Source organism: Thunnus thynnus, chromosome 9, assembly GCF_963924715.1.
Source record: "Thunnus thynnus chromosome 9, fThuThy2.1, whole genome shotgun sequence".
Lineage (NCBI taxonomy): Eukaryota > Metazoa > Chordata > Actinopteri > Scombriformes > Scombridae > Thunnus > Thunnus thynnus.
In genome coordinates, this window is record NC_089525.1 from 21,617,431 (window position 1) to 21,734,710 (window position 117,280).

The 117,280-nt window shown below is 38.8% G+C and overlaps 9 protein-coding genes and 1 long non-coding RNA gene across 17 annotated transcripts; 5 read left to right on the forward strand and 5 right to left on the reverse strand.

Annotated features, from left to right (window-relative positions):
* Positions 1 to 14,032: 14,032 nt before the first annotated feature.
* Positions 14,033 to 33,556, reverse strand: vimr2 (vimentin-related 2). The gene is made up of 10 exons (XM_067599684.1): positions 33,067 to 33,556; positions 31,860 to 32,004; positions 30,849 to 31,007; positions 30,517 to 30,636; positions 26,855 to 26,950; positions 24,731 to 24,862; positions 23,407 to 23,523; positions 19,186 to 19,296; positions 18,932 to 19,056; positions 14,033 to 15,119 (listed from the first exon to the last, which is right to left on the reverse strand). The coding sequence occupies exons 1-10, from the start codon at positions 33,168 to 33,170 to the stop codon at positions 15,077 to 15,079; spliced, it is 1,152 nt and encodes a 383-aa protein (XP_067455785.1). The 5' UTR covers positions 33,171 to 33,556; the 3' UTR covers positions 14,033 to 15,076.
* A 312-nt stretch (positions 33,557 to 33,868) lies between these two features.
* On the reverse strand, positions 33,869 to 54,507 carry ocrl (OCRL inositol polyphosphate-5-phosphatase). Of its 4 annotated transcripts, XM_067599681.1 has the most exons (23): positions 54,466 to 54,507; positions 49,036 to 49,127; positions 48,575 to 48,613; positions 48,092 to 48,205; positions 46,061 to 46,255; positions 45,720 to 45,969; positions 45,457 to 45,630; positions 45,266 to 45,367; positions 45,037 to 45,151; positions 44,790 to 44,906; positions 44,307 to 44,488; positions 43,681 to 43,792; positions 43,041 to 43,150; positions 42,699 to 42,834; positions 42,405 to 42,515; positions 42,113 to 42,278; positions 41,268 to 41,503; positions 40,536 to 40,559; positions 38,159 to 38,278; positions 37,562 to 37,646; positions 37,083 to 37,210; positions 36,805 to 36,916; positions 33,869 to 35,675 (listed from the first exon to the last, which is right to left on the reverse strand). In XM_067599681.1, exons 5-23 carry the CDS (start codon positions 46,224 to 46,226, stop codon positions 35,551 to 35,553), a joined length of 2,571 nt encoding a protein of 856 aa, XP_067455782.1. In that variant the 5' UTR covers positions 46,227 to 46,255; positions 48,092 to 48,205; positions 48,575 to 48,613; positions 49,036 to 49,127; positions 54,466 to 54,507; the 3' UTR covers positions 33,869 to 35,550. The 4 variants fall into 4 exon arrangements, with proteins under 4 accessions (XP_067455782.1, XP_067455779.1, XP_067455781.1 ...); XM_067599678.1 differs by lacking the exons at positions 49,036 to 49,127; positions 54,466 to 54,507 and having other exon boundaries at positions 45,457 to 45,627; positions 48,575 to 49,027; XM_067599680.1 differs by lacking the exons at positions 40,536 to 40,559; positions 49,036 to 49,127; positions 54,466 to 54,507 and having other exon boundaries at positions 45,457 to 45,627; positions 48,575 to 49,027.
* A 1,519-nt stretch (positions 54,508 to 56,026) lies between these two features.
* Positions 56,027 to 62,415, reverse strand: si:ch73-335m24.2 (protein eva-1 homolog C). 2 transcript variants are annotated; one of them, XM_067599682.1, is made up of 8 exons: positions 62,234 to 62,415; positions 60,942 to 61,147; positions 60,693 to 60,816; positions 59,821 to 59,973; positions 59,364 to 59,507; positions 59,200 to 59,271; positions 59,036 to 59,116; positions 56,027 to 56,785 (listed from the first exon to the last, which is right to left on the reverse strand). In XM_067599682.1, exons 1-8 carry the CDS (start codon positions 62,397 to 62,399, stop codon positions 56,400 to 56,402), a joined length of 1,332 nt encoding a protein of 443 aa, XP_067455783.1. In that variant the 5' UTR covers positions 62,400 to 62,415; the 3' UTR covers positions 56,027 to 56,399. The 2 variants fall into 2 exon arrangements, with proteins under 2 accessions (XP_067455783.1, XP_067455784.1); XM_067599683.1 differs by lacking the exon at positions 59,036 to 59,116 and having other exon boundaries at positions 62,234 to 62,413.
* On the forward strand, positions 61,024 to 67,381 carry LOC137189672 (uncharacterized). The gene is made up of 2 exons (XR_010929699.1): positions 61,024 to 61,164; positions 66,882 to 67,381. It is a non-coding gene; the product is annotated as an uncharacterized lncRNA (long non-coding RNA).
* An 834-nt stretch (positions 67,382 to 68,215) lies between these two features.
* Positions 68,216 to 72,837, forward strand: clic2 (chloride intracellular channel 2). Its single transcript, XM_067599685.1, has 6 exons — positions 68,216 to 68,531; positions 69,545 to 69,654; positions 70,234 to 70,359; positions 70,474 to 70,574; positions 71,093 to 71,274; positions 72,158 to 72,837. The coding sequence occupies exons 1-6, from the start codon at positions 68,478 to 68,480 to the stop codon at positions 72,317 to 72,319; spliced, it is 735 nt and encodes a 244-aa protein (XP_067455786.1). The 5' UTR covers positions 68,216 to 68,477; the 3' UTR covers positions 72,320 to 72,837.
* Positions 72,838 to 72,853: 16 nt separating this feature from the next.
* Positions 72,854 to 75,230, reverse strand: urp1 (urotensin-related peptide 1). The gene is made up of 5 exons (XM_067599686.1): positions 74,922 to 75,230; positions 74,471 to 74,599; positions 74,346 to 74,386; positions 74,154 to 74,259; positions 72,854 to 73,213 (listed from the first exon to the last, which is right to left on the reverse strand). The coding sequence occupies exons 1-5, from the start codon at positions 75,022 to 75,024 to the stop codon at positions 73,182 to 73,184; spliced, it is 411 nt and encodes a 136-aa protein (XP_067455787.1). The 5' UTR covers positions 75,025 to 75,230; the 3' UTR covers positions 72,854 to 73,181.
* A 1,895-nt stretch (positions 75,231 to 77,125) lies between these two features.
* c1galt1c1 (C1GALT1-specific chaperone 1) lies at positions 77,126 to 80,837 on the forward strand. Its single transcript, XM_067599687.1, has 2 exons — positions 77,126 to 77,321; positions 78,659 to 80,837. The coding sequence occupies exon 2, from the start codon at positions 78,669 to 78,671 to the stop codon at positions 79,623 to 79,625; it is 957 nt and encodes a 318-aa protein (XP_067455788.1). The 5' UTR covers positions 77,126 to 77,321; positions 78,659 to 78,668; the 3' UTR covers positions 79,626 to 80,837.
* Positions 80,838 to 81,394: 557 nt separating this feature from the next.
* Positions 81,395 to 84,485, reverse strand: mcts1 (MCTS1 re-initiation and release factor). Its single transcript, XM_067599688.1, has 6 exons — positions 84,284 to 84,485; positions 82,425 to 82,577; positions 82,245 to 82,342; positions 82,029 to 82,162; positions 81,784 to 81,851; positions 81,395 to 81,686 (listed from the first exon to the last, which is right to left on the reverse strand). Exons 1-6 carry the CDS (start codon positions 84,292 to 84,294, stop codon positions 81,605 to 81,607), a joined length of 546 nt encoding a protein of 181 aa, XP_067455789.1. The 5' UTR covers positions 84,295 to 84,485; the 3' UTR covers positions 81,395 to 81,604.
* Positions 84,486 to 87,362: 2,877 nt separating this feature from the next.
* cul4b (cullin 4B) lies at positions 87,363 to 100,685 on the forward strand. The gene is made up of 20 exons (XM_067599689.1): positions 87,363 to 88,381; positions 90,089 to 90,204; positions 90,317 to 90,420; positions 90,557 to 90,626; positions 92,682 to 92,755; positions 92,847 to 93,009; positions 93,252 to 93,341; positions 94,396 to 94,478; positions 94,559 to 94,626; positions 94,803 to 94,921; positions 95,053 to 95,245; positions 95,357 to 95,461; positions 95,548 to 95,658; positions 95,778 to 95,863; positions 97,154 to 97,261; positions 97,380 to 97,493; positions 97,585 to 97,690; positions 97,801 to 97,973; positions 98,059 to 98,211; positions 99,264 to 100,685. Exons 1-20 carry the CDS (start codon positions 87,880 to 87,882, stop codon positions 99,357 to 99,359), a joined length of 2,634 nt encoding a protein of 877 aa, XP_067455790.1. The 5' UTR covers positions 87,363 to 87,879; the 3' UTR covers positions 99,360 to 100,685.
* Positions 100,686 to 100,914: 229 nt separating this feature from the next.
* Positions 100,915 to 116,535, forward strand: lamp2 (lysosomal-associated membrane protein 2). Of its 4 annotated transcripts, XM_067599691.1 has the most exons (10): positions 100,915 to 101,089; positions 104,672 to 104,787; positions 105,546 to 105,756; positions 105,858 to 106,019; positions 106,121 to 106,374; positions 106,481 to 106,600; positions 108,406 to 108,460; positions 108,544 to 108,714; positions 113,595 to 113,758; positions 115,094 to 115,192. In XM_067599691.1, the coding sequence occupies exons 1-9, from the start codon at positions 101,044 to 101,046 to the stop codon at positions 113,735 to 113,737; spliced, it is 1,278 nt and encodes a 425-aa protein (XP_067455792.1). In that variant the 5' UTR covers positions 100,915 to 101,043; the 3' UTR covers positions 113,738 to 113,758; positions 115,094 to 115,192. The 4 variants fall into 4 exon arrangements, with proteins under 4 accessions (XP_067455792.1, XP_067455793.1, XP_067455791.1 ...); XM_067599692.1 differs by lacking the exon at positions 113,595 to 113,758 and having other exon boundaries at positions 115,094 to 116,535; XM_067599690.1 differs by lacking the exon at positions 115,094 to 115,192 and having other exon boundaries at positions 113,595 to 114,453.
* Positions 116,536 to 117,280: the final 745 nt, after the last annotated feature.

The window sequence follows — 117,280 nt, forward strand, 5'->3', positions numbered from 1 at the left end:
GGTAACTAGCAGCTACAGCTAGTTGTGAATTACAGATGAAAACAAACATTTGCATCTTCCATCAGAAGTTGCTGCAGTCACTCAGGTTTGAGGGAGGCTGTCAATCACAGCTGTCAATCATGATGTTGCACCCCATTTTTAATATCATCAAATAACTAATTAAAAACAAACGTATCAGAAAAATGAGCACTTGAACAACCTAAAATGACAGAAACCATCTTTGGGAAATGTGGTCTCAGCCTGGTCTCAAACTAACTCTGGAGTGGTTAATTTGTGGTGAGAACAACTACTTACTAACTACTAGGCGTACTCTACAAGTTTGAGCTAAATGGCTCCCATATCCAAGTGTGCTTTGCATACTGGGATGCAGATGACCGAAATCAACAGTTGCTAGCAGCTAGCCAGAGAATGAATTTAACTGTCTGACCAAGCATTGATACTTCTCTTCTCAATAAATCATTGAAAATAGCACTGAAATACCAAGAAGACTCTTACAGACAACAGCTACCGCTTACATTTAGGAATACTCAAACTCCTCCAACCATCTGGATAAGAAATATTTGAACCCTTTTCAAAAATGTATTTAGATTTAGGAATTATAATCCAAACAAAGATGGTAGCCGGATATAACATATTTCTGTACATGCATTATTCTGTATGAAAATATTAATAAAGCATAGTATTATTAAAGAAAAACTAACTGATAAACTTTTCAGTTTGGAAGAAACAGTTAGCATTAATGTAAGCTAACGTAACTAGCCACTAGCAGTTAATGTCTCTTGACAGCTAACGTTTCAGTGAGTGCTTTAAACAAATACTATACTGTAAATAACAGACACTGCAGACAAAGACAACACTGGGTTAAAGAATCACTTAACACTAGTCGCCAACTGCTCTGGTATTCCTTGTACTCCTTTTCGTCCATTTGCTCTTTTCGATGCCTTTTGAGCTATGCTAACATTAGTTTCCAAAGCTAACCAAGTAACAAAATGGCAGATTAGATAGTCATTTGAATTTGAAACTGTTTATCTTCTCTTAGAGGCAGACTTACAAATAAATTAAGGGAAAAAATGCAGGCTATAGTTCAAACAAGATACATTGATTGTATGTAAGGTGGTAGTCTGAGCTCTCGAAACACAATGGGGAATTTGTATGCTAACGTAGCTTTTCACAATTTACCTAGTGTTACTTGGGAGATAGAGGTTGAAAACAGTCAAGTGGAATTAATTATATTAAATTATTGCAGAGCAGAACATAAAATCTAAATGTATTTATTATTATTTGTTTATTTATTAAATTGTATTCATTTTAAAAATGATAAAACTTTAACCTATTTGGCTTTATGTGGAAAATCTAAAAATATCAGGATCTGGATTATGTAAATGGAAAATATATCTAAAACTGGAGAGTTTAAGATTATATTATATATTATTATTTAAGACTTCTAACACAACTATTTACACTATCATACACAGATTTTTCAGTGTTGACAGTTCTGTATTGAACAACTGAGGAACCAAACTGTCCCTTTGCTAGGCAACCAACCATCGACTATACAGTCCCTGCAACCGATGTAATCTACAACAATAAATCTTGCATGTTCCTGTACAAAAACAGACATCCATCATTAACAATCAATGCCATAAACCATGTAAAATAAAATTTCAAAATAACCATAACCATTTAAACTACAACTTTGACTAAAGTTGAATTGTCTCTCAATTTTTTTCTTTGTTGACATGTAGAATATATTTTACATATTTTTCATTGTAAATTCTTTTTTTATAAATTATTGGGGATCATACACAAACCATCAAAATATTCATCTTAGGGTTTGCAGAAGAAAAGTAAAAAAAAACAAACAAAACAAAAACAAACTCTGAGCTAGGGGGAGTTACAACATCAAGCCACAGCCAACCAATCACACATCAGAGACACAGCACTGTGCTATCCAGTGTACACACTGACTGATAAGGATGATACTGGATTTTGATTTGACTCAAAAGGTCAGGTGTGTGGGCGCTAACATACATTACCTAACTCAAACACGGAGGCAAAGCCCATATTATTATACAGGAATATTTAAGGTATCTGGCTTTAGTAATGATATTACCCTCTCTCACTATCTCTATCTCCTATCTATATATCTATCTATATAAATATATAATTTAATTTAGTTTGTAGTTGCATGCAGAAATATGTATATTTGAGTATTAATGTGTAATATTTGTCACAATTATAACTTCTTCTATGAAGACATATATTATATTATTACAACTGTATTTTATTACATCGTCATTCAGTTTATACACCAGCCTCCACTTATGGGTGAGTTATAGTTGTTGACAAATATGCAAATACTTTTATCTGCTGACAACTACATCATATTTTTTTTGTATAGTGCCTTTGGATGCTAAAGTAAAGATTTGACTAATATTCTTTGAATTTAAACAGGAGTTAAATTTAGTGACCTCAGAGGATGTAATGAAAAAAGCTACATCATTCTTGCCTTGTAGCTCAGTAGAGTTGGTCCACACGGGGCCATCTCTACTCCACTTATGTAAACATGACCTTCGACTAAGAGCAGCCTGAAAAAAAATCTAAAAGTAATCTCATTGCAGGGGTACTCGCTATAAAACCAGACCAGGCACTTTGAAAATCCCCAAGTATGTGTGCCCCAAACACACAGCTTAGCAGAGATAAAGAGAAATTCAGTGGCACATTCTCAACTTTGGTTTAAAGATAAATCATTGGTCTGTGTGGCTCAGCGGGCTGGAGGTGAACGCCATGTGTTCCTGTCATCACGGGTTCAAAACCAGCTCATGACCTCCGCTAGACATCATCTGTTTCCTTCCCATATTTCCTGTCATGTTCCACTGTGTACTATCTAGTGAAGCAGAGGTTTCCTTAACGGATAATACTGATGTTCGGGCTTTCTTTACATTATTCCTACTGATGTCTGCATACCTTAAAAAGATGTTTGCCATCAGTCATTGTTGTACTGCATGAAAAAGAACTGTCACATTGTAGAAAATGTATCTTAAACAAAGCAATCCATCACAGAATACACTTCAAGTTTTTTTTTCAGAGTTTAATTTTATTCCTCTGTGAATGAGTTGACTGTTTTCTTATCAGTGTGTGCATTATGTTACATTACGCTTACTGTCAGTCACCTGACAGCTGCAGGAAGGAATGGAAGTCGGATCCAGGAAATAATCCGTCACAAACATGTCAGTTTACAAAGTTTACTTGTCAAATCCACGTCGTCTTATTCAGAGGATTATTGTTTGGTGGCAAAGCAGCTCATTTCAAGCAAGATTAGCACCATAAAATGTTGAAATTTTTAAAACAAGAAGGAAAGATACAAGGTTGAAAGGTACATACAGCATGCAAAACCAACCAAATCTCCTAGAAATTATGTTTATGTATTAATTTGTTTTGCCTAATATGTTTTGAAGGAAACAATTAAGTTCACTGACAACATTTTCTGAAGTCAAGGAAGTGTTACATACTTGTACAACACAGAAGGAAGAGGTTGGGGTGGGAATCACAGGACGTTGACACGGAGACCGGGGCCAAAGAGCTTTCTGCAACAGAAGAGCTTTAGTTAAAGGGGACATATTATGTACATTTACAGGTCTATATTTTTAATCTGGGGCTCCACTGGAATATCTCTGCATGATTTACAATTCAGAAAATTTTATAAATTTTTATTTAATTCATACTGGCTCTTTTAGCAGCCCCTCAGTCCAGCCTCTGTCTGAAACATGCCGTTTTAGCTCCTGTCTCTTTGAGGCCCCAGCCTTAGGCCAGCTCCTGAGGCTATGTCAACAAACCATGAAACACATTATAGTAGTAGGATTTCACTACTTTTTTTTCATTCTTTACTCAGAATGTCAACTTGTCAAATACATCCATACTAGAAATCATTTATAAATGATGTCCAGGTTGGTTTCAGTCACATCAGCTGAGCAAGCCTACTTGACATGGTGCTTCAAGTTCTTTGTAGTGAAAATATAGTATAAAATTAAATAAAAATGATGGACCTACTGTCTGTGTTGGGCTACTTCCTGTTCAGTGCTGGGGTTTGTTATTTATGTGACAACGCATAAAAACAACACATAGGCTATTTCAGGCGTTAAATATTCATGTGGCCTACCTAAGGATGGAGAACATCAAACTAAATTTGTCATTGTGGAAGTCAAAACTACCGAAATCAAATATGTGTGTGTTAAAACAATCTACCTATAGCCTATATAAAACAATGCCTTTTGATGGTCATTTACAAGGTGCCCACTCATGTGTAATCAGGGTAAACAAGCAAGCTGTAACCATGGTAACAACAATTGCGTGACAGGGTAACACAAACTCAGTGCTTCAGCTCACATTAACCGTTTCAGACTCGGGTCGGGTTCAGACAGAAATATGTGGCCTGAGCCACACTCTAATCTGTACATGTTCGATCCAAAATATGAGACTGAACAACGCAAACAACACACAACCACGGAATGGACGGCCATTTATGGGCGTGTGCGACAAGCTGATGATGGCTTGTCAGCAAGGTAGAAAAAAGCATCACAAACAAAGCGTTCAGATCAGGTTGAAGTCTGAGCTTTTGACTTGCAGGGAGCATTTCTATATACGTTAACCTCAAGTTTTGGAACTTTGACCATGTTTAACAGACATCTGACATCACAAAAATATATAAATAACAGAAAATCACAAAAAGCATAATATGTCCCCTTTAAGGTTAGTTTAGGGACAGATTGTGGTTTTGGATAAATGTTAAAAAAAGTAAATTCGTCCTGTCTCATGCCCCAAGTCATTGTTGACTTTCTGAATATTAATCTAAGACTACAATCTTTCCCTATAACCATAACCAAGTGCCATCGAGTATTGTTTGTTTGCTGTGTCTGATTCAGTGGAAGTAACTTCATGGTCACAGCTCACTGCAAACACACATTATAATGACCTCAGCCTCTGGCAGCTCTCTACAGACCTTTCACCATGTGCCAACAACACAACTCAAAAGGCAACAAAAGAGACACCCGAACAAACCTCTGGCTCTTTGACACAGTCAGCATCTCCTGAAAAACAGAGTAGCTCTGTGCTCAGCCTGGATATCTGACAGGTTATTATCCCATTACATATGCTTCATTTACAGTCCAGACAATATAGGCAAGCAAGAGCCAAACACAGCTGAGGAGATAGAGATCTGCTGCTGCTGGCTGTGGTTTTAAACAACCAATGTTTTTTTTCAGCCTATAATGACCAATTCTAACTTGTCTCAGTGGTTTTTATACCAACAAACACTCAACTTTTCTTCACCATTCTGTCGTAACTATTTTGATAATGATTTTGGACAAGGGTTATAAAATACTTTGTATTTAGTTATGCCTTCGATTATGGGACTCGTTAGCAGAACACAATTCATCTATTAATGGTTTAAAAAGGCTTTTACGTCAGCTCTACCCCAGCATATAGTAACTACTTTAATTGTGTCATGGTCAGAGCTTTTAGGCTTTACGGTAAACTTCATATAAACAAAAGTTATGTTCATTAATATTACGATGCAAAAAACTGTGCACTTGTGTACCACAAATATTTTTTTAGGACAAGATATTTTAAAGTCCTTCACCTCAATTGCACTACTTACATAGTTAATGGTGTTTGGCCATAAATTATATTATCATAAATCATTTTAAAACATTGTTAAAATGAGGCCACTGCATGCATTTCAGTTACCCGGAGGTCCTTTCATTTTCAGCATGAGCAAATTGTTCTTCATACAGTATACTCTGAATGTTTAGAGACTCTGTCAGCATCGGACTGATTGTTCCTCCGTGTAATGTAAGGCATGAAGTGGGAATGTGAAACATGTTAAAGAGTGTGGAGGTCTCTTGGATGCCATGTATCAACAGATCCCTGAAACATGTTTTGACACAACAAGATGAGGGAAAAGCAGAGTCCTGAATGTTACATGAAGTTGGAAAGGATTCCAAGTCACTGGCTGAAAACATGACAACATGCAGATGTTTAGTTTGATATATACAGTAGTAATATTAATGGTTAATTTACTGATTCTTCATATAATATTTATAAATCCTTAAAGAGACAGTTCACCCCAAACTCAAAAATACATATTTTTCCTCTTACCTGTAGTGCTATTTATCTATCTAGATCATTTTGGTGTGGGTTGCTGAGTTTTGGAGATATTGGCCGCCAACCATAAGTAGCTTCCTTCTGCACGGTGAGACAGCTGGTGGGTGTAGTTCGGTAGAAAGAAAATAGTTCCTACATGAAACTGCTCACTACAAGGTCTGTGGATTATCTTGAGTAGTCAAGTCAAGTGGGTTTTCTTTTTGGAGCTTTGAGCACCACAAGCTGAGAGCCACCCAGTTCCATTGTATTCAAGAGAAGGCAGAAATCTCTATGGACAATATCTCCAGACCTCAGCAATTCACACCAAAATTATCTAGATGGGTAAACAGCACTACCGGTAAGAGGAAAAATGTATATTTTTGATTTTGGGGTGAACTGTCCCTTTTTAATACCAGCTGTGGGTTTAAAAGGTTGTGAAACATCTCTGGTTGTTGACAGTCAAGTCATTACTAAGTCACAGATAAAGGGAGAAGAGTTTCTTCCTTTTTATAATAACCAATCAAGTCCACAGTTACAAGTGTTAGCAAGGCATTATCAAAGGGTAATAAACATCAAATTCTGCATTTACAAATTTTAATAAACTCATTAATAGAGGGTTTGAGTGTTTCCCTTTTTCTAACAAGCCAAAATGAGCTAAAATGACAAAATGTCAAACACCAGCAAAATCCTGGTAATCCATATGTGCATATAACTATTTTATATAGCATTCGAAAATGATTTAGCAACCATTAATGAAGCCGTTGAATATAACTTAGAAACACTTAAAGGGTACTTAGTTAGAAACTGATGCAGTTAAAGGAATAGTTTGACATTTTGGGAAATACAGTTATTTGCTTTCTTGCTGAGAGTCAGATGAGAAGATTGATACCACTTTAGTCTGTATGCTAAATATGAGGCTACAGCCAGTTAGCTTAGCTTAACATAAAGACTGGAAATACAGGAAAACAGCTAGCCCTGTTCAAAAATATCTACCAACCATAAATACCTCAACAGAAAAACAACACTTTACTAATTAATACATTGTCTTGTTGTTTTAGTTTGTATGTTAGTAAGTATAAGTATAACAATTTAAATTGCCATTTTATGGGACTCTTTGTTAGCCAGAAGCAGTTGCCAGGCAACCATTGGAGACTCCAGGGTTACTGCTTTCTGCCAGGAATTAGTTCGGCACATAACCCTCCATTAATCACAAATTTTAGTTTTTACACTTAGGTTTTTTTATGGATTAAACAAACAAGACATGTTAGTGAGCTAGAACAACTAGGTGATTCCCCTTGTTTCCAGCATTTGTGCTAAGCTAAGCTAACTGGCTGCTTGCTGTAGCCTTACATTTACCAATACACACATGAGAGTGGTATCAATCTTCTCATCTAACTCTGGCCGAGAAAGTGAGTAAGCATATTTAACTATTCCTATAACAACACATTACAGCATGTGCAGTTTCTACCTCCTGCCATCAGATTTCACACATGTCCACATCACACATAATGTGCAACACTGTGCACAGGACATACTGCAGTCTGTATGAATATGGGATCTAATGCTCTCAGTACAACATGTAACTCTCTCGGTCCACTAAGCAGCAATGTGGACATACACACAAGCCGGGTGTCTTCTTATATATAATAAATTGCAGCCTTGTATATTCCCTTAAGACCCTCCCTTGAATGGGGAGGCAGATGTTTATGCGGTTGCCATGGCAAGGGGTGTCCTTTAGTGCGGGAGCAGCAGAGGTGTCGCACGATCCACATCACCCTTTCAGGAGAGTTATTAGACAGCCCCGGTTGTGTCAACCACTGAAATACCATCCTCTCAACAGGGTGGGCGCGCACATTTGAGAATGAGGACACGTACTGCAAAATATAGACAGAATTTATTTTTACATAAATCGCCTTTTCACCCCCAAAATAATGAGGGAGTTTTTGATCTGCACATGATGAAAGATAAATATTCCCACAAATGAAAATGACATTGAGCTGAAACAAATACAGTCAAACTTCAGTCTGTTAGGTTTGTATTATTGCTTATGTTTTAAGTTTTCCTCCTCTGCAAGGTATTGCATTTCCTAAGAGGTTAGACAAACATAATATATACTATAAAAAAACATTTTCTCATAGAAATAATAATAAACAGATAAACTTGGACTAAAGAGAAAAATGGCTTGAATTTCCTTTTGTCTCTAAAGTTAGGAGTGCCTGGGATATGTCCATAAAAATTCACAAGGATGTTGCGTGGCCATATTTAAGGAGGCAATGGGTCTAATTATCAATTAAATGGGTTATTATTCTCTCTTAACTCAGTCAGGCGGAACATATATGCAGTTATGTATGCAGGATCCTTTGATTGCCGCTGATAAAAGGCGCTTTTTTTTACTTTATCATTCACAAGTAATTTCCTATAAAGGTTGCAAAGCATCCAGGTTTATTGTTCATTTCATGGTTCAACAATGTTTTTGGAAACTCGTATGAAAATAATTAAAACATATATAACCTACTCTATAATGATGCTCAAGGCTGTTTGCAAAAGTAAAAGAAAATATGCACCTTTGACATTCTGTGCTTAGAGTTGGCCAATAAAATCCGGGGTTTCAACGCTCTGATCTGCCACTCTGTTTGGCCCCTTCTCCAAACATTTGTCTTCATCTTGAGGATGGCTGCTGGTTCTGGTCTTTGCTGCCAGCTCCTCACAACTTGTTTGATGATTAAATACAGTTTGATTTGCCGGGCCGTGTTGTAAACTTCCTGTGTGGTTGCACCGTCAGGTCTCTGTTCCACACCGGTGCTCCCCAAAGGCCTTGTGTGAACACCATTATTATCCCTGCAAATTAGCCCAGTTAACCTGCCCCCGCTCCAGCTCACTCTTTGTTAACCCCTCATTTTTCACCATGTCTGGACGGTGGACCAAGGGATTGTAGAAGTCGGGTCCCCCTCCCCACCATCCCCATCCAGCCCTGTCCTGGCAGATCCTAACCCCTGTGAATATTAAACAGCACAGACTGCAGGAATGCCTCAGCTAAATTGGCAGCAGATGTTGTTGAGGGGATTTGGTTGTGAAGTGTTTTGTCTGCAAACTGAGCTGTAAAACATCGCAGGGCTGACAGGTCCTCTGGTGAGCATCTAAGGTGAAACGGCACAAGGGCAATACACCCCTGTAGTAGCTCTACTGAGACTCACTGGTGGCTGAACACTCAACCATCCATTTAATGGTCACTTATGAAAGGTTTCGGGAGACGAGCTGAACAAAGAGCCTACTTCGGGTTGTAGTGCAACAAGGATTGAGTCCATGTAGAGTAATTGAACTTCCCCAGCACCAATTATAAATAACGAAGTGGAGAATTCCATGATTAAACTGGAGGATAACCTACTTAACACCACAGCCTAATCTTAATTTGGTCCATATGTTGTTGTCCTTTACATGACACTGAAAGGTTTTTCTCAAATAAGACACAGATTTCAATTCAAGATGTGGAAATCATGTCAACTTTCAAGCAGATTACATTTTAATGTATGTTATAATATAATTTTAAAAACCCTACATGCAATTCATGAATGGAAAATGTTGCTTACCTGCCGGTCATGTCAGTTTGAGAGGAAGCAGGCCTAAGATGTCTGGGTGTCTGGGAAAAAGATGAATGACTGGTGCGCAAAGAAAATGATTTCGTAGTTTGTTCCAAATTCTGAACCAGCCGTTGCTCCAGGCCATGACTGCCGACATAAACTATGACACATGTGATTTCGTACTCCCAGCCCAAATTATGATAGTTTGGACTACAGGCGGTCTGGCTCCAAGAAGCACAGGAAGAGGAATTGGTTGTTGGCTTAAATAAGTCAATGGATGTTAACAGGAATAAATGCTTTCAATGAGTGAAATTTCACATGCAAAACAAAGGTTTTTGGAACACAACACATGACCTTCTTTTGATGATTTAAAGCTGCACTAATCAATGTTTTTATATGAACAATCAGTTTGATGGATATGTATAATGTTAAAGGTGTTACCCCTAATTACAAATCCACAGATAATTATTTGGTTGTAATTTATTGGTTTTTGATTCACTGTCTCAGCTACTTAGCAAAAAGGGCTCTGATAAACCGTCTGTACGCTACCGACCCAGCACCAAACAACAGACAGACAAAGTTAGAAACTAGCTGGTAAACATAATGGAGCATTTAGTAGCTAAAAAGGTGGATATTTCCCTCAGGAGTTGGAGGGGACCAAAACAAGAGTGAATACTGGACTTACATTCATCAGTTGAACGCAAACGCGGCTCCTAATGAATGCTAATGTTGCTCCTTATCTGCTGCATGTGTAAATAAGCAGCAGTTTGCTAACATATTTACCACAACCTCTTTTTAAGGTCAATATTGTGTTTACAGGTTGTTGTGCCGCCCCCAAGTGGTCAAAAAAATGGAATGAATGCAGCTTTAATAAACCATAAATAACTTATACTTTTGGCCAAGTTTGTCTGAGGTGATTGTGGTCTATTATTTCAAACTTAGAGCCCTTCTGGTTGTCTGCATATGCACTTATGATGTTGGATGTTCTTAATTCTCTTGTTTCTTATATCATTGTATACGATATAATCCAATCCCTTTTTATTTCCACACACTTTATATCAGAGTATGCCATCTATCAACACAGAAATTCCAGAAAAATCATTTTAAGTGCTTTAGGTGGGAGGATGTCTTGCAGCAACTACACAGCATGTTTTTTTTACTAATAAGAAACCATTACAATCAAGACATAAGATCTTATATGTAGGATAAGTGGTAGCAGCCCATTTACTGACGAGGTGAAGCTTAACATGAGAACTAAGTTCAAGGGTGGCCAAGATCCATGCAGGCCATCTGCCAAGAATCCAATACAGCAAATGGTTGGATCCGTGTAAACCCTAAGCTGACAATAAAGTCACTATGCTTAAAAAGATGCTAACATCCTTTAATGGGTATGAAAGCCACTGCAGCAGAATACAAATCCTGGTTGTTTTCTCGTGTTCCCTGTAGCCCCGACTTTTATCCTCTTCCATCCAGCATGCCCTGTGAAGTTGAATAATTGAACACTTGGGGACAAAAGGGAATCTTTTATCAACTTTGGCTGTGACTAACCCACTGTGTGGAGTTTGGGGAAATCAACAGAGACTTTTTTTTTAAAAAAAAAAGCTGCTTTGCTTTATCTCCTGATCACAAGACAAGTGAAGTGTTTGCCAAGAAATATAAAAAGAATTTACAAACTGTAGAAGGCAGATTAAAGATATGAAGAGTGTTGTTGGTGGTGTTTGCCACCTGCTTTGGGACAGACATAAAGGGAGCATGGGGTAAATGTGGGGTCACAGCTGTCAGCAGTCTCTCAGTTATACAGGCCAAGTGGGACTGCAGACACGAGGAGGGCAGAAACTACAGCGATGACATGGTGGGGGACCTGGGTCACACTACCACCATCTTCATATAGCATAGCATGCTGTATAAACTCAGTGTATGCTTGTTTGGGTATGTGTGTAAACATTCCTTTAAGGAGTCTTTCTCTCAGGACTCCTGGTTCTGTGTTGTGTGACGCTCCCACAGAGGGAGCCTGTCCACGACCCCTGTAAAAAGAGAGCGATGCCCACTTCCTGCTACCCTCAGGCGTGCCAGTCCTGCCTCAAGGGAGAGGGGCCCCATAATTTATTATTTGTTCCCCTCTTGTTAAGGAAATACTTTCTCAATAGCTCTTTCTCCTTTGTATATTTTTACTATTCTTATTTTCTTCCTTGATTCAACCCCGTCCTCTCTTATTTATTTGCTTTCTAAACACCAGCTTGGTTCGTGACATCCAAACTGCCATGAGGAGACTTTAAAAAATTACTTTTGTCCTCACTGAAGACAGTGTTTATTTGTCTGGGTGAACTTGAAGGGATAAGAGTATTTTGGTGATACCTATGTATAGGTGACAGCTGAGTTGCGTCATACAAGCTGACCTCGGTTACCATTACCTCAGGCCTTAATCAGATTCCTATGCTGCAGATTGGAGATATGTGGACTGATACATTGAGCTCGGATGTCATAATTTATAGGCCTGACCTGCCACTCTTAATGTAAAGACATTCTTTCACCATGTGAAGTTAATGGGATGTTATGTCCACAACATATGTTGTTTGAAATGGTTTCCTTCAGCACGAGCAAACCATCAATGGACTCATGCTGAAACATTCAATCTCACAGCGAATGTTACCCAAAGGGAGAAAACTCTCCCAGCAGTGACTTTCAACTATTTGTTGGTGTTTGTCAGGTTTTGCTGCAAACCATCAAGGCAAAAGGGATGAAAAGGCCAGGGCTCTCACTGACCACTGACTCAGCTTTGAAAGTATTCGCCTTCAAATCAGATTGTCCGGCTTCAAGGAGCGGAGGTGTCACAGCGCTGCCCCGGGCCACTCAGTGTCACCGGCCAGCTTTGAGGGGTTAATGCGCATTTTTCTCAGTTGTCAAGGACTTGTGATGGGGGCAAAGGAGTACAGAGGTCACCACACTCACAAAATATCAAGAGGTCTTTGAAATGCTTAATTGTGTTATAAAAGAAACTGGAAATACCAACTCTTCAAATCTGCACATTTTCATAGGAGCACACCTAGATCTCAACACCCTTTCAAAAGGTTTATTGTTTTACTCTTGGATTATTTCTCTTTTCATCATAAAGTAGTCATTGATAGGTGATTGATTATCATGAGCTTTATGTTTAAAACGTGTTTCATATTTTCTAAAAGTCTTGTGGTTTTCTTTGTCATTTTTCTTTTCTTATATTGTATTGTGGATGTTCACTGGATTATAGACCTACATTCAGTACTGTCATTATTAGAATTAATGTTCTATAGATGTTGTGTGGTTTCCGGTTAATTAGTTCACTGCTTTGTATTTTGTGAGACTATTCTTGTATATTCATTTTTTGTGGTTAGTGCTAATTAGCTCATAATGACATGCTAACACGCTAAACTCAGACTGTGAATATTGAAAACACCTGCTAAACCACTTATAGCTTTTTAGCTTTGTCATTGTGGGCTAGTTAGCATGCTGACGCTAACATTGAACTCTGCTGTACACACAGAGCCAGTAGCATGGCTGCAGACTTTTAGTCTTGTTCACAGATATTTAACTGGTTTGGTCACTAGTACTGGTTGTTGCTCTTTGTGATATAATTGTGCAGGGATTGACTTTTGTTGCTTGGACTAATCACTTTTTCTCCTACATATCTGTCTGAATACAGGTGTACAAAATCTTAGAAAGAGAATTAATTTAGTCTGAATTTTACTATCCAGGTTGAGTCTATTTCATGTATTTACTTGATTTTCATACGGTCCACCACCTTTGCTCAAGAGGCACAGCAGAGAAGATAAAATGGAGAAAACACAACTCTCAGTGCAAGAAAACTACTCTTTTTCCTAATTTTTCTTAGATATTTTCATATTTACCACAACGCAAAGATAGTTTAGTCCCGTGAGATCACAGACATTGGGTGGTTTGTAGACTCTCTTTATTTAAGAGATACAGAATGAAGCACTAAGGGAAAACATGTCTTTGAGCTCTTCTCTGAAGTCTTGAAACAGACATAGCAGCTTCCTCTGGGGTCCAGCCATGTTTCATGTCGGGACAATTAAACAAGTCACCGTGGCCACCCAGTCCCAGCCCCCTTCTCCAGACACTGAACTCAATTATTACAGAGGCTAACTCCTCATCACAAGTTCACCGACTGTGGCTAATCTTATCTGATCTGTTATTAGCCGCATTTTTCATCTTTATGGCAGAGCTAACAAGCCTTTCAGATCATTAATAGCTGGGAATGTTCAAATCTCACGTTAAGCATGAAGATGAATGAAAGGGGGATCACTGAACATAAATCACTCTACTCCTTGCATAGTTTTATTGTGCAGGGAAAATCTTAAACCCAAGGATTCACAACCAGTTCTCATGAAACACAGATTTTCACGAAAAGAAATCAAACTGTCTGAGATGATCTCTCGAGCAACTAGTTTTATTATATTTAAACCTAAAGCACATCCTGATGCTTGTGCAGAAGCAGGAACCAAAAATGATTTATCACAGACAGCTTTAAAGTTGTGTAGAAAAATAAGGAAAAGATTACAGAAGAATGTATTACCAAATGCTTATTCCTGAAATGACAGAAAATTGGGACATTGCTTTCAAAGAAGAAATAATGAATCATGCAGGCTTTTCTTTCGAGAAAGATCCAGGTGCACGTTCTGTTCTGTAAGAGCGGCAGAAAAACAACTTCATGAACCATTTGCAAACCAAACACAGGGCACGGTGCACTTGAGCGTCAGTTATATGTAAAACCAACATGAATGCATGACTGTAAAAGCAAAGAGAAGGTGAGATGCTTTTAGTTACCGAAGAGAGAGCTGTCACTATGTTTGTTAACAGCGGAGAGGGTAAAGGTTAAGAGCTGGTAATCAGTCTATGTTTGAGTGATGGACGAGGTGTATCAGGGAGGGAATGACTCCACGGAGCCGTACAGTTTAGCTTTTGTTTCTGTGTGAGACTTGTTCAGCAGAAAAGTGACAAAACATTTCTGAATCATATCAGCAAGCAAGTATAGATAAAACCCACTTAAGGAAATATCTCTGCCAGACACTGAATGGATACACACTCATTGCACAGCCCCTGTCCTCCCACCAGTCTCAGACAGCTCCATCTTTCTTGTAGTCTCGGGGTCATCTGCCAGCAACCTGTTATCAATGGCCCGGCTTAGGCCTCCAGTCCGCATTAATCCGTCATGATAAGTTTACATCTGCTCACATTGCTGCGTTGGTACCTTAAGCTTCATCCTAGTGCTGATTTGGGTCTGGGTTTTTTTGCATTCTCTTTGTGTATTTTCTGATCTGTGTGTGTGTGAGAGCATCAAGCCTGTCTGACTCGCCGGCCTCCAGTCACAGGTTGCACAGCCTCTCCTCCTCTCCCTCCACCAGACTCCTGAACCAGAGAAATACACAAAAACACAATAAGCAGGTGAACAAGGAGAAACACACAAACAACTAATCACTTGTAGTCCAAGTTTACTAGAGAGACGATTTGTTGCAATTTATTGAGGTTCAAAGTTTATTCTTGAGCTTGGAAACACAAAATTATATCATCTCAAGGTCCATTTTAGGGGTTCAACTAGCTATTACTGTCAGTGTTATGTTCACATGTATTATTAATATGCTGATTGTTTGGTCTATAATAAGAATTTTTTGTAAAGCTGAAGTTAATGTCTTCTAAATGTTTTTAGGGTCCGACCAACGCTCAAAAACCAAAAGATGTATCACATAAGATGAAGAAAAGAAGCTCATCCTTAAAACTGAGAGGCTAGAGCTTGGTTATATTTGGCATTTTGTTTGAAGAAGTGCAATTATTTGACTAGTTCTAGTCTATTTAGTGGCTGTTTTAGAGCTTTTAATCATAAACCTTGATGATGGCCCTTGAGGTCAGATTGATTTATCAAATGCTGTTTCCAAAGAATAAACTTTGAACCTCTGCTTTTAAGCCAACATGAATGAGTAGTCCCTGAAGTGTTCAGAATCAGACACTACCTGATTTCATCATTAGTGCTTTTCTGAATATTTTCATCACTGTATATTCATAAACTGCTGTTTGATATGAATATTTTGAACTTGCGATAATTGATATTTTTGGCCACTTGGGGGCTGTAAACACAACACTGACATATCATCACCCTTTTATAAAGTGGATATGACCAACTTGTTAGCAAGCAGTTGTCTGTTTAAACACCCAGCAGATACAGTTTCTGTTTACCTGATGAATCTAAGTGTAAGCTCTGGTCTGGTAACAACTTCTGAGTGAAATATCTGTCTCTTTAGCAGTTGAATGCTCCACTACTTTCAGCTAACTTTGTCTACTGTTTGGTGCGGGGCAGGTAGCGTTCAGTGGGTTTATCTGCGCTTTTTTTGCTGAAAACAGCTGCCTGCTGCGTCTGGAAACAAGGTCGATAAGAGCGAGGAAATGGATCTTGTCCTCAGTTGAGCTTCAGTACCTGTTGCTGCGTCATGCAGCAGCGTGAGGAGACCGCAAAGAACAGCAGAATGAATTACAGTGTAATATGGTTCACATTATCAGTGAGCAAAAGCAGTGAGCATCTGCCCAAACTGCCCTGAGATGCTTTCACAGGCGATAAGCCATCCAGTAATGGCAGCTCGGGGTCATTAGGGTCTGTTGTGCAGACAGCTTGCCACGGCACGGAGAGCATAAACAACCACCATTTTCATTTCTTATTCATGGTTTTAATCACAGATGAAAAAACATCCAGTAAATAAAGAAAGAGAGAGAAAAAAAAAAGTTGGCAATGACTGTGTGTCTTTCCTGCGCATTAAATGTCTTTGGGTCATTCTGTTGGGTAACGAAAGGGTATTAAAACTGTGGCGAATCTGGAAATGTGTGTAAGGGGTGAGGCGGGTGTGTGTTGGGGGGGAGCTCTGACATTAACAGGCTGGCCTGGAAAAGAGCTGGCAGAGGCCCAGCACACAGCTCTGACAGTGTGAGGTCCTCTTTGCCCATTCTAATGAGGTACTGTGAGGGTCTGAGCTCAGGCCCGCAGCAGGGCCCCCTGGGGGTCAGATGCAGTCGGATGGGCGATGGAGGGGCCGCAGGAGGAAGTCCCTGGCAGCGGGCTTAGATGGTTGAAGTACGTCACTCCACATACCAGGATGGCAGATGGTCAAACAACCTCAATGCAATGATATGAAACGTCTTCAAGGTCGCATAAAGGAAACTGCATCATATTCAGGAGCCGTTTCCTGTGACCCCAGTTGTCCTGTGATGTCAGCCCTTTGTTTGCAGGAATATCTTATTATGGACACAGCAGATGTCCAGATGACAATATGTGACAATATTGGACGTATACACAGGATCTTACAGAAATACTACTTGTGTTATTCAAGGTGACGCTTATGCAGACAATGGACGCGTCATTTACACATCACCAGACGTGTGCTTCAAGATTTGCTCATATGTTAAGAATGTCAAAAGCAAACAGGACATCAAGTTAATTTAAATCTAATGAAAGCATCCCATGAGTGTTATAATTCTCCATGACAGGTTTATATAATGTGTGGCCATAGGGAATGCCTGTTTTCATTTGAACCCCCTACAGCAGAGATGGGAATCTATAGTTTATGTCAGGGTGTCCGCAGGTTTGAGTTCTAATCAGAAACTACGATAGGTGACTTCATGACGTGAACACATTTAACAAGAGAGGACAAACTAATCAGTGAAATCACCTGCTGGAGTGTTTTTGTTGAAATGAAAACCTCCATGTTCTCAAGCAGACATGGATGACCAACAAGTAGGTAACAATTAGGCCGCACTGTCAAAGATTTTTGATCTTCTGTATTAAAATTGTACCGTGCTGTCCATGACATTAGGTGCTTGTTAAATTTCAAGAGTCTCATTTAAGAATAACAACCTGCAGCTCTACTGAGATGGAAATAAATTAGAGTTGGACACCAGTAATTGCTGTGTCTTTAAGGCAGCTTTTCATTCAAATGTATTAAAGAGAGATGGACTATCATTGATACATTACGGTCTGTTAAAGCATATTGAGGACTGGTTTTGAAATTATCTTCCTAAAACTAAAACATGTGATCTGAAAGACACTATTCTACACAGAGCTGCTTCATATTGTAACATGTTTCCAACTCACATCAAATACCTGCAGATGACTAAAACAGCCTCAAATGGAAATGGAATTGTCATGACTGACATAAGCAGCTCTGCGTGCTCTCATGGTCCAAGACAAATTTCCCTTCAGGGACAATAAACGTTATATTATCTTTTCTCAATTTTTGCTGCAGTTTACATTTGTCACATTAATGGCATACTATGCAGGATTTTCCTAAAAATCAATGTATAGACTCACAATCCCTCTAAATCATTACTTAATTACCCACTAGAAGTGTGTGGCAGTGTATGTATCTACAGAGACTCTGCCCTCTGCCTGTATTTTCTTATTATTTTGCTGGGTTTGGGACACTTCTGGGCTTGACTTTGGGCAGTGGATGTGTAGCCCCCAGCCAATAACAGCGTGCAGAGTGTGAGGTCGGGACTCTATAAAAACGTAACTACCAGGTTATATTGCTGTCCCCATCTCTCTCCTCAGCTCTCTGTCTGTGTGTCTGTTTGACTGAGGGCGGAGCTGAGCTACACACACACAGAGCAGAGCCGAGAGGCCACAGCAGACAGGATGAAGCATTCACACAAAATTCAGCAATGCGGCACCTTCCTGCAGGGTTGTACAGAGGTGTGCGGAGGTGTGGGCGTGTTTATTTGTGCTTTAGAACATAACCACTGTGAAACAATCAGAAAATAACATTTTATTTATCTGATTCATGGCTTTGTTCTTGCTAACGCCGCTCCCTCCCTCACTCTCTAACTCGTTAAACCACTGCTGCTCTCTCTCTCTCTCGCTCTGGTGTCGTTGAGCTGGGGAAGAAGGGCCAACTTTGAATGTTTTACTTACAAACACAAATCAAATCCTACATTGTATGCCTTTAATGTCAAGATTTTTATCACAGTGTATTTGTGTGTATCAATGGACCCCATGAAGACTATCACTGCATCAGCTAATGTTAATGGGGATCCTGTAAATAATAAAGAATTGAGAGAATCACAGGAACATATTTGAAAGTAAGTTTAAGGTACATTTTAATCTTTGAAAGCTTAGCCCAGACCATCTATTATTAAACAGACAAAACACCTTTTCACAACATTTACTACCCCAGCGGACTGACCTGTAGGCAGTAATCTCCATGTCTCTGGCCATCTTCTCCCTGAGCAGCTCCTTGTAGGCTTCACACTGCTCCTTCATCTGCGCATCGAGGTCGTCCTCCTGGTGCCTCATGTCTTCTATAGTACACTGCATAATATGCACACAGACATATAGTGTGAGGAGGGGGAGGTTTGAGATTGAGATAAAATGACAGAACTGGTCCAAACCACTGGTCCGTTACCGACTGTGATTGCAATAATCAGTCCACGCTCATACCTCCAACTCAGCAATCTCCTCCATATATGCAGCCTTCTTCATCTCAACCTCGTCCTCCAACTCCTCATTGTACTTTTCAAGCTCAGAAAGCTCCTTTTGTAGCTCTGAAATCTGCAGAAACACAGACGGCAAACAGAAAATGGTTACTCATTCAGAACATATCCACAAACACAAATCTCTTTAATCGTCTTGGTAATAATAATGGTCTTCATGGTCATTTCCAGCTCAAGAACAGCAGCCCCAGAGTTGGAAGGAATTCAGGGTCTTGCTCAAGAGCACTTCAGCTGAGGAGGTGACTGTCAACAAAAGCCTTGAACCTGAATCTTCTTAGTTTAAGAACAGCTTAATTAAAGCTGCATTAATCGGGGTTTTTGGGCCACTAGGGGGCGGAAGAACTGCACAACAAGCTGAAAACATCATCTGACATACAAGTTGATATAGCAAATGTGTGAGCAATATTTACTTTTCTTTTAGCTTTGTTTTGGTCTCCACTTACTCCTGAGGGAAATATCAGTGTTTTTAGCCGTTAGATGTTTGAATTTATTCACCATCTAGTTGCTAACTTTGTCTGTTGTCGTTTGGTGCAGAACATTTGGTGAACAGTGGGTTTATCAGAGCTTTTTTAGCTGGAAACAGATGCTTGCTGCTGCTGGAAACAGGGATGATGCGAGCAGAATTTGCAGCCATAAAACCAAAACAAAGAGCTAAATCAGGCTACAAGCGCTGTAGAGCTGGAAACTACAAAGTTAGGTGATAATTCCCTGTTAATTTGTCAGTAGGAGCTGCTCTTATCCAGTGTGGAATAATTCAGATCCTTCATGTAGCAATACCTCACTGTAAGAAAAGTATTTTAGCCTAATTTTACTACAAAAGTAAAAGTCCTACACTGAAAATGTTACTTGAGTAAGAGTATGAAATTATTATCAGCAAATGTTACACTATTATAAATTATGTGAATGGCATCTTACTGTTTTTAGTTAATTGAGAGGAGGCTAATTTCACCAACTGTTTAATCTGGAGCTGATTAACTATTTGATGTATTGATAGATGTTTTAATCTATAACAATGCATCATATTTTATGAGCTGTTATGTAACTGTATGTAAAATATACGTTTTTTTAAAAGTAGTTACTTTTTTTCAAAAGTAACTATATATAAAAATTTCTATCTGAAATGCCGAAGACTTGAATTATAACATAGTATAAAATGAAAAAAGTATCTAAAATGTGTACTTAAGTACATTTATTCAAGTACTCTACTTAATTACATTCCACCTCTGCTCCTTTCACATTGCACAAAGTATTTTAATCCATTGTTCTCATTGTGATTTTAAGATGAACTCCTGGGAGATTAGCTTTAAGCAAAAATAAATAAATAATATAAATAATATTGATTAATGAGGCACATAACAGCTGTCAACTAAAACTTGAGTATTTCAGAACTATCTATAATTTTGTCATCCTGATTCTCCAAATATTTTGGTCCACATAAAGTCTATTGCATGTCTGTCCTTCCTAAAGACAGATCCCTCCTCTTTCTTCCACTTTTTCCCCCCATTAAGTTTTTTTTTTTTTTGAAGGTCTAAGGATAGAGGGTGTTGTATGTTTTACAGATTGCAAAGCCCCTTGAGGCAAATTTGTGATTTGTGATACTGGACTATATAAATAAATTTGAGTATTCCCGTCAACCCGACCAACGCGGATAAAAAAAGGTTACTTTACTTCTATCACAAACTAATGCAGGAGCATCCCTCCTCTTGTGTCTGAGGCGCGGTGTCCTGCTGTGAGTAATTACAGCAATCACACAAGTTCAACAATTAGCTGTCAAAGCCAGATGGGGGATCCAGGCGGTCGTGCTCGTCTTTCAGCGAGATCATGTGAGCGGAGGAAGACCCGGTTACTACTCACAACCTGGTCAAGTCATTTACTCATACACTCCTCCGTTCTCCCTGGCATGATAAGTGAGGTCTGGGTGGCAGCGAGTGCGTACAACCTCCATCAGTGCCTGCTCTATTATATACAGTTCTGCGTCAGGGCTGATTTCACTGCAATCTGTTTGTTTGGCCATGTTGTGTCTCAGTGAGAAACCAGACCCGAGGCATCCATCACATGCAAGAGAGGAAACAGAGCAGATCAGGCCGTGCTGTCCATCCGTCAGGCTGGACTGAGCAGAGCTTGTGTGCTGCATTTTAGATAGAAGGTAGATGATGTTGGGAGAGTTGTGCTGTGGTTACAGAGGCTCGCTGTTTATTTAAAGAGCCGAAGGTACTGATACAACCACAGTAATGAGAACCAAACCGCCATGTTTGTTACAGATGTGGTGAAGGCTCAGCTGTGGTTTGACCACTAATGGATGAGACATGGATGTAAACTTACTGTTTCCTGGAGTCACAAGGTGATTTTACTGGAGTCACAATTTTCTGTCTCTTTTCTGTCTACTTCATTAGAAGTCTGCTTGCTTTACTGGCATTTTCTGCTGGATGGATCAGAAATATCAGTTTTATTTCCTCTCTTTCATTTAAAAGAGGAAGTCTCCAGTCTGTGTGTGAAGTTTAAGACGTTATGACGCTGCAGCCGCTGTGAAAGACTGCTTAATAACCGAGGGTAATAAATCCTGTCTGAGCTGAAGCCGAGGCCCTTCACATCTCCTGCTGAAAGTGTCCGCAGAGTAAACACTCCGGTCAGCAGGATCTCCCACACTGTTGCTCCACTGTCACTCACATGCTCTCCACTCCCTTCGCCTGCTGTGGGAAACCATTCATTTTCACCATTAAGTTTGATTTAGGAGCTGATGGGCAATACAGAGCCAGTTGTGGGTTGTGAGACTCCTCTTTTCTTTGTAAGTAAAGTTGTGGGAAATATATTATGGGAAGCTCTGAATCAGTCGGTAGTGACTGAAGGTTTTAAAGGAATTGTTCAACTTTTTAGGAAATACATTTTTTTCAATTTCTTGCAGAGTTAAAGAAGATTAATAGCACTCATGTCTGTGTGCTAAATCTGAAGCTACAGCCAGGAGACAGTTAGCTTAGCTTAGCATAAAGACTAGAAGCACGGGGGGGAACTGCTAGCCTGGCCCTGAGTAAACAAATTCTGCCTACCAGAACCAAAAAACAAAACAAAGTAAAGGCTGGTTAATGGTAGGTTGCTCGACACTTTTGATAAGCGTCGCTCGACAGAAATTACTTCTTTTCGACAGAAAAAAATATATACATATTTTGTCGCACAATGTGATTGGATAGTGTTACTAACGTCGCCATGGAGATTGTAGTTTTCACTGAACTTCTTTATTGATATTTTGGTCTGTAACTTTAAATAACTTGTAATGTCCTTGTTCAATTAGTCCTGGTTGGGATGATATAATGTAACTAAACAAGGAGCATACTGTCTGGTTACCATGGAGACGACTGAAACCTTTTGCCGAAGTATAAATTGAAAATGTTGCACAACTCTTTTATTTCTGTTGAGCAACACTTCTCAAAAGTGTTGCACGACCAACCATAAATCCGCCTTAAGAATGCTAAATTAAAACTAAATATGAAGCTAGTGCCAGCAGGCAGTTAGCTTAGCATAAAAATTGGAGGCAGGGGGAAACAGCTAGCCTGGCTCTAAAGTTTACAAAATCCGTCTTCCAGCAATGAAATGTAATTTTTAGAGGTCTTGGTGCTGGTAGGTGGATTTTAACATCAGAACCAGGCTAACTATCTAAGCCAAGCTAACTGGCTGCTGTCTGTAGCTTCATATGTAGCGCACAGACTTGGAAGTTGTATTGATCTGCATACACATGAGATTTAAAGGTTCAGTTCAAAGAAATTTAAAAAACACACTCACACATTTTCTGACTTACCTGTTGTATTGTATTTAGCCATGCAGATAGTTTTGGTTTTATTTGCAGGGAGAAATTTGTTGTCTGTTTCTGAGATTTACCAATTCAATGCAGTGCAGGTGAATGTGATGCTCACAGCACTGAAAACTTACATTTAAAAATTCAACAGCAATGTATTTCTCCAGACACAACGTCCTCCAAACACACAGTTAAGTTTAAAGTTTAATGTTGTTGTTTTTATTTTAATGCTGTGAACACCACAAACTAAATTTAATTAAATTTTCATTAATTCAAAATGTGTTTGCTGTTTTTTGTTTTTTTTTTGGTTTGTTTGTATGTGATTTGGGTGACTGATGGACCCTTTATAAACTGATGAGAACAAAATAAGAGTCCACTCACCAGCATCTTCATTTCACTGATGTCCTTTGTCTTTGACCCCACAGCTCCTCCCACTCCCACTTGTTTTCCATCCCCACTGGGAACCACAGCAGAGGAGGAGGATGCACCTCGCTTGAACTGCAAAGACAGTGGAAGAGGAATCAGAGCCAGTTTACAGGAATAATGAAAAAACAACCCAACTTAAATCTCAGGTGGACTACATATGCACAAGACCGTGCAGCATGTTGCTCTCTTTTGGGCAGTTAAGTGCACTTTGACAGGGGAGCAAAGAGCAATCAGAATCTCTCTCAGCTCTGATGGGTAAACCTCTCCTCATGTACGCCACATTCCTGATTAGATGGAACAACTGCAGCAGAAACAAGCAACATGAGGGTGCACAGGTGTGTGGGAGTCAGCCAGCAATCACCATTACTGTTCAAACCCAATAGCAATCATTTCAGCATCGAGACAACTGCATCTTGTAATCGAGGCCAGGCACAGGCAGGACCGCGTCCAGCTGGCGAGGGAAGAGACGGGAGGGAGGGAGAGAGAATAGACGGGGTTTGAGGGAAACAAGAGTGGCTGGCTCCAAGAGACACACCTACGCATCTAGACAGACAAATATATAATACAAATATATATAAATATGGTGGATCGCCTTCAGCCTTGCCTCTAAATAACAGACACACACACACACACACACACACACACACACACAAACACACACACACACTCCAGTGCTGCTGAGGAGCCTGGGAAGGCGGCCAGCAGTCTGATTACAGCCCTGACCTCTGAACCGGGCAGACATCCTCACCCCAGAGGAGGTCAGACCCACCGGAGCTATAGTCTGACCCCAATGCAGCACCTCTGTGCATGCAAGACACACACACACGTACACACACACACACACACACACACACACACACACACACACACACACACAAAGACATTCTGTTCGGGTCCAAAACTGCCCCTCCGATTCTCAAGTTCTTCCCGGGTGTTGTGTTAGGAGGGAAAGCAAACAAGAGGGAGTAATGTTGTGTGATTTGTGAAAGTTGAGATTTACATCTGGATCTGACCGGGCAGTTTCAGAGGGAGAGGAGGATGATGTGGTGAAAATAGGAGGGGTCAAGTGGTCAGTAGGAGGATGAAGATGGCAGCTGGTTTCTGGATTGTGTGCATGACGTTAGTCTGAATCCATTCATGTGAGTGTGTGTAGCCTAATGCCAAAAATAGGATTGTGATTCAAAAAATGTGCACAGGCTTGCTACTGTAAAACATTTGGCACAACAAGGTTTCCACTGCATGACATGTTTATGTGTTTCTATGCTACACTGTGTTGTACCTGGAGGCTCTCGGCCAGCTGGCAGTAGTACTCCTTTACATCCAAGGCCGGAGTGATGTCAGGGCTGCCAAATTTAAGAGCCGCCACCGCTTCTGTAGTCTCTTCAGCTGGCTCCAGCAGACTCTCCACTGCCTGCTCATGTAGACCATACATACAGATACACAGCGAAGGAGTATTCAGATACTTTACTTGAGTAAAGGTAGTAGTTTTTCTTTTCAATTAATTAATGAGTTGTTTGGTGAACATGGTGAAAAATGTCAGTCACTTTTTCCCAAAGTCCAAGGTGAATCTTCAAATGTCAAATGTCTTGTTTTGTCCACAACCCAAAGATATTCACTTTACCATCATAGAAGACTAAAGAAACCAGAAAGTATTTAAATTTGAGAAGCTGAAATCAGAGAATTTGGACATTTTTTCTTATCAAATGAACATTTCATTGATTATTAAATTAGTTGGCGATTAATTTTCTGTTGATTCATATCTATGAAAATCTTAAAGGTATACTTCAACATTTTGGGAAATATGCTTATTGGCTTTCTGGTTGGATGAGAACTGAGTTAAATGAGCTGAGATGAAAAGATTCATCATGCCACTTTAATATCTATTCATTAAATAAAACGCTACAGTTAGCAGACGGTTAGCTTAGCTTAGCATAAACACTGGAAATAGGTGGAAACAGCTAGATTGACTCTGTTTTAAAATTAATAATACTAGAGTCTTTGTTTAATTTGTCCAAAAAACATAAAAATAACAATTCCCCATTTACGGTGGGTTATGTGCCAGACTATGTCTTGGCTTGGACCAATAACTTCCTCGAGTCTACGCTGGTTGCCTGGCAACTACTCAGAGCCGAGACACAGTCCGGCACATAACCCACCATAAAAAGGCAAATTGTAGATTTTACACTTTGGTTTTTGTACGAATTAAACAATATATAATGTGTTATATGAGCTTTGGAGCTGTTGGTAGGCCGATTTTGTTGCCTTTGGAGAGATCTAGGCCAGCTGTTTCCCCCTGCTTCCACTGTTTATGCTATGCTAAGTTAACTTAACTGGCTATTGGCTGTAGCTACATATTTAATGTGGTATCAATCTTCCCATCTAATACTCCGCCAGAAACAGAATAAGCATATTTTCCAAAATGTCAAACTTTTGCTTTAATTTGTGAAGTAACCACTACGTATAGCCTCTTGGAAATGGAAATACTCAAGCACAGTGTTTGAGTAAATGTACTTACTTATATTCTACCACTGCAAATACACACAGAACATTTTCATGCATTTACAGACACATCAAAGACCTCAACATGTATGTCTTCAGGTTGTAATATGTCTCTCCTCTAGTAAAAAAAAAAAAACCCACAAGGAAAATGAACTGTTACAGAGCCGCAGTGGCAGTCGTTCATTTTTCTCCTTTTTGCCTCCACCTGAATAACGACATGGCTGCCGATTTGTCAGGGGAATGTGGGGTATCTGGAGGTGCTGATAATAACAACAGTTAATAAAACAAAGGGAACTTCTGTTTTCATTTGGTATTCAGTCGCATTTCCCGGACTGTGAGTTATCGAGCGTGTCCCAGAGGGAGTGTGTTAAACGCCAGGCGGCCCGGCTTTGCAGAGAAAAACACAGTGTGATGGAGTTGCTCCTGCTTCAGCTGCCTTTCTTTCTCTCTCTCTGCCTACAGCCTCTAGATCTGATACTGGGGTGCGTCTGTCATCTCCTGGCAAGGCGGAGAATATTGTAGAGCAGGGTGTGTGTATGAATGCAATATAGGCAATGATGTGTGTTGCAAATGTGACTATCTTAAGAGCCTTGGATAAGGACTCAACTGGGCGAATTCTGATATGTTACACAATTCACTGAGGACTCCTCTTCTGCAGCCTCACTAGATTACAAATGTTGTGTTTTAATCTCCTCATATCACTACATCTCCTGTTAACATGGCTGTTTTTGGCTACATGTCTTCAGCAAGGTGACTGGGGTCATCACAGCTGTGTTTGTCACCACAGGTCTGGGCATTTATCCAACACTCCTGTCTGACCTAAGCACTACATTTTGAGTCATTTTATGGCTGTACACTTCCAAGTTTCATCACACTGTAGCCATATATCTTCTCTCTCTCTCACCGTCTTGTGCTGGGCCTCCATGTTGGCCAGCTGCTCCTCATAGATAGCCGCTTGCTCCCTCAACGCCAAACACTCTGCTGTCACAGCATCCACTTCCTGCACAGCGGAGGAGAAGAATCAAGTTAACAGAAAGTGAAAAGTGAAGAAGTTCAAGTTAATTTGCAGAGATGTCTGACAGGAGCACTCTGCAGCGATCCATGTGATACAGTGCAGTTTGGGAAGTAAATCGCACCACAGGTTGAATTAAAGTACAAAAACTCCTCGTTTCCACCCTGAACACCCATTAAAAGAACCATCAGCACCACCACATTCACCCTGTTTCACTGAACAGCAAGTAGACACTGCAATGCAGAGGAAGGGGGAGGAGGAGGAGGAAGATGAGAAGGAGCCTAACTAGACACAAAAGCCCTGTCCACCAATCCATTCGCCAGCAGTGGCTCGTATCTACTCTTTTTTTTTTCTTTTTTTTTTTTAAAGAACCAGATTACTTGGCATCAGATGCAATTACTGTGGGTGCCTGTGCTAACATTCAGAAACACACAGAGAGGGTTCGGTGGTGAAGTTGTGGATCCTCGCTAGGAGGGCGGCAGGGTCCTTGATGGACAGCAGTAGAGCACAAGTAGTCTGTCTGTCTGCTGACTGTGTTCAAATATCAGCCAGCAGCTGGAAAGTATCATGTTGTAAATCACATTCTGCGCAACTTTAAAGCAGCAGTTATTGATTTTTTGTTGGCCACTTGGGGGCAGCGGGAAACAACACAACACTCACATATTATCACTGTATAAAGTTATAGTTGACTACTTTTATCATCCAGGAGATACAGAGCAACATTAGCGTTCGTTTGGAGTCAATATTTACTCACCTTTCAGCTCTATTTAGTCTCTACCGACTCCTGAAAGAAATATCTTTAGCTGATAAATGTTTGACTATGTTCACCAGCTAGTTGCTAACATTGTCTGTTTGCCATTTGGTGCTGAGCAGGTAGAGTACAGCTGTTTTGAGCTTCTTTTTTTTTTTTTTTTTTACTGAGACGAGGCTCTGAGAGTGAGCCAAAGTAGTAAAGTTCCAGGTCATAAAACCAAAACAATGAGCTGAAAGCCACTAAAATGCTCTATTGAGCATGAGGTCATCTGTAGCATCGGGTTATAATTCTCTGTGGGTTTGTTACTCAGTTACTCATGTTACTCAGTTTTAATATAAAAATATTGATTGGTGCAGCTTTACATTTCCTTAAAACTGCATTTCAATTCTGGTGAATGGACTTCATAGTGGTTTTTCCACCTTTGCAAAACACTTTGATTCACAACTCTCCTGTCGTTCATCCATTCAAACACAAACACAGCGATGGCAGCAACTTGGCGTTCAGTATCTTGGTCAAGGACACTGAGAACCACCAACCCTGCAACGCTATCAGACCAAATCATCTAGATGGATAATCTTCAGTATCCATAGAGTCTACTGTGATAAAACTGCATTTTTATACTCTGCACCCTGAACTTGGACAAAAATCAACATCTGGAAACGCTGCCTTCATATCAAGCATCACATTAAAAAATATTTCATGAGAGATGTAACTGTTTTAAACAGCCAAGTTTTATCTCCCACATTTCTCAGACCCTGTTCTGTTCTCATTGTTGTATATTAAATGTGTTTTTATGTAAATTTGCAACACCTATTGTTCAGGTCTCCCTTGTAAAAAGAGATAATGTATCTCTGGAGACTTCCTGGTTAAAGGTTAAGGTTAAATTAAAGTATATAAATTGATGGACAACCCGCTCTAGATCACTCCTGATTGCTTCAGCCTCTAGAATATTAAACAGGCTGAATTTAAAAACTGAATATTGTTAAACTCAATTAATTTGTGCAACATGCAAGACATGACTGAACATAAAAATGTCAGTCTCATGTAAGAAATCACTAAGATAATCTAACAAGACCACGTAGGCCACGTAAATGGAGCATAATTGGCAGGAGAGAAGCAAGAATAGTCAGTCATTTACTTCAAAACAAACCAAACATGTCTGGTTTCATCATTGTCAGTCTACCATTATGTTGAGAGAGCTGCAGCTACAGTAGTTGTGGGTTGAGCAGTGTAGTATTCGCTCCTCTCCTCCGCATCTCTGCTCTTCTTCTACCTTCCCTGCCGATTTCCCACCAAGTCTTGTCACCCTGCAGCTGCTTCCAATTCAACAACCAGAGAACTCAGAGCCAGCAGGAACATTACGGCACCATATCACAGCCTGCATTACATCTGTATGGGAGAAATTAAAGCCCCCGTCACCCCACCCCTCACATCTGGCCCGGCTAGGAGGACATGGGCTCAGGCATGTGGGAGGGATACGGGAGGGGGGGGGGGGGGGGGGTGGAGAAGTTGGTGGCTCAGGTTACTGTGCGACTGCTGGTGATCAACACCCAACAGTGGAGCAGCTGTGCAGAGTTTCAGTTGATTCACCAGGAGGCAGAGAGAGAGAGAGAGAGAAGAGGCCGAGAGACGCTTGACAACAGTGACACCTAGTGCTGAATGTGTATTATCACAACAAAGATCTGATAATACTCATAAAGGTTTTATAAACGGTCACAAATAATGAAATATATCTTTAATTGACTGCTTTAATATCATTAAATATCTCTATTCTTAACTTAAACTTATCCATCTTCAACTTTAAATCTAAATGTAACCATATCAAGGCTTATTCTGTGCTTAAACATTATTAATTTTATGTCTGAACCAACTTCTACAGCCAGCCATAATCTAAAGTCAAACAGTCCATGAGGTGTTTAAAGAAGTGTTAATTATTAATGGCCTTCAGTGATTTATAACAGCTGGATTCATGTTTATTGTATTGTAAAAAAAAACCCATGACTCATATGTTCCACTGCGATACAAGGAGTGCCCGCACACTCAGTCAAACTCCATTTAATAGTATTTTTTATGTTATTACAGGTCTTCCTCAGGAGAATTGATGAAGACTGTTAAAGATTTGACTGAGGAAGACCTGTAGTTGCTTGAAACTTCACAGACAAAATTAAAGTTTAATTGATTTTTGTATCCAGCAGCCCTCCTGCTGACATTTTGTGGATATGCAGGCGACTATTCTGACTTATTCAATTTTACAAGCCATAAAATCTTTACTTATAAATGTCAGTAAGTTGTCAGTATTGTTTGTTGGCTTTTAAGCCTTCCAGCCTTCTCCAAGGAAGTTTGAATATAATTTTGTCTACAAACGGCCAAGTAAAAATTGCAAACAGTGGTGGCTGAGAATATAATATAACATTTAAATAGTTGTGACAGTTAGAAACCCTTTATAGGTACCACTATATCATGAGTCTAAGTTTATTTTTTTTTGTTTTATTTCTTTATGTTCACTATCTTTGCACCTATATTGTGTGGTTTTGTATTTGGTGAGGCACCATGTAACTCTGGTTTTGAAAGGCACTATAGAAATAAATGATTGTTATTATTATTCTTAGAAGTCATACTAAAAAAGTTGGTAAATCAAACCTCATAAGATGATAGTGATGCGTTTTAGCCTCCCTATTTTGAATTGTGACAAGTTAAAGCTCTTTTGGATGAGGGGGTTTATGTCATTTTGTCATCTCCTTTTCGACTGGCGCTGGGCTTCCACACTCGTCTTGAAATAGGTCATTAGGTTAATTATTACCTCAGCAACATCTTGGCGTTCCTGCTGGAGGAAGATCCTCTGCTGAGAAAACTTCTCATACTCCTGCTTTAGACGATGCAGCTCTCTCTGCAGCTTTTCCGTGTCGCACAGGATCTCATCCTGCAGAGAGACGCAGCGATGACAGTCATGCATCTTGACAAGGTCACATATCACACCTGCTTGTCACTGTAAAAACTGAAGTATAACTGATGGGATGTGAAATATCTGCATAGCTTGTGCATGTGGATTCATATGAGGTGTCAACAAGAGAACTAATTTAGGCGTGTCGCACACAGAGAAACATGCAGCAGACACACCCAGCGGTTTCATACCCTCTCCACACGCAGTCTGTCCACCACTGCGTCCAGGCTGTAATCCAGTCCTGCCACAGTGGTGGTGAAGCTGGAGGAGGCTTGTCGGTCGCTCGGCTCGTCCTCCAGCTCCTCAATCTGACACTCGAGAAACTCGTTCTCCTCCTCAAGACAATGGGCCTAAAGGACAGAGAGACAGATACAACAGAGATAAAGTCAGAACAAGTTCATGCGGTTTATACAAATACATTCACAGCATCATTGGCCAAGAACAAAGACATGACGCAGCAGAAGGAACATAAAGTGCTTGTGTGTCATCGGGACCAATCACAGAGAGACTTTCTCTTTAGCAAAGGTAGGCAACTTCCTGGTGCCACCAAATAAAAGGGCCCCAAACAGCTATAGCTTTATTATGATGCTTGGATAAGAAAAATATTGAATTATGTTACCATTCTAACTGAAATAACTTACAAAAGGCCCCCAAAGCACTTTAAAAAAAATATGCAACTGTATACTACTTACTTACTGTTTACTTCTACTTCAGAGGAAAACATTGTACTACTACTTTTACCTGACAGATAGATGTTACTGGTTACGTTGCAGATTCAGATTTTACTCACAAAATATAACAATTATAACATGATGCATTATTATTCATTAAACTAACCAGCATCATAAATTAAATAAATTAAAGGTACATTAAGATGATAGAACTGCACATCTTAGGACAATGAAATTAGTAAATACACCGAAAAATGGGATTTTCATGATACAACAACAACTGCAAATGAATTATACTTCATGCATGGACATTAATAATTCCTCTTTCACTCTTCACTTTTTGTAAAAATCTGATTGCAGGACTTTTACTGTGTAGTATTAATAGTTTTACTTCAGAAAAAAGTATGGAGTACTTCTTGTTGCCAATAGCAACATTCCCAGTTAGAGAAAGGGTGAAAATAAAGCAAAACAGTGTTTGCCTGGGGCCCCCAAATCTATAAATCCACCCCTGCTCACAGTGTTTGTTCTCACCAGTTCAATCAGCCTGACCAGTCGGTCGTTGAGAGCAGCGATGACGGTGCGGTCTTTGACAAACTGGTCCAGACCCTCCTTGTTGAGCTCCCTGGCAGCTATGAAGTCTAACTTGTCACAGTCACACTCGTCAGCAGTGGCACCCCTGTGAGAAGGACACACAGTACAGACGACTGCGGGGAATGTTTCAGAGGATCCTGGAGATTAATTGACCCTCCTTCAAGGAGAGTTAATGACTTTTTTTACTAAGTAAACAGTAATAAAGTGACGTCACTACAGTGAATAAATGAACTACAATAAAATATTTCAACTAAAGCATCAGGAATTCTTTAAATGCGTCAGTGCATTTTTGCCCAACCAGTCACGACATATGAATGTTGTTAGAGCATGACGTCGTTTTTTTCCATGAGCACAAAAGGAATTTTTCATCTTCGTCATCATCATCATCATCACAGACAAAATTAGAAAAACACATCTGAAAATATCCCACATATCCAACAAGCGTGTATATTTCAAGATTTTTAGATGTTGATGTTTTTTTCTGCATGACTGAACAAGAAACTGAAACTCATCTGTTCTATATTTGTTCATATAGTGTTTCAGTCTGGAAAGACTTTGACAATCATATATTGTGCAAAACAACACATGCGATTATCAGTGAGGGGGAAAAAATTATCACTTATTTTGAATGTAAAGATAACAATTTATGCACTATTGTTAACTTTTTTATTTTATTAGGTTAATTTAATATCCATAAAGCTGAATTTCTTAATTCAACCCCATCTTTATAAGTTGTTTCTAACTGAACTAATGTCTAACTTAATGTTTTGAATTTGTGAAAAATAAGAAATGTTAGTAGTTAAAATTTACTCAAACGTTTGCCTGACCCAGTTTCACCAAAATTAATCTTTTTTTTATTATTATTTTATTCTATATTACTATTGTGATTGTTCTTTTGTTAAATGAACTGGTAGGACTGACTGTACGTTCTTACAATAATAAAAAAAGAATTTGTCATCACTGAGGAATGAACCTGAACTACAAGTTCAATAAACCCAAAGAAACACAGAACACCCAGCTCCATTAAATAAGACATTTTACACTCATGAAAAACATTTATCTGACATATTTAATCATAGAACATTTGAACTTGTCTCTAAAATCTTCATATTTTAAAGTTGGAAAGTCCAGAGTTGCCCACACTGACCTGGCGGAGGCCTGGTACTGCTCTGCACACTGCATACTGGATCTTCCATTTGGACTCCAGCTCTGCTCCTCAAACAGCTTGCGGTAAGACGACACTCTGAGCATGGCCGCGGCTTCGGATGCTGAGCTACAACACTACAAGCAAATAGTGGCAGCAGGTCTGAGGTGGCGGTTTTATATTTGCAGCGCATGAGAATGTAGCACAGCGGTGAAAGATCTCTCGTCGGCCACTGAGGAGACTAACTATAACGTGAACATCAGCCAGTAACGATTTCACATTTACCTGAAGAATGAGCCTCAAAATCCATTCTGCAGATGTGTTTTCTTTTTATAATCTGCCAGCAGGATTTCCACACAGAATATTTCAACAGGAGGTGTTGAATTAGAACACGAAACAACTTTAGACATTTTATTTCTGTTAAATAAATTAAAAGTACCAAAAAAAAAAAAAAAAAAAAAATCAGAAAAGTTGAAAACAGGTGCAAGTGTTTTCTTGTGTACCTTTTTCAAACGTACCTTTTAAATTTATGAACAAAAGTGACAAAAACTGAAGACAAAAAGAACAAAAAATCCACACAGATACAGTTGATTCAGTGACAAAGGACATGATACTGATTATACTGATTGGTTTGACATCTGAGTTTTGTTTTTCTCAATAAATAAATTGTAAAATCTCCCAAATCAACTTTTCCTTCAGGCCCGAGACACCTTTCTAGCAAAGCTCGGCTAGACGAAGGCCAACAGAAGCATCTATTGTCTTGATGGCAATAAGGCAGAAGAAACTACAAAAGCATAGAGCGACATCAGCTCTACAGGCTTATCCTTTATATACCATGATTGTCAGCAGTGTCACATTACATCATGAGCTCACATCGTCTACAAAGATTTAACATTTGAGTTCCTGCAGCGTCAGAGAAGAAAACCTCTTGAGTTTTTTCTGGCATTACTACATTTCAACAGATGCTGAGCAAAAAGGAAATGAACATCATAAATGCTGCGAATATTTTTTGTTATGGGGAGCTAATGATGATTTCTCTGGATACAACTGTTTAGAGGAAATACTCTTCATTATACACAACATAGGAGTTCCTTATTTCAATAAACATAAACATGTTTTACAACAGTGACAACACAAAGAATGTTCCTCTGTGGCACAAATTAGAGAAAGTGCACAAAGACACAGGCTACGTCCTGCAGAGTAATGAGCCATTAAATCTTCCTGAACTCGCACTCAGAAAATGCTGCATCACTTAGTCTGGAGTTAGCATGAGGAACACAGTGTTGGTGCCTTGGCATCATAAAAGGCCTAAAGCAATGAATCAAGAGCAAGAACTGTAAGCTGTAAGAGGTGGCAGAAATGAGGAAAGAGAGAGACGTGTAAACAAATACAGACGTTAATAGTTCTACCTTCATGACAAACATAACAAAAATGTAGACACCATCACAGATTTGCACCACCATACTGACAGTCAAATACCCATGAAAGCCGACAGGGGAAACAACCACTATTTACACCATTTAAGACATCAACAACCACAGAGCGTAACTCTTTGCTCTGTTCCGCTTGACCAGGAAGTTAGTGTGTTAACAGGCTTGTTTTGTAACTCAAGAGGAACTGGCAAAACTGGATGTAAGGCTCACGGTTGGAGTTGCACGAAAACACGACAACAAACAAACGACAAAGTGTTTTCTATAACAGGATGATAAAAAAAAAAAGTGATGTGATATTTCCAAAAGATAAAAACCGAGGCAGAGCTGAAAATAAACCACAGTTGAGAAAATCTGTTCGGGTGGTGCAAAGTTTGTTGAACAGGAAAAAAAATATATATAAATAACAGTTAAAATACAATGGAAATGATGACAAATAACTCTAGCAGATATCTTACTATTGCCCCCTCTGCTAAAACGCTGCAAAATGAACGATTGTCATGATTTATCTTAAGCTTAAACATTCTTAGTGATTTTCATTTCAAACTATTTACCACTTTGAAATTAGTTATTCAGTCTGCATCTTACTGTAATCTTCTTGTTTTCCTCTCTTTAGTGTAATTGAGTCTCTACGGATACGTAGTGTATTCACGTTCATACCTCTCACTATTATTTTGGCATGAGCACCTACAATAACCTCTAGTCTGGAGGCACAGGTCCTTTAGGTCAGCAGAGGTGCAAAGGCATCAGTTCAAACCTCCTCCGAGTACTTGCAAATCCAGCGAGCGGTCAAACTATGAACAAAACTGAAGCAATGACACTTCAAATCATTGAAGTTCAAATGGAAGCCAAAAAAAAAAGTCTTGCGGATCTCTAACATGAGAGTTTGTGAAAGAAAAGGGTGCAAAACAACTGCACTGGTCTCCGATAGATGACAAAATAGCAAGTGAATCATGTTACACAGTGTTCTACAGGTCCGCTTCCTTTGCGGAGAGGGAGCCGGGTCGGGAGTCAGCTCGGTGCCCAACTGACGCCGTGAGGGGACACTTGACCTCCGTTACTCCTCGTCTCCCGCCATCAGGAAACCCAGAACGAAGTCGATGGCTTTCTGCCGTTCATGTGACGTCTGCCTGGCCACCAGGTTGGGAGGCGGTCGGATGAGGAGGCTGGCGAAGAGGGTCGCTGAAAAACAAGAAGAGTGGAGGGAAGAGGTGATGAATAAAGACTGACATACAATATTTAAAGACTAACTTTAATCAAATAAAATACAAGATGATGATAGAACATGTTCTCTATGATCAGCAGCGTCAACACAACATTAGCCATTAATATATTCATGTCACTATTGACAAATCCTGTTGATATGTGAGGATACTTAACAGACAGGCCACCATAAAGATGCTACATTAGATCCCTGACGGGCAGAAGACGAGAGAGTCAGTAAGTAACACTCTCCTCTTCCTCAGCTACTACTGTACAACCCAAAATACATCACAGTATCCAAAACTACTCTGTGGTCAAAACTAAAGACCGTTAAGGACACAACATCTTATTCCTGTGATTAAGACGACAACCAGGGCAAAGTACAATTGAAGAACATTTATAAAAACCTCATGTACATGTAGTAACCACATTGTATGATTGTAATATCAGTAGAATCAGGTAGAATCAATTCCTCCTGATTGTACACAGGCGACTGATGTTATTATTAGCGCTAGTATATCTTATTGCAGATATATCAATATCGGTTTATCAGTTGGCTGAATAGTAACAAGAAACTGCAGTAGAGAAATTACAAAGATATGTTTGAGGTCATTTAGAAGCAGTGTCACTGTTGCAGAGTTTATCCACCAGGAAGAACTGACAAGTTTATTTTTCAACTGTAAAATGTGCTGCTCAGTATTTATCTTGTTTATATTATTAAAAAAACAAACAAACACACAAATTAAAGGAATTCTTATCAAAAATGTTTCTTTGTGTTATTTACTTATGTAAAAAAAAAGGAATCTGATGTACCCTTACCAGATTCTTCAAACTCTAAAATACCAATACTAGTAGTGGCAACAACAAACCAGAATCTGTCAAACTTGATTATTAATATCAAACAGATACTGTACAATAAATCTGTTGTAATGGTCTTATTCTTTGGGATACATAAAGCTGTGCTGTCAGAACTAAGTATGACTGGTATTTGATTGTAAATATTCTATTTATATGACCTTTAAACACATTTAATATCTAGAGAGAAACTGTTATATAAAGGTATGAAGTATATTGATCATCAGATAGGAGTAATATATGTAATGCATACCTAAGAGAGTGGCTGTTAGGTTGTTGTTGTGTGAGTGTTTGAGCAGTTCCTTCAGGAAGGCCATTAAGTAGCGGAACACGTTGCGGTGAGCCCGGGGCAGCTGGGAGATCAACTGTTGATCGTCAAAAGGCAGACAAAAGATCAGTTCATATGAATCACTGTAGATATCACAAAGAATCCTGCTGAACTAAAAAAAACAACTGGGTTTCTACACTCTTGTCTACACAGTTGGATGCAGTGTAAAAAGAGACAAAATACGTCAAGCGTGATCACTCCACCTGTTTGCAGAGGCGACTGTCATGAGCGCAGTCCAGGCACCGTTGGTAGAGTTCGTAACACACGACGGGCTCCGGCAAGGCCTCCAAGAAGATCAACAGAGCCTCGGCTACCGAGTGGTTGCAACCAGCTACATGATCAGTCAGGGAAGAACGAGAAAGTACGAGGAGCAACGTGCCCGTTTACTGGATCTGTACTGTTCAGCATATGAACAAGTGTGATCAGGATGGACTATGAAGTTTCTACATATCTAGTGACATGTGTTGTTATTATCTGACAACATGTCTTCTGTAGCTACGAAGCTCACTCTGACCTCATATCGCCACAAGGTCACATGAGAATTCATGTGTTAATTAAGTTAATAAGTAGATGTGCGTCTTAATGCTGCTTATGTCTGTTATTTTATCTGCTGTTTGGAGGCAGCTCGATAGGACTGCAGGTCTTTGTGAAGCTGTGAAACTGGCAACATAAAAGAGGATACGGATGGAGTCCGGGATGCTTGTGTCCAGACAGTCGATGATGCTCTGCAGCTCCTCCTGTAAGCCTGGAGTTTGAAACAAGTCCTCCTGAGAGACGCACAGAGACAAATACGGGACATTAAAACTGTACAACATGAGAAGATGCATCACATACGACTAATAAATGGATGTTGTGTTATGCAACTAACGATTATTTTATTTCATTATCAATGAATCTCTACATTATTTCTGTAAATTAATCAATGAATTGGTTAGTCTATAAATGATCAGGATTATTATTCTATCTTGATGTAACTCTGGTGTCGTCTTTTAGTCTTAAAGGGTGAATTACACTTAAATGATCCAGATATCGGACAATATGATGACCAAACTCTTCTTGTGCCTTTAAATACACCAAGAGACATTTTCAAATCATCATCATATCATACATGGTGGTACTAACAGAACTAAATATTGAAATATTTAGTTCTGTTAGTATCATTCTGCTCTATGAAATTATACTACACAACTTTTTCCAAGCATTTGTAAGTATTACTCCTTACTTTTGTTGAGCAATCTTATCGCTTCTACATCATTAATATCTTTTCTTTTCTTCTCACCTGATCACAGGACTTGGTGAAGAGGTGGTTGACCAGAACCCAAACCTCTTTGGGGATCTTAAGAGGTTTGTCCTCAGTACTTGCCCCCTCCACCATCAGGAAGCTCACTTTGGACTTTTCCTGATGGAAAATACAACAGCCACCATGTTAGATCATTTCCTGGAATAACATCAATATCTCCCTTGTCATTCCTCACAGGAATAAGTGCTCATACATGAAAAAGGAAATAAAAACGATCTGAATTCATGAGATTATCCCCATATGATTCATACTACTCTTGTAAAAGTGTAACAGAGACTACTAGAATGACTGCACATGACACATCTGATCAATTAGTGATGGAGTGGGGGCGGCAGCGAGGTCAAGATTATATCTGGGGTCTGGAGACTTGAAGGAGAGCCATTTTACTAAGAGCGGGATATCACATTCTTTTTGTCTCTGCAAATGGATCCCCGAGACTCACAAGAGACGTCCGAAAATAACCGCAGCTGCGAGGCTCTGCACATCAAGGCAGGGAGGGGTGGGGGTGGGGGGGACTGGAGCGAGCCTTTTAACGGGGGCCGACATGCAGAGCTAATGTGATATTCTGTAAAATGTTTTAACAGACACCCAAAGCGTCTGATGTGATCGTTAAGTATATTTACAGTGTGTTTAAATCTTCCAGAGGCGATTCAAAGACCAAGAAAGCTTTAACATAATATGTACTGAACTGCAACAGTGTAAAAACACAGAGCCTAATTTATATTCTAAGTGGCTCTCTGTTTACTGATGCAGCTATTCATATTCACTGATCAGTAGCGAGCTATGAAATGGAAGAGGGGACTTGTCATTAGGCTTAATATGAGCTCAGCCGAACAGACTCTAATACTTCTTCTCATTAGCTTTAATCATGTGTATGAAGGGGCAGTGCAGTGAGGGTGACCTGCTGTGAAATGAGATTTAGTGTGTGTGTGTGTGTGTTGCTAAGTTTCACTGGACTGGTGTACCCTGCACTCAATGGGCTGTGGGAGATTTAATGGGTGACTGATTCATGCACACAGATTATAACAAAGCTGGCGTGGTCTGGTCTGCGATTGCCTGCGGGTTACCAATCACTGCCCTTGTCAGCTTTCTGAAATGTAGAGCGAGTGTGCTCCGGTTCACTTTTTAGATTAGCTGGTGGCGCCGTGTTTTAGCAGCCGACGGCGTAAACAGCAGTGAAGTGTCGGTGTGGAGTACAGCGAGTGATCAGGGCTGCAACTAACGATTATTTTCATCATCACTTCATCTGCTCATTAGTTTGACGTTTGGTCAACAAAATGTCAGAATACAGAGAAAAATACGTGTTATAATATCATAAAAGCTAAGCTGATGTCTTCAAATTGTGTCTTTTTTCTAATAAAGTTTACAATCACATATGACAAAGAAGACTGGGGAATGTTTGGCGTTTGTGCCTTAAAATGACTAAATGATTAAACAATTAATCGATTATCAAAACAGCTGCCAGAAACTTTTGTGTCAAACAACTAAATTAAATAATTGATTCACTAAGTTATTTTGAAAGAAGGGTTGCAACTGACAATTATTTTCATTAATCGATTAATTTCTGGTTTATTTTTTCGATTTATTAATTAACTGTTTAGACGATAAATAAACAAATAGTAGAAAATGCCCGTCAGTTTGTCAAAGCCCAAGGTAACGTCTTCAAATTGCTTTTTTTTCTCTTTTTCAACCGACAGCCCAAAAGATGTTGAATATTAGAGCTGCAACTAACTGTTCTTTACATTTAATGATTAATTGTTCCATCTATAAAATGTCAGAGGATAACTACAAGTTCCCAAAGCCAAATACGACTTCTTTGTTTCTGTTCCGTTTTGTTCAAACAACAATTGTCATAGAAGAAAAAAGAAAAACAAGAAATATGAGGATTCATATTTGAGAAACTGGAACCAGTGAATGTTTTATAATTTCTTTCATGAAAAATGATTTAAATCATTCATCAGTTATCAAAACGGTTGCAGATTAATTTTCTGTTGATCAAATGTTCAATTAATTGACTAATTGTTTCAACTCCTATAAAATTTACAGCAATATAAAAAAAGAAAAAAGCAGAAAACCCTTAAATAAATTGAATTACTTAATGTGTTAATGCTCTATTTGAAAGTTAGCAGTCCGACCCTTTTATGCATAAAAAGGTTTAAGTTACACGTGAACGGTCTACATTAGAGCTTTTGTTGATATCACTTCCTGACATGATTCTAATAATACTTGGCCCAGTTTCAGACATGAGTATTGAGGAAGGTCAGTGAAACGTTACGAGAGAAGCCTTGTTACTACGGTGATATAGACCTTGTTTTTTTCCCCCGATAGCTGATCATTATCAGTGTTAATATTTTACCTTCTCCATGAAGCTGTCCTCTCCCTGAGCAAGAAGTCAGCCCACAACCACAGTGAAGAGTTGGAAAGGAATGATCAAGGCAAGGAGAGGCGATGAAGGGAAACAAAAGAAAGAAAGAAAGAAAGATAGTACTATGCATAATCACAGAAACAGAAAAGACTGATTATTAAGTGGTCTTAAAATCATTTCATCCAAAAAACACCAAGCCAGTAGGAAAACGGAACAGCTCGAGTAGAAATAAAAGGAGTACTGAATGATAGTAGCACTACTTCAGATCAAAATTAGCAACATGGGAACAGACAGAGGTGTAAATGTTGAGATTATTTATATGAAACAGACTAAAGTGAGCAGGGCCTAACTTGAGTCAGTTCTCCCTCTTCTTCAGGAGCTCCCTTCCCATGTTTTTGCCACTTCCTCGTTCCCATGGCCCCTCTCGGGCCAGAAATACACATGTTGAGACATTGTAGGCTCTCCAAAAATAGGCTCTCTCTGTGACCAACTTTACCCTGAGGGAGTGAACAAGCTCTCACGCGTCCCCGCTCAGGTTTCAGGTGAAGAGCTACAGAGCGAGGACCGGCGATCTAAGCCGCTCGATGTAGAGGAAGGTTTATGTTTCACAATTAGGGTTTCTGCTAATCTGAGGAAAATATGTCTTTGTTCGCTAATCCTATCCCTTTAACTAGCCTGATTGGATTTCACTTGCGTGCCAGTGGAAAAGCTTTGGCCCCTCACCAGGTCAATGAGTTTGGTGATGGGGATCTCTCTGATGGGCTTCTTCATGCGGCACAGAGCCTCCAGCGAGGTGCCAAAGCAGCTGGGTAGGTAGTTGCCGGAGATGGTAATGAAGTAGTCTTTGCCACGGTCCAGATGGAGCACCAGAATGTCCTCTATGGAGTCCTCTCCAGAGTTCAGCAGCGTGACGGAGTCTTTGCTGACGTACACCTCCAGATAGATCTCCAGGGTCTCGTCTGTTCGGGGAAATGAGGCAGAGTTTCACTCCTCTGGTGAGACCATTAGCTGCATTTACTTGGACTTTAATATTCCACTAATAATTAGAATAAAAAGGCCTCAAGTGACCATTTCAGTTGGAATGATTTCAATCAGAATGAAAAAACTGTGTGCATGTAACTGCAGCTAGTGTCGTTTTATTGCAGATTAGATAAACATCTCTTCATCTTATGAGGAAATGTTCTGTTATCAGTTATCTATTGTTTGGTTGGAGCGATAATTGCCATGTTATACATTCACAAATGGGAGTAAAAACGGTTGACAGCATGAAGGAAGACATGCTTGTTACTCCTCTTCACTGTAAATAAATATACTATATATGGGTTTTTTTTTTGCTGTTTAACATGCAACAGTTAAATAAGGGTGAAATATTTTAAAATGACATTATTAATGTAGTGAAGCTTGGACCTGTAACAATACAACATTATCCTGAAGAGATGCAACTAAATCTGTAGTCTCCCTTTTGACAGTAATTACAGTATTACATAATTACAGATCATAAATCTGAGGAAACAAGCCAAAGGACAACCGACAAAGAAAGGGGAATTATGATGATAAAAAGGACTTACTGGGCTCTAAGAATCCATCGCTTGGCTCGGCACGCAGCCAAGGCTTACAATACTGCGAGTCATTGAGTTTGGGGATGAAGGCGAAGTGACAGGGGACCTGCCCGTCGTTTGTTATTAGGAAGCGCTCCCTCAGAAGCTGCCGGAATTTCACCTTCTCAAATGTAAACTGCAGGACAGAGAAAAAGAGGAAACGTTTATCACAGAATCCAAGTAACTTGATCCCGTCAATGAATAGATGAAAGGACACTCGGTTTTACGAGAGCACGTGTATATGTGAGTGTTTAATTCTTACCTCTCTCCTGCTCAGAGATACAGATGGAAGGAAGTCGTTCTCCATTCTGTCCATCGCCCGAACAATCTCCTCAAACACCTTTTTGTGGCGCTGCTCATTCACCACCTTCACCTTTTACACAAACACACACAAATCCCAAAACTCATACACTTCATAAACATGTCAATATACTGTATTTTATTATTATCAATGATTCTATAAAGTTATTATTTAAATCTCAATCATATTGTTACAAATACATGAAATATTCAGCAGAACCTTGCAGGTCAGTGGAAGGTATTTATTGCTTCTTACCCCTATACTGAAGAGGGAGCTGACAGGTTTGTGGTCGCTTGTTTGCAGCTCCATGTGACTCCGGTACTTGAGCTGCTTAACATTGTTGCCCCTCCACAGGATTCTGTCACACCAAGCCGGGACACGGCACTTCCCACTGAAGGAAACAGTCGCAGATGTTAAGTCGGGGGTCACACATACAGAACTGCTGACGCTGTATTAGTCTAACGATAAAGCTGGGAATGGATGCCTTACTAGCAAAATCTAATCAGGAAAACTGAAACTGTGGTCAAGTAAATCCAAGTAAATCCAGGAAAAAGTCTGTGTATTCCAGTTCAAAGAAAAACAGGGACGTGTTCCTACCTTGAGTCCCATCGGTCTGTTTTGGGGTCATACTTGTACGTAGGAATGAAGTTAATATCTCCCTCCATGAAGTCAGTGAAGGCTCTTTTGGTCTGTCTCTGAATGTTCAGCTGCACATTAACAAAAAAAAGTGGTTTATATGTTTAAATATAATTTGGTGAAAGTAACAGAAGAGAATCCATGATTATTGTCACAATAAACAGAGTTAAAGAGAAGATCATGACAGATTACAAACACTCCACAGCTTAAAATGTTGCAATCCTAAACAATCTTTGTAACAGCGGTGTTCGCAAAAAAACCGCTTCCCTTCCATACTTCTATTTACTGTCATACGGTTACATAAGTTCTCATCAGAGGAGTTGCTCAACACGACCACAACTTACTCATTCAAACACGTATATTTTACTGAAAGCTACTGAGCAGCAACACTGGAGTTATTCAATAAGAAAAATATTATCTAAAAATGGCTCCATACATGGACGTTTATCCAAGAAATATTACAGAAACTGCTTCAGAGGTGAAGGGATAGCTTATTATAGTAAGTCATGGTACAATAGAGGCATTTTTAAAAAATTTTGGTATCTCTTTCAGCTGCTGGCTATTAGCACACAACCAACAGAGAAAACACTGAGTCTCTCACCTGATCAACCTCCTGAAGCTTCTTCAGCTCATTCTGAGAAATGAGCTGTTTGACATCAGAGGCATCGTACATGAACAGGCGATAGTTTAAATCCCCGAGCCAGATGACCACACTGCAACACACAGAACGGAAACAGAGATAGCCTCAAGTAACAGAAATATAGCAATAGCTTTGAGGTGAATATGATTATAGAGATCATGAGATTCGATATGCTAGCGAAGCAAAAAAGTCTTCGCTTGGTTAACCCTCCTGTTGTCTTCCCATCAACCATGCAACTTTTGTCCTCCCGGGTCAATTTTGCCTCAGGAGGACAAAAGTCCACAGATGCTATAAATTTTAAATTAAACACCCAAAATTCACTGAAAGTAGTGATCATTACTTTTACTTGCAAAGTGTGTGGTATGGAACCATCCATGTGATTTTCAGGCAATTAGATGACAGAAATCCATATTTCTGACATAAAAACATTAGAAGACCGGTCAAATTTGACCCGAGAACAACAGGAGGGATGTAAATTTGTTGCAGAATTAATGTATTAATACTGCAGAATGCAAGAAATGTGAAAAAAAAAACATAAGAATAAAAATGTAAACATAACTCTGGATGTCAAAGACGGAGGAACTCACTCATGCTTGACGATACTGAGAGGCGGATGTTCCAGTAAGTGGAAGGTCATGCGGGCACATATGTCTTTATAGTCCTGGTTGCGGCGCTCAAAGTCCTCCACGTGTGCTGCTAGATGCGAGTTGACTATGCAGAAGCTAGTGTTGTGGAAAACAAACCTCACTGCCACACCTCCTTTGTTCCCCTGGAAAAAAAATTAACAGGCCCTTATTTTCATGCAGGAATAATGTCGATGCAAACTGCAGATAATGTGTTTAAAACTTGAGTAAATCGAACAGAATCCAAGTTCTGTAGACTTAAGAACATTATTCTGGTCCTGTTAGCATGTTGGCTCACATGATCTTGCAAAGGGATAAATTATATAAAAAATAAGACTGCAAGGGAGATTCAGTTGCAGATCCAGCAATTTTTCATAATTTTCTAACATGGATTCACATTTTTAACGCTCTGTATTTTGAGGCAGTCTGAGTTTAGCGTGAACTAACCATTTTTCCCATGATTCCGGTCCCCACGTGCTCCGCAGCCACTTCTTTTATATGATTCTTGTGTGTCTTTTTGACAAAGACCACCAGCATCATCCCGACCAGCCGTATGATCCGAACCTGTAGACGTAAAAAAGAAAGTATCTGTAGCAGCAGTGTGTTCTGTCTCACTAACATACATGACAGGGGTCAATAATCCTACAAAATATTGATTCAGTCCTTGTTAGGGAAGGTTTCTCCCTCTACTTACCCTCTTGTACTTGGCTTTTGGGTGTAAGCTCCTCTCCGTAGCTTCTACCCAGAGCTGCTCCTTGGACGAGTCCATGTAGAAGAAAGCCTCGGTGCTCAGGTCCAATTCTTGAAAACTAGAGAAATAAACCAGGTTAATAAATCAGGTTGTTTTTTTCTCTCCAGGAAAGAGCAGAAAACAAGAACAGGTTTATGGTCTGTAAAGTACTGTATGATGAATTCACACTCACCCCAGAGCGTAAAGATCAGGAGCTTCTGCGTCACAGCAGAGCCACGGCTCGAGGGAGGAGTCTGGAGACTGGCCGTTCACGTTCCACGTGCCGGTGAAAAACCTGCAGAAACAAACATAATCATGCACAGTGTAGATCAGTGGCAGCAGGAGCCACAACCTGCAGCACTTTCTGGATAAAGCTCCTCTCACCTGAAGGTCTGGATGTCCACATACTCGTTCTCCTTCTTACCCAGGCGGTGTTTGATGAGGTATTCTCTTTGACCTGCCTGGCTGGAGAACATGGCCTGCCTCATGGTGTTTGTGGAGGGACTGTCGCACCAAGACGGTGGCCTATCCACACGATCATACCCTGATCTAACACTACTGGAATAACAAGAAGCAGCGTCAATCCAGTTAGCATCTTTCACGCATTTCCAGTAAACCTGACATGCTGTAATGACAACTTAACTCACTCTGTTTTGGTGCTGGAGATGAAGGCGTTGTCTTTGGCCTGTAAGGAGACAGCTCTCTCTTTAGGGACCGGTGGAGGAGGCAGAGGGTTGGTTGGAGTATAGGAGGCTTTGCGAGGAGGTAGAGGGGGAACAGGAGGAGGTTCCCTGGAGGCAACAATCCGGTTCTGGTGGTTCTTCTTTTCCTCTACTTTGAGAGCGTGATTGAATTGGTCCTCAAAGCCAAAGTCTGAGGCAAGTGACTGAGCTGGATCTTCAGAAAAAAAGTAAGTTTAAAATCAGACAATTACAGAAATATAACTTCAGGCAAGAAACTACAACACATGTTTATACGTATACATTACCTGTATTAGTCCGATTGGTTGAAGTGCTGTTGTTGAGGTTGGGAGGCAGTGCACCGGTAGATTTGGGTGTGTTGACTCCAGAGCCCACAGAGTTAGCGGTCTTGTTTCCTCTTTGAGGTGGGATAGGGACCGGACCCCTCGGGGTTATTGGCGCTATGGGCTCCATCGCTTTGGGTTTCGTGGGTTTGGATTCAACTAGGAAAAAGAAACATAGTTTAAAGAGAGACTCACAACAATCAATCTTACTCAACACACCTGACATTTTACACATGAAGTCGGAGCATCTTTCTGGGAAAAAGTGCTCAAGAGACGCAAATATGAAGTTATGAAACCTTTACTCAAGCAAATTTATATCCCATTTTAACTGACATCTATCAATGTAAATATTAACTCACATGAAAATGAGCCAACACCCAGACAAGCAGTGCTGCCGTTACAGGAAGTGGTGAACAAGTAGCTTGCTGGTAACAGTACTGAGGAGGGCTCAGTTCTACTACAGTACTACTGATCACTAATGAATGAAAGCAAATGATAGTGGTAAAGTGAAACTGGATGAACAGGTTGTTTTGACAGAAATATTTAAAACTCACTGCTCCATATTCAAATCTTTTTTTTAGATATTCTTACACGCTGTTGGTTAGTGAAGCGGTAACCAACACATGGACTCAATACTATAGTTTACACAAACTTCAAATATCTAACTGGGCACAATCTGGATCCTTTATCTACTTACTCTATAAATACAGATAATCACAGCGACCTTTACCCACCACGTGTCCACCTGAACGCTGCCTTCATATATTTCAAGATCTCTGCACAGCTTATTGTGTTTTACGGGCTTTAAGGACTCTAGAGGACACCTGTCAATCACAACTGCATGTGCGCTGCATGAAGCTTCCCTTTTGGCTGGTGAAATGACCAATCAAAGGATCCAGGACAGCTACAGAACCGCCTCATCACCTGCCTTTAATTTGACGTGGTTCCTATTTTATAAAGCACAAGCCTGCGTGACTTCAAATGCAAAATATTTGCTTTTGTTATGATGTAATAGGTTGGCTGTAGCTAAATAGTCTGTGCAGCGTCAAAGTATACAAAAGGGACAGGAGCACAGATAAAGACACGCTGGCTGCAGCACAGCTCCATTGTAAAGTCATGTGTCTGGATTAGGTCACTGAAGTCCCTCGGGGTTGCCTTTTAACACAATCCTCCCACTGTTCGGCTAAAACAGAAACATCATACAGTGTGACATCAATTCAGAAATGCCTACAGTCGGGATGAAGCAGACGGTTGTGCAGAGGTGTAAAAATATAGATTCTGTTTTCAGTTCTGAGCACATACATACAGCGAGATGAAGACCAGTTTGAGCACGAGCAATGTTAGTCCGTAAAACAAAATGAAAACCGGTCACACCACTCTCCTCCAGTGTTTAATATATCACCCATAAGGGGAGTTTGAAATGCAAATCATATATTCCAACCTGCTTCAACGGCAGATTTTTCTATGCTACTGCTTTCAAAGTTCTGATTGAAAACTGCTTTGGATACAGAAATAAATCAAATATACTCAACAAAAAGGAGCAGGTAGATCATTCATACAATAAATCGCTCTTGCCCAACATATTACATTCCTCAAATGACTTGAGACTTTGCTGTCACTGTGAGTAAATCGGTTTAACAGCATCAGTTACACGGCTTAAATATAAGAGTGAAAGCATAATGATGTTGGTTGCATTCCTACTGGTGGGTTGGCACAGTTAAAAGGTGGATCTGATTTCAAAAAATGGCAGCCAAATGAATCCTTCCACCAGTGTGTGTGTGTGTGTGTGTGTGTGTGTGTGTGTGTGTGTGTGTGTGTGTGTGCGTGTGTGTGTGTGTGTGTGTGTGCGTGTGTGTGTGTGTGTGTGGGAGGCGAGAACACACAGGAAACCTGCGAGCGGTGTAACTCGCCCTTGGTAAATAAATGTTAGATGAGTGATTAAATAATTCATCGTCCGACTGCTCTCGAGACTCCTGACAGACAGCCGAGTCTTACCTTGCTGCTGAGCGCTCTTCACCTGGGTGAGGAAAGTCTGGGTCCGTTCATCATCCTGGAGTTCCAACAGCAGCTCAGGGGCTTTTTCTCCTTTGATTCGTATCCTGACACAGGCTACAGGAGGGACACATAACACACACACACACACACACTTTTAGACTATGCAAACAAATTAGAAATGCAGACTGTCTAGGAAACAAAGCATAGTGATTTACCAGTGAACCAATTCAGCATTCTTTCAGAGAGCCTCGGCAACTCATGACCAGTGTCTGCTACTAAATAAAGACGTAAACGCTTGGCTGAAAGCATGCTCTAAAAATGTAGTTTGGTCAAATAGGGGCTTTGTTGCAATAAATACCATAATTCCCACAATATAGGCCAGTCTTGCTTTAAATAGCTGGGTTTTTATGTATTATCTCCATTTGAAAACAAGAGACTGAAAGATAAATTAATTTAACCTGGTAAGAGGTTAAAAATACTTACAATCTGCAGAGAAGTCGATAAGAAGCGCTTCTTCTGCCTCTGAAATGAAAGAGAAAAGAGCTTCAGAGTTCAAAGGTCAGTTGTGAGAGTAAATCAGTGGTCATAAACTATTTCAACGGGTAGTAGTTGCCTTATGTTGATTTTTAAATTGTTGTCTTTAAAGTGCAAAGAATATGCTCCCTGTGCTTTCACACCACAGTGTAGTGACCCTGAGTAAACACTAACTAATACTAACACTACGTCTCCTAAAGAATGTGAGAGGCGTCACTGGGGCGACAACTTTACAAACATGCTGCGTCTGTTTGACAAGAATCACAAACATCTTAGAGGAAGATACAAGTGAGAGAGAGTTTGTAGCGGTCGGCTACATAAAATACCCCAATCGTTTAATGTAATATTAGCCTCGCATTACCAGAAACCACTACAACATTCATATTGAGGACAAAAAAAAAGTCACATACCTCTTATAAGTTCAAATTTACCATTGATGGGAATAGACAGTTGAGCCACTGGACGAGACACGACAGCGTCAGGGGTCGCCAAGACACCCAATCTGAATGAGAACATCACAGACTCACATTTAACATCAGCTCTGTGACGCTTTGATATGATTTAAGATGATCAAACAATGGTCTAAAACATAAAGCATATTCAAAGCAGCTGCAGCGATTTCTGTTTCTCATAACAGCCATTATCTTGCAATTGAAATATCGTTTCATGCACAGCATTCAGCATGAAATTATTAGAATAACTGAACATTTTGAGATGCAGTATTGGCAAACATGCTATTAGGATTACATTAATTATTTGGTGATTAAATTGTGAACTGACATGCACATGCACTAATTTGCCGTCCAGCTGCTTTAGTTGAATAAGCAAATAATTTCACAAAATTTAAAATAAAAGCATTTGTTCTTTAGTTCTGTCGATGAAAGTTCACTGTAGCAGTCTGGTGCACAAACAGAGGAGCTAAGCTTTGAGTCATTAAATAGTCGATATGTTCAAATGTGATGTGGGTTTATGTAGGTGGGGTCATATTTCTCTCTAACAAAGGCTGAGTAACAGCAAGGGTCAAAGCAGCAAGCTGGGCACTGCCCACGTTTCCCTTCCACTTCACATTAAGTCTGATTACTGTTGACGAGAGGAAAATGATTCAGCGCTGCAGGACTAAATGTGTCAGAGACTCACAGTTTCCCAGAATCAGCAAAGGACCCCTCTGATGTCGTAAGCAATGTGACAACCGACCACGGAGAACCGGTGGACCAAATAATAGAAACGCATCACAGTTTAACAGCCCTCAGTTTCATACCAGTGTGGTGAAGCTCATGATGTTTGGTTTCAGTTGAGACTCTCAGAGCGTTGTTTATGTTTATTCTCTGGTTTCTATTACTGTTGCCTTTGTACATCTGCAAGTTGCCTCGTGTTGCTTTCAAATATAACGTAGGAATAGTAATTTTCATACTTCTATCATAGCTGCTGCTTGATATTCAACTTACAGGAACTCACTCTTGCTGCTGCCTTTAAAACTATGATTTACAAAGAGACACTGCATGAATTGCAAAAACTGCAAAAGTATGTGACTGACAAGAAGAAACGTCTCAATAACCATAACTCCATGCAACCAGACAGCATGTGGTTACAAGAACGTGCTGTGGTACACCGACACTGACACGCATGAACGACACTTTACAGGATCTTTGCTTAACAACACAAAGCCTCAAAAATGAAGAAAGATTTCAGAGAGTTTAAACAAAAACCAAACACTATCAGACTCCATCACATTGGTATCTACTGCAGAGATGTTTCAGGTTTTTGTTCACCCTGTACCAACATCTTCAGCACCCTACAACTCCATCAAGACCAGTCAGTGCCAAACACCTTCAGCAGATGTTACTGTTACAGACGTACATGTGTATGATACAATATCTGTACATCTAAAACTAAAGCTGGACTCAGACTACAGGAGTTTTAAAATCTGGTTGTATCACACACAGAGAAGGAGGAACTTCACAGATATTCTTCTCTCTAATATCAAACATGCACACACTACAATATTTAAAAATAATGGTACATCACACACTACAGAATATTATATTATCGTGCCGGGGGGAGCAATGCACCTCCTCACATGATCTCATGGGGAAGCAGATGTAAACAAAATGCTTTGCAGTGAGAAAAAACAAAAGCAGAAGGCTGAACGAGTCTGGATGAAGCAATGGTCGGGGAGACGCGGTCAACGCGGGTTGTCTGTTCTTCAGCGAGAACTGGAGGTGAGATTTTTACTGCCGGTTTTAATATCTGTCAACAGAAGTATGCTAGCTAACGTTAGCCTAAAGGGCTAAAATGTTTACTGTAGCTTGTCAACAGTGTCAGCTCTCTCTCTCTCATTGGCTATTGTGGTCCTGCCCAGAAAGTAGTGATGTAATCATCCAGATTTTAAATCCTAAATATCAAACATGTTTGAAATGATCAGGGCGGTGGTGATGAGTCTGCCAGCAGTTCTGGAGGTTTGAGATTGTATCTGTAAACTCTTCATATCACCAGATAATCTGGGCTGAACATCCATTACCGACCAAAGTCCCAGAACAGATTTCTACTCAATTGTCAGGAGGGGTGACTCAGGGATAAACCAGCCAAAAAACTCCTGTAGTCTGAGCCCGACTTAAAACCCTGACAGCACCTGGCATCCATAACAATTTCACCATTTTTCCCTGTCAGAACGTCTCCTGAGTTGAGTGTGTACGGTTTTAACACAGTTAACTGAGCATGGAGCTTGTGTTCCCATGTGAATCTCATTACAGTCCAGGACTAAGTGGAGGAATTCTGGATAATGGGTAGTGAGCTGACTGCTGGTTGGACTAATTGCTTTTCTCCCTCACACTACTGCATGCCACAACCTGCTACAAACACCAACAACATGGATGGTTTAACCACACCCACAGCATGCCCTTTCACAAAACACATGCCGGAGCTGCCAAGAGGACATCAGGTTTTGCACGTGACTCTCAGATAAATCCCTGCTGAGAGCAAATCTGATTGGACGACAGGGCAGTGCAGTGTTTAGGGAGCCCGTCCCATCAGCTGGTGGACCAGAGTTAAAATCTCCATGAATGGAGGAGTTAGTCCTGCTGATGTAACACTGAACTGAATCACTACAGCTTCCCGGGAAACACACAACTGTTACTGACCTTGTGGCCTCTGAGGAAGGAGTCCAAGAGTTGCTGATATCTGCAGCAACCGAGTTATTTTAGTTGGGTCACATGACACCAGTTTTACTTCTAATTTTTGTGACTATAACATGTAATCAGTGACATCTTTTAAATAACTTCTCAAAACTTTTTAAAAAGTTTTTCATTGCTGCTAGCACACTGTTTTATGAAACTATATTTGTTCAGCCTGGTATTCTACACGACAGACAAAAACAAAAATACCACTTCACTTGAAAAAAGCTTAAAATTGCAGTTTTGGCAGTTTTCTCATAGTACAACCACACAACCTCCCTCCAACAATATACTGTATCTTTTGTTATTCGCCATATAATCCATTAAACTGGATAGTTTCAAGTGGGGTTATATGAGGTACTTTTACATAGTCAGTGTATTACCTACAGTAAATGGGGGTCAGCACGCCCCCAGTTTGGAAAAGCAGGCAGGAGGACCAGCACAGAAGCTAAGTAATGTGCTGCTGTGGACGGGGCAGCAGCAAAACATATTTTAGCCACCAAAAAAAAAGGCCCACTTATAAACTAAATCATTATCAGTTCAGGTGTACACTATATATTTATATTTATATTATACCTTGCCGTCAGACAACCCTTTCCTTTGACACTACATTTCCTCTGTAGAACTTCTGTATTGCTATGCATGCCACGCTCTCTATTAGACCTAGTTGAGGGAAAGGACTGTCTAACGGCGAGGTAAAGCGGGGAAAATTTTCTAAATATAGCATACACTTAAACTGATATTGATTTTTTTTTTAGACAGGCCTTTTTTTTAGGTGGCTAAAATAAGTTTTGCTGCTTGCTCCCTTTAACTAAATAGGACAAGACAACCAACTCTAACATATATTAATCAAACTGTACATCCTACATACTCAGCGTCATGGTACAGCCTTTTCTGACAGAATGGATTGTTTTTTTTTTTTTTTGTTCCACCTTGATATAAAGGTTATTTGCATGTTAAAAGCAAAATTTCCATCTGGCTTCAAAAGCAGCTACACAGCTATTCAGTGCATGTCAATAAAAGACATCAGCAAAGATAAAACAGTTTCCAAATAAAGATATCTGCCCAGAAGAGAAAGTATCAGCAAGTATCTATCTACAAGTACAGAAACAGCTGTCAACTACTTGAATTTCTTCCACATAAAGCAGAAGCTGAGCGAAGAGGATGCTGCAGATCTAAAAATTGAAGGTGTGCACTGCTGCGACAAACACACAAGAATAACCTGTTCCTTCCCCACTACATTTACTTAAAGCCTAACAAAAGAAGATGATGAGTTGTCAGTCACCATGTTCTCCGATACTTACATAAACTCTCCACTGCGCTCAATTAGTGACAGTAGTCTGGGCTCCTTCTGGCCAGACCTCAGCTCCTGAACTCTCACAGTGTGAGCAGCACAATCAAGGAATTATTGTGACTGAGGATGAGAAAGGCGCTTGGACATCACAAGCACTGAGTTGTTAATTTAATTAATTAACCGCAGCTTCACTGTCATTTATGTTTAGGCTTGTAGTAAGTAGTATTAGTGTGGTTAGTCTGAAGATATTCAGAAGTGGCGAACTGTTAGAAGAAGCCATGCTAATTGGAAATTAGGAGGCAAATTAATGTGATAAATGACAAGCCATAAGGCAGTGAAAGAAGAAAGAAAGCAGTGGGTAAGTGGGTTAGCTAGTGACAGTCAGTGTAACTTAAAGGATGGGTTCACAATTTTTCACATATGTCTTAAAACAACAGTCAGGTGCCCAAAATGAGAAGTTAAAGAGATTTTCCTTGCTGTAATTATTCCTCTTGCTCTTCAAATGTGCTTTCAACATAAGCCATGGGGGATAAAATCCAGAGCATGTCCACACAAAGCAGTCATTTTGTGCAAAAAAAATGCATTTAAAAGTTTATCTGAAGCTTATATGAGGCTTCAGCAGTGTGAGTTAGTCATATCAAGTGGATATCTTTTTAGCATCTAATTCCCTCTTTGTGTTTGCTCGGACTGTTTTCTTGCTGTTGAAAGATACGGCTTGATTTAACTCATTTGAGTGGCTGAAGCTTAATATTTGTTTCAGATAAACTTTTTAATATACAATAGGGTCCAAATGTTTGGGACCCCTTTCCAATGGGAGAGTAGTCTCAGACTTTTTTGGATCCTACTGTATTTTTGCACAGAAGGAGGACTGTGGATTTTGGCCCCCATCACTTACATTATAAGTGTAGTGTGAAGGATTACTACGGTCTCTATGAAAAGGAGGAATGATTATGGCAAGAAAAAACTATTTCATTATTTATTTGGGCTCCTGACTGTTGTTTTAAAACGGACTTAATTAATTGTCCTTTACACTAAATCTTGGTTACATTAATTGTAATCAAGAACAAATTGGTTTAATTAGATGAGACTAATTTTGTAGTCAAACTGTAGCTATAAAAGGAACCAGATTAATAAACTCACATGAGAAAAACTGATAGCCACTAAAACACAGTTGACGTATAATTTCGTCATATTAGCTAAATTGCTGACGTTACCTGAGAAATCATTCAGTATCACTAACAAGCTAACGTTAGCCAACACGCTAAAGCCATCTGAAAAACACAAAAACGATTGTGTTGTGTGTGTTTTTTGTTTTTTTTAAAGGATATTGCCAAGCACTCCTCGTCGCATATCCCAACAGAAGAATCCATTCTTACCGATTAGCAATAAACAGCAGTTTATCATGAAGGAGGAGACTTTTTTTTTTGGTGCTGGTTCCGTCCGGATGTCAGGATGGGGGAAAGTTAAATCCCGGCCCGGCGTGGCGGCGGCCTTCCGGGATGACAGCTGTCCAGTCCAGCCGTTGGATCGCTAATGCTAATCGCTTGATAGCTTGTTAGCCAGCTGTTGTTGCTGCTGCTGCTGCTGCTGTTGCTGTTGCTGGATGGGGTCACAAATATTCAACAGAGCCGACAAGTCGAAGTATCCCGGCTAGTTTGCGCCATTCTGCCAGAAAAAACAGGGAGATTTCCGGCTTTTTTTCTGTCCCGCTCGCTGTCAGGAAACAGGCAGGCTTGGTCGGACTACATATCTGGCTGTTTGTGGTCGATTTAACTCCACAGGATATGGTTGAGAGAGTTTGCTATGTGAGCTGGACTGCCTGCCCTCTCCTGTGCCTCTCCCCGCCTGCTTGTTCGTCGATTCGGTCTCATCATCTTGATTTTTAGCGGTGGTTGGTGAGAAGTATCCGGTGCTGAGGGCCACCTGCTGGTCCGGAGGGTCCAGCTGCAGAAAACACTGTAACATACATGAGAGAAAGTCATTATTATTTTTAGTGGTGGAAAGTAACTGAGTACATTTACTCAAGAATTGTACTTAAGTACAGTTTTGAGGTACTTTTAGAGTTACTTTTCAGATGAAGATTTGACACAATGGATAATATAACAAGCTTTTAAAATACAACACGTTGTTAAAGATTAAACCAGTGGTTTCCAACCTTTATTGGATTTTGACATCTTACAAAAAGCAGTGTGTAGTAGGGATCTGCAGAGAGCCCAGTATTTGTATCTGTATTTGTTGAGGCAGCAAAAGTATTTGTATTTGAATAAAAGTGGAAAGAGGAAATTAAAGTGTTACGATAAGTCTTCATGAATAAATTACCTTACGAAGGAGGTCCCCACACTGGGTTTCAAACTGGAGTCTCCCAGATCTTAGACAACTGTGCTGACTACTGAGCTAAAACTTCACTCATCGCCTCACTGCAGACAAACCTCTACCTATTTATACACCCATAACACAGAGACAGCACTCTGTGTAATTTGTAGAGAAGAACTTCAAAGGCAATTATTGCTTTGCACTTTGCATTTATTGCCTATTTTTTACTACCTAACTTTGTGGAAAGGAGAAGGGGAACATATTTCACCAAAAATCAAATATTAGAGAAAAAGTAGCAGCTTTAATCTATTTGTATGTTTCATTGTGGTTCCTTCCATGGATCAACCTACTTGCATAGATTATATATTATATAAAAATCTATTTTCTCTTGAAATGCTAGATTTTTTTTAAACTTTATTTTTCTACCTATGTTCACTCTCTGTTTTTTTAGGAACATCCTGCTCACTGCTGGAAGCTGCCTAATAATATCCAAAGTCTGAATATCTGAGTTTCACATTTATAACTGAGCTGCTCCACAAGAACAGTTGATCCTTAAAGTACAATTTGTAAAACATTAAACAGAGGAATCCCTGTAAATAGAGAACAATTATCTCCACAATACAATCTTTATATTTATATTTATTATTTAGAATGACTTACAGTACATTGCAATATCCAGTAAATACTGGTCTGAACATTTTTACATGATATCATACAAACCAAAAAAAATAACAAAATTAACAGAGACCCTACTGTTAATTTATCTTGTCTTGAACAATCATCTGATGTTAATCTTAATAATGATTAACCGTCTGGTACATTAGGCCTCCATGCATTTCACTCCTAATATTTTACAGTCACTTGAGTGAAAAAACACAGAGAAGGAGGCACACTGAAGTTATTCTAAAAGGAAAACAATGTTAAATTCTAGTCTGCAACTTAAATTTTATTATAAAAGTTGCTTTAGAAGTAGTTTCATTAACACATGTGACGTCTGTTAATTATTGTAAGTTTTAATCTTGTGAATGGCATAAGGGCTGGAGTCTTGCTGGGGCCACATGTCTCCGTTGGGAAGATCCCTCGTCTGCTCCAGCTGACGGTCGACCATCTCTACCGTCAGCGTGGACGGGCTGAAGATGTCTGCCGCGCGGTAGGACTGCGTGAGGCGACGGAAGGACGACGTGTCTGAGATGTCGTCGTCGTAGAGGTCCTCCATGAGCTCCCTGCGCTGTCTGCGAGATGCTTTCAACTCCTCATTCAGGTCAGAAACCAGATCCTTCACATCCCTCACTATTGTGGAGCGTAGACCGAAGAGGCAGAGCAGGAAAACCAGACCAGCACAGATCCCAGAGACAAAGTACAGAGCCACTCGTTCTGGTAAACCTAAAAGAGAGGCAAATTATGATCAAACTAGCCTCAATATATGCTGGCATAAGACAAAAACTACTTATTCTGGCGTTCTGCTCCAAATGTTTCCCTGAAAGATTACACTGGTACTGTCACATGTGTGTTTGCCATCATACAGATCTTCTATACTTTGCATTTCTGTGGACCATTTTCCAAAGTCATATGTTTTTAGACTGATGAATCTGTTTTTCTCCTACATTTCAGACACCACTGATTTCAGTTGTCATGAAAAATCAACTTGCAAAGGCTTCAAACTCAAGATCGAACATGGTGAACAGCTGTCTTTATTTATTTATCTGTCAAAGTTGCATCATTATTATTATTATTATTATTGCCTTGTCATGCAGCTGAAAACACAGATTGTTTAGAAAAGTCTTTATAGTCAGTGTGTTTATCTTTCTTGTGGGAAGCTTGAGCGTCTGAAACTACAGAGTTGGTTTTTTAATATAATTTAAATGCAAAAATGTTTGAAGCAAATATTCACTTTGTCTATAATTGTACATATTTGTTGATTATTCTCTTAAATTTGTGGATACATGAATAAACATCAATGGTTTATGTGATAATTGTCTCTGGGGCACAGAAATATAAAAAGCTTAACTAACAGCATATTGTTTTTTCTTATTTATTTATTTATTTATTTATTGGGACCATGTACATGTTGTGCTGTACTGTACCAGAGTTAGTTTATAGCTAATTTTCATCTGCATTTCCTTCATCGGGTCACAATTAAAACATATAACAGAACAATAACAAACTGTTCACTGTCATTTTACATCTTTTTCCATGTTTTTTCCAGGTTAACCTTAATTCTAAAGTTAATTTTAATGTCTTGGTTCGGTCACAGCTCTGTGTTCCTGCCATTCTCCACCAGTCCACCAGATGCCCTCAGACTTTTTCCCTGTTTGTTGAACTGGACTGACTGGGAGTTGGCCCTTGAAATTGAAATTAAAGTTTGCTTTCACACTAGTTGTGAGATGTGACTGAGGAGTTTGACACACCTAGTTAGACGTCAAAGATGCGGCAATTTATACACCAGCTGGCAGTTCATTCCACATGTCTTCTGCATTTACATTCAGGGCATTTAGCAGATTAATCATCCAGAGACAGACAGGTGTTTGTTCAATGGCTGAACTCTCTGTAACTCATCCTCAACACATTATGATAAAGGAGTTTGTTTCTGTAGATTTGAATAATTTGCATTTACAGCCTCTGTGTGGCGTGTTAGAAGAACTGCATCATCATGAAATTGAGAGTTTTCAGGTTATTCTCAGATGGGCTTGTTGGTTATATAAGAGGATTGTATTTCTGGGTTTTTGGGTTTTTTGTTTGTCCTGTTTTTCCTCCTGCATCCCGAGCCTGCTTTTCCCTCCACCTGCTCTCATCAGTCTTGTTAGCCCTGCCCTGCTCGCTGTGTCTTCCCCAGCCTATGAGCTCCTTTCCTGTTCTCCTTTTTCACCTGCAGCTCCTCACCTTGTCAGTTTAGTTTGTATTTAAGTCCTGGTTTTCAGTTAAGTGCTGTTGGATCCTCTGCTCTGCTCAGTTTTGCCTTGCCTGCACTCCCGAGTCTAAATAAAGATGATTCTTCAGTCCCTGCGCTTGATGCCTCCTGCATTTGGGTCCACCTGTTCTGCTACTCCTAACAATTTAATAACAGTCACTTCATATAGAGTCCAGCAGGCCTGGTCATAAATACAGTTCTGTGAATGCACCATCCAGAGAAATTATCAGAGGAATCCAAGCTTTCAACTGCATTACGATGCCATGATAATGTAACTTTGAGAAATAATGAAAGACATTTATAAGTTCATTATGATTGTTTACTTATGTATCTTGAGCAACTCTCATGATGTGAAAGCACATTTAATACTGTAATAAACTAAAAAAAGGAACCGAAAAAATCACAAAAATCTATGACATGCCTTTAAAAAATGGTCCACAGTAATGTTCAGTATTTATGCAGATTCTGTATAACTACACAGAAAACAGAGGGGAGCCCACTTTGGGTACCAAGAGGCAAAAGAAACAATCGTTTCTAAGCATTGAAAGCCTCCCCTCAGTATTTTTACATGCTACTGCTAACATGTTTGCCAATTCTTCTGCTGTTACTGTGACATTTCTGTAGTACTGAAGCATGTCAAAACACCTGCAGGCCCTTTGACATATGAGTGATCTAATGATACGAATTTTACATAATCTGAGGTCTACAGGCATCAGTGCACATACCCAACATTTTTTCAATGATCTCCAGAGAGTTGGTTAAGAGCACGTTTTGAGGCCTGTAGGTGGGGCCAGTGTACCATCCACCTGCAGGTGAGAGGGGTCTGAGCTCAGACACCAGTCAAACTCTGCATGCCACAAAACCAGTGAATGTTCAGACCAGCTCTCACCGTGTGTGTAGTCTGAGATCATGAAAGGATCTGTTGACCCACGACCCACATCTTCCAGAAGATATCGGGGCACTAAAGAGGAAATGAGAGATTTTTTTTTTTTACATAACGCAGCAAACCATATCACCACAGTTATGAGCTGTAACATCCGGTTTGTCTCTTACCGCAAGTGAAGGACACCCGCAGGTGTTTCCTGGTGCCAGGGAAGCAGGGGTCCCCAAAGGTCACAGTATCGGCCAGTACTGAGCAGTTCGCTCTGGTGTGACACCTTCGTGACACCTTCCTCAGAGCCGAAGGTGACAAACACTCTGGAATAAATTAAGATTATTAAGAATAAAATAAGATTAACATGATGAATAATTGTAATGCGTTTATTATGAGAAACAAGTGTCATATTGTTACATCATGTTCCGGTCAGCAACATCACAATTGTCATTAAAATAACCTAGAGCTTTATTTAAAATAGTCACCAGTTAGTGATAAGCTCAATTCATCTACTGTTTGAATTAGTTTTTATTAATAGATAAATAGGGCACAGCAGTGATTCTCCACCATGTCTGTACAATTGATTTTGTTCCACTATTTTGCCACTAGATGACACTTAAGTGCCCTTTTTCAGACCCATGTCAGTCTGTGATCCAGATTCCTGAGGACAGTAGGGACTGCCGTGCAGAAGGTGTCCAAACGTGGCCGAGTAGATGGCGAGGACGGTCTCATTCTTACACATCAGCCTCATACGCTCATTTTCACACACCAGTCTTGTACGGTGGTGCTCTGAAAAACAGATGACATACTATGATGAGCATGTTTTTGCATGTCTTGACTCATTAGTACTGCCAATCTACCCTCCAGACAAACGGTTGTTTTGTTCTGTAAATCAAATGTAGAAACTTGAATTGAGTTGAAAAAGATGACACGTTAGCACACATCATGTCTACTTTTATCTTTGTTTGCTTACTTTCCAAATCAGACCATACATACAACTGCATGAGAAATAAAACTACGTATGATGTTCACTGTGATCAATAGCCCATTTCAAACAAGTTTCCATCATAGTGAGTTAATTTTCTTATATGACTGAACTGATCAGAAACTATTTTTTGCCTGAAAGGTAGAAAAAAAATGTCTTATAAAGTCTAAAGCTCCAGAAAAAGTGAGCAAGTGGACTTTGAGTTGAGATTGTTTTGTCTCCAAGGCCAAGAGTGAACTGTCAAGTTCAACTTTTATGTCAACAAGGATGAGAAGTCCTGGCTGGCTTATTATTATGAAACTATGTGCTGATGAGAACAGTATGAAACAATCAAAAGCTCAAGAAAGTAAGTAAGTTAAGTTGAGATTGTTTAGGATAAATATGCATTTTAAAAAAGACTTGAATGCTTTGGAAAATTGTGACATTGATATAAAGTATTCATTATTTGTAGTAATAGTAAAAATAACTATTTGAAATATTTGCTGATTCTTCACATACTGAATGTAGGAACGTAGCAGCCTACCTGGTTGGCACTTGTAGGAGACTAGAAGGTACTTGGTGGTGAGAGGGCAGGGGTCCTGCCCAAACACTGGACTGAAGACGGGGATGTGACAGGACCGCCGATCCTGACACTCTGACAGCACTTTCTGCAAGGAAGACATGCGTTGACTACTGAGTCACTGATGAAAGCTTTTGAAGAAGCCAGAATGATTCACTTTTTTGAAACAGACCATGTTGAAACATCCACCTCCCTACAGCTTTATATGTGTACCTCTATAGCAACTGAAGAAGTGCATTCTGTGTCCTCCTCCTCTGTTGTGTTTGTGTTCACAGAGGGACATAAATGCTGATTAGGGACACGTCGTCCGTAGAAGGCTGATAGGACGGCTACAGACGTCCTGGAGGGACACTCGATGTTGAGAGTGTCTCCTTCACAAGCATGAGCCGTGTGATTCTTCAGGATGGTGTGAAGATATTCTAAAACAGAGCACAAGGTAAAGCTAATTTAATTTTATGTATCTGCTGAATGGGCAAGATCCTCTTGGAGTACGTCAGGGTGTAACGATGAATAATGTATTGTTCAGATGCAATTACGTCACAGCAAGTCAGCAGTGATTAGTCAACAGAGTGACACTAATTAAAAAACAAAAGCTGATATCAAATCTCAAATACAGAATTTTAATGTGTCACTTTTGCATCATTTAAATCTATTAATAAGAATTAAATTGGATTATTACAAACATGGCAATTGTTTTTATCTTATTGACAAATTAGGAACTGACTGTTTGACTCAGTTATTAACTCTAAATTATACATCATTTAAAAGTCCTACACTGTCAAAATTTGGCAACTCAGTTTTTCCACTCCTAGCAGCTCAGTCCTGATTGTCGACTGGATGGCGTCTCAGTCCCAGGGTGTAGCTGTCCAAGACAATATTTGGATTACGACCACACACAAACAAACATGCATGACAATAGAAAACAGACACTGAAGTTGAAATCTCCCCTCCCATGCGTGCTTCCCGTTCTTGTCCCCCTGCGTTTTGTGAGTGCGTGTTTGCACCACAGAGGCAACGAGCGGCTTCAGGGAGTGAACAGGAGGCAGTACCAGGCACTCACTCACAATGAACTATTATTAGGCCTCTCCGAGCCTGTAACCACACAAAAAAAATGGAGATTTCTGCTGGGGTCAGATAAAGAGATACACTGCAATGCTCACAATAGAGGTGTCTGAGACAAAGGCCGCCTTCTGCTTTGTCTGAAATTATCATTATGATCATAACATCATCCATCATACAGTCCAAACAACAATACATCTCAACATATTAATAAATAAATCAGCTGCAGTTTATTCATTGTTTTGGGAGTTTCTGGCCCTATTCTGTGAAGATCTAAGTTCAGGACCCTAATTCTGGTCTCTCAGCATGAGCTGCGCCAGCTGTTTGGAAAAGCAGGATGTGAAGATAATTAGTAAATGCTGGATTCCTTTCAGCAGCTTCAGTCAGCATTTTGAGTTTCTCCTACTTAAAAAACACTTATCGATTTTAAAAAACAAAGCACTTACGAGAGAAGTCAGGAGCCGAGTGTGCAGTGTGTATCTTCAGGGCCAAAATGAGAGGCAGAACACACAGAGAGCGGCAGAAACGGCGTGGCACTGACATTGTGCATATCCTGCATGACAGACCCCGGGGTTTGTTGTAATGTGCTGTATTGCTATTGACTGTCTGCATGGGAGAGAGCAGTCAGTAGGTCAATGATACCATTGTGTTCACAAAAAACAGCCCCCCCCACTCCCCCCCCCCCCCCACCTCTGTCAGCCCCTGTTTAAACAGAGCTAAGAGTTTGTCGCTGCAGGGCTGATGTGTGCAGATGTTAACAGATATGCATGTACATTTAATTTTTATTTTTATGCAATGCACAAAAGCACAAATTTCAGTCATAGAGTTGTCAGGCAGTAATCTCACATCATTAAACCAGAGCCACTTCCTGCAAGAACCTGTGATTTGACTCATCTTTGATTGGTTGTTGCAGCCTCCAGTATAAAGATATTGTTTTATACTATGAGTTTAAAGAAATAGTTCAATATTTTACACTTATTCAGCTTATTTTTGAGTAAGATGAGAAAATTGATGCCACTCTCATGTCTGTGTGTTAAGTGCAGAGCTAGAAACGACAGGCAATTAGGTTAGCATAGCATAAAGACACTGGCATCGGGAAACAGCTAACCTTTTTCTTTCTAGACTTCAAAAACATGCCTTTTGGCAACCCTGTCTCCTAGAAATTATGTTTATATATGACTAAGTTGTTTTCCTGTTATGTTGGCAAACATAACGGGAAAACATAACACAAACATAACACTGACTGAACTGAATGTTCAAGGCAGTGTGTTTTTTTGTACGAGTTGCAGAACTCTGACATCAGAGCCTGAGCTTTGCATCCTGAATCTCACGTGTGATTAAGTTTAGCCAACAAAAGCACTTTGGTTAAAGTTAGTGCAAGACCATAGTTTCACCTCAATGTTAATAAACATGTTATGCTTCAAGTCATTGTGAACTTTTTTTCTGTATTGTGTATTGAAAATTGTTTCTTATATTTTGTCCCCCTCATGTATGTTAATGAAAAACAAACACAATATCGTCACCTTCCTAAAATAATGGCCCAAGTCATTTTTTCAGGTTTCTCAGAAAACACAAAAAAATCATTGTGGTATGCATGTACCCCTAGGAGTGCACAAGCTGCCTCTAGACACTGCACAACAGACATACTATAATACCAGTCAAATGATGTCATGATTACTAATATTATGTTAAAGTGAGATTTTCATTAAATAAAAACACAAAAGTAAAGAGGATCCTTAGTATTTTTTTAGTTATACACATAATTCCTAGCTATTAGATTACAATGCAGTATTCAAATCTTTCTTAATTAGATCATGTAATGTGGAAAAAATGAGACACAAACTTTAGATTAAATATTGTTTAAAAGGCAGAAAAGAGTCAACAGAAAGTCTTGTAATCACTTGTAACAGCCACAGACTCTGGAGCCTTTCCATTCTTTGCTAAATGCTAGCTTCATGGACTTAGCTATTTTGCTGACTAAAATGCTGACTAAAAAGACTGAATAAAAAGACTAAATAACCACGCAATATGACAATTTAGTCACATTCTTGACCCAGGCCATTATACTACAGGGGTAGAATCGCATGATCTGTTCAACTGAGGATGTTTACCAGAGGTGGCCCACATCATGAGGAGATGATTTAGGCAAAAAAAAAATCATTTTTGTCAAAAAATAACTGGGGCCATTATTTTAGGAAGGTGACGATATTAGGAACACTTTACAATATAACACACACATCCCATTATGGCCTTATAATAAACAGTAGAAGTAGAATTATAACTTTTCTCACAATATCAGCAAAAACTGAACATGTATAAGCTTCCTAAAAACCAGAATTTATGGCAGAGCTGTTGTATTGGATTGCATTAGATTGCACAGGTTTTCCTAATAAAGTGCTCAGTGAATGTATTTCTTTAATGCCTGATATATGACTGAAACATTGCTTTCTCATGAAAAGTACTGCTGACTTATTGCAGGAATTTAATTTGTATGTTTATTCAAAATGATAAAATAAATGTCAAAAGAAAGACATATTAAATCTATTACAGAGCTGTAGAGGCTCACTGGCATGTTATTGTTTTGGTGTCAGGATACCATCTCGACTATGTGTGTGTGTGTGTGTGTGTGTGTGTGTGTGTGTGTGTGTGTGTGTGCATGTGTGTATGTGTGTGTGTGTGTAAAATGGTAAAGTGAAGACAAGTCAATACTGAGGGTCCTGTTTATGGAGATAAGGCACTTTTTTCCAGGAGGTCATTTCCAGCTGATGTGTGTGTCCAGCGGAGATGTGTGTGTGTGTGTGTGTGTGTGTGTGTGTGTGTGTGTGTGTGTGTGTGTGTGTGTGTGTGTCTCCATTAGATAGGGCTTTCCTATCTTTTTGTCTGTTTTGGGGGGGAAGTGGAAATTCATTGGCACATTTCCACTGCTGCCAGTTTTTTCCAGGAATTCTCAGGAAATCTTTCCTGTTGAAAACCCTCACTGCCAGAATCACTTAGTATCAATTTAATACAAAGACTGTGATTTTAACCTTCATTTCCCTTTTACACATCCTCTCTGTCAATAATGACCGTTGCCATAGCAGCCAAACACTGAAACATATTATTGTACGTTGTCAAGTCATTACCAGTGCTGAGCTCAGGACATTAACAGCAATCGCATACACTTGTGAGGGTGAATCAAAACTAATTTCTGAATGGCACTCGACTCATTTATCACACAAGCTCCAATAAACACTCCCTCCACAGCAGCGGAGTGGACGTAATCATGGAGGCTGATAGGAGAGACCGTTTTAATCATGTGCGTAAGTAAGCGTGACACTCCCACTTTAATCTCCTGTAAAATTCCATTCACCTCCCATAGGAAGTGTCAATAAATGTTCCTTAAAACTCCCTAGTCCGGCTGTTTTGGAGGCAGAGTCATACCACAGTGTGGAAAGAGAGATTAAGCTTCAGATTGCTGGAAACACTCAGACCATAACCTCCCCTCGCCTCTTTCCTTTTCTACAATTTTAGTTGCCTCTGTTACATATCCTGTGATGATCGATGATCGAGCATTATTCATCAACTTTCCAAGATTTGTTAGGAATTTCAATGTGATAGGTTTGTTTTTCATCCTCCCTCGCAGTGTTGTAAATTCCCCGAAATCCTCTCAGGCGGATAAATTAGACAAGTACATGGCACAAAGCCTTACATGCATATCTTTTCACTCTAAATTCCTTGTAAAGCATTGCGTAATCAGGCATGTGTTGTTAGTGTTATTACTTTAGGGAAGTCTAAAACCACAGCATGGGGATTTTCTCATGAAATGTCCCTTCCCCTATTTACAGTAAATGATACCGTATTACAAGAAACACCATCATGAAGTGAGCCCTCCTCTCCAAACTCCCTAACGACATGTAGCCATGACATGAAAGCAAACTCTGAATCATTCATTCTTTTACTAAGACAGATTTACTAATCTTTACCACTTCCAAAAAACAATGTATTCCTGGGAAAAGATTTCTAATGACCAAAAAGAGGAAGTGTTTCTTCATACTTCATAGTTTATTCACTCCTTAACTGTTGAAGTCATCAATGAAAAGCAACCACCTTTCCTTTCCATGCCCCAAACACAGAGGGGATTCCCTCTGCCAAGCGAGGCGTTATTCAAAAAGCCCCCAAAATATCCCATCATTGTTTCAAAGAAAGGTTACAAAACCCAAGGGGACCCTTTCTGTGGACTTAAAAATATAAATGCCAATGTGAATTTCTAAAAATATGCTCTATATTCAGTGATGATGATCTTTACTGTAATATAGTAGTACTGCTAATATTACTATTATGATTATATAATATAATCATAATAGTAATATTAGCAAAATGTAGTGTCAAAGGTAAAAGTACTCATTATGAAGGTAGAATTGGCCTCTTACTGTTATATGATTATATAACAGTATTATTTATATTCATGTATTATTGTTAGTGATGCATTAATATGCATATAACACTCATATACTGGATAATAAAAGTGTTTTAACAATTTAAACAGAAAACAAACCAACAAGTTAAAAAAACTAAAAACAGGCCCAAAACACTAAACAGCTGAAACGTACAATTAGAAACATTAAAGAGTACTTAAAAGTCCATGTAAAGCAACAATAATTATGTGTTCTGAGTTTTTCACACCACAGAAAAATGTGTAATTAACCACCCAGCCAAATTTGAATGACTGAAAGAGTCGCCAAGTATATAAAATTAGATTTCAAAATCATGGAAGAATAAGTAGTCCGGGCATGTCCGCTGAAAGCACAGCCCAACTAAACAGCCTCTGAGTTAACAACGCTCTTACCAAACTCCTGTATAAAAATGCACAATTTAATATAGTTGTTTGTTGGTGTAAAACAAGCAACGTGGATGATATCTTAAAAATAAAGTAAAGTTTGGAGCCACTGTTTAATTCAGCACATATTTTGTGGGTAAATGTGGATTTGTTTCAGTAAAAATGTAACTTTAATACTACTTAACAGGCAATCCATCCAGAATTATTGTTATGTTAAATTGTCGTTTTTTTCAATGGAGTTCGGTGCGCTTAACATTACTCTCTTCTCTGCTGAACAGTGCTTGGCGGCTTTAATGTGGTCATCGCCTTTGGAGCAAAAGCCTCTCACTTCCTGCTTTTTGGTGATGTGCTGCCTGGAAAATGTTCTTCTCCGGCCGGAGGGAGAAGAAGTCGAAGACGCTGGCGGCTCTACCCGTCAACAGACACTTCAGCTGGGTTTAAAATAACTCCCTGAGTGCTAACATTGACTGAAAATGGCCCCATTCACCAGTAAACAGAAGATTATCTGAACTGAATCCCAGTTGTCTCCAATGAAAGTTTATAAAACTACCCAGTGTAAAAATAGTAACTATGAGGGGGTCATACTAGTAACCCCTCTATGTCATGGATCCACCATTTCAGGCCCACCTGAAAAATCCTGAACACAGAAATAGTGAAAAACAGTTTAATGCTATAACTCCACAATTCACTACTACACAGTTCACAGTCTTTTCACATGTTGTCTGCTATTATTTTCCAATATGTGTAATGTTTTTAAAATAAAACAGATTTTCCTTTACACAGACTTTAATAATTTGTATAACAGTATGTCATATTTTATAATTATGCACATTATAGTTTTTTTTTATCCTAATATGCAAAGTAACTACTAACTACAGCTGTCAGATACATGTAGAGTAAGAAGTACAATATTTCCCTGACATGTGTTGTAGTAGAGGTGCTAAGTAATATAACATTGAAATACTCAAGTATAATACTCGAAATCTGTACTTGTAAATATAACTAATTAATCACCTATAAGTTAAGAAAAACATAAGAAAAGGGATGTTTTGAAGGGAAAGTAATTCCATTTTCTGGTGTCAAAAAGCTCTGAAACAAGAAAACATCTTTATATTTTGTCTTCATCATCTAAAAATAAACACACTATTCATCACAAATATATACAAACACACTAAGACAAGTCAGTATGACTTTTAAGGCGTGTGTTCAGATATTTCTCACATTCCAACATCACCAAAGCAAACAAACTGCCCATATTCAGACAAACAGATGTGAAGGCTCTTTTTCTGCCATAGCATCAGATTAAAAGTCTTTACCTTTTCAAAAGTGTCACTCAATACACAGTAGCTGCTTCATATTAAAAGCCTGCTGGTGAAAAGTCTTTCAGATCTATCTGTCCTCCCATATTGACCAGTGTTGTAATGTGAGTGAATAAAATGAGTCATCTGAATTTGTGTGTTTTGAGTCACATGTGTTTATCAGTTTTTATGTTAATTTAATATGCACAAGGACCTATTTTAAGCTCCCCATAGATTTTGGCTTTGTGCATATAAGAGTGTGTACCCCGCCCATCTCCCTAGATCCTCCCCCTCCTGACTTGTAAAGTATGCTCAGAGCGATAGCCTCCAAGGAGCCCTCAGACAAAACACAACCAGCCGTGAGGTGTTACGCTTTCTCCTGACATCCACGACCACAAAGCCACTTAAAAACCAGAGCAGCACTTGTTCAAGGGCGCTATTATCAGCTTTCCTTCCAGCTTGGTGGATATTTTTGGAGGGTTGCACAAAAAACCCTTGAGGAGAGGCTTTGACTGGAGCAGTTACTGGGAATTTTTTTTCTTAAATAAGTGAATAAAACTGTTTTTTGGGGACGACATGGCACTGCGGCAGAATTCAGACAAGGAGCCGAGCATTGAGCTGTTCATTAAGGTCAGTCTTTTTTGGTTAGTTTTATTAATAACTTGTAGGAAAAACGGACATATGTGAGGCAAAAACTACACCTGAATTCACTGTCAAACAAATATGCTGAGTATTATTTTATTCAACATGAATTTGTCACTAGATTTGAATTTCATATTCTCTCCTCTAGAGGAAAAATTATAGGCGTCACACTAGGAGTGGCTGCTCACTTACAGATCTTAGTAAGTTGCTGTATGAGCATCAATCAGAGGACTCATTTTGATGGGTGCCATCCACAGATACCCATGTGCCACAGATGTTGAAGTGTTTTTGTGTCCCCCCCCCCCTCCCCGCTGAGGGTCACAGCATGTTTTTATCAGTGAACTCTGGCCACAGACAGTCCGTCTTATCACCGCACACCCAGAGGGAGCGGGGAGCATGCAGGGTGACTGGCCCCAAGCCTGAACCTGGCACACCCACCTACAGTACTAACGCATACATGCAGATACAGTCATCTATATCAAGACTTTACAGAAACTAATAGCTACTTATTCACATCTTGCCCTCAAATGTGTTTTTATTGGTGGTATCAGTGCAGAGACACAGTGTCTTCTGATATGTAGAGGAAGGTCATGTGAAGCGCAAAAACAACAGCATGATATACTTTAGATAGTGCAGTCTGTCTCTTTGCAGATGAAACATTCAAAATTCAGTCACTCAAAAATACCCCTCTCCCTTCTCATTTCCCAAAAAGGCAAAGTATTTCTCTAACAATGATATGTCACCACATTGGCTCAAAGCTGGAGCTCAGAAACCCGCAGGTGGGGCTTTAAACAGACGTGAGCTGGCTGTCTGTTGTTTTCCGCTGCAACACAATGCCTGCTTTTCCCCTCCTGTTGAGGAAATATCCCCACTCACTCCCAAAATCCCTCCATTCAGAGAAGAGGAGAGATATTATGATTGCGTTACTGGCTAAAACTGGACTTGTTGAATTTGTGGCTTTCTCGTGTAAAGCTAAACTCTACTAACTCTTTTTTTTCCAGGCTGGTCACGATGGCGAGAACGTGGGGAACTGCCCCTTCTGCCAGAGACTCTTCATGGTGCTATGGCTGAAAGGAGTCAAGTTTACGGTGACCACGGTCGACATGAGGAAGTAAGCACCCCTCCTCTGGCAAAAAAAAACACTTCCTGAGCATCTGGTGGAAGGGAGTTTCACACAGAACTCTATTAAAGAAGTAACGAGAGAGAAATTGAGATGCTTTTTTTTTTTTTTCTTGTCACCGTCAATAGGTGTGTTGCTCAGAGGTTTAGAGGGAGGGGCCCGTAAAACACCAAAGTGTACAAAGAGCTCTGTGACGCCTTCAAACAAACACCTTCTTTAATTGAGTCTTTCTTGTGTGAATTTCTCAGAGTCATTACCGGTGAGCAAATAAGATCAGGAAACTTTGAAAGGATGCTGATAATTGAATGATTCAGAACACACACACAACGGTCCCCTTAAATAGCCGACCACTCCCAGCTCTGTGTGTTTTTACAACTAAACCAACAGCCAGTGTTGAAATCATTAATCCATAACGCCACATTTGATTCAGACGGCCTTGATAACCAGCACATTCTCTGAATCTGCAGCTCGGTTTTGACATGCTTGATAATAGTCTGATTGCAGCATTGAATGATTACATGTTTAACCGTGTCCTCATCCACCTTCCTCTCCATCTGTTCTCTCTCTCAGGAAGCCAGCAGAGCTCAAGGACCTGGCCCCAGGGACTAATCCTCCTTTCCTCCTCTACAACGGCACCCTGAAAACAGACTTCATCAAAATCGAGGAATTTCTTGAGCAAACAATAGCCCCTCCCAGGTACTGTGCACTTAATCATTATACAAATATTAATTGACCGTGTGAATTTGAAGATGACTTATTCTCATTAAACAAATAGTGTACTCCCAATGTTCTCCTCTCTTCTCTCCCCAGGTATCCTCATCTCAGCCCGCTAAACAAAGAGTCCTTTGACGTCGGCGCTGACATTTTTGCAAAGTTCTCCGCTTTCATCAAGAACAGTCCAAACAACGCCTGTAAGTTGGGTTTCTCGTCATTCATTAAACAACAGCTCATTATGTTTTTACTTATTCTTTTTGTAACTTTTTTTAAAAAATGAAAATGCCCAAGATGGCACTCTTTGAGGGATTTAAATGCAAATAAATACACACAACAAAGCAGAAAACAAAAAAATAGAAAAAGAAAGGAAAGAGAGAAGCGATCTGAGTAGGATCCTGAGTAGGAGATAAACTGTACCTGCTACACCACATCTAAAACACACTGAACCATCCAACAACAACAGATATTTCCTTTTCTGGCAGCCTGATGTTTCCCCAAAAAGGGGATTTGTTCAACCATTTAAGCACTGATCATGTCTGAGGTGCTTCTTTACTTATTTTTCCTTACTACTAATCCATATGAATGTGAGATAAAAGGGAGTTTGTGAAACAGATATACATAACTTCAGTAAAATATATTCTTAACAGGCCTGTCTCTGGGCTGAAGAGCAAAGATAGACAAAATAAAAAATGGATTTGTGTTTCTGACTCTCCAGTTCATGAGAGAAACCTGCTGCGGGAGTTCAAGCGTCTGGATGACTATCTGAACTCTCCCCTTCCCGAGGAGATCGACCACAACTCAACTGAAACCATCACCGTCTCCAAGAGGAAGTTTCTCGATGGCGACCGCCTCACTCTAGCCGACTGCAACCTGCTGCCCAAACTGCATGTTATTAGGGTGAGACAGTTGTTTTAGTGTTTTTGGGTCATCTCTGGTATAATATAGTTGTCTGTTGATCCACTGGCATATGACAAGAACATATGGTCACTGAGAGTAATAAATAAATCACCTCATCATTGATTAGAAGAAGACAGAGTGGATTTTAGTTTGATGAGTTGTACAGTTTTGAGGTAGTTGATACTTGTTTTACTTGAGTATATTCAAGTATACTTTAGTCTCCACTACATTTATCTGGCAGCTATAGTTATTTCATATGATAAAGTTAAGAAATTCAATTCTTTATAACAGATTGTTACCTTTTTGGCTTCTGACCCCTTATAAAAAAAGCATTGTGGGGCTCCTTGTCATGTTCCAGATGTCTATAAGTTGTTAGCAGCTCCTCCAAAGAGATATTTCCCCTTTAAACATCTCAGATGGTTAAATTTAAATGTTTGAGGCTCAAAGAGGTGAAAATATTCCATAATTCACAATACAGAGATTAATACAAAAAATACACATAAATTTGTGACTTCTTTCTCCTCACATTGATCATCACCCGACCCCTCAGATTTATCTCATGACCCTTTGGACCCTATGTTGGGAACCACTGGACTAAACAGCTGTCTGCATATAAAGTACTTGAAACGAGCTTGACCAGCTACAACAAGAAAATGCTACTTTCACATTCACTATTAGCATTTTTCTACAGTTTGGGTACTTCTGCTTTTTTCTACTCCACTTCTACTCTAACACTTCTGTATTCATGCAGGATTCACTTTCATTTTTAAACTGTTGTTGTTGATTTAGTAAATGATCTGAACACTTCTTCAACCTCTGATCTTGTGTTGCTCCATATTTCTCAAAAAGGCTTGATTTTTATCTCCCTTTCCGTTTATTTCAGGTTGCTGCCAAGAAGTACTGCGATTTTGAAATCCCTGCCGAGTTTACAGGCGTGTGGCGATACCTTCAAAACGCCTACGAGAGAGAGGAGTTCAAACAGACGTGTCCAGCCGACATTGAGATTGAGAAGGCTTACTTCACTGTGGCCAACAAGGGAAAATAAACCTTGTAATATCTGTAATTCATGTCCTATCATGTCTATTCATGTTACTGATCTGTAGAGGGTGCTACAACCTACAAGAATAAACTAGCGAGAACACTTTAATCAGTCACTATTTCACATCAGAAGCTCTGATCTTGTTGTTGCAGCTGGACTTGAGTCATACAAAAACAATATGTTTTATTGGTTGTATGTTTTGACTGTTTTTCCAAAGTCATTCATAAACAAATGGTATTTTTATGCCACACTGAAAAGACCCGACGTGCAATTGATTGTTGATATAATTTAGCACATTTGTTTTGTTTATAGTGTAAATATTTTTTTTTCATGCTTTTATGATCAAAAACACCCTTATCGAAATATAAATGATTGCATTAGTGTGTGCAGCAGCTGCAGAAACCTTCACAAACTGTTCATTTTCATGCAAAATATCAAATACACTTCTGTATCTCACTCTGTACAAATACAGTTTGATAAGATAAAATAGTCTCACTGTCACACTAATAAAAATATCAAATTCATTTGTTGTAATCTTTATTTTTGTGTGTGTTTGCGTGTTTGCTGACTAGTACTATAAAGCTCTCTTAAGTCAATAAATAAATGAATTTCTTTAGGTCAATAGACATTTATATACATCTTTATCTTTGACATAGCGCAGCCAAAAGCAGTTCACATAAATGACATTCCTGATATTCAAGTTTATTTTCAGCCACGAAAAAAGACCATTTTACAACTTCAAAAATATATTTTCTGTTGATCCGGCATGGATGATGAAAATCCTGCTTGGTGGGAAACAAAAACAACGATGGTGGGTGAAGGTGTTTCGAACCAGGCCAAATGATACGAGTCCCTCTGCCGCTGGTCTCTAGTTGGTCACACAGTATTTCCAGAAACATGCTGTCAGGGCAACCGAAAGTGAAAAATTAGGAACAAAACTGAAGAAAACTGCAGTCACAGTCTTCATTCCAAACAGCTTTTACACTCTGCCTGCAACTCTTTGCTCTTACTTAATTATGACACTTAATATCATATAATTTACACCGTTTATGTAATACTATACTTCTGTACTTATGTAATACTATACTTGAAGAATAATCCCTCCTCTGTTAAACTTCTTGAAGTTTCCCTTTGTCTCCAAATCATGGAAATAAGGACAGAGAGTGTTAATAAAGTTAATCAATCAACCATGTTTTACATATTGTTGTAAAGCCCTCGATGGCACATTTGTTATTTTTGGTTTTGTGCCCTGTTTGCAAGAGTAAAAGTACCTAATTTACTGTTAATGAGCAATAAGTAGCATTTTATTGTGCTTGAACTGTATTTTTGTAGTCAGTTTTTTTTTTTTACTAAAGAAGTGAACATCCATGCATCTGTTATCCATGAGCGCAGTCAAGTCTGGAGCCAATGAAGGATGAAAGACTTTCTGTGACGTTCAGTTTTTCAAATTAATCCAAATCAGTTTGTACATTTTTCTGTACATTTTTTTCTGTACATCAAATAATTCCCTTTTCTTTGAGGAGAAATCCAGTCACGAGTTTCACTCTGCACTTTCTCTTCTCTTTTGTCTTCAGTAATTCGTTATTCACCAGTACTTTCACTTCTACTTTAAAACATCAGTTTCTTCATTAGTAAAAACTGCTAGAGGTCGTTTTGTCGCTGCCTGCTTAGACATGAGCAACCTTAGTTAAACATCCTTGATTAGTTCATTGTATTTGCAATACAATAAAATGCTCTCAGATATCATGTGAGTTATTGTTATATGATGTCAGACTAATGCTTTAGTCCTCGTCAAAGAACAGGTGTGGCGTGTGCTCAATAGGGAACAATGGTTGCTCACCTCTCTTGTTAGTTTTTGGCAAGTTCTGCTCTGATCTGAGAAAACCCTGAGAGCGAAGCTTGTCAGCTGCCGCCAGCTTCAAAACTGCTTCTTTGAGGTCCTCAACCTGAAAACAAGGAAAACATGATGCAGATGATCACATCATACAATCATCTGTGGTGCACTTTATTGAGATGCAGTATTCAGCCTTACCATGTTTACATACTGCTCTTGTTGTGTTGAATCTTTAGCCCCTAAAAAAAATAACATGGAAGGTGAAAAATCATTTGTCTGTGTACTGCAAATGTCTGGACGCTGATTTCTATCACTTCTTTTACCTTTATTCCAGGAATCTCTCCCTCCGTTGTGCTGCATCAGTAGAGGATACAGATTATTCACCTCCCTCTGCTCCCCCTCAGCAGCATTTGGTCCATCTTCCACCTCTGACACTAATTTCTGAATGAACTCTATTGAGACAAAACAGCTGCCTTTCATCATCCTGACATTATGACATTAATGTCCTTGCACAATATCTCAAAATAAAATATAATTCTTCAGTATGAAGCAGATCTTAAAAGGGCAAAAAGGGAGTTAAGAGTGAAAGGATATTCAGATATTTTAGTAAAGATAAGATCATCATGGAGTACTTTTATAAATAATATGAACACAAGAATGCAGCAAGTTAGAAGTGCAGAGTAAATATATTGGTTTTAAAAGATGAAGTATTCCTTAAGGAATCCACACTTTCACTAAAAGCAATATGATCAAAAAAGAGATTTGGGGTCTTACCTGCCTGTGGCTCCAGGTTGGACTCGGGGTACAGAGGTAAAGCATGTGTCCGTCTTGCAGAACAAATCACAGCTACGAGGTAAAACAGAGCTACAGAAAGCATGGTGACTTTATCTCGAGGAGGTCAGATCTGAGCTATACCTCAGCCCGACTGAGAACTTCACTTATATATCCTCAGGGGCCATCCATCACGACCTGATCAATACATTATCATCACACCCAGTCTCCTGCTTAATGGTTTTGACGCGATGGATCAGGCGTCATAGACACAATTTAGGGGACCCTGTCAATGCAGCCGGAGCCTATCTCTGCTTGTACAGAGAGGCCTAACAAATGTTTACTCTCCAACAGTAATCAGCAGGCTGTCCAGAGATGCTTTATGTCTGTCACCACGTCTGTGTGATGGGCTGTTCAGAAGTATCATTGCTCATGACAGAGCTGGTGGAAGTATGTCACCGTAGGTTTCTACGTCATTTTCAGTTGAATGACTAACAACTTTAGGCAATTAATTATGACTGTCTAATTGGGCAAATAGGTTACATTGTGGTAAATACGTCACAAATCTTAAAGGTTCAAACTGTTGTATGCTCTGCTTCTTGTTTCTAGCTGCTTTAATATTTAATTTCTCTCACATTTTGGGCAGATTTTAAGTTGATCAAAGGATAGATATTTATAGATATTTATATTCTCGGTAGGTTTCATTGCACACTGCTACTCCTTTCAATATATGAATTATTCTTTGCATATAAGCCCAGGTAAATCATAAGTGCCACAGTGTAAAATTTAAACAACTGCTGTGAAAAAGGCACATCTGTCTTGTCCAGGTGCTGAGTCCAAAATGAATCTGCACCTGATAAATTTGAGCTTGAAACATGTACTTTTCTAATATAATTAATAGGAAATTTTAAGGGGAGCAGATAATTGTGTTGTGAGTCCTTTGGAAATTACACTGTAAGATTTGAAAATCACAAAATTATTATTTGTTTAAAGTGTAAAATGTAAGAGAAAAGTCAAGAGACACTGTTTCCAAAAATATAAAAGATCAAAACAAGTTGAGAGTTTTCAGCAATGTGAGGAGGCTTCGGGCCGCAGGGCTTTTTATCAAACTGAAAGGTCACTAATGTTCCCCAGACGAGTGTATGTACGAGGTATCAGGTGATTTATAAGGTTGTCTCCACGTCTCTGAGATTGCTGTTGAAAACAACAACATTTGATACATCTGGCTGCTGAGCAGTCCTGGTTACATCAGACACATACACAAATTACTCATCTGGAAAAGGAGAGAAACAATAACCTTCAGTCATTGTTAAGATGTAAAAGTTAACATACTCGTTCAGCAGGAAAATGGCCCCATGTAATTAATATGTTACTACACTAATTGTTGATAATGATGCATTAATGCAAAAAAAACACAGGAGCTGGTTTTAACTACTTTATATACAGTTGGGTAGTTTAGTCCAGTTGTTCCCAAACTAGGGGTCAGGCCCCTCCAAAGGGTCATGAGGGGTTGTGAGATGGTTAATGTGGTTTACCCATGGATGTGTACAGAGAACTGGATACAGCATCCGAGGCAGGGCCCTGTTCATTCCTATGAAAGTTGCTCAGTGGCGCATGAAGCCAAAAAAGCAACTTCCTGAAAACTTACTACGCACTCTCTGTGGGCCGCATAAACCCTTGGAGACTTCCGCTGGTCAAGACCACTAACTTCTGGTTTAGCCCTCTGGCTAATTTGAATAGGGATAAAACAATTAAATCAAGAGGCTCCTCTAGACTTTCAAAATGTAATCGGACTGATTAAAAGTGGTTTGGAACTTTAAAAGTGGTTTGGAATCACTATTTTCATCTTTAATCTTATTTTACAAACGTATCACATTTTAAAAGGAAAAATCTTTATCTGAAAATTAGTAAATTCATTTTATATGGTATATATATTGTTCACTATGTGTATATATATATATGTGTATATATATGTATATGTATGTATGTATGTATGTATGTATATATGTGTGTGTGTGTGTGTGTGTGTGTGTGTATGTGTATGTGTGTGTATATATATATATATATATATATATATATATATATATATATATACATATAGTCCCATGCTCTCGGGCGGTAATGCAAAATTTTGTATGCAAAGCGCCTCTAAAAGTCAACGAAGAAGAAGAACTCCGAACGGTGGTAATTCACCATAAACAGGAAGAAGAAGAAGAAGAAGCGCTCAGAGGGCGGAAGTCGATTCAGTCGGAGTCGTGTGTTTTAAACCTGAACTACACTGCACATATCTGGCTGGTAACACTTCTGTCTGACGTTGGTCATCTAACCAAACAGGAAAAGTGGGAGCTGAAAGACAGTTGAAAGCAGGAGCACCAACTGGCACGGCAGTATTACCCTCATTTGGTACAGTAAATACTCTTTATTTCTTGTGTTTATGTTGCTAACAAGACATTAGCCTTGTTGTGATCGGAGATATGAAGCTAACTGTTAGCTGCCAGCTGGCAGTTACAGTCACTTCGTCTAAAATCCCTGATTTAAGTCACGCAAGGTTAATGCTAGAATATCTCGTCTAAATGTCGACGTTAAACACAAGTAAACAGCTCCAACAGACGGACGTCTGTATTGAAGCCTACTGTTAAATGTCTGTTCGAGTCTTTACCAGCTGATTTTATATGATCTTTAAGATTTTTAAGCTTTGTCACGCAGCATTTCTCTACAAAGACGATACTGCTGACTGGTATTTTATTTGGTAATTTATCTAAGCTAAACATAAAAACAAATAGCCTATTTATCTCTCTCTATATATATATCTAGTGTTGAGAACTTTGTCAGGATACAAACGATAAGCTCAGTCCTGCCTCAAATGTGTGTTTAATGTTTACATAGAAGATGAACAAATTGCACAAGTGATTCGCAAACATGCTTCAGTCAAGTTAGATTTCACTGGTATCACAGATCAGGAACTTAGAGGGCTTTACGATATGTACAGCAATAAAGTACCTTAAGTTATTCATTAATCTGACTGAAATTTTTTATAGGTGTACAAGCAAGAAAAAACTACTCAGTCCATTAATCTTTTTGAGCCTATAGTCCCAAGTGTCCTCACAGGGGTCCATCTTCATTTGTCGCCGTCATGTACTCCATTGTGTACACTTGTTTCAGTCTTTGTGTCCATTGAGTTATGTTTGGTGAGAGTACCTCCATCCAGTTCTTTGTTTTAAATTTTCTGTCAACCCATTAAGAGAACACGTAAGATATATCTTTGGTCTTTGTTGATTACCCCTTTAGGAACTCCCCCAAGTATAAATTACAGTCTGACTGAAAATAAAAAGCAATATGTACATTAGAGCTGAAACAATAAGGTGAAAATAAATCGGCAGCTATTTTGATAATTGATTAATATTCCAGTATATTGGATATCTTCAGGTTGTGTACTGTTGATGGGACAAAATCCAAATCCAAATCCAAAAATATTTAGTTTACTATACTATACTATACTATACTATACTATACTATACTATACTATACTATACTATACTATACTACATGAGTCAAAGTAAAGGAGCGAATTCTCATAATTGAGAACTAGAGACAAGGTAATGACTGTTTTACTTGAAAAATGACTAATGATTTATCATTTATCAAAAGTAGTTGAATTTTCTGTTGATTGACTGATTAATCAAATTATTTAAGCTCTAAACATCATTAACAGCTACATTAATGCATTTTCTCCCATCCAGTGATGCCAAGATGTTGTCTGAAGGAGGCTCTTTCATGAAGGGGATGGTCATGGGAGGCCTCTTCTGCTTGGTGCTATCGCTCCTGGGTAGTTTCAGCCCCAGCACAGAGTCTGGGACAGAGGACCAACACCATCATCATCACGTCAAAGCCCCCAGCAAAGATGAACTGAAAAGCCTCTCTGACTCTCAGATGCAGGGGTTGACTGATCAAGTGCGTGTCTATTGCATCATCATGGTCCAGCCCAAGATCCTGGTTTACTGGGCCACTGCTTTGGATACCTGGAGCAAACATTGTGATAAGCCTGTGTTTTACACCTCAGAATCGTCTAAGGCCCTTGAGGCAATAGATCTGAATGAAGACGATGACTGGACGAGGTTACGTAAAGCTCTGAAGCACGCTTATGAGAACGCCGGGGACCTGCGCTGGTTCTTCGTGGCACAAGCCACCACATTTGCCATCATCGAGAACCTCAAGTACCTAGTCCTCACTAAAGATCCCACTGAGCCCTTCTACCTCGGCAATGCAATGAAGTCAGGGGAGCTGGAGTATGTTTCGTATGATAGTGGCATTGTTCTAAGCTATGAAGCTCTGAAAAGGTTGGTGCATATTTTCAGTGACGAGGACAAATGTCCGGAGAGAGGACGCTCCCTGTGGAAGCTGAGTGAGGACAAGCAGCTGGCCGTGTGTCTCAAATATACAGGTGTGTTCGCGGAGAACGGAGAAGATTCACGCGGCAAGGGCTTGTTCAACAGCAAGAGTGTCGACAGCCTGATAACGGACAGCATGAAAGACAACCCCAACAATGTTGTGGAGGGCTGCTGTTCCGATATGGCGGTCACATTCAACGGGTTGTCACCAAATCAGATGCAGGTGATGATGTTTGGAGTTTACAGACTTCGTCCTTACGGGCACGATTTTCATGACTCGTTAGTGTTTTACCCTCCCGAAGGCTCAGACAATGACTAGAGACTCATTCCTTCGACTGGACGTGGCATTTTAAATTTTTTGCTTCTGTGATGGCAAACCTAACTTTGGGGACATGTTTTTTCTTATGCTGTTTGTAAAACTGGATCCTGGGTGGGAATATCACTTTTATGTATTTTGTACTTTTTGCACAATCAGCACCCCCCCATTCCTTTGTGGTGCAGGTAAACGGTGTCGATGGGTGTGCGATCCTTGGAATGAAGATATACCTGGGAAATATATAATGTGACATGGGACTAGATTTTTTGGAAGTTTTGGTTATTGTAATATTATATTATATATCTTAAATGTTGTCTTCTGTGGTCTGAAAGCTGCATTAGAGAAATAAGTGATACTAGTTTCTGAAAACACGTTTCTGAAATTATTTAACTACTCAAAGTGCTTCGCCATCTTAACAACATTATGAATGACTTCTTTTTCTCCAATAATACATCACCTTGGTGATTCAAAGATTGTATGGAAGCACCAAATATTGAGTCAGGCATGTCACAGCCCAACCCAGCTCTTACTGAAGTGCATTTCTTGTCATGTCGTGCTCGGTTATCTCCACAGATGAAGGAGTGACCTTCTCAGCTAAATGGAAGGTAATATACCTTGACGTCGACTAAAGGGTAAAGTATATTTTGTGTCACACCCACACCCACACCCACACGAAAAAAAAGTTATCAGTGGAAGATTCATGGTTCTTTGTCAGGGATCAATAAGGCCTTTCAGAGTCACTGAAACTCACTGAAATTTTTTTTAACACATGGGTGTCACACTGAGCAGATGACTTCTTTGGAAAAAAAAGTCACTTTGGATAATAAAAATAAATACATAAAATAAAACCAACTGATTTAGTGTGGTCTCATGGCGTTGAATGATCCACTCGGGAAAACATACACTATTGTTGTGGCTGTCATTGACAAGAACTGTTGAAAGGTGAGAATGAGTACCAGTAGCTTCCTGGGTGTTGTAATGGACACACCTTCATGAGCTTAATGTCAATGGTTTATGTTAAAGAGAGATATTTTTACAATGTAGAGACCGTTTTGTATTTTATATTCCAGATAAACTTAAGTATTACCAACATTTTACATTCTCTCTTGATTATGGGACACTGCTGATCACTGATGTATCTCTCTTAACACATGATGTATACTAATGTATTTCTGCTGTTAGGTAAGAAAATAAATTATTTCTTTATAATTGTCATTCATGCCTTTAGTGTGATTAAAATATATAGCGGAGTTAGAACATTTTAAAAGTTATTCACATGAGTGTACTCAATTACATCATCCTCAGTTATCAAAAGTACAAAGTTCAGCCTTCAGGATGACCAGGTTGAATAAACATTTCTCTACAACAGTTTCAATAAAATCCTAGCATTATAGCCTTCATGAGGGGAAGATTTTAGCTACCTCATAAACTGGCAACGGAGTGTAAACTTCAAGATGTGCGAAAATTTTATCTGATTTTTACCCAATGGAAGACACACCTATGTTAACCTCAAAGGGAATAGCGGTATAACAGGTCTGACAGATGGATGCCTGTGCTACCCTTCAACTATGTAAATATACTCACATCCTGTGTTGCACCATAGACATGCTACATAATTACTTCAACTAACCTGGTGATATTGCCTTGAGATATAATTATCATTTTGTTTTAAAGTTTATATTCACAGGGACTACATCAATCTAACATATAGCACACCTCTTTCGTGTCAAGGTCTCATCGTGAACCAAATCCAATACAAACACCAACTGAGGTTAAGGTTTAAAGCAAGATCTTTCTTTTATTTGTGCATAATGGCGATTGATTCAAAGCCTCCAGCAGGTTACACAGCTAAGTCCATAGGTGTAAACAGTTGACTGGCATCACATGCCTCGCTGTCACCAGCTCCACACTTTTCCCGGCGGGGGTGGGGCAGTGAATGGGGGGGAGGGGGGCAGGGCGGGGCATCGCAGGTGCTGATGTCATCATTTATACGTCTTCATGTGCCACAATCCGTCATTCAGATAGTGAACGTTCTCGATTCCAATTCCCTTGTTGACCTTTTCTCTGTTTGCACAAGACAAAGCGACATTAAGGTCAGACATAATTAAAGCGGTGACTGAATGGAAGTTCTTGCTCCCGTTAAAATGGACGTGAATCTTACATGTTTTCTGCAGACATCTTCATGACGCCAACACAAAGTGCGTGTTGTTTGCCCTCTGCCATTATGGCCTGCATTCTCTTGTTAAAGATAAACATGTATGTAGCTACAGATGCTGTCTAAACACTGCAAGGTGACATGTTAATATTGTAAATTTAGGGAAACATTTGTGGCACAGAACAATTTCACAGATATATTCGACAGAATTAAAAATCAATTCAAACAACTTCACGTGTAAGAAAGGATACGACTACTGTGTCAGAGTCAGCTCGGTAGAGTTTAGCGCCCGGTGACGTCAGTCCGGGGCACATGATGTTGGCTCCACTTAAGACAAATTTAATGGCCCCTTTGTCTACTTGCTGATGTGGAAGAATGAAAGGATCTATGAGGAGGAAATGTATTTCTCATCAGTGTGAATACATTTTAATACAACCATCAACCAATCAACTTTTAGGAAATCTTACATTTATGCAACAGTCTGAGGGTTGGATAAAATGGTCCTTCTCTCTGTCTGAAGAACAGCAGCTCTCCGTTCACTGTCAAGATTTCAATGTGTTCATGGCTGGAAGAAGAATGACATAATATGAGAATAACTGTAAGGAAGAAGACTACACTGATGAGAAAAATATAATGATAAATCGTACCATCTCACGATTTTGACAGGGTCCTTCTTTGGCATTATGTGATTGAGCCATGACTCGATTTCAGGGAATTGATCCAACAGCTGGTTTTTTATGCCTTTGATCACTGATGTTTTCAGCTGGATACAGTTCGACACATTTTCCTTCTCATCAAATCTGAAAAGGGAAAGCAGAAAAGTTTAATTTATAACATGTTTACAAATACGAAGAGGTATACAAATGCTTTTTTGGCATTTAGTTTAATTTTGTGTATTAATTAAAATACTGTCGGCCTACATACATATATATCCCAATCATACTTGTTCAACAATGCAGCACACTGATTCCATATTGTGGAAAATATTGGCTGTAAACAGTAAAGGATTAATTTCAATATGGCCAGTATCAACCATCACCTACAGCGTGCAGATATATTGAGAAGAGAATCCAATGATAGTCTTAGAAAAGAAACAGAATTTTTACTTGAAAATGACTCACAACAATTAATCCATTATCAAAATTGCAGATTCATTTTCTGATGATCGACTAATTGATTAATCGACTAATCATTGCAGCTTTACATTCATGTAATTATCATCCACAAAGTCCTTGTTTTAAATGGATTTTAGTGTTAATAAATTTCTCAGTGAGCTGGACGTCAGGAAGGGGAGATAGTTTTGACAACTTAGATGACAAAAAAGTCACCTTCAGTAGTTATTATAAATTCAAATTAATGATTCTAATGTTGAAAGTGGAAATACTCTTTGCCAGAGCCAAACATGACACCCGAGTGACATAATTTTTATGTTTAAGACATTATTATTTTCATTAGAAACAAGAATAATGTTCATCTTTTCATAATAGCACTGGGGATTTGATCCAATTCAGAGCATTAAAAAAACTCTGATCTGATGCAATAACTCACAAAATGTGAACATGAGCCTTCAACAAACTTGAAGACATGATTGTCTCAGTAAACAGTTGTTTTTTTCCCCAAATTTTTTTAATCAACAAAAACAACTTATATGTAGATAACATGTACAAAAGGGTACATATAATAAAAGTAAAAATGTACATAAAAAGAAAATGTTCACTTTTTAATACTGTAGATTAACACTAGGGAGGATAAAGATCTGTGTCATTTTTTTTAACACTGTACAAGCTGTTACAGTTTTAATTGCTTCTTGTTTTAGAGTACTGAATTGAAAAAGGTAGCCTATTGCTTGAACTCTTTGCTAAAAACAATAAAGCATAGTTTCTTACCTGTAAATTTACATTTATGGATATGGAATTTGGCCATTATACTAATGAGATTTATCATGTTAAAAAAGTGTTTTTCTGTGTATTATTTTCCAAAGTAAACTAAGACTTTCATCAATATTTTCAGTAATGAAAGCACATCATGACTTTGCCAGAAATTCATCAATATTGGGTAGTGCCAAAATAAACGGACAACAGTTTCTGGACATCCATAACACAAACTACAATTCACATCAATGTCTCTCTTGATTTTTTTTAATAATGATTTTTATCTGGACAGAGTTTATAAACGAGTTTAAAATAAAATTCCTTAACTATAATGGTAATTAAGTATCGATTAGGTAGAAGTCAGGCCTTCTTCCATACCATATCCTCCACAAAATGATTCCAATATGAAATCACATATGATAATATAATAATATCTCTATGGAACAGAGATCTTATACATCTGCGGTTTCTACCAGAATAACTATTGCACCAAACACATGTGTATAATCCCCATGTGTTGCGGGGACATTATAATCTGACAGAAACTCTTCATAAGTAAAAACACTCAGTTAGCTTTAGCCACCTAGCTCTAGCTAGCGTTAACGCCACAACATGGAAAATAATCAGCAACGTACTTTTTAAACATTCTCGTTGGTCACTTGTTACCGTTCCTCAGTTGTGTCAAAGCTTGTCCGTACTTACTGCGACAGATGGGGAATGATAAAGACAAGTAATTCACAAAATACAAGTTCATCTATCAAGTAATGCTTTAGCAGACTCCACTCCTGTTAGCAGCGGAGGGCCAGTAGATTGTGTGGGACTACGTTATTTTACGACAGCTGTGTACGTTACACGGCAGGTCAGGTCCAATTCGGTTATGAGAATCATTTATATCCTCTTCTCATACCTAGTTATTAATTTTATAGAGCTTCTGTCACTGAATATTAATGGTTATAAAATCACAAACTTGATAGTGCCCGCTGTGTAACTTTCACAGACAGTTAAATAAATTATGAGTCAATAAAATGTGTAACGGTTGCGCCACTAAGATAATATCAAAGCAGTTTCCATAGTGACATTGCACTTTTTTTGAATACATGAATGAACATGAGGTACACTCTTGGGAACAAAATGCCAGAGGGGTTCACAAACAACACGTAAGAAATAGAAAGAAAATTAAATTTAAAAAAATAAAATAAGAAAGAATAAAAATAATGAATAAGTAAAGCAACAACAAATGAACATCTTTTTCATATCAACTCATTATTATTTTATGTTGTGTGTTCTATGTTATTAATACTGCAGCACTTTGAGTTTCACTATGAATGAAAAGTGAAAAGTGAAGAGAAAAGTAGTAGTATTAAAACAACAGAATAGTTAGACATTAAAAACAATATACTCATTAACAGTTTTTACAACCTTCTTATTAGTATAAGATTTAATGGTCTATAAGTACTGCTCACATTCGTTATGAAAAACTAAGAAGAAACTTACCCTTATGAATATGAAACTTAGCTAAGATAATTATACGACTGATAATTCTTTCTGTTGCAACTTAAAAACACAAACAGTATACAATAAAAGCACAATCAGCCATAAATGTGACATTAATATATTAGAAACTTCTTGCCAGTTGTGATGAAGCACTTTTGTGCATATATCTCATAGCAATACATTGTGACACTTACATTCTTCATTTATTTCATAGATTAGATCATGGATCAGATAAATTAAACATATCACAAAGTTTGTCCCTTCTATAGTTGTGTGAAACTTATCACCAGATTTTTTTTTTCAGAATTTATTACAAAAATGTTATACAATGAATTAATAAACAAACAGAAATCCCAACAAAGAAGAGACTACAGTTTGACAAAATAACAACAGAAATGACTATTTACAATGCCACAATGCAATCTTCCTATCAGCTCAAATGTTATATGTTCTAGTCGCCTTTTTACGACTAGCCACTTTAACATTCAGGATTACTGTAATATTCAAATGTATTATAAAACTGAAAGAATTGGGCTAGGTATATGGCAGTTTTGCTTTGTGAATATGATATTTATGAAGTAAGATAACTGAATTACAAAAAAGAAAACACAGAAAATGTTATACCTGTATAATAGTTTTTAAAAAGTACTTTCAAGTACATTTTTCACAAGATACATTTTATGCAGTGTCTTATATGACACCTTGATCTTGTACAATGCTTGTCACCAATCACAACTTTTTCCAAGTTTTATGTCATTATATTTCACATTCAACAAAGATTTATTTGTCACACATACAATTGTACACAGTACACTGTAGCTATCACCTTCATATACTGTGCATGGTGAAAGTATACTAAAACAGAGAGAGATGTTGAAAAAATGAATGGAACTGAGAAAAACTGTACCTCACAGACATTTTAAACATATTGGAATATTTCAAAGAGCAAATACTGGCAAAAGGAAATAAGAACAACCAAGAGCAATGCCAAAAGTATGCACAATGCAGGAGATGTAGACCATTAATTAAAAGTGGAAATTGAATATGAGATATAATGATTATATATTATTATGTATATTATTATATAGTAGTTGTAATAACAATAATATTCATAATAATATTAACAACAACAATAATAACAGTAATAATAATATATTGAGGTGTAGTCAGGAAATAAAGCAAGTACTGTACTTTTTGATTAACATATATGGGTGTACTTTCCTAAAACAAAATAACTAAAAAAAAACAACAACTGAAAAACAGAGGTCTAATATTAATAGCTCCACATCTATGAATATATTGTTTGGCCAAAATAATTTAAGTCCCCCACCACTCAAAACATGTTTTTCTTCTTGTTCCTACAGTTGAAAGTTTGAGCTTCACTGTGCAGGATAACGTATGTGCAGAGTTTGACATGAGAAGGCTATTTTCACATTCATCTGCTGAAACTGGAAAGTTTCTCTGATAGTTTGGATGCCGGTCCCGGTCCAATATTAAGCTCACTCAAGTGTGATGTGGAAACTTTATCATCATCTTTATTGGCCAAGTATGTTTATGCATACAAGGAATTTGACTCTGGTTGAGTAGCTCTCAATATATTTACACAAAACCAACAGCACAACAATCTTCAGAAATATGCACAAGGAATGTCTATATACAGAGGAAACCATTCCTGTGAACTGTAAACAGGATACAAATAGTGTAAAGAAGTGAAGAGTGAGATAAAAATTAAATGGTGAAGAAAAAGTGGTTACTTTATATACATACAGTAGGTGGCTATGTACAGTATATACAGCCTGTTCAAATATACAGTAATGAGTGAAATGTATTGCACATTTTCTATTTTAAACTAAATAAATATGTATAATTTATAGGTATAGTGGGTGTTACAGTGTTAGTGTTGAAGCCTCCAATAAACATACACTGATAGTGAGGAGACATCTTGTGTCCAACAGGAAAACTTTACACATTCATAGATTCAGGAATTTTTAATGAGGGAGGGGGATTTTGACGGAATAATTGAACTTTTTTTGTTCAATTATTCCGTGTTCTTTTTTTGAGAAAGCCATATCAGTCACAAATTATTATTCAAACTAGACTATTTTACATACATCTTAAAACATGTCTGGAAGGGGATCTTTAGATAGTTGTAAAAAAAAAAATCATCTCAAAGCATACAGGAAGTCTACCGTTGCCATGGCGCCATCTTGTGGGGGGGGAAACGGTTACAGCATGTTAGTCGGTATAAAAAAAACACGCTTGTGCAAAAAGTACTTTTGTACAAAGTACTTCCGGTGGGGTCACCGACTAGCTTTCGCCGTGAATCTTTCCCGTGTTTACCGACGGACGTTTTCCTATCATGCGAGCGTGTTTCTGCTCTACCTTAATTTCTCCTGTAAATAACGGTCTTTCTTTAACGGCCGCTTTTCTTCAACCGCTCTCCCTGAGCTGACTCCACGGCGCGGCGGTTAGACAAGAGAGGCAAAAAAGAGGAAGCAATAGCCAACCATCTTTCTTCTTCTGCCAGCAATAACAAGAAAGAGACAAGGCTAGGTTTAAGTGGAGCTGTGTAGTTTTCAGTTATTTGTTTTATACTGGATAAAGAACTAGCGTAAAACCTCCCCGTGTTAAGATAAGACAGACGCTCTCAGACTCTGAGCTCAACCCCCTCCCGGCAAACCCTGGAAGTTTCGTATCAGAAGACTGGCTGCTAAGAATTAGTATTCCCCGTTTTTTCATGTTTCCAACAGGTTTATCTTCCCCTAATCCCCCACCACCGCCAACCCAGGAGGCAAGACCAGCGGCTACTGATGTCAAACACGACAGCGGTAACATCACATCTCCGAAGAAGAGGAAAATAAACGGCTCAGAGAGGGAAGATACAACCGACACCATCTCCTCTTCGCCTCCCAAGACCCTGAATTCCTCCTCTTCCTCCTCTTCCTCCTGCTCTCCCACTCCGCTGCACATTCAGAAGAAGTTGAGGTTTGAGGATTCAGTGGATTTCATTGGACTGGATGTGAAAATGGCTGAGGAGGCTGCTGCTGCTGCTGCCGCTGCTTCTGCTGCTGCTTCGTGCTCCAATAACAAAAGCAAAGCCGTGTTCCTGTCCGGCGGCGGTGGCGGCGGTGGCGGCGTGGGGCACCATGCAAACGGACTGACGAAAACCGCAGGCTCCGCCACATTCTCCAACAGTAAACCCGGTGCTGCCAAGAAACTAGTCATCAAGAACTTCAAAGGTACTGCTGGGTGATGTGATTCTTGCAAAAACTTAATTTCAAGTGCTGACAAATCTCCAGACACTGATATTGTCCCTACTGGGCCATATGTTTTTAAAATTGGGATATGAGACTAGACATAGTTGGATGCAATCTTTTCTTGGTCCTAAAAGATGTATTAAAGTACAAAGTGATGGATTTAGCTAGTCATCAACTATTAACTTTTCACTTTGAATTATTATCAACTAATAAATAGGTCAAAAAAACATCATAGATCTTGTCAAAATTAGACAAAATTATGTGTTTTTTGGTCCAGTCACAGTTTGGGGAAGACTGACACAAGATATTTTGACATTCATGATACATGATATTTTGATATTTTTAAATAGTGATAATGATCATTATAATATCTCAGAGTCAAGGGTGACGTATTTAAATGTCTTTTTTTTGTCCAAACAACAGTGCTGACAAATCCCCAGATACTGTGATATTACCCTTTTTAGAGTTTTAAAAATTGTGACATGAGACTAGATATAGTTTGAGACAGTGTTTTCTTTGTTGTATAAGCTGCATTACTATACAAAAGTGATGAATTTGGCTGGCCATCCATTCTTCACCATCAGTTACAAATAAGAACTAATAAATGGGCTAAGAAGCGTAATAAATCTTGTCAAAATTTGACAAAATTATGTGTATTTTGGTCCAATTACATTGGTATAAATGTGGTGACAATGAGTTTGGGGAGACTGAAGATATTTTGACAGGAATATTTTTGAGAAATTATCAGTCATGACCAAGTAGTTAGGTGGAGGCTGTCACTTAGAGCTGCAACTAGCAATTATTTTTATTATTGATTAATCATTTTGTCTTTAAAGTGTCAGAAAAATAGGGATGATGACCATTATAATATCTCAGAATCAAAGCTGTCTTCAAATGTCTTTTTTTTGTCAAACCAACAGTCCAAAACTCAAAGGTATCAGTGTATTATCAGGAATGACAAAGAAAAGCATCAAATCTTCACATCTGAGAAGCTGAAACCAACACATCTTTGGGCATATTGGCTTAAAAAATGAAAAATTATGATTCGATTATCAAAACAGTCACTGATTAATTTTCTGATGGTCGACTAACCGATTAATCGTTGCAGCTATACTGTTGCTGGTCATTTAAATGAGATAAACACAGTCAACTAACTTCTAATAATTCTTATTATAAATTGGTAATAAGACTATAAATGTAATGTATCCAAATCTAACATACAGCGTTACTGTTTTTGTCTCAGCAAAATCACATTGTGATGATATAAAGTTATGTTTTTGTCATAATATTAGGATTCAGCCTTATGTACTGTAATGCATAAATAGTGAAATTCAGGTCATTATTTGAACATCAGTTTTATGATTTTTATATGTGATTGTTCAAACATTTACCATTTTGTGATGTATATATCAATATATGGGGACATATTGATAATGATTTAAACCATATCTTAGCCCAGTCCAAGTGATGTCATGATATTACAGTAACCAAAATCCTAATGGCAGATATCTTATGATTTGTCAACATTACCCGGCTCTACTTTAAATAGAACTCAGTTGTTTTAAAATAGCATCACTGTCACTGTGACTGGTGACACAGCATAAAGGTCCACTGAGGTCCACTGTTTTGGTCCTGCTGAAGTTGACAGTGTTGTCATAGGTTTTTTTTTTTGTTTTGTCTTGCACACAGAAAAACCCAAATTGCCAGAGAACTACACACAGGAGACCTGGCAGAAGCTGAAGGAGGCGGTGGAGGCCATACAGAACAGCACTTCAATCAAGTACAATCTAGAGGAGCTCTACCAGGTATCACAACAGGCACTGTGTGGTCTGTGGAGAGCTGCTCCCATGTTATCATGTTCATGCCCTTCACTGAAACCACGTTTCCATAAAAACATTCTTTTTTTTGTCTCCTTAGGCTGTTGAGAACCTGTGCTCCCATAAGATATCTGCCAAGCTTTACAAGCAGCTGAGGGCTGTGTGTGAAGACCACATCAAGGCACAGATTGATCAATTCAGAGAATATCCTTTACAGTGTCTTTACAGTTTTTCCCCAATTTTAGTCTGAATCTTACCAGTTAAGTGTGGATTAGTGGATAATCAAATTACTGTAAAGGTCTTGAATTCTATCTGACTTTTGCCTTAACATCGTTGTCACGGATGCCCTGGACAGTGTGCTTTTCCTGAAGAAAATTGACAAGTGCTGGCAAGATCACTGCAGACAAATGGTATGTTTTACAACCTTAACAATTCAAGTGGAAGTTGACATAACCCTTAAAACCCTGTTAAACACCACTTCCCATAACATGTGTGTGTCGTTAAATTTTCATGTTCTTATTGTCGCTGTAAATGTTCCCTCTATCCATATTTGCCAAAGAGAGATTCCTTCTTCAAGCACTTTCAAGGGGTGACAAAATCCACAGTCCTTGTTCAATGCAAAAATAATTTCTCAAGTTTATCTGAAGCTTCAGTAGTTTGACTTGAGGCTCCTTTAGACTGTGCGACAACAACAATCGTATAAGTTTATTGCATGTCACATTGTACAAGGTGCTTATGGTAAAATCTTGGTTGCAATCTGCATCAGACTGTACAATGTCAGACTGTGCAGGGAGAATACGATGTGAATAGACAAAAGTATCTGAAAGCAGAGACACATCATCAGCTCATGTGACCCGTCTGCGGTACACTGATGTTTTAAAAATGCGGTAAAAATACACAAAGCCCTTTGTTTCGTTTCACCTCCATTGTTTTGGTTTTTGTGTGGATGGATGTGTTAAGGAGAACAACTGTGTTTTCTCCTTAAACTTAATTCAAAAAACTGCACTTAGGAAATGTCCAACTGCGCAGTATGTTCTGTCATATAATCTATTCTGATTGGTTTGTTTGTAGTTGTGGGTCATAGCAGCAGTCACACTGTGAGAATTCAGTCTTAAATTTCTGACACTGTCAGATTTTTGCCTCAGGCTGTCGATGGTCACCAAAGCTTCAAATTGGTCGTTGGTTCACGTGTCTCACAGTGTGATGTAGGACCACTGTTTTGGATTGACAACCAAACATTTTGCCATGTTTCTTGCATAGTATAAAGGCACCTTTAGACAAATCAAGTCAGTATTTATTTTTGTTGCTATTCTTCTGCTCAGTAAAGAAACCCTGTCTGTGGAAGCACAGAGAGGGAATTTAATGCTAAAAACATTGTAACTTTGGAAGATTCTTCCTTGATTTGTCCAACACACACTATTGAAACTTCATAATAGCTTCAGCTGAACTTTAGACTGTTTTTTTACGAAGAAAGAAGACTGTGGATTTGTTGCCCATCAATTACATTGAAATAACTTTTTTCTTTGCTCCCAGTATTGACAGGAAGAACAATTACAGCGACCAATAATGCTTTCAATGTACATACAGTATGTGCATACTACAAGTACTGTTTTCATATAGACTTGAAAAGAGGGTATTCCACTATGTTTTTTATTGCACCTTTATAAAGCTGAGACTTGTGAGAGATTGATTTTTAAAAAAAGTTTGTCAAAATCAGCCGCAGATATACTGACTTTAGTCCCTAGTATAATATAAGCTCCAAAAATGCTCAAGCCTACACTTCCCACCATGCAACTCCAAAGGGTCTGTCATTTAGTGCTGCAATGATTGATGATTATGTGATTGACAGAAAATTAATCTGCACCTATTTTGGTTATCAATTAATCGTTTTCGATAATTTTTCATTCAAAAAGGCCAAACATGTTCTGGTTCTAGCTTCTAAAATGTGACATTTTTGCTGTTTTTCTTTGTTATATATGATAGTAAATTCAATATCTGAAGGTTCTGAACTGTTAGTCAGACAAAACAGAGAACTTAACATGTCATTGACGAAATAATGAATAGATTAATTGAGAAAATAATCGGCAGATTAATTAATAATCAAAATAATTGTTAATTGCAACCCTATTGTCATTAGATTCACCCTGAATGGTAAATTCCCACTTCTTTTAAACTCCATACCTTCAGTTTGTAATGACAGCTTTCTGTTAAAAATGTGGAGTCTCAAGCCCAATATGAGCTAAATGACATAATCAGGGTTATTTTCTCAGACTTATGAAAGCACCACAGAAAATATTTTACTATTTACTATATTTACCATTTTCATATCCTGAGTACAACTCCTAGTGACAAATTAACTGATCTTCATGTGTAAAATTGGTGGAATACCCCTTTAATTTTAATTAAAAAAGAATAACGTCAGTAGTGTTTTTCACTCATTTTAAATGTTTGTCGTTGTTTCACAGATCATGATTAGGAGTATATTTTTGTTTTTGGATCGCACCTATGTTTTACAAAATTCAATGCTGCCATCAATCTGGTGAGTGATCGCTGATGTTAGCTGCTCTTCAATAGTACTGGCCAATATTGCTTTTTAAACTGGTGGTGAAACAAGCTGCTCTGGTCTGCAGGGACATGGGTCTGGAGCTGTTCAGGTTCTACATCATCAGTGACCTGAAGGTCCAGAGTAAAACCATCGACGGGATTCTGCTGCTCATCGAGAGGGAGCGAAATGGAGAGGCGATAGATCGCAGTCTGCTGAGGAGCCTGCTGAGCATGCTCTCTGACCTGCAGGTAAACCGACCAGCTACCCTTTTCTTATCGTTGTACTAATGATTCACACGAGTGTCAGCTGTTAATCTTTTTTTGAAAGTCAGGATTCCACCTGAGTTTCTTTTTTTTCCCTATACTACAAGAAATGTGGTTTTGGCAGCTGTGTTGTTTGTGATTACCACCTGCACAGGAGTGTGATGAGCTGTCTGTTTCCTGTTGACAAACGACTTCAATGAAACCAGTGTTCCTTCCGTCCCCGACAGATTTATCAAGACTCCTTTGAACAACGCTTTTTGGAGGAAACTAATCGCCTGTACGCTGCAGAGGGACAGAGGCTGATGCAGGAGAGAGAGGTGATTTATGTGACCCTCATGATCTGGACATGTTTTGTTGTTTTGTTGTGTGTTTTTTTTTTTATCCCAATGAATAACTGGACAAATATGGACAATGTGTTTCCACCTTTATATTTATTGTGCAGACACACAATATTTTTACAGCATCCAAAACATGAATTGCAACATCAGGGTCAGAATGAAATAGAAAAATCTCACCATATTGTGCTGATGTTCAAAAAATACACAAAGACCAACCACACAGATATTCAACCACAACTGCACTCAAAAATAAATCCATCACAGAAGAAGCTTCATCTACAGCTTCAGCAGTTCAAAATGCAGCTTATCTCAGCTTTTTCACTTGCTGATGCATCGGACTGAGACACATTTTCAGTCTTTATCTTGTCAGTGTTGAATCAGAGTTTGACAGCTCAGATTTTAATGTTTTCCCACTGGCTGTGAAAGCATTTATTGGTGACACAAGGACCAAAAATGTTGGAACTAAAATGGGTTAAAAGGTTTCCAAAAAACTGTACTAACTGTACATACAGACGTTTAACTTTTACTTGACTAACTCATGAATATATTGCACTGTAAGAGAAATGTATTTAACTTATTAAGTGTTTATGCTAACATTTACAACTTCAACACATAAACTCATGTTAGTTTAGCACAGGAAGTATGGCTGACTGAGCTGATGGTGTCTTTCACATCTCTTCTTAAAATACACCATTTTCTCTTTTGAATTGTCTCTTTATTTATTTTATATTACTGGATTTTTAAATCTATTTCATTCTGGTCCAGTCTTTCTCTATCTACAAGTTCTCCATTTGATTTTATTTTTGTTGGTTTTAACTTTTTGTTTTCGAAAGTTCCTTTATAAATAATGAATATTGTCATGTTAACTACATTTTTAGATGTATTGGAGAAAAACAATCACTCAAGGCACATTATAAAGTCTTTTAGTGTGTAAGAAGCTGTTGAGACCCATATTCTCCTTAATGTAGTTACTAAATTAATGATTACTATGTGATGTAAATGTAAATATCTCTGTTTTTCCCTCCTTTTGTAGGTACCAGAATATCTCCATCATGTCAACAAACGCTTGGAGGAAGAAGCTGACAGAGTCATCACATATCTAGACCAGAGCACACAGTGAGTGCTGGACTGCATTATTTGGTTAACTCTGATGGAGGTTTGTTTGTAACCCGACCTTTTTTTTTCCCCCCTTTCAGAAAACCTCTCATTGCTACTGTGGAGAAGCAGTTGCTGGGTGAACATCTCACTGCTACTCTGCAAAAAGGTAAACAACAGTAACTTATATTTAAACATGACGTAAATGTCTAACGTGTCGAGACATTCATTATCCTGTCTGTCTGAATACATACTGGATATTTTTATGTAACGTTTGCAGTAGCAGCTGGAGTTTGTCATAGTTTGATGTGCTCACACATCTGACGTTTTGTTGGACATTTCCAGGGCTGACTCACCTGCTGGATGAAAACAGAATTCAGGATCTGTCTCTTCTCTATCAGCTCTTCAGTCGAGTGCGAGGCGGTGTTCAGGTCCTCCTGCAGCACTGGATAGAGTACATAAAGGTATGTCACCAATATAAGTCTGCAGGTGCTCTCAGAAGCTGTTTTAATATGTTTTATTTGAGGACATTTGGGGATTTTCACAAATTTTGGTTTTAATTTACAATGTGTTTTTTTAATATCTTTTCATTTAGGCTTTTGGAAGCACAATTGTAATCAATCCAGAAAAAGACAAAACTATGGTGCAAGAGTTGCTGGACTTCAAAGACAAGGTGGATCACATCATCGACGTGTGCTTCATGAAGAACGAGAAGTTTGTCAACGCCATGAAAGAGGCTTTCGAAACATTCATCAATAAACGGCCAAATAAACCTGCAGAGCTCATAGGTTGGTAACATGTTTGTTTCCCCCATGTTAGAGTTGATGCACTCAGTCAATGATCATATATTCCAAACAAACAAAATGTACTTTTGTTAATTAAAATACTTCTATTTACAGCAAAACACGTGGACTCAAAACTAAGAGCAGGAAACAAAGAGGCAACAGATGAAGAGCTGGAAAAGATGCTGGATAAGATCATGATTATCTTTAGATTCATCTACGGTAATAACAACTATCACATTTGTTTCAGTTTAGTATCTTCTCCTCTGTGGTTGTTTCCTTAATGTATTTGTGTATTTTCATTTTAGGTAAAGATGTTTTTGAAGCCTTTTACAAGAAGGATCTGGCCAAGAGGTTACTGGTTGGAAAAAGCGCCTCTGTGGATGCTGAAAAATCAATGTTGTCAAAACTGAAACACGGTTCGTTGAATCCATCAGCGTGTCACTTCTTAACACACACAAACGCACTCAATGTGAAATAAATGACATAAAGGGGATCTTGACATTGACTTCTTTGTGACCTTTTGGTATTTCATCAGAATGTGGAGCGGCGTTCACAAGCAAACTGGAAGGAATGTTCAAAGATATGGAGCTTTCTAAAGACATCATGGTGCAGTTCAAACAGGTAAGAACAACAATGGCAAGAATCTGCATGTACCTGAAATATATACTTGATTCTTTTGACGGTGAGCTCAATAAGGAAAGATCAAGTTGTAAGTGTGTAATAAGATTTATTTAGGTTAGACTCTGGCGATTAGACTCCATTGACATGATAGATCTTCATTAAACATAGACCCATGAAGATAGGAGTCTAGATGCTGGGGGTGTAAAGTCAGCAGATGGAAGATGAGGTTCAGGATCATCCTGAAGGACAAGGTGGTGATTGGGGGGGATGATCTGTTGCACAATCATAGATCTTAAAGACAGAATAGCAGAAACACAATGATCTTTATAGGATACCATTGAGGGACTGATTGGCACAAGACACACAGGAAGAAAGATAATTTGCCAGATATGGTGATGTCATTACTTATGAATGAAGGGGATTTACAGAGTGGGAAAGCGGAAGTGATGTAATAGATTAGAGCGGCAAGAAATAGTGGGAATGCCCTACAGGGAAAGAAGTGAGAGGGAAAATATCTTCCTTATTGAATGTTTGCCAAAGCTTCATATATATGTGTATCTGGCCATAATCAGACATACAACAGCACTGTGTGCAAACATGCAGTCCTCCTCATTCAGTTCAATGAAGCCAGTGTGTTTGAACAGTAAGGGTGTAGATGCAGAGGGCTCCAGGAAAAAAAATGCAGGGTCATCCAAGAAAAATGTTGATTCTTCAGTTTAATTTTATTGTCCCCCAGAGGAAATTTATCTTGCAACCAAATGAAACATAAAACACACACAGACTTAAATATATTGTCTTTATCCAGCCTAATCATTAAAAATTAAACACTAACTTAGCCCTTCTCCAACTTTTGGCACAACACAACATGATGTCATCTGGCGACAGACCGCACTGGCCAATCAAAGACATGCAAGCACGCATTTTTTGGATGATTACTTTGTTTGTAAATTACTGTTTATCTGCTAGTCATTGCAGTCAAGGATAAAATGACACATTAGTAACTTTACAGAGTTGTAAAATCTTCTTCTACCATAGTGTTTTAAACCACTATGCAGTGTTTTGCCATCTGATAAGCCTTCTCAAACCACCTCTCCTGGATCCTGTGTCATCTCCTTGCCGGTTCCTGAAACAACACGCCTTCATAAACGCAGCCCTTTGCAGTTTTTTAACACAGTGCTGTTTTCAGTCTGAACATCCGTTGACAGATCCAGTTTCTTGTAGTGATAAAAGAACTTAATTTGTGTTTGAGGTGGCAGGTGGCTATCATGTGTCTCATTTGTATTTCTATAGTATATGCAGTGCCAAAACATTCCTGGCAACATCGAGCTGACGGTGAACATCCTCACTATGGGTTACTGGCCAACATATGTCCCGATGGAAGTGCACCTGCCCCCTGAGGTTAGAGCTGAGCAAATATTTAAATTTTCATAACATGCATAACATGCTGTTTTTATAACCTGCCATGTAGTAAATATACCGAGTGTTGCTTTTTAACGCATCTGTTATCTTTGTCCAGATGGTGCGACTGCAAGAGATCTTCAAGACCTTCTACCTGGGCAAACACAGTGGCAGGAAGCTCCAGTGGCAATCAACACTAGGCCATTGTGTCTTAAAAGCAGAATTTAAAGAGGTGGAAGACTGATTTCTAAGAATAATCTGACCTGTTGACTCATTAGAAAAAGCTAAATGCTAATTATCCTCTTTGATTTTTCTCACACCAGGGCAAGAAGGAGCTGCAGGTGTCACTTTTCCAAACACTTGTGCTACTGATGTTTAATGAAGGAGAGGAGTTCACTCTGGAGGAGATCAAACTGGCAACAGGAATAGGTTTGCATGATCACATCAGCATCACTTTGATTCCTGATGAAGGTTTGTCTAGTGCTCTTTATTGAGCACAACTGATCTAAAACCCTATTTGTTTGCCTTTCGGTTTACAGAGGACAGTGAACTGCGTCGGACTCTGCAATCACTCGCGTGTGGAAAAGCACGTGTTCTCACCAAAATCCCAAAAAGCAAAGACGTGGAGGACGGGGACAAGTTTTCTTGCAACGACGACTTCAAACACAAGCTCTTCAGAATCAAAATTAACCAGATCCAGATGAAAGAAACGGTAAAACTGAGTGCTTACACTCATTTATGTACTTAAGGGTCATGATATAGGGCAATTAATCTTTAACTGATTGTTTTCCTCACAGGTGGAGGAGCAGGCCAGCACCACAGAAAGGGTCTTTCAGGATCGGCAGTATCAGATTGATGCTGCCATTGTGCGGATCATGAAGATGAGGAAGACTCTGAGTCATAATCTTTTGATGTCCGAGGTGTACAACCAGCTCAAGTTCCCTGTCAAGGTGATTAGCGTAGTCCTGATTCTTTTTTTTCTTTATCACAATATGTATTTACTGAGACATTTTAAAGTTGTAAAACAAACTTTTAGTGCTCTCTGGTGGACAAACTATGAATTGGAGACACTGTTTCTTTTTGACTTCTTATACTGCAGTTTCTTGTCACTTATCAAACAACATAAAGTAAATTCCAATACAAATATCTGCAACAAACTCATATCAGATTTATCGGTCTGTGTCTAATGAGGATATCTTTCATAATGAAGTGGGGGCATCTTCTGCTTTATTCTACAGTTTTACTTCAGAGCTGCAACAATTTGTCAATTAATTGATTTGTCAGTCGACAGAAAATGGCATCTATTTTGATAATCAAATAATTTTCGCAGTCATCTTTTAAACTAATAAGCCCAAAAATGTGTTGATTTCAGCTCCTGAAATGTGATGATGTAATGCTTTTTTCTTTGTCATTCATGATAGTAAATTGAATATATTTGGGTTTTGAAGTGTTGGTTGGATAAAAAAAGACATTTGACTGAGATATTATAATGGTCATAATCACTATTTAATCATTTTGTCTATAAAATGTCAGAAATTGATTATTCAGCAAAATAATTGGCAGAGTAATCGATAATGAAAATAATTTTTGCAGCTCTACTTTGAATTGTACCAGTTGTATTTTTAAAAGGTACATTTTTGAAGGTTTTTATAAAGTAAAGCTCACTGGTATTTCTCCTCCATTTATAAGTATACAGGCTGTCATATGTGCTATTTCATAGAAACACCTTCTCTGTTACTGAGCTACTGCTCCCATTAACTAATAATACTGTTTAAGAGTTAAACTGGTGTTGATTTAAGACAATTTTATGATAATAATATTCAAACTGTTTTTTACAAGCGGGGTTTTTAAATAGTAAGTTATTCTGGGGAAGTGAGATGGCTACCATGAATCAGCTTTTCACTGTGTTTACTTCACACCTCACAGTATAAAAATAACCAGACATGTTAGCATGTGGCTCATCTGTTAACCTTTGCCCCCTCTCTGTTCTTCTCCCCTTCAGCCTGCTGACTTGAAGAAGAGGATAGAGTCTCTTATCGACAGGGACTATATGGAGCGTGACAAGGAGAACCCCAACCAGTACAACTATGTGGCTTAGAGAAAGAAAAAGTGACAGAGAAAAAGAGATGCAGACGGTCGAGTCAGGCTGAAAGCTGATCTGAGAGATCGGTCTCGTAAATCTTTTGCTCCAGTGGATGTTTACCATTATCATCTTCAACCCAGCGACCGACAAGTGAATGGATACTGCTCCACGGGATTTTTTGTCAGGGGTCTTGTGATCCTGTGGACTGCATGCCCATTGAAAAAAGAATATTGTCCATATTTCTCAGCGTCTCTGAGAGAATTGGGCCACGTTGGACAGACAAAGAAGACACAGATGTTGTTCCGTTTGCTCTTTTTTTTTATGGAGAGGGAAAATATTTATTTTCAAACTTAGATTCTTCTTTGTCCATAGTTTGAATCAATATGCTCTTTGTTATCAAGTCACTTTTTTTTTCCTTTTTGTTCACTCAGTATCCCAAGCAAATGCTGACACACCTAACAATGCTTAAATGTACCACAAGTTGAAGAGAAAGAGGATCAAAAAAAAAAAAAATTAAATGATGCTTGTTTCTTCAGTGAGTGTCAAATGTGGGACTATTGGACTAACATTCATTGCAGAAAATTGATAACTGGGTGATATTGGTGTCAAATGTGTGATCCTGCAGCCAAGTTTTACAACCTTAAGGCCATGTAGCTACCTGTCGAAGCTGTGATCATGAACACACGACGTACAAAGCAGAGTATGTGCCAAAAAAAAAAAAAGGAGCACTTCTTTTGTTATAGAACGTATTCAAGCTGCTAAAACAGTTCAGTTGTACAAGTATTTAGTTTCTCCTTTGTTCTTTCTTTGTACAGTACATACCTAACAAAAGTGACAACCCCATCTAACAGCTTTTTAGGTTTTTGTTAACCCTTAGAAAGTATACTAAAAGCACAATGCCACCAGAGTCCATTTCCTCATCTTCCCCCTGTGTCAAAAAACATACACACTATATATGTGGCTGGACCGCAGCGGGTCAGCCGTATAAACGCAGATGTCTGTCCCTGACTGACTGAGTGACGAAGCTACACAATGGTGTAACTTCATCACTCAGTCAGTCACTCAACCCTTTCAGTGTGCCGAGTGTCGCCACTTCCTGTATTCGTCAATTAGAAGCCCTCAAGTGTTTCATACACGGTCCAGCCATATACTAGGTTTTGACCTAGTCTTGTTTTTTGTAAATGTCCCTGTGGGGCTTGCAGACTTTGCTGAAAGTGAGGAGAATTTGAGTTGATTGGTTCAATATTTGAGTGTTGAGGAAAAAAACATGATTGATTAGACAAGCCCTTGTTTGTATGAGTCTTTTAGGTTTATTGCTTCAGATTAAAATAACTGTTTCAATCAGGGGTTTTCTTTCTTTAATCATCGTTTTATCAACATTTTACACTGTTGTCTTTGTTTTATAGTAACTCAATGATGGGCGTTTTTTGTAAACATTTACATTCTGGTGAGCGTTTAAAATGTAAGCAGTAAAATAATTAACTCTGTAAAAAAAAAAAAAGAAAAGAAGGGGGGGGGCATTTAAAGATAGATTATAGTCCACACCTCCTCTGGTCTGACACATTGGTCCCTGTCATATGACTTCCATTTCCTGGTACAGCGGCTCAGCTTCATCTCAAACGCCGCTGAGTGAGCGTCTCTGTCCGGCTTTCTCTTCTCCTCTCCGGTGTCTGGCATACTCAAAAACTACCAGGCGATCATGTCCCGATATGCTGCATTTGTGTTATTCCTCGCACTCGGAATTGGTACGTATAACTGGATTGAACAATATTTAAATCAATGCAGAAAGAAAGACCAAAAAAAATGCGATTCTGCGAAGTGACGTGATTAAACTTCTGGGGCCTGGTGCTGCTGAGCTCAGGCTTTATGAAGATGTGAGAAGATATTTGAATATATTTGAATATATTTGGTGCTTGTGCCACTTTTTAAATTACAGACACATATATGTTCCCTTCTTGGGGTGAATTAACTGTACAGGCCTTGAAAAAACGAAACCATAATCAGCTGTTCACTCGAGGAGTCGTGATGTTTTGCTAATGTGGCTAGCTTGCTTGCTAATTGTTACCTACGTCAACAACACCACTGAAACGCAGCTAAACCGCCGTGTGAAGCTTAAAACACGGCATTCGTTCACATACTCGACGTTTAAATGTTAATGCAAACGCACAGCAGCTAAACTACATCTTGGAAATAACTGTTAAACTAGCAAAACGTTTGTAGCTGTACTGATATCATAGCCGTATATGATATGATGTGTTGACCAGGCAACGGTAGCTAACTTTGCGTTAGCTTACTGTTTGGATAATTTGAAAACTAAAGTTTGATTAAATGATGAAACATAAGCTTGTGTGAGCGATGTCTGCAGATAAAGACACACACACACAGCAAGGTTACCAAGTATAAAGGGCGTTTAAAGCCCTGCAGGTACAACATAAGTTGCATCAACGTTGTGTTAGCTGGCTAAAATAGTTAGCAACTTTTGGAGGTTTACAGTAAGTTGGCACGTGACCGTACAGCTACAGCAAGTTACCGTTAAACTACCGTTACGTGATGTGCCGTTAAGCTAAAGTCATGTGATGCACCGTTAAACTACCGTTACGTTATGTACCTTAAACTAAAGTCGTGTGATGTACCTTAGAGTCATGTGATGTAAGTTACCGTTAAACTAACGCTATGTCATGTATCGTTCATAATGATGATGATGATAATAATAATAATAATAATAATAATAATAATAATAATAATAATAATAATTTATTTAAAGGCCCCTTTCATGACACTCAAGGTCACCTTACATCATATAAGATCAATAATACAATAAGCAGTAATAAGACATCAGTACAATCATCAGTGAAACATGCAATAAACAACAGCTCAGTAATGAGTCAAGATTGACATTTAGTAAAAACTAAGATGTTGATGTAATTAGAGTGAGTAAGCTAGTTTAAAAAGATGGGTTTTAAGAACAGTTTTGAATTCCTTTATGCGGATGTGAGGTGGGAGGGTGGTCCAAAGTTTGGGTGCAGTACAGGAGAAGGCCCTGGCACCCATTGTGCTGAGGTCGATGGCTGGTAGTGCCAGTAGACCTGCTGATGAAGATCTGCAGGCAGCGAGAGGGAGTGTATGTCTGAAGGATCCATCACTTTAAACAAGATCAATTTCATTTCACATAAATGTTTCAAATGAGGAATCCGCTGTAATTTCTTCCGGTAATACAGTGCTTGAACTGCTGTGAGTCAGTTTAAAGGAACAGTCAAGTGCCCAAATGAACACTGAAATAGTTTTTTTTCTTTCTGTAATCATTCCTCCTGGCCATACTGACCCTTCATAATGCATTTACATTATAAGTGATTGGGACCAAAATCCACAAACCTTCTGTGCCAAAATGTAAGTAACTAAGTACATTTATTCAAGTACTGTACTTACATATAAGGATGTAAAAGGAAAATATGTTGTCAATGGAGGATGTGGTGGTTGTTTTGGTGACACCAAATGACTTTGTCCTGCCAATCTTAACAGCTGGATTAGCCCGTACATGTATATTAGTTATTGAAACATTTTTATTTTCTCAGCTAGCCTGTGCAAAACAAATCTGGCGCTTGTCTGGTGACAGACTGGCCCTTTGATCTTCTAGCAGAAGTGACGTAGGCAGTAACGAAATCTGAACACCCTGGAGACGCATGATAGACACAGGTGTGATGTGTCTAGGCTGTCCACTTGTGTTCGGATCACAGAAACACATTTTAAAACCAAGTGTAAACAGCCTCTATGAATTGTTGACAACTCCACCAAATAGTGATTTTTTTCCCCTCTAAACTTCTCACATGGTTTCATTTCAGTAAATGATACAATTATTTCACCAAAAATCAAAGATGAGAGAAAAAGTCCTAAAACTCAAAACAGATTTGTGTATCAGAACTTAGTTTTTTCTTCTTTCCTCTCCCACTAATCATCTCACGATCCCTCAGATTTATCTGGTGACCTTCTGGAGGGGCCCAACCTCTAGGCTGGGAACCACTGGACTAAACTAAATAGTTTATATACTATATAAAGTAGTTGAAACTAGCTCCACCTCCAGCAGCTACAACACTAACAGTAATATTAAGCTAATGATGTCATATATGGGACCAAACCACTACTTTTAAGTAGGATTGTTCATGCTGGACTTCTACTTGTAATGGAGTATTTTTTACGTTGCTGTATTGGTAGTTTTACTTAAGTAAATGATCTGAGTACTTTGTCCACCACTGTTAAAAAGTTTATCTGAAGCTAATATGATGCTATGCAGACTGCTGAAGCCTCATATAAGCATCAGATCAACTCTTAAATGCACAAAATGACTGTGTGGACACACTTTGGATTTTGTCTCCCATCACTTACACTGAAAGCACATTTGAAGGGGATCTTTTTATTTCCGGTATGAACAGGAGGAATAATTACAGCGAGTGTTCGTACGGACACCTGACTGTTGTTTTAAGACACACTTGAAAAACTGCGAACCTACGCTGAAAGTTAATCTCCACTGCTGACAAATACAGCGTTAAACCAAAATATGTGACTCATCGTTCTGTGACCTAATTAGGAATTTCAACAATGTTTCCACTGCAAATGTTCTTACCAAACTTTATCTCGGACTGTGTTTACATTTTTTGTCTTACCAAAAAAAAAGTGTCCCCATGGTATGTAGATAGTCACACATTTTGATTTCAGTTTACGGAAACTTAACCAATGTACTAGATACTGACAGGTGGGGTGATAGCGCTCGACAGACCTGTACAGGTTGTGGTAACGTTGAGACTCTAAATCTGGCTCTCTAATAAAAAGAAAGTATTTTTACAGCCAGGGTCATCTGAATGAGTTTGCGTTCATGTTGTGTGCTTCATAAGCTTATGTGACCTGCGGATTGCAGCAGGCAGCTGTTGAGTTGATGACAGCGCAGATTGTCAAAATGATAGTTAATCCAAGTGGACCTTGGCCTGTCTTCTGTTAAACTGTATGCAGTTTCTTAGCACCAGTGGAAATGTGTATAACTCTGTTGCAAGTATGACAGAAATCTATATTGTACAGTGCACTGTCCTTTAAAAATATTAGTAATAATACTTGTGTTTTCTCGTTGTCCACTACGTTGTACCGACTTTGTATTTGAAAACATGTTAGTTCTTAGTCTCTCATATTGGAACAGATGGACTTCACATGAAGTGTCCACGACTTTAACACTTGTTTCAACTATATTTTTAGTGAAAAGACAGTAACCTGTTAAATTCCAGCTGGACTGATTTCTCTATATAATAATTCAGAATAAACTCAGTAACTTCTTTTCTTTTCAGAAATCCATGTGTCGCATGGTACCGAGGTGTCGGTCAATGACAAAGACGGCAAGTTATGCCTGTATGCAAATCTAATGGTCAACTTCTCAGTCTCATATGAAGTCGCCAGCAATAAGGTGAGTGTCTGCTCTTAATCACACAATCTTCTACTTTGACTGACCGTGTTTGTGTTAGTATATATACAGTATATCAGGGTACACAGTAGACTTGTGAGCGTGCTTTGCTAATGCAGCATAGCAGCGCTGCAGTTTCCAGAAACCCTCAGTGGCTCGATAATCAGACAGGTCTTGTGGGAAGAAAATGTCACCATGAAAAGGGGGAAACGAGGGGAGTCACTACCAAGCAGAAATATTCTCTCTACTCAGCATTTCAGTTTGTGAGATGTCCGCGTGCATATCCTGTAATTGTTATGTCCTGTCTTTTCACTAGTGAGTATTTGGGCCACATAGAGCTCACAGAAATTTACGTAATCTTAAAAAAAATTCTTATCTGTCTTTATTACTTTTTCCTACTGGAATAGATTTATCATATTAGCTGTCTAACAGATTCCGGCCAATGTCATCTTAACATGGGAAATACTTTAGGTGATGAAAACATTTGTTGTTTGATGTTTAAAATGAATGTTTTTCAGAGCTAAACATTTGTCAGAATTCATATTTTTGTCATGCACATCAGATAAACAAAAAAGGGATGACAGCTTTTTGTAAACTGCTCCTTAACTGTACTTTGTACTTTTGTATATATTAATACTGTGATCAGTAAACCTTTTCTGTGTCTGTCTTAAACTCTGCTTAGGAACATTTTTTCTTTAGATGTATCAAGCTTGTTTTTAAACAGTTTTTCACAAAATCTACTGTATAAACTCTCATTTCAGAATGAAACAGTTGAGTTTGAACTTCCTAGTCAAGTCCCAACCAATGGAAGTGCTTGTGATGCCACAAGCTCAACGCTGAAGCTCAATTTTGGAGAAGGACACTCCTGGAGCATGAACTTCGCCGTGAAAGAAAATACATACCAGGCGGACTCCATCACGTTTTCCTACAATCTCGGCGACTCAACCGTCTTCCCCAATTCTGTGTCAAATGGTAACTTCTGCATCTCACAGTGCAAACAAAAGTGTGGACAAAAGGTCTCTTACTAAATGCTGATATTGGTTTTTTTTTTAATTTCTGTTTTGTTTCTTTAGAAACCGCATCAGTGACCATGAAGCCTCATATTACAGACGTAGGCTTGGACACCTGCTACTCTTGCAAGAGTAAAGACATGATCCAGTCCGACTCTGTCAATCAGACTCTATGGAACGTGCTCATACAGGCTTTTGTCAGTAACGGCAGCAAGAGTGACAACCGTAAGTACAGATGAAGCTTCACATCTCATCCTGGCTCTAATGATTGTCTCCCGTCTCTATTTATGACCTCGTCTCTCTTTTTTTTTTTCTCCTCGTCACAGTCACCACTTGTGCCGCTGATGTGCCCGCGACCACCATTGCCCCCACTGCTGCTCCCACCCCCACCACCACTCCTACCACTACCACAGCGGTTCCTGTCACAAACTCGACTTCCCCTGCTCCTCCTCCTACGACCACCCCGACCCCCACCCTCCCATCACCCACCACTGGGAAGTACAGCATCAAGCCAGATGAGAACAGCACAGCCTGCCTGTTGGCCGACTTCGGCCTGCGGATTGGTTTCAAGCAAGGAGACGTATGTTTATAAACACAATTAATCCCTTTGTTTTCCAGATGTTATACACACAGATGATCTTTGTAGCTGTTGCTGATTTGGTTCCGTTCTCTTCCATTTGGTGTAGAAATATCAGGAGATGAACTTGGATCCTAATGGGACCGTCGCCTCTGGATCATGTGGAGTCAACAGCAGTGAGCTGGTGTTGGTGTCCAACTCAATGACCATCATGTTCACCTTTGCCAATGTAAGTTCTCAACAGCATGTTAGTTGTATCTGTTTAATACACAGGCCTGGTGACATTTAAGATTGTGTTTTAATTGTTTTCTGATTCTTTTTCAATAATCTTAAAGGCTGCCCAATTTCTCAGAACCAGAGAACAAGAACTGCCTTCTTTCACTTTTGTAACATTGCCAAAATACGCCACATTTTATCCAACTCAGACGTTGAAATCCTTGTAAATGCATTTATAAAATCCAGAATCGACTACTGTAATGCACTTTCCTCTGGCCTACACAGTATGACCGCAACTAAAGGTCTCCATTTGGTCCAAAACGCAGCTGCCAGAGTCATCACAAGATCTAAGTCGGATCATATAACACCATTACTGATATTTTGTCTTTGCATTAGCTACCAATTCAAGCGAGAGCTGAAAATCCTCCATCTTACTCATAAGGCCTTAAATGGCTCCTTCGTGTATCTGCAGCCTTATTACCCCGTATACTCCATCACATCCTGGTTTACCTAACTGTTCGTCCATTTAACAAAAATCTTTTGGTGGTAGAGCCTTTGCCCACCGATCTCCCATTCTTTGGAATAAACTTCCGCTGCATATTGAGGAGGAAGTTCTGTTGAGATTTTCAGATCCAGGCTGAAAACATCTGCGGCCTCTCGTTAATTTAACCAGCTGGGAAATCAAATCACTGTTTGACAAGTAGTTACCTTAATTATGTTCTGGTTTGATCTCTATTTTTAGATCCCTAACCTCAGTCCTGTTGTCATATTAACGTTATTACCTGTGTGTGTGTGTGTGTGTGTGTGTGTGTGTGTGTGTGTGTGTGTGTGTGTGTGTGTGTGTGTGGCTGTTATTCAATGCCAAAACTCAGGAACAGGAGGGGAGATTGTGACCTTATTTCACATTTGATTGGATACTGAATTGGTGACACTAATCTTGGTTCCCACCTTGAAACTGTGGTGATTGTTTAGATCTTCGGTGCTGTCGGGTTGAAGATGTGTGTGAAACATCCACGTTTTAGTATTTGTAGCTTCTTTGCAGCAACATCCATATCTGAGGCTTTGTCTACCGTCATGACTACAACTTTGTGTTCTATCAGAATCAGCTTTATTGGCCAAATGTGAACATATACAAGAAAAATACACTTAATACCTTTTATTAAATTCCTTCAAGTCTTCAGTACAAATATTATACAAGTCTGGACAGACATGGATGTAAACTTGACTGGTTGGCGGAAGCTACAACCGTGAGGCAGTATTTCTAGTTTTAACTTGTAAAGTGTTGAGAGAATTTTTGGGTGATGAGCATTATAAATAAACTCAAGTCGTAGTTTACAAGTTGTTGTGAAGCTGTTTAGCTGGAAGGTTATTGTCTCAAGAAATATAGAGATTTTTAATCCTGTTTAGGTGTTCATTTTCATCTGAAATACAAATATTTGAGCAATTTTTAAACATCAAATCCTAATTTCTGGGATTTTGTTTTGTGTTTTTTCAAAAGAAGCTCAGCTGCACCACCGTCTTTGTTATCTTTTCGTATCTCTGGTTGGTAATCACTGAATTAGATGGATTTAAAAAAAACAGGCTGAAACTTTTCTAACATTATATAAGTTCACAGAATTAGACAGAATGCAACGAAATGTGACTGTACTACACTGACTGTATCACTCATCACCGAGGACTGAGAAAGGAAATGTTTGTATCCCGGATGCCTTTGGTAGTAACAAGGGCTGCTAAACATTTGCAAAATGTTATATATTCAAAATAAATTCCTTTTGATGTATATTTTTCATATCTGAACTTGTATTTTTCTTCTTACAGGACACAAAGAAATTCCGCCTACATGCTCTGAACGTCACCGCAAAACCAAGCTCCGGTAATTAAAAGTTTCATGTCTACCCAACATACACCAGGCAGCAGACCCAGACGTTGTCTTTACATCTGTATGTTTCTTTCAAGGCGTAGTGTTTTCTGAGGTGAACAGCAACCTGAGTCTGTGGGAGGCCGCCGTCGGCAGCTCCTACATGTGTAATAAGGAGCAGAACTACACCATCACCAACCTGCTCACCATCTTCACCTTCGACCTGCAAATTCAACCCTTTGGAGTGAAGAAGGGTGTTTTCAGTACAGGTAGGTTATTCCTTTATGTCTCTTTACCTTCACTGCTGGCCGGGGCTTGAACAGACTGAGTGAGAGTTTGGAAAATGTGCCAATGACTCTAAAGGTTGAAATGAGGAAGAGGATTTTTGTTGTGTTTGAAGGCTCATATTGTTAGTCTGAAGCAACACAAGGACAGAGTGTCATTTGAAAACATTTACGATAGCATTTCAGATTTTTTTAACAGCATAAACAAGCAGAATTCAATAAATATTTACTTGTTAAAAGTGCAGTTTTGCACTAGTTAAGAAGTTAAGAATTCCTTTTTTTTTTTTTGGTTTAATTAAAGATGTTCCATTCAGGACTTAATTAATAGCAGAACATAATAAGTGTGAATATTTAATCTAAGCCATAACTTAACTCTTGTGTGTATTTTGAGGTAAGTATTATTTGTTTTCAAGTGAATTTATATTGACATAAAACAGTTAAACACAGTTTAAGCTCTCTTGCAGCAGGACATCATTAATACAACATTATGTTTATTAAGTAAGATGTGCAGCTGAAACAGTTTCTGAAACATTTTGTATCCTTTCAAACAAACCTATAGTAAAATATAGTATACCTATAGTAAAATACCTGGTTTTATTTTATAATAAAAGATGATATAATTAACCATTTAATAATTAATTTTGCACTGCACAATAAAATGTACAGTTTTGGATCGGTACCACTGACATACTTTGTTTAGGGCTAAAAAAATAAATCACAGACAGCCGACGTCATGACTGGTGGTTAATTAGTTTTACTTCATATTAAACTATCAACCAAGAGAAATAGTTTGAATACATTTTAAATGAATGATTCTCAACCTGTTTGGCTTGTGAACCCTTAAATTCAAGCAACATCTACTCATGATTACTCATCAGAAGTAATTTGAAGAATTTTTAGAGGCTTGAGGAGGTGAAAGTTTCCAGTATTTCACAAGGAAAAGAAGCAAAAATTAGAGAAAAAATTAAAAACAGACACAGTTTGGTGTCAGAATTTGTTTGACCCCCAAATCCTACAAAAACCATTTCAAACCAAGTCCATCCCGAACTAAAGCCCATCTTCCTGATCACTCGAAAGACGTCCTCCTGCAGAATCTCTTCATTCGTATTAAGTTCATCTACCATCATCTGTCATATCAAAGATGTTCATTCAAATGAAAAAAGGTGCCATGCGACAGCTTTAAAGTGGTGACGTGAAGTGTTTGTACGTTGTCGCACAGCTCAACTCTGCTGTGCTGCTGCTTCACTCTTTGTCTCTCAGGATGTGTTTTGTTAATCCACCTGTTGACTGACTCTCTTTTTATCTGCAGCCCATGAATGTTCATTGGATGACACCAGCATCTTAATCCCAATCATTGTTGGCGCTGCTCTGGCTGGCTTGATTCTCATTGTAGTGATCGCTTACGTGATTGGTCGAAGAAAGACTTATGTTGGATATCAGACCCTTTAAATCCAGTCTGCAATCATGAAATATCACGGGGTTCCCAAGCCTGGTCCTTGGGGTTCATGTGCAATCAACTTAATTGGCAAATAACTTAAAATTCAAGAGCTTAAATCTAAACTTGAGACGTAGTTTCATAAAGAAAAATTGATTTTATTATCTGCTGGTATTAAAAGTTACTGGTCATCTTGAGACATGAAATGCACATCAAGCATTTTTGAATCAGCTAAAGGGTCTTTAATGATGAGATAAATGTAAAATCAATATCAAGATCTGAGGCTTGGTGTTCTCAAGGACCAAACTTGTTCACACCCCATGTTTGTGTTTGTTTTTTGTTGTTTTCTGGATGTCTTGTCTTTTCCTTTTTTTGTTGTTTTTGTTAATGGAGCAAGTGCAAGATCCATACAAACCCCCTTTTTTAAATGTAAGAAATCACAATGTAAAATGACTTTTTATTGAATGAGACTTCATACTCTTGTCAGTATGTTCAGTATACAGTACATAGTTATTTTAAGTCGTACATATCTCCAGCACTAGATATGTTGTAATTTCAGGAACCTGCATTTGCTCTGCAGACATTCCTTTTTGTTTTTGCTTTTGTCATTATTTAATCTTTGTGCACATTTTTAGTTTTTACTTCCTTTATGGTTTGGCTTTTCATCCCTGCAATTATTTGCATTATCAGCACTTAAGAATAACAATTATATCCACAGCATTTCAGCTGAAAATCCTTCAGAAACATAAGGAAGATAGTCGAGCAGCTTTCTTTTCTTTGCTCCTAGAATCATTAACAAGGATGAAGGTCTACTCCATTTGGAAAGTTGTCAAAGGAAAATGTGCTTTAGCCCATGTTTGCCCCTGTAGAGCAGGAGAAATATTTGAATCAATGTCCTGATCATGTGGCTCCAATTATGTTAAGAATGTGAAATCAAAATGTGTGTTTGTTTTGAACGTTGACAGACCTTTTTTTTTTTTTTCCACAGAAGACATTTTGATATATGTCGAGCAGTAAAAGCCCAGGTGGGAGTAATAACATTAACAATGTAACCGATGCTGTCATTGTTAGTGTTATTAATTACACCTGTGCTTCTCCTGTTATGTCAAAATGTCTGCTGTTTTAAAAGGTCTCTTACACTTGCACAAGTTCAAGTCAGAGAATAAACCTGAAAAGAAAAGTCATACATAATACATTTTGGCATTAGGTTTAGAAAAGGGACAGTACTATTGTGTAGATATTCACTCTCAGCGCAGATCATTCTGAGAGGAGGATATTTACATGTAAATGCACTAAGGCGCTCTTTAAATTTTTTGCATATTTGTGTTTGAAACTGTGTCACGTTATTTCACCTGTGTATAGGCCTGGGCTTGGCCTGAGCTCTGAAAGATGTAGTTGGATCAGAGGGTGTTAAAGCTCCTGAAAATCAAATCAGTTTATGTTTCTCCTCATGACTGAACAATTGAAGTTCAGCTAACCTGCTTCGTCAGGACTGTGTGTGGGTGTTGAAGTGATCAGATTTGACTGGCAGAGGCCCGGCAACATAAACGAACAACCCCAGACTGATTCAGGTATTAGAAAATCCTTTTTTGGTGCAGAGAAGTACACCAAACCAGCGAGAAGAGCACAAACGAAACGGCACAAATTAAAATCTGTCAGGTTAAATAGACAAAACTGGGTTTTTTTTGTTGTTGTTTTTTTTGTAATGTAGGAGAACATCACTCATACTGAAGGGGCTTTCACATCTGTTTGGTTCAGATTAAATTAATTCTGGTGAAACTAGTTAAATCAAACTCCAACCGCACTGAGATTGTCTGAAAAGCGTACTCTGTTGGTCAGTTGGTCTGTTTGAGGTGCAAACAGACCAACTGCAAGATTTTGTGATTATATGAGATTTTAGCATAAAATCAAAAGTTACTATTAAATCAATCTGCTGATCATGAACTGTTAAGAAAGCGATCTCCCAATCTATTTATGCAATGTGATAACCATGGTAACACTGATGCACCTCAGTACAGGAGTGTGGAGATTTTCTCTGATACATGAAAGAGTTAAACCAAAGTATTACCAGAGGCGTGATGAGCTCTCCTCCCATAATATTAAAGGACAAAATGCCTTTTTTTTTGTCCTGTTTCTGTTCACCAGTATTTACCATATGACATATGAGGCCTATTTGCAGTCCAGACTAATGATGCTCATAATCAGGTTGTTTTGTGACACCAGAGAACATAAATGAATGAAACGATGATGATGATGCAGGACCACAGTCGTTATAAATGAGTCGCCTATGAGTCCGTATGACTTCATGGTTACAGCTCTTTTGAAATAAGCCAGTGAGAACACAAACCAGACCAGAGCTTAAAGGCTTTTATTTTATTTTTCTTCTGGTCTTTGATCCAAATAAACCCAAACCACTGATGTGAAAGCACCCAAAGATCTTTAAGTCAGGGAGTCGGTGCAGGTTGCGGTGAAGCAGCATCCGGGATGGAGGCAAGCCCAAGAATGTGTATTTTTGTAACGATAGTAAGCCGATGTGACACGTTAGTTGCTGTGTATTGTTGCTTAATTCTAGCAGAGTGTTATTTACTGTTTGCTTTGTTCCAACTGGAGCAACGCAGTCGGTTATATGAGACTCGCTCAAATTATTTGCATTTTTAAGTTGCTCAGAAAACTTTGCTTCCCCAGGACATTGTATATGTGTATGAATAATAGCTCTTAAATCAAATGCAGGCTTGTGGTCGTTGCTGTCTTGTTTATTTCAGCTTTGTAAAAACTTGAGTTGCCTTAATTATAAAGATGGTTTTGCAGCACTAGTATAAATAGTAATGTTAGACATTTTTCTCAAGGTTCACCTGTCTTCTCCTCAATAAATCATCCAGTAGGTTTATCATCATGATAATAGTGCCTTTAATTAAAAAAAAAATCAGTTTTGTACATTCAGTAACTCATTAATACTGTTGAGCTATTGTTCTGGTAACTTGCTAAGCTTCAGATCATTATTTAATTCCCCTTCAGTTGTGGAGAACATTGCACATGTTCAGCAAAGGGAATTTGTGCTGCAGGATCATCTTCTTCCAGATCAATTCATGTGTGTTATGTGGATACAAAATGACTGCTGATTTCATCTCCATTATTATCGTATTATCGCTGTTAGTTATAATAAATTGGATTTCAAATTGTGTGTCAGACTGACGTGGAGCTTTTTTAGCATTTTGACATTCATGAAATAAAATAAAAATGCGTTGTTGTCCTGGATGTTTGAGTAAATGTTTATTCATTTGTAAAACTGCTGTTCATGCACCAAATACTTGGTTAGCGGGGCTACTTCTCTTCTCCTGCTGTCCATGCATTAATCATCCTTTTTTTTTTTTTTAAACTCCTGTTCAACCTATAAGACATTCACCTCTCTGCTCTCTTCACTCTCGTCTAGCTGAGGAATGCCAGGGTGATGCGGAGAGCTTCCTTGTTCCCATAGCTGTCGGAGTGGCCCTGCTTGTTCTCATTCTTGTCGTTCTGCTGGCCTATTTCATCGGAAGAAAGAGAAACATGGCCAGCGGCTATGAGTCTTTCTAGTTAAACCTGCCTCATTTAGATGTTAGTCAGTCAATCGCTGCTTGTTTGCTTCTCTGCATTTTGCCTGATTATGAAAAATTACCAGTGTGGTGTTGCATTAATGTTTCCATGTAGTGTTCAGTGCTGCCTGACAGAGATTTTGGGAAATAGTTATTCACTTTATTGCCAAGTTAGTTGAGAATATTGATACCACTCTCATGTCTGTATGGTAAATATGAAGCAACCAGTTAGCTTAGCTTAGCACAAAGACTGGAGACAGGGGGAAACAGTTAGCCTCGCTCTGTTCAAAGATTAAAAGCTAAAAGCTCTCTAATTAACATGTAAAATCTTGTTAAATCTGCACTAAAACAAAATGTAAAAACAACATGTTGTGGGTTTACAGGAGGTGATACATGAGACTATTTCTTGTCTGGGTGCAGTGACCCCAGCACTGTCATTCATTACTTCCTATATACACTAAAATGTTTTATTCTGTAGTGAGCTGTGAGTTGAGATTTCAGACACTAAATCATCATTTTTGCACCATCGTTGACAGGTGTAGCATCTAGGAAATGCGACACACTTGGAATTGATAGAAAAGTGTACATGCTATGGACAAACTTTTTCATCCCATTTTTGTCATTTTTGAGTACACTATATACAGCATACATTTGCACACTCCATTAACTCACTCAAATGAAATGTTTAAGGGTAAATATTGTGCACTATTAAGCAAATAGGGAGTGAATTCGGTCACAGCCCAGAAAGAGTCAGTCAGTTAGTGCATAACCCCGCCAATAAACCCACATCTTGTTGTTTTTGCACTCTGTTTGTACAGATTAAATAAATATGATATAACTTAACTAATTAATGAGCCCTAAAAGTGCTGGTGGGTAGATTTTGTTTTATCTTCGGGCTGAGCCCGGCTAGCTGTTTGCCATCGTTTCCAGTCTTTAGGCTAAGCTAAGCTAACTGTATATTTAACTTGATATCTATCCTGTCATCTGACCCCAGAACACCTGAAAGCAAATAAGTGTACAATATTTCCCAAAAGGTCAAATTATTCCTTAAAGATTTTTTCTGATCATTCTGCCTGAAATTAATGTTCATACATAGAATAACGAGAGAAATTTCCACTTGAGTGATTTCCTTCTTGTGCCTTTAAAAACATTTAATGACGCTTTCTTCTACATAATTTTGATTCTCTTTGTGGAAATGTCATTTTCTAGGTTTCTTTTCATGCTACTTTTGCTTCATCTCGAACCCTTTAAGGACTTTAAATTCCTCAATCCTCCTCCTCCTCCTCGTCGTAGTGTTTTCTGCTGTCTAATCCACTAACCTGCTGTCTCTCTGTCTGTGTGTCTTCCTGTCTGTCAGCTGAGGAATGCTTCCTGGACTCTGATTTGAGCTTTTTGGTGCCCATTGCAGTGGGCGTGGCGCTCAGCTTCCTAATCATCCTTGTGCTTATCTCTTACCTCATTGGTCGGAGGAAGAGTCGCACTGGCTACCAGTCTGTATAATCCAACCCGGCTGCTTCTGCCTCTCACCTTCCCAACCCTCACAACTCTTGACAAAAAAAAACTAAACACACTCCTCCCGTAACGCCATCCCTTCCCCTTCTGTTTCCTGTGAGGCAGTGTCTCCCTGAAAATAACCTTTATAGCTTATTTCTCGTACAGTTTAAAATTGATCCCGGCAAACCACCCTCTCAATGGTTTTTCTTTGTTTTTTGCTTCGATGCCAATGACTGAATCCAGTACCAAAACATTTATGATCGATATTGCATCGTTTGATTATAGATTGCATGTTTTAAAAATCGAATTTATGGCTGTGAGTAGCCGTCCACCATTACCTCCTCTCCTCCCCAGAGAGCCTCCCTCCCTCTTCTCCCACCGCAAGAGGTTTTTTCCTCTCAGTTTCTGTGCTGTACAATAGTATATGTGTAAATTAATCTCTTGTATAGAATGAATGACGTTGATTTTTGATGACTTGAATGTACGAGCAAGCTAATAGATCCACTGTTGTCATTCATACCCCCACAAACCACTGTTTTTTGCTTGTTTTTGTTTGGTTTTTGCACTTTTTTGTTTCTTTAACCAACACTTAACATTGAAATTAACACCTAAATTAAAATCTGCTGCACATTTAGACACTTAGTTGTAGCTTGATGAAAGGGACACTAACTTATGAAGACACTTTACCAGCACTGGGACCAGTTTTGTTTTGTTTTTTTGGAAATGTGTGATGTTAGACGTTTATATTTCTGTTGCTCACGTTAGGAGGATGGAAAATTTGTTTTTCTTTAATTGTACATTTAGTTTTAAAAGATTAACATGTGAGTATTTGACAAGTTAATTATAGTGTTGTCCTCTTGTAATTCTCTGTTATTACTGTGACAGATGCATATTTTTGGCATTTGGGAGTCTCAATCCTGGTTTAAGTAAACACTACGTTGGTCTCCAGGATCAAATTTAGTTGAATGTACATAAATCTGACAACTGAACATTGGTTCGATTAAGATCCACACACCACCCACTATGTGATAGTTCAGAAATATCAACAGCTTGAGCAGATAGATGACAGTATGAAGGCCATGAGTAATATTTCCCCTCCCTGGTCTTATTTCACACCATTTTATAGATGTCATCCTCAGTTCTATACGTTTGATCATTCCCCCCCCGACAGTTTGTGCCTTTCTGTTGTGCACCTCTTGAGTTGCTTGCTTGAAGCTTGTCTCCATCTGATGAAGAATGTGATGTGATGAGCTTGTTTAACACAAGTGGGGAACAAATTAAATAAAGTTTCGTTCTTGTTTTGTATCACTGTCGTTCTTTCTTTTTTTTGAGCAGTTTGTGTCCTGCTTTTATCGAGCCGCAGAGCGTCAAGTCTTGTGACTGGACTGAGTTCAAAGGTTAACTGCTGCTACTGCTCAAACTGTCCGTTCAACTTTGATCAATGATGTGCTTTTTATAGCCTGTAATGGTACACAGAAGCATGACTCTCACCCCGGCTATAACTGGCATGTGTGCAGATATGCAAGTTGACCCTGAGGTCACGACAGATCATGTCGGCTTAACCTATTACTGAGACAAATTTAAAACCAAACATTTTACCTTTACTTCACTTCCTTGCTGTTTCTGGTCCCACAACTGCACTACTGATGGGTAAAAATAATAATTACAGAATCAAGCAATTCTCTATAATATATACATGTTTTAGGTGCTAAAAGTAAAGTGAGGATGTTCTCATGAATAATGTCATGAATAGTGTTTATCAGTTAACTTCATACAAAGTGCAGAAAACAGAAGAAACCCAAATCAAATCAATATTTGTTGTGACCAAGCTTTGCATCAGTTCTTCTCAGTACACCTGCAAAGCATCTTGGAGAAGTTGTTTCAGTTCTTTTGTGTATTTAGGTGTCTCAGCTGCTTCTGTCTCTTCATGCTATCCCAGACTGACTCGATGATGTTAAGATAAGGACTTTGTGGGGTCAAACCATCTGTTGCTGTTCCTCTTATCGATGAAGGTCGTTCTTAATGACTTTAGCTGTATGTTTGGGGTCGT

Bases quoted from the DNA above. Each gene is read 5' to 3' on its own strand.
- vimr2 (XM_067599684.1), bottom strand. From the start codon at position 33,170: ATGCTCAGAGTGTCGTCTTACCGCAAGCTGTTTGAGGAGCAGAGCTGG. The intron at 31,008-31,859 runs GTGAGAACAAAC...TCTGTCCTTTAG, and splicing joins TGGTCAGGCTGATTGAACTG to GCCCATTGTCTTGAGGAGGA. The intron at 15,120-18,931 runs GTCAGTCCGCTG...TCTCTGGTTCAG, and splicing joins ATGGAGATTACTGCCTACAG to GAGTCTGGTGGAGGGAGAGG.
- ocrl (XM_067599681.1), bottom strand. From the start codon at position 46,226: ATGGAGCCCATAGCGCCAATAACCCCGAGGGGTCCGGTCCCTATCCCA. The intron at 45,631-45,719 runs GTGAGTTAAGTT...TTGTTATTCCAG, and splicing joins ATCTCCAGCACCAAAACAGA to TAGTGTTAGATCAGGGTATG. The intron at 44,907-45,036 runs GTAAGTAGAGGG...TTACGTCTACAG, and splicing joins CAAAAGCCAAGTACAAGAGG to GTTCGGATCATACGGCTGGT.
- si:ch73-335m24.2 (XM_067599682.1), bottom strand. From the start codon at position 62,399: ATGCAGACAGTCAATAGCAATACAGCACATTACAACAAACCCCGGGGT. The intron at 60,817-60,941 runs GTACACATATAA...TCTTCCTTGCAG, and splicing joins CTTCTTCAGTTGCTATAGAG to AAAGTGCTGTCAGAGTGTCA. The intron at 56,786-59,035 runs GTATGTGCACTG...CCTCTCTTTTAG, and splicing joins GATCATTGAAAAAATGTTGG to GTTTACCAGAACGAGTGGCT.
- clic2 (XM_067599685.1), top strand. From the start codon at position 68,478: ATGGCACTGCGGCAGAATTCAGACAAGGAGCCGAGCATTGAGCTGTTC. The intron at 68,532-69,544 runs GTCAGTCTTTTT...TTTTTTTTCCAG, and splicing joins GCATTGAGCTGTTCATTAAG to GCTGGTCACGATGGCGAGAA. The intron at 71,275-72,157 runs GTGAGACAGTTG...CGTTTATTTCAG, and splicing joins CCAAACTGCATGTTATTAGG to GTTGCTGCCAAGAAGTACTG.
- urp1 (XM_067599686.1), bottom strand. From the start codon at position 75,024: ATGCTTTCTGTAGCTCTGTTTTACCTCGTAGCTGTGATTTGTTCTGCA. The intron at 74,600-74,921 runs GTAAGACCCCAA...TTGTCTCAATAG, and splicing joins CAACCTGGAGCCACAGGCAG to AGTTCATTCAGAAATTAGTG. The intron at 74,387-74,470 runs GTAAAAGAAGTG...TATTTTTTTTAG, and splicing joins GAGAGATTCCTGGAATAAAG to GGGCTAAAGATTCAACACAA.
- c1galt1c1 (XM_067599687.1), top strand. From the start codon at position 78,669: ATGTTGTCTGAAGGAGGCTCTTTCATGAAGGGGATGGTCATGGGAGGC.
- mcts1 (XM_067599688.1), bottom strand. The intron at 82,163-82,244 runs GTAAGATTTCCT...TCCTCCTCATAG, and splicing joins CCTCAGACTGTTGCATAAAT to ATCCTTTCATTCTTCCACAT. The intron at 81,687-81,783 runs GTAAGATTCACG...TTGTGCAAACAG, and splicing joins AAGATGTCTGCAGAAAACAT to AGAAAAGGTCAACAAGGGAA.
- cul4b (XM_067599689.1), top strand. From the start codon at position 87,880: ATGTTTCCAACAGGTTTATCTTCCCCTAATCCCCCACCACCGCCAACC. The intron at 94,627-94,802 runs GTAAACAACAGT...GGACATTTCCAG, and splicing joins CACTGCTACTCTGCAAAAAG to GGCTGACTCACCTGCTGGAT. The intron at 97,494-97,584 runs GTGGAAGACTGA...TTCTCACACCAG, and splicing joins TAAAAGCAGAATTTAAAGAG to GGCAAGAAGGAGCTGCAGGT.
- lamp2 (XM_067599692.1), top strand. From the start codon at position 101,044: ATGTCCCGATATGCTGCATTTGTGTTATTCCTCGCACTCGGAATTG. The intron at 106,601-108,405 runs GTAAGTTCTCAA...TTCTTCTTACAG, and splicing joins TCATGTTCACCTTTGCCAAT to GACACAAAGAAATTCCGCCT. The intron at 108,461-108,543 runs GTAATTAAAAGT...GTTTCTTTCAAG, and splicing joins CACCGCAAAACCAAGCTCCG to GCGTAGTGTTTTCTGAGGTG.